Raw genomic sequence first — 142,653 nt, forward strand, 5'->3', positions numbered from 1 at the left:
CCAGCGGGGCTATTGGGGTATAACCCAGGGGAGGGTGCTTAAGAGTGGGTACGCAGGTTCGGCTGGAGAGCCTGGTCCAGTGGGTTGGTTGTTGCTTGGCCCATACATGAGGGAGAAGGTCAGGGGGTCACTGGGGCCACTGCACGCTCCTGTGTGTAAGATGAGCACTAGCACGGCCTGCTCATGGTTCCTGGTTCCTGGTTCCTGGAGATGTCTGAGGCCACCATCGGCTGTGTGTTTATGTGTGTGTGACTTCTCTCTCTCTCTCTCTCTCTCTCTCTCTCTCTCTCCCTTTTACAGTAAAGTAAAATCATGTGCCCATCTTCTGTAAAACTGTGTTACATTACTATGGAACTTGGAACCAGAATCTGATGACATCATAGTTCTTTGGCTTTGATCTCTTGGAATCTAGAACCAGAATCTGATGACATCATAGTCCTTTGATCTTGCCTGACTGCCTGTGATATCACATATATCATAGTCCTTTGATCTTGCCTGACTGCCTGTGACATCACATATAACATAGTCCTTTGATCTTTCCTGCCTGCCTATGATATCATAAATATCATAATCATAGTTCTTTGATATTGCCTGCCTGCCTGTGAGTGTGTGAGTGATGGACTGATTTCAAAAAGTTTACTTATTTGTTGAGTTATTATTATTTATTTATTTATTTACTTATTTAAATTTGACATGATACGGTGCCACCGCGAAAATAACCCCTCGGTGAAGTAGGAACTAAAGTGAGAGCCGGAACCTTTTAATTTCAATACGTAGAAAAGAAGGAGGGGGGAGGAAAACTACGGGTTGCAACAAATGCAGCGATGTAAACAAACCACCAGCTGACTGTAATCTGTCACATTATTTTATAATTATATATTTTTTAGATGAATACAGTTTGAATTTTAACGTTATGTGCTTTTAACGGTTGGTCTGAATCTCCGGTTGACACGTCATCGCTGCTCCGTTTGAACATGGTGAGTTGTAACGGTCAGTGTCACGTTAAGAGGCCAAACAAGCTTTAAAAGTTAAAATAAATCAAGATTTTAGATGTTTAAACAACCACATACAACGTGTTTTTAATGCAGACAGAGGGTGCTTCTGTATAACGGAATAAACACGGTGTGAAATCAGACAAGCGGCTTGTTAATTATTAACTGTAACATATGAGCACTGTTGATTTAAGGTTAAATCAATAAACAAAGACTCATTTAAGTTGTTATGTCGAAGAAAATAGTAATTTCCCTGAAGGCAGAGGTCAACTGAATATCAATGAATGTATTATTTTTATCATTTGAAACATTATTCTCCTTATATATTGAATTATTTGCATGTTTGCATGCCCAGCTGACCTGATTCAAAGATAATGAGTTTTCTTTTCTCATGCAGATATATCATATCCCTTGGATCAACACGCCGGTGCGGACTGTCCTGGCAATCTGGCACCAGCTGACCAAGACCGAGGTGAGAAAGCTCCCCCAAATAAAAAGACAATGGACATTTCATTTTTAGAAGCTTGACATGGTTAACTAAATTAAATTGTTGTTTAAAATGTGTCTTTTTTTTCATGCACACACTAAAAGATAGATGATGCCTGAAAAAGACCTGAAAATCTAAAAAATAATACCTACCTGGAATCTGCTTTTGCTCCCAGTCACTCGCCTTCTTTCCTTCCCCCGAGAGAGGGCTGGCTCAATTCGTGGCAGCGGCAGCTAGTAGTGGCATTTCCGGTGGCAGCCTGAGCTGCCACTAACCTGTCGAGGCAGCTGCCGGTGTCTGGGGAAGCTGCCACTGACCTTCCTCCGACACCGCTAGGGCAGTGGCAGCTGCCTCAGACACCGGCAACTGCCGTGGCAGGTTAGCGACAGCTGCCTCAGATACTGGCAGCTGCCGCGGCAGGTTAGTGGCAGCTGCCTCAGACACCGGCAGCTGCCTCGACAGCCTCAGCTGCCACCGGAAGTGCCACTACTAGCTGCCGCTGCCACGAATTGAGCCAGCCCTTGCTGCTTCCCCCTGAGACTTAGTCTTGATATACATACTAAATAATAAGACTAAACTCTTCTGCTCAGATCCCAGAGCTGGCCAAGTGCTCGGTGCTGATGAGAGAGCGCAGCAGAGTGGAGGAGACAATCCACGCCATGCAGCGAGCAGGTGCAGGCAACCTGCAGGTGAGTGAACTGTGGTACATTTCATCTCCAAAACACGGCTTTTCTGGAGACAAAAAAAGATACTCATGTTCTTTTTTTTTAGCTAATTACAAACCACTTATATGAACGCCAGAGAAGATAGTCTTTGGTACAGACAAGCACATTAAATTTACCACAATTTCAAACTTACAGGGAGACAGATTTTCTGATAATCCATGTGATTTTTGTTCATAAATTGGTTGTAATAACTGAGATATGTACAAAAAAAGCTAATGTAAACTAAAGAAAAATTTACTTTCCTGCGTGATAGAGTACTATTATTCAGTTCTAAACTGTCACATTTTCTCAGGTAATCTCAGACTTCGATATGACACTGACAAGGTTTGCCCACAACGGCAAGAGAGTGCCCACCACACACAGTAAGCGCCGCAGAGAACTGACACTTTTCAAAGATTATATCATGTTTTCATGATGTGTCGGAGTGTCTGTGTCTTTCTGAAACGTTCCTTACTTTTTTACAGACATCCTGGATAACCGGTTGTTGATCAATGAGGACTGCACTAAAAAGGTACCGTGATAAGTGTCCGATCGGGCTGTAATTCTGAACTGAAGTATATGTATACATACGTATTATATGTTCATTATTTTTTGATGGTCCACTGTAGATAAGGGCTCTGTTGAACACCTACTATCCCATAGAGATTGACCCAAGCAGGAGTGCTGAAGAAAAGCTGCCTCTCATGGTGGAATGGTAAGAAACAAACAGACTCATCTAAATAATGACATCAGTATTTTACTGTCAAGTCTTTGAAGCTCCGCTGCCTCAAAAGCAAAGTGAATCAAACCCATGTCTCATTGAGATGCAACACTTGTCTCGTGCCGCTCTCTCCAGGTGGACTAAAGTCCACGAGCTGCTGATTGAGCAGAGGATCAGGAAGGACATGCTGGCTCAGGCAGTTAAGGAATCCAGCGCTATGCTCAGGTTTGTTTGTTCTACAGCAAGAAAATAATTTGTCGTTGACACCTACAAATGTAATAATCCTTTATGCTGAAAGCAATATTCCACCTATAAAGCCACACTGAAATCATGACATAAAGAAAACTCAAAAATCAGAGGTGCTCTGCAAAGAAAACAACAACTTTATTGGTTAAAATTGTTGTCTTCTTATTGACAACAGATTATGGAAGAAGCTACAATACCTGTTTAGGATGTAAACATGCATCTCAGATAGTTATTTGTTCTTGTTTTTGAGAACTGTGTGTGTTTCGTTAGGGACGGCTACAAAGTGTTTTTTGACCATCTGGCGGAGCAGCAGATCCCTCTGTTGATCTTCTCGGCTGGTGTTGGAGACGTCCTGGAAGAGGTGATCCAACAGAACCACGTCTTCCATCCAAATGTCCACATCATCTCCAACTACATGGACTTTGACCAGACTGTGAGTTTAAGCACAGGCATTTCATAACATGTGCATTATTCTATGAAATTCCCTGCAAAATGTAAAATCAGTTAAGAAGATCTTCCAGTGTTATTTTTGTCTCACAGCTTTAGTTTACAGCTACTTTTCAGATTACAGTCTTTTGTACCCTTCCCGTGCAGTGAAAACCAAGATTACAGTCTTTTGTACCCTTCCCGTGCAGTGAAAACCATGTATTTTCAAATTAAATGCTCCTTTACATGTTGAGGAAATTCTCCTACTTCTAAACATAATTAAACTTTTTTTTAAAACGTCACAAAGCTGAAAACAGGCTTTTTTTGTTTTTACATTTTAGAGATACATGGCTCTGACAGCCCTGCAACCCTCCAAACATATGATGTCCGTATAAAATATAATGCATTCCTGTAGATTAAACAATTCAACTACCCAGCATTGTATAAAGTAATTAAAATTAGCTGAACTTTAAACAACCGCAGCAGTAAAATGTAACATACTCCTTCTACAATATAAGTATTGCTTCTTTTACTTAAGGATCTAAATACTTCTTCCGTCACTGGGTTACTGTAATCTTTACTGAGCATTGTTTTGTTAATAAGGGGGTTCTCCGAGCCTTCAAAGGCCAACTGATCCACACCTTCAACAAGAGGGAAGGAGCTCTGTCACATGCAGCTGGCCTCACAGAGCTCCAGGGTCGACCCAACGTGCTGCTGCTGGGGGACTCTTTAGGAGATCTGACCATGGCTGACGGGGTGTCCGAGCACGAGAACATCCTCACCATTGGCTTCCTCAACGATCAGGTCAGACTAATGTACAAGTGTTACCCTGGGATCAACGCACGAGTGTTAGAAGTCGGGGGTCTAACTGTCTGTGTCTCTCAGGTGGAAGAGAGAAAAGAGTCGTACATCAACTCCTTCGACATCGTTCTGGTGAAGGACGAGACGATGGACGTCCCGAACGCTGTTCTCAGACACATTACCTCATCGAGAAACGGCAAGTAACGACGCACAAGGAGGAACCGGACACTTAATGAAAACGTACGCACAGATGGACTTGTTCACTCCACTGCACCGTGTTGCATGCTAGACAATGACACATCACCACGTACCTCAAACCAGGCCTTAAAACTGGACTTTTTTCACCACTGCGTACACGGCAATGTGCCAACAGCACAGAATTTATATAGTCTCAGTTTTTTTTACCAGCAGCCCTCCCTCTGAAAACAATCAACCACCTCTTGAAAATGTTTCCATAAACATATTTCTCACTTTTCTGTTTTATTTCACTCCTTTTATAGGACGATTTTTGCTATTTTTATGTACCGAATTTTACTTTTACAGCATGAGGATGGGCTACTTTGTAATATGTTTTACAGGTATTTCTAGATGAATCTTTATCTGCCAATTCTACCACAGATTGACAATGTTCTGGTGCGTTTGGTGTGTACTGTACTGTATATTACCTCTGTGTACACTGCAAGTAGCTAACTTGACAGTGATACTTTCAGTCTTTAAGCTTTTCCAGTAGGTATAGGTAGCAGTATTCCCATGAAGGGAATATTGATGCTATCTCGGGTGAATGTTATTTTTTTTCTGCTGTAAATTAGGACTTAATGAGCTAGTTGTACTTAATATAGGCCTTGTTGTGACACTTCCATAGAGGAGAAGATGAATATGGACTAACTTGTAATGTGCTAACTAAGTTATAAAGGTATAGTTCACATTTTTAACAATGGCATTGATTATCATTCAAGATTTTCTCCCAGTGAAATGTGGGAAGTTTCAGGAAACTTTGCATTGTTAACAACCCATGTCTCATAAGTCACATGGGATAATTTTTTAAAAAGTGAACTATCCCTTTAATCAACATTTTTACATTACCTCTGTATGCTACTAATGACGTCTTGCAGTGCAGTTTTATGGATATCGATAGACAAACCAGTCAGTTTTTTAAGTTAATTTTCTGCTTTTTAAAATGACTAATAGATTTTAATGTTACTAATTAGACCCTAAATGACAAACCGTTAGGACACATTTACTGAGATTAATTATTGATGCATTGATTTCTAATGATACAATCCTCCCAAACTTTGGGGTTTTTCTTTTTTTTTTTAAGTTTAATTTTAAAGCTGCTCATGAAAAATTATTATATGAAAGGATTTCTGGTGCAGAAAGAAGAAGTCACTTTGGTGGCACACACTCTCTTGTGTGATCACCTTCATTAGAAAAGAAGATTGTAAAAATATTACAACTAAGACTGATACAAAAGAATACTCCAAAACTGTAGCATTGAATGTTCCGTGTATTCTTCTTTTTATATTACCAAAAATGCAACTCGACCTCTAACAATAGGAGACCTGGTATTGTGATTCTGCATCTACAGCACCAAAAAAATGCAGATTTATCTACATTTTAAGTTTTTTTTTTAAAGATGATATCAGCCACTACTAACAGCTTATTGGTGGACCTCTCTTTTGGTCATAAAACTGGTGCAGTTATCTGTCAGACGGATACATACAAAAAATGAAACGGTTCTTTTTCTTACAAACATTTTATTCCAAGTGACTTTCAGGGACAAATAAAGGTGCTTGTTTTGTTTTTCTGAAATACAACAATCAAAAACAAACATAATCACACACAAATCTTTACAAAAAAACCTAAAAAGACCCTTTGCACTATTTTCTTCTCGTTACGAAACATTGTCCGATGTGGTACAGAAAGTATTAAACCGTGATGCTGTATGCGGAAAAAGTCTCGCGTTGCTTGTTTTTTTGTTTTGTTTTTTTTAAGATGTTGGGGTTTATCCCTGAGAGAGAATGAAAGCGCTTGTCTTAATCACAACTCCTCGTGCCTCGCCTCCCGTTCTTTGTCCTCGTCCACCTTCAGTTTGAGTTCGTCGGGCGTGATCACTCCGTCTTTATTCCGGTCCTGGTTGTTGAACATGTCGGAGATAACCTGCTCCATGACCTGTCCGGGCTTTATGCGTCCTTTGCCCTCAGCCACCTGCAGCTTGATGAACTCCCCAAACTAAAAATGTGTCAAGAGATAAAAGAGTGACGTTTAGTTGTACAAGACTTTTCCAGAGAGAGGTCGGGATGTCAGGAAAGCGCTACTGTCAAAACACCCAGACAAACCAAAACACACTGAAGGTTTTGCATTAACTGGTCAACATGTTGATGATGATCAGACATAATTAATAATCCATGATCAATTTCAAACACATCACATGCTCTTTATCAGCAGATGGAGTTTGCCTCGTCCAATATTTCTGAGCATTTTAAGGACATCTTGTGAATGTTGGCTTTCTTATAGTGCTCTGAAAGATCAGTGGTGGTGATGACGGAAAGCTATGTTTGTTTAGACAGTGGCTGTTTCCAAAGTCAAGACTGATTTTTAAGATTCTTAAGATAAATAAATTATTCTGATCTGAGCGCAAGTTTTTCTAGAACAATGAAAGCAACTATCATTCTGGATACGACCACCAGATGGTGCCAGTACTACTAAAATTATGAATACAGGACTTTTGTAATGGTTTGCAATCGAGTATTTTAACATAGTGTGCAGGTATTCTTTTTTACTGAGCATGTTCCCCTGCTTCTTAATGAAAAATAAATACATTTAGGGGCCATCATCCACCATGTGAATGAAGGTAGGTGGTGCTCACACGTTCGTGCAGTAACGTACCTCCTCCTGCGGCACCTCTTCGTTCTTGTTGACGTCCAGGGCTTCAAACAGGTTTGCAGGACTGTCCTGGATCCACACGAACAGGTAACCGGGTGGCACTCCCTTCTCAAAGCTCATCATTTCAATGTCAAAGACCAGCACAGCACTGCCTGGTACACCAGTGGCTGACGGATAAAAAGAGTAAGAAAAAAACACTCTCTTAGATATGAAAACCTTCTCATCAAAGTAGACATTACTACTGTTTCCTTGACATCTTCCTCCTGATGCCGAAAAGTACAATGCATTAGTGTTTCATGGACGTCTCACCTCCTTTTTCTCCATGGCCAAGGTGAGGCGGCACCGTTATCACCCTCTTCTCTCCCACGCACATGCCTCGCAAGCCCACATCCAGCCCATCGATCACCTTGTCCGACCCCAGCACTGCATCCTGAAGGTTGTCATAATCGTGTCTGTGGACAAGGTTGATTAAGTTACAAGTGGTTATTTATGTTTATTTATATCGATCTAAAGTAAATAAGGGATGTCTGGGTGACTCACGAGGAGAAGAGTGGCGTGCCATCCACCAGGGTGCAGTTGTAGTGGTAGTGGACGAGGTCGTTCTCCCCGGTGGTCTCGTTACACACTTCGGGTTTGTAGGTGATCTTGACTTCTACCGTGTCGTTGGGGTTGTGGAAGTCGATAACGTGAACGTCAAACACCAGCACAGCTGAAGGGGGGATGACGTTACCTGGAGAGAGCACATGTTGATTATTTCATCTTTACAATAACTCGCCGTGTTGGGAAATATTCTGCTCTTCACCTCATTTACCTTCAGTGTTTTTAACTTTTAACTCTTATATATAACCAGTGACCATAAAAGTATATGGTCATGTCTGATTTCATAACATATATTTAGTGTGAATATCAGACAACTTGCAACTCTTGATCAATCTGCAATGGAACTAATCCCCATCACAGTTTCCCAAATTGACATCCAATTGTTTCTTTTGTCTGACAGTCCAAAATCCAAATTTAATGCTGTGCAATAAGCAGGATAATGTACAGCGAGCCGGTCATTATTATGTAATAAACCCCTTCAACATGATTTAATGCCTGCATCACCCTGTAGTGGTTTATTTCGCAATAATGACCAGCTCGATGTACATTATCCTGCTTATTACACAGCTACATACTAAAGAAATCAATAATATTGATTTACTGTCCGATGATCAGAACTGCATCCACAGCAACAGTCTGTTATTCATAGCAGTGGTCTGTTATTTCTGTATAACAGACCATAGAAGGCTGTAATTGACCAAGCAGAACTGAGGAAGCCGTGTAATAAAACACAATAAAGCAGCAAGCATGTTTGGCATTTGTTAAATTAAGGATTGAGTGATTGTGATAGCTTACTGTGAGCTGCAGGTAAAACTAACCCCAGTAACTTACCAGCTCCTTGCTCTCCATACGCCATGTGTGGGGGGATGATAACCCTCCTCCTCTCCCCAGTGCAGGCTCCCAGCAGGCCCTGGTCCATGCCTGCAATCACATACCCCATCCCGATGTAGGTGTTGTATGTGCTATTCCTCTGGTAGCTGCAGTGACAGACGAACAGTGTTTTTTATTGGAATTATACTTTAGGGAAATTATACTGAAGTGGGCTGACATTTAGAAAATAAGGTTTTCTTTTTTACCAATGAGCCAGACTAATCCCCTAAATGGCTGTAATATAACTGGCATGTGAGCTCACCTGGTGTCAAAGGTGATGCCGTTCAGGAAGGTACCATTGTAGTGGTACCGGACGTAATCACCAACCACGGTTTTGCGTGTGCACGACTCAGGCACCACCTGGTCCTCGATGGTGACGTTATCCTTCGGGTTATGAATGTCCACCAACAGGACATCAAACACCAGGGTCGCCTGAGGGGGAATCTCTTTACCTGGCGAGCGGAGGGTGGAGAATGTCTTGAACTTAAACAGCTACCAACATTTTTATACTTAGAGAGGGGAATTCAGACTAAAGACTATAGTGTACACGACTGAATATTGTGATTTTAAATGAAGTGTGATGAAAACTGAAGGCCCATTGGCGCTTGAAGTATGTATATAATTTTATATGTGTGTTTGCCTGTTGGTTCCTTGTAGGATTATTTATCCCTCTGCCCTCTAATCCTTTGGTATTTGGAGAGGCAGGGTTCAACTGCAAAGCAGGGGCAGTTTAACTGTAATTTTCTCGATTTTCTGCTGTCATTTGTTCTTACCTGATCCTTTCTCTCCGTAGGCTTTGAAGGGTGGGATGATGATATTTCTGATCTCTCCCACACACATGCCTAGCAGGCCCTCATCCATACCCTTAATCAGCCAGCCCTCGCCCACTAAGCTGTCTTGGGTCTGCTTCCTGGTGTAGCTACGTAGGGCTCATACAAGCGCAAAGTCAAACAACAACATACCTGGATAACACAGTACAAACAGCTGTCATTCAGACAAGTATCCGATAAACATGCACTCTCTGTGGCTGATATTGTTTTTTGTCAAACCGTAGACAAATAGTCATCCATAATTCACCTGGAGTCGAAGACCGTGCCGTCGAGCAGAGTGCCGTTGAAATGGTAGCGCACAAAGTCGGTGCGCATCACGGAGCGCTTGCAGTCTTTGGGAGTGGTGATGGTTTTTGTAACAACCATGTCGGCTTTGTTCCACAGATCCAGCAGATGGATATCAAACACCAGGGTGGTGTCTGGAGGAACCACATCACCTGTAAACACGGTTAGATGAAGGTCAGATGGACTTACACAGCAAAGACATCGTGTAAGATCTGTTTAGAAGAATCAGAACTATAATCCACGTCCATCTTAACTGAAAACGTCTGTGAAATGGCACCTTAAATCATGTTTCCTTAAATGACCCTGGCTGAAACAAGACAAGGCTGTAATGAGGGTGAAGACTGAATGAATCATACTAGTAGCAACCACATAATGTACACTGTCACTTTTGATAAATCAATACAAAGTGACACAAACTCTAGGTTTTAGCTCTTTTTTTTGGCTCCAGGGATGTTTGTTGGTCGGTCCACCACTTTTGTCCAAACTCAACAACTCTTGGATGGACACTCATGGTTCCCAGAGGATGAATCAATGATCAATCAATCATTGTTGATCTCAAACTCTGACAAGAAGGTGGCAAAAAAAAATGCTGTTGGCCACTTTTGAAGCCACATTTATTTTTTTATATAATATTTTCGGGCATTTTTTGCCTTTATTTGAAAGGACAGACAGGAAAAGCAGGAGGAAAAATTACCCAGATTTGATGTATATCAGTTCAGTTTTTGATCATTTTGATTAAATGCACATTTATTTAAAGGATATTCACTATGTCAGCATAATATCAACTGAAACATAAACACATTTTGACACAGGGGGCTCTCTTTAAGACACTTTTTGGGACCAAATACATCTGGGGTTAAACAAATAAGCAGGCCAACTTGAAATCTTAACTATTGACTCATTAATCTGTGCTCTATCTAAACAAAATATTAAAACATCATATTTCAAACATCATGTAATTTGTCTATTACCTGCCGCTAGTGCAGAAAGGAATTCGCTATGGGACATTTCTATTTACCTGCACCGGTGCTTCCATAGGCCAGGTGGGGCGGGACTGTGAGTTTTCTGCGCTCATTCACACACATGCCCTGCAGACCTTTGTCAATGCCAGCGATCAGTCGGCCCTCCCCGAGCAGGCCCACCTTTGCGTCTCCTTTCTCGTGGCTGAAACGAAGCAAAAGTTTGACGAAGACACAAAAGAAACGTCAGAAGTTCGTCTACTCTAAAGAGGATGCAAACTGTGGAGAAAGGACGACATCTTCAGGACATGCGTGCAGATATTTATTAATCTATTATTGCAAACTTATTTTTGCCACGTAAATCTCAGTTTTTTCCCGAAAAAAAGTTTTTACCAAACTTTGCATCCGTTGTTGTGGCCTCTGGAGAGGAGTTACCAACGTTGCAACCAAACAGAGAAAATTTAAATTAATGCATCCTGAATTTCACACATAAATCTGACTGTTTTACCTCGAATCAAATGTTTTCCCGTCGACAAATGTGGCGTTGTAGTGATACCGAACAAAATCCCCGGTCTTCGATTCTCTGGCACAGACTTTAGGCATGGAGTATCTGTCCACGACTACATCTCCGAGCACAGGACTGGGATTACACTCCACGGAAGACCACGTAGCGAGAAGAAGGAAAACGGCGGTGCAACAGGCAAACATCTTTGCAAGAATAACGTCAGATAATTTAGGGATTCAAAAACAATAAACAAGTAGAACAATTGCAATAAATTAAGACGAATTCGTGGCCTAACAGCCGTGTGCGCACCGTTACGCAGAGGGCCGAGGATGCAGATGTGGGGCAGGACAGCGGAGTGGCGTCTGAATGCTGTAAACGTGGACAATCTCCAGGTTGGTGAGCAGACTTTTCTACCAGAGGGGAGGAATGTTGGGGTTGGAGGGTGGGAAGCGCCTCTGTCAAGGTAACCACAATAAAAAGAGAGAGCTCCACTTCCTTTAAAGAAAAATAAAAGAGTGTCATAAAGAGAGGGAGGGGTTTGTAACTGGAATGACGGACACAATGTGAGGGAATTAAAGTCCATGAAGTATTTTTAATCCACATTGTTCTACTTTTTAAAATAAAGAGATTTATTTAAATTCGGTAAAAAAAAATAAATAAATAAAACAGTAAAATAGACTTCCGCTTTTATTTTGAAAGCAATGTCGCCTAGTGTGTCTTATTTGTCTTGACGCTTGAGCATCGCAGTGTGCAGCTGCAGAGAGACCCGCCTCTCTGGATCTGTCTCTCGGAGCCGTAAAGTAAAGTGGCCCTGGAGTGGCCAAAGTTTCAGTTTTTTCATTACTGCTGTGAAATTCTTAAGTGTCAACTCTCTAGAAGTGATGAGACATCCAGGGTGGACAAAAATGTCAGGAATGATCAGGGATGGAGTTTTGTTTTGATTTGTTTGGTTTTGTTCCCATCATCATTAAAAACATCTTTATAAATGACTTATAGGGTAGCAAATCAAATCCCAAATAACAACTCCTGAAAAAGAGAAATGATCACACATGAGTGTCCTTTCATTCATAACTATGGAAGTTTTTACTCTGATGGTGAAGGTAAACTTGCATGAGTGAGCCAAAACCAAACACCAAAAGAACAAACACAGCTCCAATGCACACAACAGTCACTTTTACGCACGCATATTCTTGTGCCAAATAAAGAAACGCAGCAACACGTGCCAGCTGTCCGCCTGCACTGAGAAACCCGAGACAGTAACCCCTGAAAGGCCCAATCCCTGAATTCCCAAAGACCCCTAAACGCTTCAACAGACCACCACACAGAAGTTACCAGCAGGAGAAGACGAGAGACTAATATGTCGGATATGATTTTATCATGGTTAAACTTTGCGCACAAGGAGACGCGTTGTTGACGTCGTTTTGTTTGACTTTTATTTCAATGACAGCCGCACAATATGAAAACTACAATTTTCGAAATTTCCCCAAAGAGGAGCTCATGCCTCTCACCACTGCGTATGGATTGGCCTTGGATCATTACGCAGCAGAGAGTTGGACGGAATCGATCAAATATTTGGAATTGAGTTTGCGTTTGCACCGGCTTCTTAAAGACAGCGTGAGACATTGCGTGCTGCACTGTGATAATAGCAAACATGAAGAAGAACCGTCCTTTGAGGGAAACCCAGATCTTCGTGTCTACTGGCACGTTATGATGAGAGCGTCCTGTCAGAGGAAGTGCAGAGCGCATTTCCCCGCGCTGCAGCTTCCTCCTCCCGGCAGAGAGATCCTGGAGGACTTCAGGAGGAGATCCCCCTACAGATATCTGCACTTTGCGCACTCCAGGGTGAGATACTCAAAACTTATGGGCACCTCACACCAATGCATCACAGACAGATGTTAAACCTTAAAGGGATTCAGATTGACTTTTAGTTATGTTCCATTAGACTAGGTTTCCTTTAAGGGGAATAAGGATAGAGCTGCATTAAAACTCAACTGACTGGAAATTATTAGAGAGAAATGGGACCACATCCTCAGTTGTGTCTTGGAGATGCCAGACTTTAAAATGATAAGTTAGGAGGGTTGCATAACAACAGCCGAAGTGATTCAGTGTTTTTCTCCCAGCTGAATGACCTACAGGGGGCTGTCCCATGTGCCTACACCTACCTCCAGAAAAACCCTGAGGATCAGGAGATGCAGCAGCTGATGAAGGACTACAAGAGTCAGTACGACCTGAGCGGCTACCTCACCGACCATGAAGAACAACCATATGAGGTGAGAATAAGCAAGCTGAGTCCTTCATAAAACACTTTTTGTTTATAGAATATGCAGTACAATAAAGAGTTACACACTTCAGTACCACATCAACAGTAACAAACATCTTCCCATTCCAGTTCCTAAAGTGAAAAAGTGCAGAAACGCAAATGAAATAGTCACATTCAGGTGCCAAGAGAAACATCTCACTCCCTCTCTAGATCACAGCTTTTCAGCTCTGTGTGCACAGAGAGCTGAACAAATTCAGTCAGCATCGGAAGCTGGACAACAAAAGCTTGACTGATGTATGAAATAACATCATACTTTATGAACATGTTCCTCTCCTACCAGCTGTGGCTATATCATTTACACAGATTCCTCTTAAAGTAACAATCATTTCCTTTCCAGGCCTCCTTCCTGAGGGGAGTGAAACTCATCAATTCAGGCGACTATGACGGTGGAGTTGAACACATGGAGGAATCTCTGAGGCTGTACCTCCATGAGCACGACCTCTGTCAGGCAGACTGTGAAGGGATCGGTCAGCTTTTACCAGACAGCGACTTCTACGCGGTCATAGCAGGTTAGTGTGCAGTAAAACACACAGACTACTAAATGTTTTCAGGAACATTTTGGTGACATCTCATGAACCAGTTTGTCCTGTGGTGGAAAAAGTAACTAAGTAAAGTACTGTACTTAAAGCATGATGTGCATGATTTGGTGGAATCTAGCAGTTCAGCTGCAGATTGAAACCCTCGCCTCACCCTAAACTTTAAAGTGTGTAGAAGAAAGGCCCTATCTAGAGCTAGTGTTTAGTTTGTCTATTCTGGGCTACTGTAGAAACACATGATGGACTCCATGGAAGAGATGTAGATATAAAAGGCTCATTTTAAAGGTAACAAAACATTACAATTCTTATTTTCAGATGGTTATACACTAATGAAATTATAGTTATTAGTTAACTTGACTATTTCTGACCCTACAGCTCTATTAACTGCAAACTTTAGTTTACTTTTTTTAAAATTAGGCATCAACACACAAAGTCATGTAATAAAAATAACACATTATCATCCCAGGAGCCTTCAGATTTATCCAGTTATCTGGTCTGATCTTGGAAACCACTGGACTGAGCGACCTCGCTGTAGCTCAAACTCGCTCCACCTTCACCTGCTACAACAGTAAATGCTGCTGACTCATTGATGCGTCAGTATCAACTATGTAATAATGTAATTTATATTCATTTTTAATCAGATACAGAGTCCATTCTTCAGCAGAATGAGTTTGCTGATACTACTAATGTACTTTTACTTCAATAGGACTTTAAACAGAGAACTTTCACTTGTAATGGAGTACTTTTACATTCATATATTGGTACTTTCACTCCAAGTACTTCTTCCGGCACTCTCCCTGCTTTCATTTTGTGACAGTCTTTGTTTTTCCACAGATGTCTACGCTGACATATTACGCTGTAAACTGAAGTGTGAAGAAAACTTGATGCCAAACGTCGGGGGATATTTTGTGGAGAAATTTGTGGCCACTGTTTACCACTACCTCCAGTACGCCTACTACAAGTGTGAGTTTACCATCAGCAGCTGAGCTTTTCCCATCAGCGAATACTTCTTCATCAACACTCACCCCGCGTGTCTCTCTCTGATCAGTGAACGAGGGCCGCAGAGCGGTGCGCTGTGCGTACAGCTACTTCCTATTTGAACATGAAGACAAGGTCATGGAGCAAAACCTGCAGTATTATAAAGCCTACGGTGAACAGTGGGGCCTTCAGTCTGACCACTACACACCCAGGATGGTGAGAGCAAAACTCTGAGATCACTCAAATCTGTCACAGTAGATGATAGGAGAAGCATCTCTGGTTCTTCTACCATTATGTATACATGAAGGTTTCATCAATAATCAGTTTGTTCCTCTGATATTCTTGTTGTGTCTGTTTAAACAGGAAGCTCTCAAACACCACAACCAGACCGCCACTCAAAAGCAGATGCTGATGTTTCTAGAGAAGTACTTGGAGTTGAACGATGAGGTGAGATTAAAGATGTTTTGATCTGTAAGTTCTGCGATTTCTCAAACGTTATGAAGAAGAAACGTCACACTGAATTACTTTTAGTCACATAAATGTTAAAATAAAAGAAACGTGAGAGAGAAATCGATTAGGTAGCAAAATATTGTGATATCTATTTGAAATCTGTATAAAATGTTTCTTTTTTTGTTATTTGAGGATTTTCTTGGACCGGAGGAAGCTGCACTTTCGGCCTCCGAGTCTCCCGATGTTGAGTTTGAAGGGATGGGAGACTACGAGGAATCCTTCTACGCTGACTGGAGGCAACCGAAGGGCAAAGGAGACGCTGGGGAGTCAGAGAGCTGAAGAGAGCTGAAAATATTATTATGTCTTTGATTAGTCATTAGTCATGTAAAGGAGTGCTGGTTTCACCTTTCAGTTTCATGACCCTCCTGACAGTTTGATTGAATTATTTTCATTTGTATCTATTTAATCAGTTTTTTTTAGAAATAAAAAAAAGTGATAGCTGTTTTTTTTTTCTGTGAACTGGAGCCATCTATAAAACAAATTGTACTATCTTGTTTGAGTAAAATAAATCAATAGATACTGTATATTACAGCAGATGAGTAAATATTACAGTATACATGGACCTAAGGGTGTTAATATGCTGTATTTACAACTCTTTATCTTTTGTCAGATGTTGGATTCCTCAGACCTGTGTATGAGAGGCACAGATCCTGCACAAACATCACTGACTTCCTGTAGAAATATTTAAAACTAGAACTAGAAGCCAGTTTGGAGTTAACCCTTCACCACCACGGGTTGATCACAGCTGATGAATCGGACATGATATTTAGTATTTCAGTAACATTTATAAATTGATATATGTTGCAAAAACTGATGTATGCAGCTATGTGTGCACTTGAAAAATGTATGTTATTTGGTTTTAAACAAAAAGTACTGGATAAATTAGAGGTCAGAGTTGTTACAAGTGATCCTCTGGCTGCCAGGATTATCTGTTAAGATGAAAAGTGCTCGAGAATTTGTTGATTGTAATGTTATACTTGTTATACATGACATATCAATCACATGACAGATCATCATAAGGGAAACAAAATCAGCTCCAGGTATCACCCTGATGACAGCAAGATGGTGAATAAAGCATGATGTACTGGAGAAGAGTTATGCAACATGTTTTAATCTTAAAGAACTTGCCAACCCATTTAATTGTCAAGATATTTCCACAGAATTTCCGTCCAGTAAATGTTGAAATAATTCAGCCTGGATCAAAGTCCCTAGAGCCACACGCTGCTGGCTGTAGACAACAACAGACACACGTCCACACAGTCACTGTTATTCAGATATGTTTTAATATGTATTTTTAATATACAGTAATATGATTATTTACATAGAAAGCTAATACTGGCTACCTTCCTGTAAGACTAAGCGATGTTGACTTCCACGTGAGAATGGTGCCAAAATGTTCCGATGAGTCCAACTACGACGTGTGATCACAAACAGTGGCGGTAAACACAGTGTGACCTTTCAGCCAAGTCTGTCCTTGAGTATTTATACAGAGTTCAAGTATGATTAAAGGAACATGGTGACATTTTAAATTTACCTGAATTAAGTTAGCATCTCGTCTGCAAAGAACAGTTTCCATATTTGTTGATTGGGAATGTCATTGACCTCTACTCAAAATGTCAACATATCCCTTCAATGCTACTGTAGGTTGACTGGCAGTGTAACTTGGATCATCTCTTCTTGTGCTGTTGCACAGTTCCTTTTGTTGTTATTGGTGAATTGAAGCTTCTCGAGCAGTCTCTGTAGGTATCAACAGCCACAGGATGTCTCCTAAACCTGATTTAAGACTCTCCGATGTCCAGAGAGGACGAACGGAGAGAGCGACGCTCATAAAAGCAGCAGGATTTTCAACTTGTTGTGACGTTTTTCACCTTGAACACACCGTGGTAATTAATTGTATTTGTAATGTACATATTTATTGCTTATTATATGGATCTGCTTGGTCAGAATTCATTCATCCGAAGCCAATTACAGATAAAGCATGTTTGAAATCACTTTTTTTTTTTAATAATCTATACTCCTACCTCAGCTCGGACAGAAGCCAAATTATAATTTCTGTATCTAAGTGGAATGGAGGGAATTCCTGTGTTGGATCTGAGCCTGGAAATCTGCCATCTAGGTCATAATTCTGCAGCTTGAAATTTGAAAATCTCTCAAAGGCATGTGCGAAAACGTACAACACTCTACCATTTGGGGGAGTGTAGCCAACACAAGGAGGCTCAGGCTTCCCAAAAATATACAAACTGCAAAGATCTGAAACCTAATTAAATTTTCAAAATAAGCAGTTTTAAGCTGAGAGTCAGGAAGAGTCGTCTCTCTCCAGATTTGTGCTTCAATTCAGAGCGGCAGTGAGTCACTGCTGTCTAAACGAGTCAACCTTATAATACACTATGTACATCAGCACCCATGTTCAGCATACTCGTATGCATATTGGTTGTATATGGATTACATATCATACAGCGGGATAAAACATTCGATGTGTGCATGTGCAACTGTCTATCCAGCTTGGCTGCGGGAAAGTCAAGACACAACTATCTCCCTCGCAGGCCTGAACTATACATTCATACATTAATGCATATTATGTAGAAGCATTGATTTAGGGTGGGCTACTGTTTGATAATGAAAGGCAGCATAAGTATGGCTCTTACTGTGGAATGTAAATGCCTAGCACACAAAAATAACCCTCGTCTAGACAGATAAAATGTCAACCATTCACTATTTGGTGATATTTATACACTTCTATTGCAGTTACACCACTGAAAAGAGGTGGTCGTGTTCTCCGTGAGGTTAAATATGTTAACAGAAGGCTCCAGACTAGGAGAGGAACACAGCCTTCTTCCATTAAAACACTTAAAGGGGTGAAAAGCATAATAACAGTCGATATGGCAGAAGAACGGCTATAACCAGTGCAAGGGAAGAGAAAACTGAAAGGTTGATACTGACGATGTCTACCTGGACATTTGTAACCAGACAAACCTCGACAGGCGTTCAGATCTGGTGAGAATGTGTCATAATTTCCAGGAGGAGAACAGCAATGAAATCAGAAAAGCAAAGAGGAAAAAAAAAAAAAGGTCTGAGGGGCTCGTAAGTGGAAGACATCGTTTGTTTTTTCTCCTCAGAGCAGACTGGACACAGTGTAAGGTAGACAGGGGAGCACAGAGATACGACTCAAACTCCCGAAGATCTGGAAAAAGGAGAGGGATGAAGTGGAGAAGGAAGGGGAGGAGATAAGGAGGGAAGAGGAAAACATTGAGGAATCTGATACACACTGGAAGATGAATTACAACATGGAAAAGTCTCATGCAGATACGGCCTCTGACAAATTATTATTATTTCATTATATTAATCAGCAATCCTCAAATCTTTTGCTTTGTCTGACTTAACTGTCTGAAACCCAACAAAGTTCAAACGACAAAGAAAGAGAACACCTTTAAATGAAAAATTACCTCAACGATTAAACGTTATCAAAATATCTGATGGATCGATTAATCAACCAATAGTTGCAGATGTAATGCAAGACAAAAAAAACATAAAACAATAAAGAAAAATAACCCAAAAAACACCTTTTATTATTGAAAGTCTTATGAAATTAACATTACAAAGTCGACACTGCAGCTAAGAAATGGCAGCAAAGTTATTGAGGGGACATGCAGCACAACAATGAAGCAAACTAGGATTATAGATTTTTATGTTTACTAATATTAATTCATGAGCTGTTGCACATGAAAAAATAAAATAATGACAACTAAATGTTTAAGTATTGCAAATTAGCATAGTCTATATGTATGCTGTGGTATGTGGTATTGTTTCATGCTATATAATTGTCCCTATACAATAAACTTTGGATAAAAAAAATGTGTGAGAGATGATAAAGGAGGCCAAAGATGACAGATACACATGTGTGTGTGTGAGGGCTTAGAAATATCAAAGAAGCAGAGGACTCTTATAAAACAGATGGCATTATGTTGAAAGAATGAACAGTGAGTCTAGACTATGTTTTGGTGCAGGGATCAGGATTGATATGCAGCATCGTACCTTCCTCTTCGGATGTTTCTGGATCCGCAGTGAGGCGGGAACGAGATGGAGGCAGCAGATAAAAACAAAAACACAGGGAACAAGTGAAGTAGAAAGAGAGGTAAGACTGTTGTCAATTGAATTGTTTCATGTGAGCAAGAAGGGGTGTGGGAAAAAAACAAAAACATGCAGTGAACCCAAGGTCCCTAAAAGCAAAGCAGTTAACAGGCATCTTAATCTTTTTTTTAAGCCAGTGAGTTAACACGACCAGGCAAGGACCTCGCAACAGCAGATCAGAGATTAAGTCACTTGTAAAAGATTACAGTGCAAGGCAAGTATTTTCATTTCTTTGCATGGCATCTGCAGGCATGTCACAGCAAAGCTAGCACGAGGCGAGAGAGTGTTGTATTGTGTGAAAAAAACAAAAGCAGAGCAAAGAAAGGAAACAGGAGTCAGATCCAGCTCAGCGCTCCGTCGTTTAAGACTATAAAACTCAGACTCACGAGGGATGGATTAAAACATAATAATCTTTCTGTGCCACACATGTTTCTTCCTTGTCAAAAGCTGGCTGCCTACATTACCCACAATGCAACACAACCACCTGATACACTGTATGCAGTTTAGAGTTTAGTCTCACTCATGTATTCAGTACAGAGTTGCAACCTATGATCGTTTACATTATTTACACAGTTAATATGCTGATTACATTTATGATTAATCAATTAATCGCTGAGTTTATCAAATATCCAGAAGGCGTAAGAAATACTTAATATTTAAAAATATATTCAATTTACAATGATATAAGACAAAGAAATGGTTGAGAAATGACTTGACTACAACTAAAAACTGATTATTTTCTTGATTCATTGATTTATTTGCTCTCTAAAATGTCGGCAAATGGGGAAAAATACCGTATGCGGTTTACTAAAACCAGAAAATATTCAAATTTAAATATACGGATCACTCAAATGATGAATCCATTTCTGTTTCAGCACGCATTCAGCTCTTTACAAGTGATACAAATTTAGCTTCCACAGCCCACTAATCAAATACAAAAATTAAATAAATATTCCAAAGTGGTGGCACTCATCTCATGCCAAGGCTGAAATCTCATCAAAGATCTGAACAGCCAAGTGAACTAATGGGGGTTTGTAAAGTACCATCATTCATGTTTCCTTCCTCTAACAGAACCCGCAGATGTAAAAACCATCCACTGCACCAGCGTTAATAACAAACCCACGTGGTCTCTGGTTGAATATGTATGAATCGAAAACAACAAGCAGAGGAGCATTCAGCGAGCAGCGAGCCGCAGGCATGTGTGTTAGCTGACAGAGGAACACAGCAGGCACACACAGATGGAGGCATGCCAGAGCTCTTACTTAAATCCCCAGCCAGTTCCCCCCAGGACTATCGCTGCCAGCAGAATTGCACCAGCAACCGAACCTATTATGATATTGGTACCACTGGGACCTGTGGGAGTGAAGGAGTCAACCAGTGAGGGAGCAAAACTTTAAAAAAATAAAATAAAATGCTGACTGTAAAGCTTAAAAATCCGTTATCATGTGTAAAATATTAGATGAGACATGAGTTACTTTTGTTTTTCTGTCGCAGCAGGTTTTACAGAGGTGAGGAGCCACTGTGACTGTTCAGTGTGCTTACCTTTGTATTTCTCTGGTCCCTCAGGAGGAGTGGGGATGGGGATGGGATCAAACACGCTGCAGTCCTTACCAGTGTAGTCCGGATCACAGATACACTTCACCTCGTTACTGCAAGTCTGAGGCACAGAGAGGACAAACAGTGTGAGAGGTTGTATTGAACATTTTATCTCATTTACTACTTAGGGTGAATCTTAAATGTTGCACCATAAAAGAAACCAGCTACAAAATGTTGAGGTGGAACCCGACACGAGACAACATGAGGTCAAAGACTGTGTCGATCCTGTCTCGCATGCATCAAACAACTTCAGCCCCACCTCTTCCTCCTCACACAGCTGATGGAAGTTCAAACAGATCAACTAAATTAAACAAGCGAAATAAAAAAATAAAAAAAACTGATGGGCTCACCCCGTGGTGGGAGCAGATGCGTGAGGGTGAAGAGCCGGGGCAGGTGCTGAGGTTGAAGGTGGTGACGGGGAGGCAGCGACGCTCCAAACACATCATGTTTGGCCCACAAGGCGTCCCGTCCTCCACGTAGCCCAGATCCAAGCCGTCGTCCAGCACTGCATGGCCGCCCCTGCAGAACACATTAGAAGAGTCAGCCGAGTATCAGCTATTACAGATCAATCTCTTTCTATTTCTATAACTCTTAACATAAACTTATATACATCTAAATGGGCTGATTGTACCAACAAAACAAAAAAAGTCAATGCTCACAACTTCATTACGGTACAGTGAATTCATCCCCTCTCTTGTGGACTCCTGCTTTGTGTTACTTCGCTGTGAGATACAAGTAGTGCATCCTCGTTTGTCTTTTAGAGCCTGATAGTACCATTCGATCGCTATCCAAGGTGTCAGGTTAGGTTCAAGGCTCACACTTTCTCTGAAGGTTGTTTGGCATCTTTCTCCCTCTCATCCTGCTTTCACTTTTTCCCCCCATATTTGTTTACGTTTTTATTTACCGTACGTCACCCTTTTTTTTTCCTCATGTAGTAGCGAATCCAATTCTGCCTCACCTGCAGTCCATGTATCTGTTCTGATGGTGGATGGTCAGACTGGTGAGCTTCCCCTGCAGCTCACCAAACCTCGGCCTGGCTGTCAGATTGGTGCACAGCAGCAAACCACACAGGACGTCTCTGATGGCGACCAGGGAGAAAGGAAAAAAGGTCAGATTTTGTCTCCATCAGTTCAACTTTGTGCCTGTGCTGTTCACTCACTGCTTGTTGCACTGCACCCATCCCTGACCACTGGTGTCCGGGCCACAGTTTCCTTTCTCGGTGCCCTCAGAGTTCAGCTTTTCGTAGCAGAACCTGTCAGCCGAGTCTGAGAAGAGAGAACAGTCTGTCACCTAATGCACTATAATACAGCGGTGTACTTCCCCTCCATTATCTCTATCTAAAGGCTGTTTGGTACGGCTGACTCAGTGGAAGAGGACCCGTGTCGTCTGTAGATAAAAAAGCCTCATTCTAAGGTAACAAAAACAAAATGAATCTTATTTTCAGGTCATTATAAACCAATGAAAACATAGTTATGAAGACTATATTGCATTTCTGCCATATCCTGTAAACAGAGCCTCCTAAATCTGACACACTAGACGTTTAATTGTTACAGTTATGCTTACAGCTATGAAATTCAAACAGCTTTAATGATCAGAGAGCCATGCAACGTGGAGAAATAAAACTCAATATCCAATCCAAACCTACTGTAGCCCCACAGACTTCTGCACTGGCCGTCTCTTGTCTTACAGCGACCTCCATAACAACGACCCTGAGGAGGAAGCGATCCATAATGAAACGATACCTTTTATTGAACGTAACAAGAGACGTAGTAAGAAATATCAGACTTTACCTGTCCGGCATCACACATGTAGCCGTCCAGTTTGTGGACATTGTGAGGACACTGCAAGACAGAGAGCGTTATCTGTCCGTTCAGCATCACGTTGAGTTTCAGATGTCGGAACTATTTTTGGAGGCTTCTTTTACCTGACTGGAATCTCCTGTGCAGGTCTCAGCGATGTCACAGTCGTTAACGGCATCACGGCATGTCACCCCTCTCAGCTCGTACTGTCCAGAAACAACCACAGAAGAAGACAGAAGACAGAGAGAAGGACGAAAGACATGTGGGGAGTCAATCAGGGCCTTGATAAGCAGCAACAGACTATCCAGTTAAAGTGGTACAATGCATTAAAGCAGCTCACCTTGCAGTCCCTGCAGCAGAGGCCGTTGCTGCACATGGCATTGTGCGTAAGGGTGCACTTCTTACAGCAGTTTGCTCCGCTCCGTGCACACTCCTACGAATCAAACATGGGGTTATAGTTCATGTGTCAGTTTGCCTCAAAGTTTTCATGACATCCTGATGAAACCTAAGTCACTACGTACAGTCCAATATTAGGTCAAAGGGGTTCTAGCCTAAATGTAGTCTCCAGTAAAGTTCTCAGTTTAGCTGTTTGTTCAGTGTTGATGAAAACAAAATGTATTTTTAATACAGCCCACTGACCTCTATGATACAGAGTGAGAGTGTGACAGCCTTTTACACTTTCCGTACTGTAAACAGTGTGCTGACCTGGTGATAAACTATGCAAACTATGCAAAACCAACTGTCACTGTATCCTTATTTACCCAGTGTGTATAAGATATGAAAACATACATGCAAATGTACTCACCACTAGTGATCCACAGTCACATTCCTCTCCCAGCTCCACATATCCATTCCCACACTCTGGCGGGTCTAGCAACTTTAGAAAGAAAATATCAATATTTCTGTCAATGAAAATTCATTTAAACCAATTTTTATTATTTTATTTAGCCAGGAAATGTCCCATTGTCACAGTCAAATGGCAGCAGCAGAGAGTACTACAACATATAACAACACAGAGAAAGCTCCCATCCTATCTACACAGATAGGGAACCCAAGAACTGCTTTGCATATGAAAATATACCAGTGTGTGCTGCTAAACCAGACAAATCCTACCCTGAGCATAAAGCTCACAGCACAGGTTAAGGCTTCACAGTTTATGATGAATCAAAGGGAAGCAAGGTAAAGCTGTGTCGATGGCATGTATTGCCAGCCTCTGGTGATGAAATCTCACCTTGCTGGGCTTGTTGAAGAGACAGCTGCCTCCTCCTTGTTGGAGGAAGCGCAGGTACTCGTCTATACTGCAGCGAGAGAACTTCCTGGGCAGGTAGTAACTGATTGATGGGAAAGAAAAAAAACGCAGAAATCAGTCACAGTTACCTGATAACCTGTCAACCAAAAATATAAACATAACCACACACAACTTAAAATTAAATAGATTAAACTTAGATGGATAAACATAAAAAGCAACTGCGTGTGGAATACATTCATCTTTGTTTCTCTAGTTTTCATTCTTTCTTAATGTACAACAGATTAATTATTATTAATTAAATGCATACCCTGTATCCTCCATGATGCAGCCCAGCCATGGGTCTGGACACCTGCAGTCTCCTGGACACACACACACACACAAAACATTTCTGTGGTCACGGCAGGTCATGATGTGAGTGCACTGTTGTGTTCTCAACACTTGAGGGAGCTCTCGGTACAGCAGAGGTGGAGTGTTTTCTCTCGTCACTGATAAACACGATTAAAACAATCAGCACGTCCTCAGTGGGAAAATCAAATGAGTGCTGTATGAAAGACAGCATGAAGATACTTTGCTGAAACGCAGGGAAGAATACACGTGAAGAAAACAAACCAATGTCTGAAAAGTACGTCAGTCTTACCAGCAGCCGGTCGCTCCTTGTTTCTCAGCATGCCGATGTTCTGGCCGAGACTCTGACACAGTGTGATGGCCATGGGGCCCACACTGCCAAACTGAAGACGCACATGTGAATCAAGTTAATGACAACAATTAGACGGAAAGGAGAGAAAACTGTCCTGAACTGTCCTGAATCATGAGTCATGAGAATGATTGATTACTTCTATAACGGCACAATTTGCATGAAGCTTTGTGGGAAAGTTTCACCTCATTGATTCCTCCACCCCTGGTGAGCGAGCAGATGCCCCCGATGTAGGCTGCCTCACTGCGGCTGCTCATGAACGTCCTCCCGCTGTAACAGAGACGGGATGAGTGCTATAATTATATCAACAGAAAGAAGATGGAGGAGGAAGAGAAGGAGGAACAAGACGAGGAAGAGAAGGAGAAGGAGGAAGAGAAGGAAGAAGAGAAAGAGAATGAGGAGGAAGAAGAGAAAGAGGAGGAGGAGAAGGAGGAACAAGACGAGGAAGAGGAGGAAAAGGAGGAAGAGAAGAAGAAGGAGGAAGAGGAGGAAGAAGCGAAAGAGAAGGAGGAGGAAGAAGAGAAAGAAGAGAAGGAGGAAGAAGAGGAAGAGGAGGAGAAGAAGATGGAGGAGGAACAGGAGGAGGAAGAGAAGGAGGAGGAAAAGAATGAGGAGGAAGAAGAGAAAGAGGAGGAGGAGAAATGGAGGATAAGGAGAAGAAAGAGGAGGAGGAAGAGAAGAAGAATGAGAAGGAGGAAGAGGAGGAGGAGGAGGAAGAGGAGGAAGAGGAGGAGGCGCGTAAGAAGGAAGAGGAGGAGGAGAAGGAAGAGAAGGAGGAGGAGGAGGAGGAGATAAATGACAAATAAGTAGTAGTTTGGGTAGCTGGAGGAGGAAAAGGTAGGAGGAGGTGGGAGAGGAGGAGAATGACAACTACAGTGAGGAGACTGAACCCACGAGAAGAGGTGAACAGTGTCGCAGCGCTCCTTGATGCTCTCCTTCCTGTACTTCATGAAGTCGCGCAGGGTGAGCAAGGCGTCGTCGCCCACGGAGACCCTGTTTTCAGAAGACCAGGTTTCCATGGCCACCAGGACGATGCGAGTGTTGAGCTGCTCCTTGTAGATCTGAACACAGTGAAACAGACGTGAGGAGCACGGACGAGGCAACAGGTGAGGAAGCGAAACTAAAACACAATCAGAGAATTCTTCTTCTGTCCTGTCGGCGGTGATTTGCCCTCAAAAAGATTCAAGACTGAAGCTCTCTGCACCGGCTTAATCCAACATTATGTTATTATTAACATTATTTTTTAACATGAAGACTGACTCACTTCTGGAGCCAGCCTCAAGTGGCCGTTTGAGGAACTGCAGCTTTTGGCACTTGTGGCTTCATTTCACAGCCACAGAGGTTTTAGGTTTTACTGTTACATGGTGGTGATGTTCCTGGTTCAAAGAAGGGTGTTTCAGTTAAACATCGCAGATAACGGAGACATCTGTCTACTCTAGACAAGGAGTGGGAGAGCAGCAGCTGGTTGCCGTGGAAACCAGCATCACTGTTTGTCCCCACTCAGTGAAGGGTTTCCCATGCTGATGCTACAAGCAGAGGACACGAGCCCGCAGGGTGAATTTTCTGCACTTCTGTTTGGCTGTTTTGGAAGGATCAGCTGCACGTTACATAGCAGTGATGCACGGATTGGCTTTGAAGTCGTATAAATCTGCATAAATAATGCGCGTAAATATACCAAATCCTGCACAGATCATTTTTCCACCACACCTCTACTGGTTCCCTGTAGGCTATAAATAAAAAACAAGTGAGGGGATGGACAAAAATCAGTTATCAGGTGACCTCATGTAGGTAAGGTTGAGTCACTAAAGCTCTCCTGACACAACCGTCTTTCCATCCCCTCCCTCATTAAGACAGGCATATTTAACATCTGTTCTATAAATAGGATTCACCTCCTCCTGACTTCTTCTGCATTTTTATGTATGATGTATTTTGTAGTAGCCTCTTTCTCCCGATGTATATTTTTTTCCTATTTATGATATCTTATAAACATGTATGCGTCCTGGATCTGCTCTTCATCGGCAGTACAGGAGATGGAATATCCAGTTTTTGTCTTCTAGTGTATGAATTGTATCTCATTATCCAATGGAAATGTAATATTTATATGTAATGTTGTATGGTGGAATTATCTTTGCTGTTGACTTTTGGGAATGTGAACCTGTTAATCAACACCTGATTATTTAAAACATGATTGTGTGATACATGATGGCAATCAAGCACAGCGTGAATCTGATGAAGCAACATGTAAAACGTGTAGTTTCACCTTTTCCCAGTCATTCCTTTATTGTGATTCTTCTTGATATCATTTGTTTGAATGATTGCATTGTGGCTGATATAATTTATTATATCTTGTTTACATGTTCCAGGTGTGGGATCATTAAAGTCTATGTGTTCTTGTCTTATTTATACATTTGAATTAAAAAGGGACAAAATATGGAATAACCATTGATGTCATCTATATTTAAAAAAAATAAATGATGATGAGGATGATGATTCGAGATGATAGTAATTATCTGCCATTTGACAGAGTAATGTCAGTCAGAGTTGTTTATGATCGTTAGTCAGCTAGTGGCAACCGTATTTCCACTCACCGCATCGGCCATGTTCACCACTGCTTTGGCAAAGTTCTTCGTCTGAGTGGCCGACCGACGGAGCTGCACAAACTAACAAGAAGAGAAACAAACTGTTAAAACCTGTTGCTGCGTTTCATCTATTTTCTGTACAGATTAGAAAAAGTCTTATCAACCTGATTAAATCCTGATTTTAACGAGTCACACTTCTTCCTATCATTATTATAATAAAAGGTCCAGTGTGTAGAATTTAACCTACTGTCACCCTCTCCTTCAAAGCATGTAAGAAAGACTCAAATTCACATTGAAAGTAAGTCCATACTGTAGAAAAATGGCAGTACAGATCCAAGGAAGAGAACCTGCTCTCAGTGTAGATCTAAAGGGCTCATTCAGATCACACCGTGTCATATTCAGGTGATTATACACTAATGAAAACATACAAATCAATGTTTTATTCCATTCCTGCCAATAAATACACCTACATCTTACACACTGGGCATTTCATATAGGAGTTAAGGAGATTAAAACCTTGTCGGCTTCACACCTACCAGTTCGTGATCATTGACCACCATCAGCTCGATGTACTTGGTCTCAGTCTGGACGGTGCGCTGGCCTCGCCGCACCTGGTGGGGACAAAAGAAATCCACACAGTCAGACAGTTTGAGTCCGCTGTCATAATCACCTTCGCACAGGACAAACAAACGCTCGCACACAAACCCAGCAGGTGAAACCATTACTCACACTGAGCGCACACACACACACACACACGTGCTGATGCCGCTGAAACTCTAGTCTTTGTCCTTGAGAGGGCAACAACAACTTTTGACAGCAACATTCATTCATTAGGCAGAATATTTGCTCGGCATCTGAAGAAATAAATTGCACGAACGAGAGAGAGATATCTCTTTTGGTCTCCATTCCTATCAATAATAATATATTCAGAGTTAATAGATGAGATCTGGGAACACGGTGACATTGCGAAAAACAAAATCCTCCCGGTGAAACTTATCTGGGAGACAAAGCTGTGTGCACAGAAAATGTCATAACGGATAAGAACAATGAACAAAACAAACAAAAAAAAATTACTAAAGATGCAATAAGCCTGAATTAGTCTTTAAATTACTTATTAATTGATCCCATTATCATTATTTGACTCATACAAGTGATTGAGTGACGATCGAAGACCTGTGTACATTTGGGAAAACTGCATGACATGTGAATGTCATTAGTTTGGCATAAACTAATAATCACCAAAGGGGGATCATGAATATCTGCACCAAATTTCGGGTAATCTACTTTTAATATTTCAGTCTGAACTGGTCCGGTCTTGCAGTGTGGAGCTGCAAGCATGGCTAAAAATGTGAAAAGTGATGCTGCAGATTACAAGTGTCTCTCGTTAGGCTGCTGAAACACACATATTTCAAAATTTCAAGCAGTTTTTCACGCTGTCTTGCCATCAAATCCAAAAGTAATCACTTGAGTAATCCTGTCAGATTTTACAAATCACCTCCAGACGCTTCTCTCTCTTTTATTAATTATCTTGGGATTTTATTTTCCATTGGCATGAAAGCTGAGACGAGCATCATCTGACAACTAAATATTAATCGTGTTTGCATATCTCAACACTTGCTGCAATTTATACAGCATGATCCCGCTAGGGCCATGTGTGCGTGTGTGTGTGTGTGTGTGTGTGTATAGAGGTGTGTGTTAGAAGAAAGTGATTCACAGAGACAGTCTGAAAACTGACTTGTCTCTTTGAGCGTCTCCGTCCTCCTGTAAAGACGGGCTTCTCCTCCTCAGACCAGTCGTCTCCATCCTTCAGCTCAGTGTCTCCTTCACTGTGGACATCTGTCTGACCCTCAGGCTCTGTGCTGTTCACGGAGCATCCTGGAAAACGCACACACACACACACACACACGGTAAGTGAGAGTGAGAGAGAAAAGTGGCTAGTCATCAGTCCAGAGATGGATCTAACTATGTATTTTAGTCCACTGATGTGCAGGAGAAAATCAATATCAGCTAGCAGAGGAAAGAGGAAGGAAGGGGGGACCAAAAGTGATGGGAAAGAGGGCTGAGGAGGCAGGGAGAAAGGAAGGGCATGGGTTGGGTGACAGGAAGGGGGGGCAAATCCAGAGAGGCAGACGAATGTCAGGGACAAAGAGGAGAGACGGAGAAGAGACAGCCAAATGAGATGTTCAGCAAGGGCGAGGAGGGCAGCAGGACAACTTGAGGAAGACAAGACACTGTACACTGAAGAAAGAAAGAGAGAAAAGCAGCCAAAAAAAAAAAACCCCAGACAGGATTACAGAACATTTGATTGTTTTATATCATCCAATGTCATGGACAAGGGTGAGCATGTTGTCCCCGAACTAATTATACCAAGCTTCATCCTGCCACGTTTCATTAAAATCAGATTTTTTATTTTTTTTTTACAGCAAAACACCAACCGAATATGTATCACATCACAAAGCTTCATCAAAATGTTGGGAAAGTTTGGGATGCCATGATTTGAGCAGCAGGTATTGTGTCACTTAGTATTTAGAAATTAGAGGGCAGACCAGGGACAGGGATCTTGTATCAGGAGGGACTGAAATACTTTGAGTAACTGTGAGGAGTCTGACAGTGATCCTACCTGGACAGGGAGGTGGAAAGAGGTCGATGTCCGGCATTCGGTATACGACGTGGTCATTCTGTTCCTGAAAAGGTGCCATAACATCAGAGTGACGGACAGAGAGAAGAGAGAGGAATTAGTCTTTAGTCTTAGAGTAAAAAAAAAAATAAAAAAAGGGTTTTATGTGAAAACTTTTAGAAGATTTTAGAGGGTCCAAAAAAAAGCAGAAAGTTCAATATCCATGTCTGCCTGAACAGGAAGGATAATTCCTGATATGAACATGTTAAATCTAAATAAAACTATAGCAGAGAGAGAATCACGTCACATTGTGTTGCATTAACTCATTAACTACAAATAACACACAGAGGATTCATAGATGAGAGAGATTAGGTTGTTCACGATTAGAGGAATGTGAAAACAGCAATTAAAGTCACATATACTGAAGTAAAGCTTCAGGAAATGCTTTCGTCAGTGTTTTAAAGAGAAAACTGAAGGAAAAAAAACATTTTAACTGAAATTCAACATAATATTATCATTAATTAATTTAATTCTGATAAAATGGCTTTAGTTTTAACCATTAAAGTACAAAATACCTCTTAAAAAGTCATCAAGGATGGAGAATAGTTAAAAGTTTTACATTTTTTTTCCTGTGGAATGAATTGGATGAAGAAAAATGACAAATCATAGTCATCTCAATAAAGTTATTGACAACAATTGCAGCTCTATAGGAAGACCTCTCCATAAACAAAGGAGAAACATGCTTTTAAATTAATCCAAGACTTGGTCTCCACCTGAACTTCAGTACACTCCGTGAAAGAAAAGCGCTGCCGTGGTAGAGAAGGATCAACGGGAAGGAAAGTGCTCTGATGCATAATTAATCAATCACTGGGGCTGTCATAATGGCAAAAACACTACTGGACACTGTTGTACACTTGAGCTGGGGATAAATACTTTATGAAAATGACCCATCTGAGATAGAGAGCTGAGGAGAGAGAAGGAGTGTGGGAGTTTGAAGATGAGCTGGGAGGCTCATTGATCCATCTCTGCAGTCTATGTAATTGAGCTGTGCTTCGATTACTGTGGGTCTTAATGGAAAAAAAAAGCTCTGCCTCTTCCACTCTAAACACTTTCCTACTGCTGCCTCCATCACTCTGTTATATCTATTTCATTTAAATACTAAAATCAAATCTGAGTACTTTTGAAACTTTCTGTTTTTGATGATGATTTTATCGTCTTTACCGTCATCAACATCCATCTGCGTAGTCTGTTATTCGACCGCTGTGCTCAGGACGACCCGTCAAGTTTTTGGAAGTTGTTTAGTACGTCAAGTGAAGCTTGTCTATCATTACACTTTAACATAACATTAAATATTTTCCTTGATATATGTTCTTCTACCATGTGTAAGCAGGCTACATAGTTGGCGGGGTTTCCAATCAGAAGTCTGTATGAGGTGTTTTATTTTGAAAATTGAGCAGATTCTCTGTGCAGTTTCTGTGTCTGACTTCCGGCCAGCTCGGTCTGCTCTGTGCTGCTTGACGTGACCGGTCAAACGCACTGCAGCGCTTCTGGTGGAATCACAAATATTGTCTAGAACGGCGGTTCCCGGTGAAATTTAACTTTAAGTTACTGGAAAGTTGGCCAATCAGAAGAAAAGGGAGGGCAAAAGAGCTAACATGGCTTGTTTCAGACAGAGGATGAACTGAGGGGCTACATAAAGGGGCCATACTGTATAAGATAAGTAACTGAATCAAGCAAAGCTACTCTAGTGGAACCCCAATATAAAAAAATAGAATATAATAGATCCAACCCTCTCCTTCCTGTCTCTGTGAGATGACGTCTGTCTCAGATATGAGACAGGAGATGTGTTTCAGTGGTGGTGGATTGTGTATCAACTCAATACTTTCCATACAGCGACTCAGAGATGGAATAACAGAGTCTGGTCTGACGGAAAGTCATGGCGAGATATGGAGACAGAGGGAAAGTGAGACCGTGGGGGGCAGCTTCACTGGAACTATTTCAACCACCGTCCATTTTGTTCACAAAACCTTTTAGCTGAATTGATTTGAACTAGATGTGTGCGTTTACTAACTAGTTGTTCCACTCTGTGGCTGGGTGCCGCTCTGACTCACCTCGCCACTGCTAAGAGGTTCAATCCCATACGAGAAGTTCCCATCAGAAAACATCCCCCTGAAAACAGACAAAACATCCCATGTGGGGAATGATTCACCTATATGCACATTATATGATGTATAAAAATAATAATCAATCATTTAGATCTTTCAAGAAAACATCTTCAATTTACCGTAGGCCATGGCAGGTGGACAGAGCAGCCCAGGAACCCGGCAGCCCCCGCACACGTCCATGGTAGTAGCAGTGTTCTCCTCCCTGGAAACAAATCATAGATTAACTACAGACTGAGAACGAACTCCTCCATCATCAGGTAACATGTTCACGTCAAATTTCAGAAAATGAAACCGATGCCGACTGTGAACCCCTCATCTCCTGCCCCTTACACACACGGGGCAGGTATTTCTGTCGGCCTTGGGCGTTCGGCTGACCTGGTGGGTCCTCTGAAAGGATATCAAGTGGCTACTGTACGACTCAGCGTCCGGGAAAACCTACACCTACAGAGGCTACAGCTGAGGTCAGTTTCAGCAAGGGAAAAAAAAATGCATGCATGTGGTGTGTTCAAGTGATGGAGAAAAGCAATTAAAGTGCAAGGAGGACAGGGTCAAAGGGGGGAACTTGGACAATGGACTCTGGTTTCAATGTACAGAAAGGTAAGTAAACATATACAATGTCAGATAAAGTCAGTGTGATGCGCCCCTTCAATCCAGGATATAATATCAGACTTTGTCAGGGCGTGTGCCAGGTCCAGATGATACCTTCAGTCCGGCAGACCTACTGTAAGGTGTTAGCTGTACGCCCTGCTTCCAGATACCTTGACCTGATTATTCATAATCCCCTAAAAAGGCTCCAGCCGGATGATCATGTTTTGAATATAGTGTTTCCACGCTGCCTCTCAGAGTACAGGAATGATCAGATTACGACAATTGGAGAGGAGACTTGCCACTGTGCCACTGTGCATGTAAAAATACTGAGTCACTCAAGCAATGCATGCATGTGTTGAAATGTTGTGAGCCAAAAAAGGTAGATTTCTTTATAATCAATCAGGCTTCAGCTAAATGGACGGAGATTCAAGAGTCACGCGTCTTTGCTTGTAGCTACTTGGATCTGGTGTGTGTAAATGTATGTGTGTGTGACAGAGGGGGGTCAGGTTCAGGTGTTTGTAATGAACCCCAATAAGTCATGTCTGCCACCTGAGCCTGCTGTTGCTCTGGCATGGTTGATAGATCAAAAAGAAAAAGAGGCAACGCGAAGCTGCTGTTCTGTACGCTTGGTCGACCTTTACTCTGAGCTGCCACTCGAACGTGAAAAATCTCTGGGGCATCCCGTGAAAAAGTATGAACTTGCCAAAAAACAAATATTCCCCATTACTAATTCAATAACAATGAGCTGTTTCTGGGCTTTAAGTGCACTATATATCCTCTCTAAATCACTCTGTTGATGAGAAATCAATGGCTGGCATCCTGATCCAGACTCGTGTCAATCACACACAGCGATGAGAGAAAGCTACAAATCACTAGAGTCTTTTTTTGCTCAGTCCAGCCCACGAGAGCTTTAGATGAAGTCGTGTCTGTCCGTCTGTCAAACGTGATGTCTCAGAGCTCAGAGGAGACACGGTGCTGGTTTAGGTTTGATGAAATTTGGGGAAGGAGGTCCTCGGAACAGCTCTAATTGCTCCATGTGTTGAAATTTAAGGATGAGGCTACAGCCTATTTTTAGCCACAAACATTGATACACTGATGGCTACCATGGCAAGGTCCATGCCATGCCAACCTGCTCATCAGTTTTTGGGAGCTTAACCATTCATTCGCATTCACACACCGATGGCGCAGCCTTCGGGAGCAATTTGAGGTTCAGTATGTTGTTCAAGGACACTTCGACATGCAGAGAGGAGCTGTGGATCATTTGATTAGTTGGACGACCGCAACGCTCTACCTCCTGAGCCGCAGCAGCACAGACTATTAGTACAAACTACTGGACAAATAAAAATGTAGTTTACACTAAAGCAAGTTTATACTGTCTAAATTTGAAGTTTAATAATAAAGCATTTCTTACACGACTTTATAATATTGGCATTCAGTTCCAAGCCATTAAAACAAAACTGAAAATAATCACTTAAATGTATTCCCTGTATTTTCTTAGATTGAGCGTTAGCTCATCTGTTGAGGAAGAAAAGGACTTTAATCATTCATACCGAATAGTAAAACAGCCCGCAGCACTTAGTCCGGGGCAAGATAATAAATAAATAAAAGGTAGGATTACAAGGCTAAATGGAGGAAATCAAATTGCCTAACACAGCAGACACGACTTTGAGAGAATGAGCGCATCGCTTTTTCACCGATGATGTATGCGCTTCAAATAACGGCCACTCTCCCATGCACATAAATCATGTTATATAAGAAATTAGGGATTAATCGTAAAGCATCATGAGTGACGGGAGGACCGGGAAAGGTAAGCAGGACTATGACTCCTGCATGCACACATGGAAACAAATAAACAGTTCGGTCCCACCGAGTCAGGAAGGAATGAATTTGACATTATAGACTAAGTGAATTAGAAAAGCTGGAGTTTACACGACGTCTGGACTTTGACTCAGCAGTGCTGAGCGCAGAGAAGTGGAGGAAAGGTAACGAAACAATAGGTCATAGAAAGTGAAAAGAAGAGAAGACAGAGCAGAAGCATCAGTTTGGAATATTAGACGCCCTCACAGGAGTGCATTCATTCCCAGGTGAGTTTCTCAGATACAATAAAGCTGAATAATAAGATATAATAATAACAGCGGAACAATTAAGGAAAAAAACATTAGGACACTTTAATTAATGAGAACAGCTAACACAAAAATACTTTCTCCTCGTCTCTCCCTCTGCTTGTGTTTGATTGCAGCTAATTCAGGTTGCTGTGATTATTATTTGATATGCTATGCTGAAAGCTAATAGAGGGTGGTAAAGACACAATCAAAATATACAAAATAGTTTGTCGGTGCTCAAGCGACAAGCTCTAAGGAATGACGAGGAGGCTGAGAGGAAAGAGGAGATCCAACGGCTCGCAGAGGAAAAACATCCACTGCTCATCGGCTCATCTTTCGGAGCCGAACAACTTATTTCAGACGACTTCAGAGACGTTTGGAAGTAAAATAAAAAACATGTAATTCTCTTTATAAGAGCTCGAAGCTTGAAACGTGTACATGAAATACACCCCTCCCCCACAATAAAACGCTCCATGTCTTAGCTTCCCCGAACATCTAACAACCAACAACGTGGGGGGAAACACATTATAATTTTCTTGTCAAAGGTTTGATGAGAGTCTGTCACTCTCATAAAAGGACACAGCAACACTAGAGGACACTAGAAACAAGAGGACACAGTTAGCCAAATGCACAAATCCACCTATTAGTACCTAACGACTTATTTCAGAGGACTTCAGACATCTGGAAGTTATCGGATCTTACAGCACATGTATAAACGTGTTTCCTTAAATAATGTACACATCTCTCTGATAGTGTTATCGGCTGTTATATATATTATATAGACAGATGGATCCATCTGAGGTTTTTTCCTCTCCCTGCACACAATATTCATTTTTTTTTTTTACAAATCTTTTTGTTTGTCTTTCTTTTTAACTTGTGCAAATAAACCTCTAACTCAATGACTGTGCTAGTATTCACCCATCTCGTACCAAAGGTCAGGGTAAAAAGGTTCTGGAAATGCACATGATTTGAATCCCCCTCACGACACGACAAAATAGACCCTCGCTGCTGCTGCTGCTGCTGCTGACTGCTGGTACCCATGGCAACCCTGTACTGATTGGTCAGGTGGTCTTTGGCAGAGAAAAAGAGAGTGAAAGAGAGAGACAGATAGATGGCGAGAAAGGGACAGAGGCTGAAATAAAAACAGAGGACGCGGACAGAAAAAGACCGTCTACCCGGTGGTGTTTACGCTTGAGCTGTCTGCATTAACTGCCTGGGAGTGTGTCAGCAAAATAGACTCAGATCATTATTATACAGCCATTTGCTCAAATTCATAATGCATGACAGATGACAACATATATTATGATATATGATATCGTATCATATTATGATATTTCAATCATTTGTCCATGTGCTACTGCAACTAACAGTCATCCTGAAGCTAAATGTCTTCATAACACATAACGCTATTTGTATAAATTTCTGCCTGAAGGATGAGAGATGTGCGATAAACATGCACAGCTGCTATTATAAATGAGATCCATTGGAAACATGTTCTAATACACACAGGACATAAAAGCTACACAAAATTAATTTCTATCAAATTAGCAGTGATGGAAAAGTAGTTTACTGACTTTTACTGAGCTCTGATAGAAAGGAGGAGGCCAAAATTTGTTTTTATGGGAAATATTGTTTTCTTGTCAAAAGTTAGATAAGAAACAACAGCTGGCCTGCTTAGCTTTGAATAAAGATACAGCTAACCAAAGGCACAAATCCGCCGATTAGTGCCTCCAAAGCTCACCAAATAACCAAAGACACAACCTCCACGGCTGTGAAGCGAAGCCAGTGCCAAAAACTGCAGTTCCCCAAAACAGCCACTTGAGGCCGGCTACAGAACAAGTCAATCCCTTTAATCCCACATGTTGAAATATCTAATAACTTCACAGCAGAAACAACGGTCTATACGGTCTATGTAATTAGCACCATCAGTGAGGTTTAGAGGTATACGGTCTATGTAATTAGCACCATCAGTGAGGTTTAGAGGTGGTTTTATGTAAAACCGGCTGATAGCTGTAGTGTCTCACTTCCTCTACCGACAATCACCTCATCTAACGATCTGTAACAAGATAGTCTCACCATATTCTGCGACAGCTGCCCATCCTCTTCATAGTGACGCTCCACATAGTCTGTAGACAGGAGGTTGCTGCAGAGAAGAAGAGGAAGAAAAATAACTATAATCGTTCTAACAGTTCGTTCACACTTCCGTAATTGTTTGACAAAGCAAGATTGTAGCACTGTGCGACTATTAAAGGCCATTATGTGTCATTATTCATTATTATGAACCTACATCAGCAAATGGCAGATTCATAAGTAAAACCTAAACGCGTGGAGATGCATTTATTCTAAGTGCTTAGGAAGCCAGTGAGAGGTATGCACATTTTGCTCTAATGGACTGCATTTATGTAATGTGAGTGACTGCTGTAAGCAAAGCATTAAACATTGTTTTGTGCATCTGTGGCGTGGATGTGTGAATGCTTTGCAGGCGTGTGATGACTTACTGGTTGAGTTCCAGGTCAAGGATGAAGGATATGCCAAAGGCCTCTACCAGGAAGCTGCTCTGGGCCAGATGGACCGGCTGAGTGAGGAGACGTTGAGAGGAGGCGTAAGAGAGAGAGAGAGGCTGAGATTTACATTTACAGACTTGCTGTTGGCTTCTACATGAAGCTTTTGTTTGCTTTTTCTCACATTCACACCTGGGCTGAGATCAGATCACAATGTGAGTTTGACCACCTCTGAATGTAGTCAGGCCTTCGGATCCCAGTTTGTTCTGCTTGTGGGGGGAGTACTGACACCATACTCGTGCTATCAGACATAAATCAAATTGTGACTTTTCCAAAAATCCAATTATGTTTAGTCAGTAATTACAGTATGGAAAATGTCTTCATGTCTCTAAGTCAAGGTCATACATTTATTTCTGAGCTACTGTTTCTTGTACATGTCTCACAGCTCCGCGAGAAGGGCAAGTAGTGCTTAGACGTCTAAAGTTTCATTTTCTATTAATAAACCATGCATCTATAATCCATATCCATGCATTGTGCCTCAAACAAAAGACTCACTAATTTGTCTTATGGTTCATAGAAACTGTAAATAAGATCTTACGAAAGAGAGAGTGGAGGCGGTAAGACGGCTGATGGATGTTCAGTATGAAATAATTTAACCAACGCAACAAAGGTTTGTTCTCCAGTGACTTTAGTACCCTGAAGGCGAGGCAGCCTCATCCATCTCTGAGGCTTTCTGAATTAAACTGGGGGTTGGGGCTCATCAGCTCCAAGGTGAACCCCAGTTCCACAGTGTAAGACAGAGCTCCCCGGTGGTTCCCATCAGTACTTAGTGGCCAGCTGCAAGGCAGGTTACATTAGTATTACCATGCACTCTCTGCAAACCACTTAGTATCAGTCTAAACCTTCACTGGGTCCATATACTGTACAATAAAAAGCCCACAATGGTGCCTGTGAGCTGCTGAGATATAAAAAATTAAAAAAAAGCTGCTTCAGAGCTCAGACTGAAGATTTTTCATTCAGTGTACTGTGTTTTTTAAGTATCAACTATTACATTTTAAAACATCATACTATGTCTCAGCTCAAGACACTAAATCTTATCATCGATAGACACAAATAGAATAACAGTTTTTCAAAAATGATGAGTAACTAAACTCTATTTAAAGTATAAACACTAAATATTTGCTGGTTATTTTGGAAATCCCCCCAAATTCTAACAGAACATGGTCAAAGGATACTGATAAACGTGTATTCCTTTGGAGTCACCTAAAACCTAACAAATGTACGTCCAATATTCACTCTATTTTTTGCTCTATTTTTGGTCTCCACCAACCCAACTCTCTTCATACAATTTGGTGCTAGGCAGGTGGTGTACAGTTGCAGATTTATCAGAGCCTCTTCTGCTGAAAACAGATTGATGAGAGCGGTAAAGGAGCGAATCTAAACTGTGAAATTGTTGGGTCACGTAACCAAAACAATGAGCTGAAAGACGCTAAAACGCTCAGCTGAGAACTGCAGAGTCAGGTGAAGTTTAGCTTTGGGTTTGTCAGTATCAGCAACACCTCTCACATTACACATATTAAATTTGAGTGTTTGCTCATATAAACATATTTGTCATAGCAGCTTTAAGTCTAGCCAGAAGTATAGATTTTTTTTTTTTTTTGTTGGATCCAGCAAAACAACTGACACGTTAATCGACAAAAACTGAAACCATTTAATATTTCATGTGTGCTTTACAGCTAATAAAGGGACTCTGCTGATTTTACGTCACCTTTAAGTCCACATTCATTAATGTAGCAGCACTCAGACACAGAAAGCAAAAGCTGCACATTCCCCACGGTCTCAGAAAGAAAGAGATCATGAGGCGTTGACTAGGGTAGCCCAAGGTCAGACTTGTGTCATATCCACTGACAGGCAAGCCGCTGACTGACAGTGTTCATAGCGAAGGTAACGGGAGAAGACAGGTAGAGGTGTGAAATATTATCTAATGGACTGGAAAGGAGGAGGCAGCTAGAGGCGACTGAGGGTGGCATGAATTTCCTGCCCTGCTGTGGGCCCGGGGGAGCCGGGGCATCGTGTGTGGGTGGGTGTCACAGGGTGGGGTAGGAGTGACAGACACATAACCTCAAAAGGAGGGGACAAACAAGGGTCAATAGATAGATATTCTTTGGTGATAGGGGAGGAATGGTCATGGGGGAATAGGAGGCATGCTGTACAGAGCGGGGACCTACAATACACTATATATGTTGGTATGCTGCACTAAGATCGCAGTAAAAGCAATAAAAAAGGATCACAAAAATGATTTAACTGTTATCTAGCAACACTTTAACCCAAACATTAAGATTTAAAATGGAAATAATTTTGACCAGCATGAATATATGGATGTTAAAAGACTAATACATATATATAATTATACATATGAAGTGTAAACTCACACTTTTTTTATGTAATTAATCTATTTGAACTACTTCTTTGTGTAATAGATTTTCACTTTCACTATGGGGCAATATCTAGAGAAGGTGATGTCTTAGTTAGAGGTTGGACATTTGAATAGGATCCCTTCATTATCTGAATGAACTGAGGGGTTTACTCATGCAGTAAACTACTCTTCGATTAAATAATAATTCATGTGTGCTCAACCTCGGGTCCCACACACGCAGCAGAGCAAACTCACCTGCACTCCGGCTGTGTGGTTGTTGACCCGGGTGTCCAGGCGGCTGTGGAGCAGCTCCTCCTGGGAGTGGATCTGTTGCAGGAGCCGCTTGGGCTGAACGACCTCCTCTGCAGGCGGCAGCTTCCTCTCCACACTCCTCCATTCCCTCAGACCTGCAGTAGGTGGAGGGAGATGTGGTTGAGTGCAACGGGAATAAAATAAGGTGTAAATGTGCGTCTTATTTCTGCAGAACGCTTGCTGACACCGATGCAACAATTACACGGTCCTTGTCACCAGAGAGCGCGCAGGATAAGTGGATGCAATAATGCATAAAAATAATTCACTCTTTCTATTTCTAATCACCGAGCATGCGTCTTCCTCTAATAAACTAAACCATCAGGCAATCAGAGGCTCTCACCTGTCACGGCGCACCGTGCGCACACTGCAGCGAACAGCAGGCATCTCACAGCGAGCATGGTGCTCACATAGTCCTGGTGGTTCCCTCGGTGCGGCGCCGTTAAATGAGCCGAGAAGAGGCGTGAGCGGAGCTGCGGGACTGTTGTTGACAGTGAGGACAAACACAACAGCGGGGTTCCTTTAAACGAGGCGCCCGCATCTCTCACCTCCCGGTTTTTTTTGTTTTTTTCCCCCCGCCGCCTCTGGCGATTAACAGCACCCCACCGCCGAGGCGCCTCTGCTCGGCTCCAGCAGCATGGTGCGTGTCGGTGCCAAACGGAGCTCCGCCGTGTGGTCACTCACACTCACACATACACACACATATACACTGAAGCCTGACGTTACTGGGCTCGTTGGAGCAATGAGGCTGCGCGAGGAGCCGTGGACCTGGAAACAAGCACGTGGGGTTTTGATGGACCCACCCACGCGCTTTGGTGACACTTGAAAGAAACATCTGGATCAACCAGGGTCTCTAATCTGATTGAACATAAGTTTCTATTAAATACTGGACCTAATAAGAGAGAGAGAGAGATACTTGTGGACTGGTTTGCACAATTTCATTCCCATCATACTTCAGCATTGAGCAACATTTTAATTAGAATATAATGACAGATGTTAGAAGATAGAAGCAAAACACACAGTCACTGTTAAAGTCCTAAGATATCACCCAGGGATGTTTGAATGAACTTGTTGCTTATTCGGTCATGACTTCTTAATGTTAAAGTGGATTGGAAACCAAGTTTTCAGGCGCTCTAACCTTTTGATGCCTTCGATCTATGTGCTCTTCTGTACTACTCTCCAGTTTCTTCTAATTAGTCTGCTTGTTTGGGGATTTAAAAAAGGTCCAGTGTGTCAGATTTAGGGGGCTCCATTTACAGGAAATAAGTGACACTAGATCTTCAGTACACATGAAAAAACAAACAGAAATAATCATACCTCGCTGGCTGCACACAACCTAAAGGGAGTTTAAAAAAAAATTGGAAATACAAAATTCACTTTAAAACACTGATACAGAACATAATTCATCCCATTCAACAGGGAACAAATATTAGTTCCCACCTTGTGCACAAAATAAGACATATCTGCATATATACAGTTCTATGTATAATCACCTGAAAATAAGAATCATATTATCTTAAAATGAGCCTTTTATATCTAAAGTTGTTGCTACAATAACCCAGTAACCAAACACTGGCTCTGCATGTATGTTTTTGTAATAGTTCCTCCCTTATGTTTGGACCCCAGGAGGGTGAGTGGAGGGGGTTGCAATCTACAACTACTGCAAGTTGCTACTAAATCCTCCACACTGGACCTTTAATGTTCAGTCTGGATCTTTGAAACATTTAAAAAACAACAACTCACTGTTATTTGACCGAAAGCTCCAGAAGAAGTGGTGAATAAAGCTTCATATTCACTAGATATGAAGTGCTTGCACGTTAAAACTAAATGTTATAGTTCCCCGTCTTCATTACAACATTTGAAAACTGATTTTAGTCCTTTATAACCACCATTACATTTATATATATACTAATTTAAAATGCTCAAACGTGACAACAATCCACAATCTTCTGGAGTGTGGGATGGGTGTACTTTGACCAGAACATTTGGGATTTTTTGTTTTGTAACTAATTTGATCTTGAACCCTCGGCTGCCTGTTGGCATTTACACTCTCACGATACAATTCCCACATTCCTTTCCCCTTTCAAACAAAGTCTACGCAGTGCACAACAACCAAAAAGTTAAAAAGGGAAAGATTGTTCTCCCTTCCTTGATGAAAAGCTGCTGTGGTTTTTGGTCTGGGCCACCCATACAAAGGATCCCTTCTTTCCAACAAATCTAGATGGTTAACGGTTACGTAACAAGGCTCGGAGATTAGATATCAAATATTGTTGGTGTCAGCTGGAAGCTGGGCGGATAAGGGGAACAGGACACATCGACCCTCTGTTGCCCTTGCTTCATCCTTCCCTCCCTATTTGGCTCTCCTTTTAGCCTACAAGCAGAGTCAGCATTTAATAAATAAAAAAAAATAACCTCCAGCATAGCCCAAAAAGTTTAACATCTTTAACTTTGCAGCAGCAGCAGCAGATGTTGATGGTTAAAAACATTTATTTAAAAACACTGTACAAGAGTTGACTTCACATTCATAAAAATCGCTACTCGCAGAAATCACATTTGCTCGTTGCGTTCAGCATCTGTGCTTCCAACGTCCGAAATATTCAGAAAGTGTGATTTTTACTTTTGTTATGATGACCTTACACTTCAAAAACTGACATGTGAAGATAATAAATCTCCCTCGTGGCTGCAGCACGCTACTGTGAAGCAGTCGTGTCTCCTTGACGAAGCCCGTCCTTTGGCCCACCTTCAAAAATAAAAAGGCAGGAAACGCCTTAGAGAGATTTGACATCTCACAGGTTGTGCGTGCGAGACCAACGCCTCGTCAACGCGCGGCACAAGTGGGATATGATCCAGACGCAGCACTTACGGTAATTGAGTAATGCCCCCCCTTCAGAAAAGCCTCATTAAATTCTCAATACCACCATGTGTTCCCGGACATGGCTGCTGAAAGACTGCAGTCAGCAAGACATGCATTGTGCGTACATGTAGGATCACAGGTCGAGAAGAAAAATGATAATGGATGCTCTTCAAATTCATGGGAAGATGCAGCATCCACTAAGTAACGTCTATCTACGTAAAAATGAAGGTCTGCCTCTCTACATTTTAGCTTACACTGTGTTTTAAATATTTATTCAGTGTACACATTATTTTTATGAGCTTAAGTGCTGCCCATTGTGTCTTGTGGTGGGTTTGCAGCTGCAAAGTGAAAAATCTTACTACTCCAGGAAGAAAATAACAATCAGTGCTGAACCTCAACAATCTGTACCACCGTCCTGGAAAACGCGGAGGGGTCCCTTTCTTCCCCACACAGTGAGGCCGCCGGGGTCGACGGCTGGAGGACAGTGTGCAAACGTGACTCGTAGCTGGTGTCGTGCATCCAGGTGCACGGCCTGTGGAGGAGTTCCTGGTCGAGCTCACAGCTCTGCTCAGCGGGCGTCAGATGGGGCGCCGACGTCGGGCCCAGCCGTGACAGCAGGTCACAGTCCCAGCCGGTGTCTGACGATGATGGAGAGAGAGCGGCTAAGTCTGGGATGAGTGCCGACTCGATGCACACTGAGGTAGAGTGAGATAGTGAGCGTTGAGAGTCTTGACTGGAAAACGCACTGGGGGATTTATCATTGGGGAAGTGCAGTGGAGGATCAAAAGTCTTTGATTTTGAGGAGAGTGACGGCTGATGGGAGACAGAGAAGCTACCATGACCCGACAAGTCCATTTGATTTGGTGCCCGAGTGAAATTGTGTACAGAAGGAACACAGAACATAGTAAAAGTCTGTTTTAAATCAAGTGTTTCCACAGTGCATGTTGAAGAGGTCTTTGGGTTAGGACAGGATCGTATCATCTGACTAGAGTCAAATAATAAACAGCCTTCAGGTTTTGCAAACTGATGTCCAAATTTCGCTGTAGTCCTCCTCCTTTTGCTCCGGCTGCGTTCGGGGCTGGCTGATCTACAGCGCTTTTTGGGGTTTACTTCCGTCGCTGACGGCCGAGGGAGGGAGCGAGATCTACGTGACAACAGGGCAGCACTCTCCAAACCACTGGCGAAACACATGATGCCATTAAATCCTAAAAAACTTCCTTGGTTTAGTCCCTTTACTCCTTCAGTGTTTATCAAAGTCAGAGAGGACAGATGCAGGGTGGAGATAGGAATTGGGACACAAGGGACAAACTGAGACACACTTTCTGCAGTGTCCATTTTAGTGTGTCCTTCCTCAGTCTCCTCTGCGGTGCACCGTTGAGGACTGAGAACAGGAGGCTCAGAGTACGGGGAGTGCGGCTCCATGACGTAGGAGGGATAAGGGCTGAGGACTGGAGGCCGGGAGTATGGGTCAGGGGATGGACATGGCGTGTCAGGGCAGGGGAAGAGATGAGGAGTATCAGGCTGCTGGCTGGCTGAGTCATAGGCTTGTGGTTCAGCGTCCAGTACAGGCATGGCTGGACTTGAAGCGTGAGGATGGCTGTCTGAAATCTGGAGATGTGTGTTAGTCGTGAAGGGCTGGATATCTGCAAGTGGAGTGGCTGGTTTTAGGATGGGTATTGATGGGCTGCCCGGGCCACAGGAAAGTGGAACCATAGTCGAATCAAACGCTGAACTTTGTCTCTGCAGAGCCTGGACGGCATGCTCCGTCTCAGCATCGGTGAGATGCTCCAGCTCACAGGCATCTTCGATGAGCAAGGGAGTTGGTGGTCTAAGAGAAGGACAGAAAATATTTCAAACACATTATGGTCCAGTTAAAAAGCAAAAGAATTTCACTTCATTTAGACACTGCTAGGTAATAATGAAAACTCACCTGTTGAGCGTTTCTTCGGATTGTTCAGGTGGATTTGGGTCGAATCCTGGAAGCATTTCATCGACAAGCTGGTCCACCACGCTGTAGTTCGAGAGGTCCAGCACAAACGCACGGTGCTGATCAGACTGCAAGTGCTGCGAGGCAAACAAAGTCACGTATGTCAATAAAAGCCAAACAATGAGGGCAAAGCAAAAAAATGTAATGTAATACTTAAAGATTTCCACCTCGTCTAAATTGGTGAAGGGTTGATGACAGCATTCACAGTAAGACAGGTCCTTTTTGCGAGGCCTCCAAGGTGACGGGTTACAGCTGAGCGGGGTTTGAGATTTGTCCTGATGACTGCTTTCAACTTTTTTCTTCTCCCTGTAACAGGATGAACCACAGTGATACATCATTTACAGCATTAAACCAACTTTCTAAAAGTCTTTCAGTTTATTTCCTGCTCCATGATTCTTACATGAACGCAAGGCTGGAAATAAACTTGAACCCAGACTGTTTGTGTGGTAAAACAATGGTGGAAATTGAAAAAGTGGCAGTTTGACAAACCTCGCTTTAGTCTCTCCTTGCTCAGTCCGTTTTTCAAACTGAGGAGGAGGAGATTCAAAGGGACTAAAACGGCCTGAGTACCATAGAGTGGGGAAGGTCATGGACTGCATATGTAAAGGTTTGTATTTCCTGGTAAGAGAACAAGAAATTTGAATGCACAAAATGTGAATTAAATGAAAAATGAAAGAACAAAATACAAAGCCATAACTCTGCACATCTGAAAGCGGATAAAAGAATATTATAAACAATACATAATATTTCAAATTAAAATACTTCAAACCACTTTTCAAAACTGAATGTGAAAGAACACATCTGAGATCAACCCCAGCGAAGGCTAATAGTCAAATGTTTCAGATGTCGTGGGTTCAGTTTCTCAAAGCGATGGCCTATGCATTAGCCGGAGCACTTCAATTAACTGAAATGAGAGGGCAAATGAATAGACCTGTTAGCACATAGAGATCCCCTGCAGGAACACGCAGTGGAGCTTGCAAAGCCTCATCGAATAGAAATCGTATCTGCTTGGGCTCTTGGCTCACAGGGAGCGGCACCGCTGGGGGGGAGGGTGCCTGTCACATTACACGATGGGACTCCTTAACACGTTCAATTAAGAAAATCATCTGGGTTGAAATGGAAACCTCCAGAACGAGCGCCCGGTGGGGTAGGAAGGGCACGAACATGGGGACAGGTCGCTGCCACCCATTGTTGTTTCACTGTCATTATGCATGAACTGCAAAAAAAGGATCTAATCTGATACTAAACAACCGTCACATGAACCCGGGCAGGCCTAAAAACGTTATTCTTTGTTATACTTTATTCCAGCTCGTCTTTTGTAATTCACCGTAACTCAAAACAGAGGATTAACGTGGCTATGACCAAAAATAATACACCAACAAACTGAACTCACCTGCTTAAGTCTTCAATTTTAAGATAGGGAGACCTCAAAGCTGCAGCTGTAGAACAAGACAGATGAAGAGAAACAAAAAAAATCTATTAAATTCACCATTCACTAACAGTTATGCCCAAATAAAATACAGCATTATTGTGAAATAAGCACATTAGCAGGACATATACCGAACATAAACTAACCTTTAACAACAGGTGAACCTTGTTGTTTGGCGTAAGTCCTCTGTATTAAAAAAATGAAAATATTAAAGAACAAAGGCCAATTATATTACAGCAATTTCATAAACTCAAAGTTTATACATTTTAGAAGTCTTTTGCATTGTACCAATTCATTCTTAAATAATTTAATTGAATTTCTGAATGTAACAGTTGGATATCCGGTGAAGTTAAAAGTTGCTCAAACCAAACAACTCACCTCTGGCCTCTTGTGCATCGCGTTGAAGCTCTCTCGAGTCAACTGTTTTAAATATAAAAGCACATCTGACACTACGTCAAGGAAGACTTTCACACATTGTTCTGTGATTATGAACGTGACATTTCTCTGTTGGTTAACAGCAGATTTCTTCAGCGTGTATCGGCAAGACACAGCGGCACAGAACGAAACATAAGCATCCACATGGTGCCATCTGCTGTGAGCAGAGGTTCACTACAGATGTGAACACACACAAGCCAGATAAGAGTTTGCATCAGATCATGCTTATTGCCACTCGAGTCAAAAGGATACCATCCACATATAAAATCTTCACTCCCCATGATCGGGCGTTGGTCAAAACACTGCTCCTCTGCAGTCTTTCCTGCAAGACAGCATCAAGTCGGCATAATTACATCAGTCAATATATAAGCAATGCTTGCAAACAAAAATAGATCATATTTGGGCTGCACTGACTTACATTGTTGCGAATGGCTTTTTCAAGCAGGGCCTTCCCGCGGCTTCCACACGCCTGTAGAGAAAAACACAGCATAGATATGAATTTCGTTGTTACAGGCAGCATTTTCATAATTTCTCATACACAACAACATTTTAATTTGTACGAGAGTGCTCCAAGTATCTATTTTTTTTGATAGAAATGGATATAATAAACAAAAACAGGAAAGTTCCAGCTGATTTATGGTGTCAAAGCACATTAATTAGGAAGAAAACAGTTCATATAATTTAATTTAAAAGCATCAGCTGTTTGCCATGTTTGGACTTGACATCATTTTGTGATTCTTTTTGCTAGTTATCAGGTTAAATAAAATTTAAGATCTTCAGTGCAAACACACTTGAAAACTGTAAAAATGATTTAAAACATGAGTGATGCTCAGTACCACTGGTCTGGGAGTTACTGGTGGCCGTTTGTCAGTGCAGGGGATGGTCTCTCGTGTCATTATGGGACGTTTGGCTTCTTCCTTCGTCCCCTTTGTCAACGCTTTGGTATCTGGACATTTCTGCTCTTTCGGGCACTCTTGGCTTCCAGTCACAACAAAGCTCACATCCTTGTGCAGGAAACTCTCGACCCGCTTAAGAACAGAAAAAGAAACAAAACCAGAACATCATTTTCTGCTGAGAGACATCGGTCATAGTCAGACATTTAGCTTTTGTTGTACAAAATCTAACTTGAAGAGAAGAGAACAGTATTATTATTATTATTATTATTATTATTATTATTGTCGTCCACTGGACTACTTCATCAACAGCGCACACATTTTCTTTTCTTTTACCTTATTGAGTTTTATTCCTAATGCCTTCTGGTTTGAGAGTTTTACTTTAAAAAATACAACAGCAAAGCAATTATTGTAGTGTACATAATCAAAAAGTATATTTAGTCATTTCGCTGACACTTTTATCCAAAGCGACTTACAAAAAAACAGAACAGAACAGTGCGGGACATGTTAGTGCAAAAAGTACTATAAGACACACAGAATTGTTACATTATATGTTGAAAATTGTTTCTTTTTAAGAATGCGGTGTGCTGTTAGTAGTCATTTTAAGTATTACATCTTCAAAACAGAGCCAAACTACCACATTTGAAGTAAAGGCAAAAAAAATGAATGATATCTTATATCTAAAATTGTTTTGGAAAAAACCCTTGAATAAGAAAGACTGGATTCAAAGTATAAGTTGAATTTACTATTTTTGTACAAGAAGGAGCATTTAACAGTGCAACACAAAAAAAGGGGTTACAGAGAAAAGGCTCCTCGAGGAGCTCTAACAGTTGGTTCTTATACATTTTTTAACAATGGGCTGTCTCTGACACCTCCCCACTGATACAAATAATATCATAACTTTTCTTTTTGGTTTTCTGCTCAATAATGAGCACTGTGATTCATATCCAAATAATGCTCCCCTAGCCTGTCTCTCCTAACCTTGTACTATTAATTTATAATTATCTCTCCCTGCCAGCCTCAGTAAGTCACAGGCCAAATTAGGAAAGTGCACGAGACATGCAAAAGACGGGATACACACACACACACACACACACACTATATGAATTAAAACACCTGAACCCCAGCATAATCCTAATTTTTATAACAAAAATGACACAGCCTTGAGCAAAAACTGATTAAAATGTCTTGTATAGAAACAACAACAACAAGCACAATTTGCACACAAGCTTACCCCTCCTAGAAGAGTTACGGTCTCCAGAAGCAGGACCGTGGCGCGTCTCTTCACATTGTCCAGGTAAAAGGTCTTCCCTTCCAGCTTCTTCTGCCCAGGACACAGCGAGCCCAGGAGGCCTTGCTCCTCTGCATACTGCTGGTGCTGCATGAGAGACCTGTAACCTTACAGAAGAAAATCCTGCAAAAAAGATGGAGAACAGAGCACATGTGTTAATTAAATGTTAAAACACCTGAGAGAGCATTAGAGACAGATAGTCCTGAAGACATTAAAGACTGTTTTGATGAATAACTTAGTTTTTTGTGTCCAAACTTCTTTGGATAACTTAGGTGAAAGAGTATATGAGTCCATACTCATGCAGGACGTTTTTTAATGAATTACTTGAGTGTTTCTGAAGCTGATAGCAGTTAAATATGATTTGTTTATAATGTTTTTAATGTTTTTAATGTTCAGATCACAGTACTAACCACCGTTTATCTTAGCTTAGCTTAGTTTAGCTTTCCACGCCTGCGCAGTAAAAACTCCCTTTACGTTTGTAACGTGGATTAAATGTTTTAATAACTCCACATAGTCGGAGATACGAAAGAAATAAAGACTTACGTTTGGTCTCCGTGCTGGAGAAATGAAATAAAGATAAAGATTTAAACTGTTGGTTTACTAAAAGAGGGCTCGAGGACCAACCGCCGCTTTTTTAAAAACACTGGCGCAGACGTGAACGTGAAGGCGACGTCACGTCCCGTGAAACGTTGCCTTCAAGTGCTCTTTACACACTCCGACTCCGTCCTTGTTTTTTCAGACAGGTGGTCCGCTTCTCAGTGTGTTTTTTGTTTTTTCAACAACTCAAATATTGATGTTTTCTAATGTAATGATTAATGAAGTGAAATCGATATTTAATCTACTTTTTTTTAATTACAAGTCACTCTTTTGACGATTTTTTCCCAAGTCGATGAAACGTGGTTTAGTATTTTCCGATAGTGCCTTAAATGCAACACAAGGGATATGGCGCAGCTAGTGATGGGAAGTTCGGTTCTTTTTAGGGAGTCGGATCATTTGACTCAGCTCACCAAGAAGAGCCGGATCTTTCGGCTCCAAAACGGTATTCATGTTACCACTTATACCTTTCATAATTCAGCCACATTTATTTTTTGGACAGGTGGTCCGCTTCTCAGTGTGTTTTTTTTTCAGCGACTCAAATATTGATGTTTTCTATTGTAATGATTAATGAAGTGAAATTGAATCGATATTTAGTCTACTTTTTTTTCCCAAGTCACCCTTTTGACGATTTTTCCAAAACGGTCTTCATGTTACCATTTATACCTTTCATAATTCAGCTAAATTTAGCACTGATTTGACTTATAATTTGTATGTGTACACATATATCATGTATATATATATTCAATGCATCCTTTGTACTGAAGCATTCAAAAGTAAAAAATAGAACCACTCTGCTACACATACAAACACCTATAAAAACTTTAGAAAGCATAGAATTTCTTTTTAAAAAAGGACAGCTATTGACTGTTGGATGCACAGTTCTCGTGTCTGTGAAGGTTGCTATTGACTGTTGGATGCACAGTTCTCGTGTCTGTGAAGGTTGTTTGTTGACCCTGCTCGATCAGACTTAGCAAAATTCTGCATTCTGCCTTTGTGTTTTCAAAATGTTTAATATGGGTCCAAATACTGCTTCTTTTTCTACAATCACGCAACGACTCACGTACTGGAGTCGGATCCCATCATTCACTTAAAAGAGCAGGCTCTTTGAACCAGCTTGTTCACGACCAACAACTGGAAATAATTTCCCCAAATAGGTGTTACAAGTGTACTTGTACTTGTACTCAAGTACTTTTATTTGTGCAGTCTACACTAACTACATACATTCACACATGTAGGCTTTTTAATTAAAATCAGAAACAGGTTAATTGCCAAGTAGGTTTTTAACATACAAGAAATTTGTCGCGTTCTGGTGCAAAACAAATATTAAGTAAAAAATATAAATAAGATAAAATCAGGAACTAGAACATATAAATTGCAAAAAATATAATTAAGTTTGTTATATCCCTTGATCCACTCATAGGATGATTTACACTTACACAAAATATAAAAAAATAAGATACTATTCATTGAGCCAAAGAAAAAGAAGACAGACAGAAAAGACAAAAAACAGCCAATACTTTATTCAAAACATGCAACTTTTTGTTTATAAAAATATTTTTGACAAAAAACACTGGCACAGTGCAGAGGGAGGCTTTTCAATTTTAACAGATGCACTGGTTTTGTTCAGTAAACTACACAAACTAACAAACTACAAACAAAAATGTCAGAAATTGTCATTTTAACACAGTTTAAACGTCAGGAAACTTTCCATTGACCGATACATTTGAAATCCGTCCAAACATTAATGAGAACTTCTTTTCTGTCATGAAAACAAACGACACACAAACACTGTCAACTTACTAACTGAAAACACACCCTCTTGTTTTTCTTTTTCTTCATGCCTGACAAATCCACATCAAGCCAGGTTTGGTGAAAATATGAATACAATTTTGCATATTCAGAAACACTACGGTTCAATGCTTAACCCCTGGATGTAACGAGACAGGCAGACAGCAGGAACTGGCTCCTGTTTTCAGTCCATTTTGTTAAAAAACAAACATATTCAACAGTTGTACTTCGCACTTTGTTTAAGTAAGGCACCTTAGGTTACAGCCTGGAAGCCTTAAGGAATTAACGACAGCACCGACTTCTTTCTGCAAAAACTATTTAACCAAAATCTAGTCATTACTTTTACTCCACTGCGATTGAATGTTGAATACAGCAACAACAAACACTTATCCAGATTTGTCAGTCTTTACATTATCTTCAATGGTTTTCTTCCAAGTTGTCATTGACATTTTAGGAGCAAAATCTACTGTCCATGTTTTATGCATAGTATGGACACAAAAACATAAACGCTGTGTGTGTGTTTGAGAATGACTTGCATTGTTTAAAAGTCACAGTCTGTATTTCAGATCCACTCAGATCCCTTTATGTCTCCATATTTGCTGCTACTACTAGTGCTCCTGCTGCTTCTGTCTATGTCTACCTTGCTGGAGGCGTGTTTGGAGGCCTGGCGGTGTTTACGTTCACGGTGAGGCCTGCTGTGGTTGTTACCGTGGCTCTGTGGCTGGCTGTAGTCCTGATTGTCCGCCTCCAGCCTGTTCTGAGGCTGGTGGGTGTCCTTATGAACACCTCTTGGGTCATCTCCCGTCCCTGCTCTGCACAGGTTTTCATCATTATTGGTGTACTGCTGGCGCTCCTCTTGGGCGATGTTCACGTGGTTCTGCCGGCATGCCATTCTGGTATTAGTGAGATCAGTGATGGGTAGTGGTTTCTCGTTGTGCCCTGTAGAAACCAGAGGAGGTTTGATGGCGATGTTGTACCCAGGTGGTGCTGATGGTGCGGTCCAAGAAAAGGGGTAGCTGCTGTAATCCTCCTCGCTCAATCCTGCCTCGTTAGGAGCTCCTTGTGCCCGTGTCAGGCCGTACAGCTCTTCGTCTGGGAGCCGAACCCGGCGGGAGCGCACAATCTCACAGATGGTACCTATGCCGAGGTGAAGCATCTCCCATATATTGAGTGCCAGGCAAAGCAGGGAGACCGTGTACATGATGAGGAGGAAGATGGTTTTCTCAGTGGGCCTTGACACAAAGCAGTCCACGCTGTGAGGGCAGGGCAGGTCGGAGCATACGTAGGTAGCCGGCACAGCAAACCCATACAGGAGATACTGCCCACACAAGAAAGCCACCTCCAGGAGGGTGCGGGCCAACAGCTGAAGGACGTAAATCCTCATGAGTCCATCCTCTCTGATACGCTGGCGCCCATCATGGCGCACCTTGACCTTTGCTTTTCCATCACCGCTGTTTCCTTTCGCGGCTCCACCACCATCACTCTCCACCTCAGCCATTTCATAGATCATTGGGTCTTCCTCTTGGTTGTCCTCAGCCTCTTCGATCCCCCTGTGCTGCTTTCTGCCTGCGAGATAGTGCTTCTTGGGTTTCCTCCGTGAAAATCCCCTCACTCCCCCGCTTTCCGCCTGGTCCTCTGCGTGGGCAATTTTGTTGACAGCGTAGCCCAGGTACATGAGCGAAGGTGTGGCCACCAGGATGATCTGGAAAACCCAGAAGCGGACGTGAGAGAGTGGAGCGAAGGCGTCGTAGCAGACGTTCTCGCAGCCCGGCTGGCCTGAGTTGCAGACGAACTTGCTCTGCTCATCGTAGTAGATGGACTCGCCTCCCACGGCCGTCAACACGATGCGGAAAACAATGAGGACAGTGAGCCAGATCTTGCCCACAAACGTAGAGTGGTTGTGGATTTCTTCCAGCAGACGAGTCAGGAAACTCCAACTCATGGTAGTGGCGGAGAAGCTACAGCGAGAGGCAACATACACCCTCTGTTACTCCCCTGTGGAGAAAGCAGAAATGATTAAACTCTGTTACAGTATAAGGAAAGCATTAAAAGTTAAATATTTTTGCCATTTAAAGACAAAATATCTGCCCAGAACTCGATAGAAGAAATCACAGAAACTCCCTCTTCCCTCTTGACAGTATTTGATATGCAGGGAGAAAAACAAGCAAGAAGTATTTATTAACCCGTCTTTTGGTGTGTCTCTTTCAATTTGTCTCTCTTTTAAACACGTGCACACAGTATAAATCAAAAAGATTTAATGCCACGAATACACACCCCACACTCTCACAGTATTTCAGCTCCAAGCACTCTTCTAGTCTTTCCTACACGCTTATCAAATAGTGCATTTCTCCACAATAACACCATGTTCATCCTTGATTCTTTTAATAGCTGTGCCTTACGACTCATGTCTAAACACATCCTTGGCATCAGTGCACATCGGGAAGAGTAATGACGACGATGGAATTTGTAACCATAATTGCTATTGTTAAAGGAAAGCCTCGATAGGCGTTTTTACTTTCTCTGATCATCCAGATGTTCTTTCAAATTTCAAATAAACTGAACTCCTGAAATGAATAAAAAAGTCCTGACTGCATTAATTATAATATCTTTAAATACCACTAAATTAATAGATCTAATCACAACGGAGGAAGTACTGCACGTAAGGAGTACTGGTGATACACCAGGGCTAACATATTACAGTTAATGTTTCACTTTTTTCAAATTAAAACTATTCTACGATTTGTTCAATTATTGCTTTAGTATATTAAAACTGTAAAGCCTTTACTATCAGGTTTATATCAGCTGTGGAATATGAGATCATGAGATTCAGCCTCTTTAAGGAAGCTTTTCCTTGCCATCATCACCAAGTGCTTGCTCGTGGTGGGAATTGTTGAGTCTCTGTAAATAATGTTAGAAAGAGCACAGTGTAGACCTTCTCTATGTACACCCTCCTTGATTTGTTTCTTTTTTTTAAGTTGCTTATGATATATGGCAGCCTCTTAACATTACCTTCCTATGATATAAGCGCGTAAGCTTCCATAAACACACCTATAAATGAAATGACAACGAGGGAAATTCAATTGAAATGTTTGACTTCCATACTGCATACGCTGGTTTCCACATTTACAGCAGAATAGGAACATTAATGTAAGGAACAACACAACACTATAGACAGCTTTAAATATAGCTCAGCTCCGTGCTAATGCATTTGTTTGAGCTTGTAATTAGCCACACCAAGCTCGGGTAAAGAGATGCTTGGAGGCAGCACACACACACACACACACACACAAATGTCTGAAAAGATGAAAGAATTAAATCACTCTGTTGACTATTGAACCAGACCACCGCGTAACTGTACCTAACCCTGAAAGAACTCTGTCTAACCTGCAGACATCCATCTGCCCCAAACCTTACACTGCAGACGTCTCCACAAGTCACTCATGCAAGAAAAAATCTAAGACGTTCAGACTTCTGTGGGACAGGCTGTGTCTGCAAGTGTGATGTGCGTGTGTGTGTGTACGAGTTTGGAGGCTTTCTTAGGATGTAGTGTATAATCCAACAATCAAGGCTTCTGCATGGTTGCTTATAATAAGATGCACTTGACATCCATCCTCCAACGGGCGACAAGGACGGAGGCAAACAAGGTCACGTGATGAGGGAACAGCCTTGAGGTTGTTCTGGGACTGTCACTGTATGAAGTCAATTATGTTCTCATACTGTTTGGCAAGATGAAAACTGAACCACAATGTTTCTACAGTGGCCCATAATTAGACAAACTAACTCTAGATAGGGTCTTTTTACGTTTTCTGTGCTATTCTTGGTCACGAGCTCGGAAGGCGAGGATGAGATGACAGCGTTACGCCGCTAGATGTCGTTAAATCCTATACGCCGCTCCTTTAAATCAAAAAGATATACATGCAGGTCTACACAAAAGTCTTCCACTGACTAACAGACACACTGACACACTGTCGTACTGAGTAAGTGTGACGTTTTATCAAAAAACACAAACACAAAACAACAAAACTCCTATGAAACCAGGTCCAGCTGCTGTTTGCACGCTTCCTCGTGTCTCACTCAGCCTAACAGTCTCATTAAGAATCACATGCCCTTTAAAAAAAACTGCACATCTGGCCCGTGTTGTGTAATGTACCATTTGGAAGCCCGGTAGCGCAGCTATCGCCACCCAAACACGTCAAGCACAAAACCCAAACACAAGTCTCACGGATGTCGAGAAACTTCTGCTGCTAGAGAGAAAAACTAATTTGATTGCAAACCATAAAATCATCATTGATCAGCTTGAATGCAAGTGCTGACTCAGAAATAAGAATCGTGTCTCTATGGATCATAGTGATAGACTCCAACGGGAGGGGGTGCAAGTCACTTTATCATACTTACAGATACTCACCCTCCCAACACAGACATAAATGAATGTTATAATAAGATAAACATGTGTTTAAATGATAAACTTTCAGTTTTTCATGCTGGATTTTTGTGATCTGTCTTGTTACACATGCACTTGCACCAAACCAGAGCTTGCTCTCAACACGGACCTCTGTGAAACCATGAACTGCTGCAGTGAGTGGACTAGAAAATAATCTGCACAGATATGTCTTTATGTAAAACTGCAAATTAACCTCTTCTAATAAACGTTGTTTGTTATGAGGCTCCGTGACAGACAGGAATGTTAGCATGGAAAAAAAAATAAATGTATCAACAGCTTCACAGTCCAAGTTACCAGTAGTGCCACATCGAATGTCTGAAGGTGTTACCGAGTATTTACCCCAGATGTGTCCCAGCTCCAGACCAACAGCCTCCAGTTTCCTATGGTGCCAGTAAAAAAAACTATTCAAGGACCGCAACTTTAAAAAGCAGGCAGCCTCCCAAACGCCTGTTTGTGTAAGCTTCAAGCTGTGAACGTGAAGGTTTGTGGGTTTTTTCAAAGCAGTTAAAGTGATGCTTCCCTCAAGATCTATCTTTTAAGTATGAAACACTCGCCCACTATTAAATTTAAAGGCGACTGTAAAAAGTTTGTAGTTTGCTGACACTGTGTTTCCTTTTTTTTTTTAGTACATTTTGGGGGGCCCTTTTCCCTTGATTCGAGACATACTGTACTACAGACTGGGAAGCGTGATGGAAAGCGTTCCCGGTTGGGCTTAACGCTGCGACCACATAGTTTTTTAAGTGCACCTGCCATGTCATGGAGGCAAAGGTAGACATGGAAAAGTAGTTTTAATATGCTGATCTGGGCTTGAATATAAAAAAATGTAGACATCTAGGCGTACATCGTATAACATCGTCAGGGGTTTTACCCTCCAAACAGACTTCTGAATCAGAGCAAACGAAACACAACAACAATCAGACAAAATGCTTTTCATTAATAAGCTTTCATTACAACATTGCTACATGTACTGCAGGTCTCTGCAAACTTACCTAAACACATTCTGTCTTGTGGAAATGTTACAACAAAGAACTGCAACTGTAATCATGCAAACTTTAGATTCAGCACTTTCCATTACTGTATGCCTCGACACGAAGCCTTACGGGGTCTACTCAAAGATGTCAAACCACACACACAGAAGATGCACAGCATAACGTGATCCAGACACAAGCCTCTGGAGCTAATGTGTCACGCTGAAGAAGAAGCCAATACAAGTATACTATGTTTACGTACTGTAAGTAATCAATCATACAGCTGAAAACAGCTGGGAACAACCCAGTATTAATATATGAACTGCACAAGGTTAGTCATCCTATCAGGTCTTGAGTTTAAAATATGATTTTAAGTGAGAAGTCTTTCCTTCACATTTGGTCACGTTATTTTACATGAAAATAAACACAAACACTGACTGTACTGTCCCTCCTCTGCAGAATATTATTATTTCTATATATTTCTATTAATATTATTATTTCGCTTTATCATCTTAAACAAGCGACATTGAAAAAAAATAGCTAAATCTTTTTATTTATATTATTGTACAAGAACCAGCAATGATTCTTCTACTCTCTACTAATAACAACAATAAAAAAATGACAGCACGACCTAAATCTTAGTCTCGTGACCTTAAATTACCTCTTTTTGCTTTATCCTTTCGATCCTTCTTGTTTTCCCGGCCAGACTTCAGAGATAGTTCAAACCCCATGTGCCTGCAAAGTGAAAAGAGACACATCCTAATTCATCACAGTTTTTTTACATTTAACAAGAGAACCAGTCGATGTGAGTAGAAACGCAAAAGTATGTTTTTGTCTTAACTCACTAAGATTTCACTTTTTAAGAAACACAGATCCAGGTGATGTAAATGATCTAACTTTAACCAGCTGATAGTCACTGTATATGAAAAGAGATGTTTCATTAAACTGGGAACTGACAGGGTAAACTCAATAAATGATAAATAAATAATTCACATGTATTTCTTCTTTTCATAGGGATCACATTAGGTACTGCGATGAATTGTCGATCAAACAACTGGACAGAAAATTGATCACAGATTTAGATACTTTAGGTCAAAAGTTTTCTGGTTCCACTTTTAGAAATATATTAATATAAAAAAATAATAACAGTATTTGCTGCTTCTCTTTGTTTTAATATCATTAATATCTTAGCTACATTAGCTTTATGAATATCTTTGGCTTTCAGACAAACAAGCAATTTAAGCTGGGGTTAACTGTGTGTTGTTTTCTGATAATTTAAGGACTAATTAAAAATAAATAAATAAATAAATAAATAAAATAAAAATATAACTGAATCAAAAACACACATGCATTAGCATTAGCACAGCCACATTTTCAGGTAAAACTTGCAGAAAGTTTGCAGACACGGTTGTTTTTTTGGGTTGAATCTTCACAAAAATACTTATTAATGTCAATAAATTATTATGAAGTATCACTTGTCCTGTTACAGACTTACTTTCAGTAGCTCCATGAGCACATGTCCGCCTGCCTCTGTGCGGGTTCAACCCGGCAGCATCCTCACCTTCCCTCGGACGCACCACTTGGCGCCGCTCGCTCCTGTGCAGCTGCTGGATCACGGTTCACAAATCAAACGACACCTCCCTCCTCCTCCTCTTCTCCGAAAATAACAACATGAGGCATTCAATGTTCAAGCTCACTAATAAAAACGCATGCAAAGTTGTAAGTGAGTTAAGTTCTCGTTAATTTGAGTGTTAAATTGACTGGGTTTGGGAGACTGAGCTTTGAGGTTGAGCTGAGGAAGACAGACGGGTTGGGTCAGGGAGGGGCTTGTGTGTGTGTGTGTGTGGGTGTGTGTGCGTGTGTGTGTGTGTGTGTGTGTGTGTGTGTGTGTGTGTGAAAGAGAGAGAGAGAGCAATTCAAGCATCAAAGCTCTGTCTTCTCTCCATAACTGTCTCCAGTTCTTATAATTAAAGGACATAAAGAAACATATTTTATCAAAGTATTGTCATGGTCAAAATATGTCCTCCAGTCACTTCTGGTTGAAGATAGAAGATATACTTTATTAATCCCTCAATGGGGAAATTCTTTTTTCCCTCTATTTTTTATTTACATGCATTTTAACCCAGACACACACACACATGCAGTACAACGGCATAGACATGCAAATGTGGAGAGAGATGGTGGAGTGACTGGGCTGGTCAGCCAGCCAGACCAGTGCCCAGTGAGCAGTTGGGGGGGGGTCGGTGCCTTGCTCAAGGGCACCAGTCCACCTTCCATATTTTTTGGCCCATGTGGGACTTGAACCGGCCACCCTCCGGTTCCCAAGCCAAGTCCCTATGGACTGAGCTACTGCCGCCCCCGTGGTTGTTTCTCACTACATCCCCTGTCGACATGTCTTTTGTATCTGCCTTTGAATGCCTTAACCATGTTGGAAATACCAGTTCTACTAGACACGGTCCATCATTGTGTAGTCACATATTTTCCAAGGTTATAACCTACTTCCTTCATCCTTATCTGTCTCTCATCGAGGACATGCTGAAGATTACCTTGTGACAAATGAGGATTTTTGTCTTCTTTTGCAGTGGAACATGGCAAAAAAAACGTGTTGTTGGTCATGTCTATACATCTGTTTTAGATGTAATAATGAGCGTTATCTGAAAATGACCTCCACTTGCTTCTCGTCCTGGCTGCACAAAGATCTGCTCATGAGTCAAAGCTTTATGAGAAGGGAGAAAGACAGAGTTGTCAGACGACACATATATTTACCACACAGTTGTCTTTAGATGGAGTCTGAGACTGAACAGACGCCAACAGTTTGTTTCATCTTCTTCCATCAGGTTTTGGATACAAATCATCCATCCATAAACTTTAGAGTTTACCTTCTGCTATCTAAGTCACTCGACAAATGGCCTTTAAGGGGGCAACTGCATGAATTTTGCACATAAAGGTCAGTTTACTCTTCTTGTGTTCAAGTAAAAACAACTGTTTAATGTCATCTGTAGAAGCTAGAAAATGACTGTGATGACAGTGTATAGACTGAGCGTGTGATGTTTACAAGATGAGGGCAGTAAATAGGCACTGGGGCGCTAATGAAAGAAGCTATGTAGTTACACTGTAGGATACAGGATGTAGGTATGAGGTAAAGAGTCTTATTATCTGATTATTTTGTCTTCCACCTCCAGGTTACTTCTACTGCATGGCACTGGCATCAACTCGTCATGTTTCCGATATAATAATCATGGTGACTGATCAGAATATGTAAAGTTTTTGTGCTTTGTGTGTGTTTTTCGTGATAATTCATAACAGAAGAGTTACATTTGGTTCTGCCATGGCTTGATCTTGTCGATGAACACCCGTTTGCAACAAAGTTTGATAGTCACATATTCAAACAGCAATGTAACCAATATCTCTTCAGTCTCTGCTGCTTGACATCACTGTACTGATGTGTTGGCTTCAGCTCGGGTAAAACTTTCATTGCTGCTGCTACAAGTAAGTTAGTATTTAGCCAGAAAACGCCGAATTTAACTTTGCAATAAAGATCTTTTTAATCGCATTTCTGTGGTCCATGTGGTTTTTTCCAGCCTTGTGAGTGTGTTCCCAACCTTTAAAAGTGTTAGGGTTAGGTGTGGTGAGGGGGTGGTAGGCATGTATTTCTTGCCGGCAACGGCAACCAGAAGACAACACCGGAAATAGAGCAAGGTTGGTAACTTAAAAGTCAGAATTTCTTGACCCTCCATTGCATCATTTTTGACATTTATTTTTAAAATCTGTCTCTCAGAAGTTCTGTATCTTTATGTCAGTGGCATTTTAAATTGTTGGATTAGCCCTTTAATAAGATCACAGACTACTTTTGCCAAAGACGTTTGGTTCTAATCAATTTCAACCGCATGTTTTAATTTGTTTGCTGCACAAATTAAAGTAATTTATTGTATCACACACTGCACGGCCTCTGCTCATTTTCCTCTACACCTCCACTGCCTCGGCAGATAACTCATGAATACATGAATGCTCCTCACATTGCCATGCTCAAGGACATACCAATACAATTCAGACATTGTTTGTTTCTGTGCCCGATGAGCTACAAGCGTAAGAATCTTTAGTTTTATCACCACCGTTTATCTCAAGGACATAGACAAACGTCAGCTCGGGCAGGCCCATGCTCCTTTCCAACTCCATTTGTAGCTAACTGACTGTTTCTGCCATTGCTCAAAGCTATTAGCTTGACTCCTGGCTGGCATTGTATTCTTAAACTATCAGCAGAAGAATCAAACACAGAGCAGTGGAAACACTTACAATCCTAATCAGCCTGATAGCGTTTTGGCATAGGAAGTCCACATCCTAATTCAGAGAGACCTCCTTACAAGGCTCAAGTCCCTTAACTGAGTTATGTTTCACCTCTGAAGGAGTAATTGAATGGAGAAAAATCAATGAGGGGTATCAATAAAAGCAATCATCGGATAGCCTTGCCATTTCAAAGCATTTTAACAGTTGAGTGTCTTCTGTTATTGGTGAGGGAATAAGGGCTGTATCAGCTTGTATGTGGATATTGAAAGGGAGGTACAACAGGAGGCGGCGAGGCTGTCATTGACGAGTTTGAGATCCTGAAATACGATTTGTCATCATTCTCCACAGATTGATGTTAATTGGGTTTCGTATCCATTCACTTACCTCTGGAGGTCATTGAAAATTGGGTCGGACAGCAAGTTATCTTTTGCCAATTTAATCATAATAGACACAACATGTGCTCTTCCCCTAACAATGTCAGCCTTAATATGACCTAAATGAAAGGATCGATTCTGGTAGGATCAATCGAGCTGAGAGCTGCAGAAAGCTAACAGCAGCTAACAAAGAAGGTTTCTCCAAAGAGTGATAGTGATATTAGAAAAAAGAAATAACAAAAACAACATAATTGTGGGCTACAAGTCAGGTTTTTTTTTTTGCTGGTGATGGAGATCTGGACTGACAACAGAAAATATGATAGTAGACAACAAATGACATGAAATCAGCCCTGGGGGAGGATCGTGACAGACAAGGATGTGAAGAGAGAACAATGTTGGAGAGGTTGGATGCAAAGATAGACACATCTGATCTGACAGAAGTCAAACTAGAAAGGAAAGAAGGGCAGTGCAGGGGAGTGGATTAAAAAAAAACAGGGGTTAAACGCAGGAACAAGGTTATGGACACAAAATAGTAAGTAAGACTAACAACAACTACTAAGTATTTGGCCGACTTCAGCAGTATCTCGAACTCACACGATGACACAGAGCAACCGCACTAACACCACATGTCATCTCTGTCACCACAGCCTTCAGCCTTTCCTGTCATAGAGCTGCTTCATGAATTCACATCAGCTCTACTGTTTATCCCAAAGGACCCGTCTGATGCTGTTGTTGCCACATGTTCCAACACACAACCCCCCTGTTAGCTTGATATACTGGACAATTAATGCAAAGGACACTCCAAAGCAGTTTTGGTAGAGATATATTGACTTGGCGCCATCTTATGGTCAGAAGATGTGCAGAGAAGTTCAGCACATGATATAAACGAGTGGTTTACAACCTTTTTGACCTGTCACCTATTAAAACAAATCAACTTCCAACCTCTTGTCCACGCGTTATGACCTTAGTGTGGACAAGAATCAAATAATTTCATAGTATTTTTAGAAGCCTGAGGTCAAACTATTACATTTTTACTTTATTTCACTTGATTTTTTTTTATTGTATTGCAGTTTTATAGGTCCTATAAAATGCAGGATTTGGTGGCATCTAGTGGTGTAGTTGCTGATTGCAACTCAAACTCTCTTTCCTAGCATGTAGGAGGAACTACGGTGCTACACAACGTGTGAAAAATGCAGGTCCTATCTATAGCCAGGGTCACATGCTGGCTCTGTGGAAGAGGACACGTGGTGTCAAAGATAGACATAAAAGTCTCATTCTAAGGCAACAAAAACATAGCAATTGCTTTTTTCAGGTGATTATACACTATGCATTTAATTTCTGTCAGATTCTGTAAATACAGCTGGCTAAATCTTACACACTGTTCCTTTAAAGTTGATCTTCGATTTCAATGTAAATGTATCATATTTAGACAAAAGTCTTTATCTGTGGTCTTGGGTAATGTAATCTGTATTGAGGGTTGGGTGGAGGGTGGGTTTTACCGTAGAGATGACCCAGTAAAACTCACTGAAATCACAAATTGGTAACAAACTATATTCTTTCTCTAGCTTGCACTCCTAAATGTCTGTTCATACTTTTTTTCCTCTTCTCATCTTCCTCTTTTCTCCTCTGGTTTAGCATGATGTCGAAAAAAAAACCCAAATGGATTATGATGGTCAAAAGGGAACCGGAAATATCATAATTATTATTCCACACATTCTTGGAGTAGACAAAAAAACTATCTACCAGACAACAGTTGTGTAAGAGATTTGTATTTGCCAGACCAATCCAACAATTCTTCAGACTTTTACATATGCTGTAGTCCTCTCCAAGACGTGAAGAGGCTTTGATGTATGAAATCAGTGGAGTTCCCTCTTAGTGTAGCCACATGACCTCTTTCTACACCCTCCCTCTATCCACTGGAGGTCACTATTGTGATCACGATGTTGGCACGTTGATTCATCTCATCTTTAATGTTGTCACATCTCATCACAGCTTAGTGTTGCTGTCCATCTTTCCTTTCCTCCCTCCATACTGCTGACTCTCTTTCCACTGACCTCCACTTTTCTCTCCTCTTCGCCCTTCTGTCTTCTTCTTTGTCCTTTGGCTGTCTGAAGTCCTGCAAGTTTAGAAAGTAGTTTGGATGACTCCTCTCACTCCGGGTCTCTTGTGCCCTCCTTTCTCTGCTGCTGAATCACTATTACGAGAGGACACAGTGGGTCATGTGAAGCTTCTTCTTCTCTTTTTTTCCTTCCCCTAAAGAACTCCTACGTTGTCTTATAATGTCTTTGATTTTGACTTTGGTTAAGTTGAAACCTGTGGCATCAAGAAATACATAGCAGTGTTACTCTGCTTTAGGGAGGGTTTTTTCTACTGAAACGTTTTTGTGCTGTCTGTAAGAAGCTTTATATGATGTAATCCGCCTTTAACCTCTGACAAATCTGACACCATTTCAAAGATTATACTGTTTCTTACGTCATAATGTAAGTTCATTCTTGAGTTGGGAAACAGCTGCAGGCAAAACAATCTCAACTTTATGTCACATACGTGCATTGGATCTTTTGATATCATACGATCTGCTCAATTCAAAGCAACGAATCATTTCGACTATAAAATTGTGAAAAATGTTCATCCAAGTTTGAGTCCGAGGTGACATTCAAATGTCTTTTCTTTTGGACCAACAGTCCAAACAATGACATAAAACAAAGAGAACTAGCCAAGAGGATTTTTTTTATCTGCTAATTTCAGCTGTGTTACGATCAAAAGCTCCAGAACAGCTACTAAATGAACCTCGAGGCATGTTTTCATCAATCCAAAACAAAACCAGCTGATAAGTTATGACGATCTTACTTGATCCTTCTAGTCACGGCTGTGAAACACACAACAGAAGCAGATTAATCAGATAATGGCTTTATATTCCTGTTACACTGATGCATTACACACATAATTGGGTTTTTGATTAAAATCACACACACATACACACACAAAAATTTTAAATAAAGCGCCCTAACAACACATCATTTTATTTGGTTATTGTGAAACCATAACACCATTTTAAGGTTTCATTAAAACACTTTATTTTGGTGATCTTGGGTTATTTCACATCCCTGAAAATGTCAAGTTCTTCTTGCGTTAAAGCAAATTAAAATATCTTTCGTGTCAGAAGGAGTAAAGGTCACAGAACTTTAGTCTCCAAATCACAAAGAATTCACAGATTAGGTTTTTATCTCAAAGACGTTCAGGCTCAAACTCCAGCTGTATTGATTACATCTCATGAACATTGCACTCTTTAAATCACAAATGAACCGTTTGTTCTTAGAGCAGCAAATCTGCAGATAAACATATCTTTATGAACATATATTATTATGTTTGCCTGTTAACACTTTCTTCTCTACTCCCTGAGAAACTAAAACACTGGTTAAAGGACATTTCCAGCACTTCTACAACATGATGTTGTTGTTTTTTTTAAGGCCAGAAGTGTTTCGTCAATGAATTGCTTTTGTTCATCACCCAAACTTTCTTAGTATTCACTGTAATGGCTTGAACAAGATGCACAGTATATAGATATGAATGAAATGTTTTACATATTTGAAATACAAAATTAATGCAAACATACTCTCTTATTATTATTATTCGTACTACCTCTGTTTGTTAGACAGGGCCAATTTCTGTGAGTGTATTTACTAACATGAACACCTTAAATAGCCTGCAAAAGTCAACAAATGTACAGTATGCACGCCCCATTAGTATTACAACTTAGGCAGCTTATCGGATGGTTAAACAAAAAGTTTTAACTTACAAGACTAAACAAGACATATTTCACAATTTCCTGAATTTAAACAGAATATTAATGTCCCTGTGAATCATCTCTATCCATTACACATGCTCCTTATAGATAGTTTAAAATACATTTTATAGTCCCTGTCGTGAACATAGTGAGGCAAAATGAGGTTACATGTTGGGTTAATTATGCAAATACAGTGTACTAGGGAGGCTGAAACCTTCACTATCGTTCATTCACAATACTGCAGTTTACTGGGAATACATTCAAACATTACATTGGACTTTTTTAGAGAATATATAAGTCATCCCCAACCTAAATAGATATCCTTTTATGAATACTAATATTTGTTCTAATAGGGTACAAGCACGGTGCCAGCTAATGACTACACAAAGAAATTAAAATCTTTGATTGATACTTTGCCTTACGCTTTCTTTCATTGTTTCAGAGTCACAGGGTGTAATGTTGGGCCAAAGTGCAGGCATATGGCTACAACGTTCCCTTTGGATCTCATGCTGGTGTAGATTACCATTGTATAATCAAGCCCTAGATTAGGTATCAGTAATCAGTGGTGGAGAGAGCGCAGGTACTGTCACTTTATCTCTCGGCTCTATGCCGTACTTGTCTCCACCTGATACGACATATGTGGTCTTTTGTTCCAAGGTAGTGGCTACACCTGATCCTACCGATGTCTCCATCGCCGAAGCCTTTAACGCAGTGTTAAATCTTTTAAAAAGAAGCCTGTCGATGCAGACCTCCAAGAATCGTTTGAAACTGTCGCTCTTCATCACTGAAATCTCTGCAGACAAAGTTTAACAGCTAAGCTTGTTCAGAAATGTCAGATACGCTGAGATAATCCAACGTCAAGTAAATGACATTCATATTATAAAGGATGGTGCGTTAAACGAGCTGGCTGCATTGGGACTCAGTTCATGCTGGAGAACGCGAAACACAGCTTTGGTTAAGATCTTCAGCATTTTGATCAGAGTGCATCGTCAATACTGCATATGTCCATTACTGATCATGATCATCTTGACCAGTGAGCTTGTTAGTTTGCATTCCAAAGGGAGTGAAGTTCTTACACTGTGCACAAACTTATCCGTTAAGGTCGCCCGTACAGTTAATATGCTGCTGGTTATCTTAGCTTATCATAAAGACTGGAAGCAGAGCTGTCCAAATCCGCCTTTCAGCACCTCTAAACTCACTAATTCACATATTATATCGAATTTGTTTAATCCTTACAAAAAAACAAATTGTTAAAACAATAGTTCACTGTTTTGTGAATGGTTATGTACCATTTAGAAATGAGTCCATCACATTAATCGTACCTGTTATTTTTTGTTCTTTTGCACTGTGTTAGATGGATTTTGTTACAGTTGTATAGAGCCACAACTGTTTCCAGCCTTTATACTAAGCTAAGCTAAGTGGTTGCTGGGTCCAGCTACATATTTACTGTACAGACATTACAGTGGCATTTTTTTATATATATATATCTAACTCTGCATATTTCTAAAAACTATTCACTTAAAACAGGAGATGCAGTCTATCTGGCTACATCTTTACAGGTTGTATCAAGTGTGACTCGGGTAAAATCATGCTTATCCTGCTGCTCACCAGGATTAAGGTTGGAGCACTTCTGCTATATATATTTGCCCCTCTCATTCACTCTCTCCTTCACACAGACACACACACACTGTTCTCATCTCTCCTTCATTATTTTCTTCAGACAGTCCACTATGTCCTCGCCACTAACCCAAGGAACTATGTTTGCCTTGAACTTGGCTCCCTGGGACTGCTGCATATTCATCAGCAGCCTGTGCATGGGGAAGTCCCTCCTTGGGAAGGCTGTGTCCTGTGGTGCCAGAGCCAGAGAGGGACAGATATCATTGGCCCCATCTCCGATATAGAACACCCTCTGGAAGGGAGCACCGCCGCGATCCTTTTGTCGGCCCGCCAGATACTCCCGGAGGATCACCTGCTTGCACATGTTGTCAGGACAACAGGAGCAGGAGTGGGAGTGGAAAGGAAGCAGCACAAGGCGGCCAGAGGCATCAAAACTGGCCGGGTTTGTGAAAATCTTCCTGAAAAGGTGACGCACGCCAGCATGCTCCAGCCACGTCTCAATGAAGTACATATTGGCGTCGGACACCACCGCCAGCTCAAAGTCCTGCTGATGGCTCTGCAGATACTTGAAGAGGTTCAGGAGGCCAGGTGATGGGGGGATCTTCTCCACCGCAGAGTGGATGGAGTCCTTAGACACGCCCTGCTCTGCCATATAAACCAACACCTTCTGCATGTGCTCGTTGTAGTGCCCCTCCCTGTAGCTGTTTTTCAGCCAGTCGGGAAGCTGTTGGCCCGGCAGAGCACGCACCACAGCGTCATCACTGCTCTCATTGATGATGGTTTCATCAAAGTCGAACAACACCAGAAAGCGCTGTTGCTGCGGCGCTGCATTGGTTTGGTTTGACAGAGCTGTCATCTTTAGTGTGTGGAGGAAACGGTGAGTGGTCCTTCTCTAAGAAAAGGGGATAAAAAAAAAAAACATTGTCAGGTTTGAGGAGCACTTATTCTACTCTGAAAATAAAATGTCATTGGCAGCCATGTCAGTTTGACATCACACCGTGTGCAGGGTTCAATTAAACTGCAGCACCAACCCACACAGGCCTGAGGTAACTCTTAATTACGCTATAATCTGTAGGGGAAAGTTATATTTACAAGAGGAAAAGGAAGGGAGGAGAACAGGATGTTCCTCACACTTCATGGAAGAAAAAAAAACAACAACCTTGTGGTTGGAACTGTTTTTGTTTAAATCTCTGCAGTAACCACTGCTATCCAACAAATAGCCACATTATATATTATATATGCATAACACAGTTTTACATTCAGACATTCCTGCATGCCTTTCGGATTGAGAGGGAAAAAAACTCACTCAGGTATTTATTTATACATACCAGATCTCAAACTAGAGCCAATTTACATAGCAGATGCATTTGCAGCACAAGCCTTTCCCTGTTGCTGGCATGTGGTAACTTGAGTAAAGAACGTTACGGCATACCTTTACCATAAGTGGAATGAATACAGCAGTGGACAGAGGGTAGAAAAGTCAATTTTACTTTCAATGTATTATGCTATTTATATACTTACTAGGTTGATTTGACAGCTGTAAAAATGATCGTGTGAAAGAATAGAAAACTATGCTAATCTAATCACACTGAAGAAAAACATAACACCAGATAAGCTCCTATTAAAAGGGAACTATCTCAGCAGAGTAGCAGCAACTTTCTCCTCTTTGTCCTCTGGTCACATTTGGTTAAAGTACCTCTAAATTATATATTTAAATGTATTCAATTAAAAATAGTTTTATGAAAGTTTCTTACTAGTTCAAGAAGGAACAAGAACATGTTTTGTTGTGTTTTTTCTGCGTCCTTTTGATATTTCATGTGTGGTTATTATTAGACTAAAATAGCATAAAATTCACGTTTAACACCTTTTATATCTGTTCCACAGTCTAACTAAGAGCTACTCAACTTCACGTTCTGCAGTTACTGCTCTTTGCCTTTGTAGGTCAGTATATACAGCCTTGTCACTTGCACATACAAAACCCATGATTGCCCTACAAAATAAGATGAATTATCATAGATTACACAGTATAAAGAGGCTAAAACTTACTCCACCTCCACCAACTGCAACATTTAAATGCTCTTTACACATCAGAAATCAGCTTTAACGGTAACGAAACAATGGTATAATATTCTACAGAAACTTATTCTGTAGAATACTCTTACTTTTATTTTATTTATTTTTTTACAATGTGTCCACATTTTGCTTTACTAAATCAAGGCCTCACTACTTCATCCACCACTAGAAAAAACACATTGTATGACAAAGCACAAAATAAATAAGCATATATTTAAAGTTCATATTCAGAGTACTACAATGCAGTGTAATAAGAATGCAGAAGGAGCGTGCACCACATGATCTGAGTTGCAGATTATGATTTAAGAAGGTCATGTGCCAGAATAGTCAGTATTTAACTGGCCTCTTGCACGTGTGTCTGTTGTAGCAGAGGGCATTGAGTTTACACGTTTATAATCTACAATTAAACTTGATGTTAAATGATTAAACCAAAGTAAAAAAAAAAAAAACAGAATATAGGCCTACCACAAACAAACAGCAGTAGTTATTATACTTTTTTTTTTAGGTTTTTAAAGCTTGACATGACATGGACATGATGCAATGCATACATAGACTACCAGATAGCTCACTGACAGTATAATAACATCAGACCAGCTGCTTTGGCGCTTAAGTAATCGAAATGTCCTGTAACCTGCAGGTTGGCTGCACCGACGCATTGTGCCAAAGGAGCGTGCGCCTGCAGCAGCTCTATTATTAATAGTGCATATTTACACACTAAGATATCTAATTTTAACCACGGAGCGCTATTCCTGTATGAGAGGTTACCACTGAAAGTCATTGGCGCGGCTCTGTCAGGAGTCATTACGCTGACCGGGTGCGTGTCCGAGCCGTATAGATTTGAAACAGTTCAATTATACATAAAGGGAAAAAACGACAGGAAAAAGAGAACCGGTGCGGGACAAGACAGAAAATCAGGCCTACCGGCGGTGGGCATATAAGCAGAGATGGTAGGCGAGGTGCCCGGCTCCGGCGACCGCATCCCAGTGACGGGAGTCTCCTTTAAAAATCTTTTTTTTTTCCTCCGCAGCACAGAGGGTATTCCCATTTAAAGCCACTGCGTAAACACACAACTTCCGCCCTAACCTTTCAAATTAAAAGCACCAACACATCCACAGGCATCCTTTATTTAGATCATTTCTTTTTTTTTGTAATTCAAGTTTTTCTTTCTTATCTCTCAGTAGAACATTTTACATTGTGAGACATATTATACATATTACATGTAAGCGTCAGATGCATGACAAAAACAAGAATAAAATAAAATACAGACACCATATAAATTATGTTAGTGAAGTAAAATAAAATAAAGTATAGGGGACATATTGATGCGTTTACATAGCTGGAAAGCATATATACAGCTGATAGATACATACAACATGTTGGATATCCTCTGGAAGAGGTATTCAAGCTGTAGGATCATCAGTCAGTGTGATCTGAGTCCAAAACAAGTCCCAGACTGGTGTCTTGATCTTATTCCTGTTATTCATCCTGTTAAGCATAACTTCACATGAAGCATGTTAATCCACTCTTTTAGTTCAGGGGGGTTAGGTGTTTTCCACAGTTTCAGTATTGCCCTGGCCATTTATATCATTTCTTATATAACTGACCTGTTTGAATTATATTAAGTCCTAAAAGTTATGCATAGTTGAGAGCAGCCACCCCTTTAGCGACTGCAGTCCCTCAAACAAAACTTTCAGATGTCAGAAGTCAAGTAAATTAAGAAATTTTTCTTCTTTCCAACCTTAAACATATCATGAAACCCTCAGATTTATCTTTGGCGGGGGCCCAACCACTGAACTAAATTGGCTGACTGTGTATAAAGCAAGCAGTAACCTCTGTGTCTGTCAATTGAAGCCAATGCTGAAGTGCTATGAACTGCAGTTCCTCACTTGAGGCTGGCTACAAAACAAGTCAGTCTCCATAGGTCCCCATGTTAAGATGCCCAACTTCGCAGCAGAAATGTTTACAGCCTGGTTTTGGTCTCTATAGCTATACTTTCCTTTAATTTAGTGTTTATGACAACTGTCATGGGATGATTTTCTTTTTTTTGCCACTTTGATTGGGGCCATTACAGGTGGCATGTTTCAGGTGACATCACAGATTTACATTTCATTTAAATTTGAGTAATTCCAGTATTAAGTCAATTTTTTTGCTAAGCATGCTTTTCTGTAGTCAACTATGATGGCTGTGAGGGACGGACATATGAGAAAACACAACAAAACATGACATATTTACAGTATGGTCAACATTCAATACAACACGAACACAATTGGGACCAACTTCTGATGCAAATTAGTATTAATCAGTATGAAGAAGCAGCATTAGGAGAGTACTGAAGAGTCGCAGATACCTTGAAGTTACTTTACAATCACTAAAATGTATATTCTGGTATGTACTGCATGCTCAGAAAAAGATGATTCCAGCTGTCTTTGTTGTTTCTCTTTGTGGACATTGCACCCCTCCCTGCGTAATTGAACACTGTAATTCAGCAGCAGTCATAGAACTATGACATAATGTACAGGATATATTATCTCATAGATTTCTATTAAAAGTTCAGGCTGATACTGTAGCAACAATATTATCCTCCTAATAACCGACTTGATCAAGCTGTTACACTGTGGCAGAGACATGTCTTCGTGATGAAAGTTGACGTTTCATCGTATGCTGGAAATGTCCACCTAAAAATAAATGGAGGCGTGTTTGTTGAGTCAGCTGAAGCTACAAGTTTAAGACAAAGTCATCCACTGCAGACAGCTGAGGGCTAAACAAAGAACATCCTCTTATTTGTCAACGCTGTGTAAAATATGTGATGTCCAGACGGTTGAATGAACTATTAGTGTGATAAGAACATGAATAACGTTCAGACTCCCTGCTACTAGCCCTTCCTCTTCATTTACATTTGATCAGTCACTGCCATTGTCAGTATAATTATGATTTTAGTTGAAGATTATCAGTATGATCTGTTAGTATAATAGACAATTTCATTTGATCACAATGAAGAGTTACCTAAACCATGTATTGTCATGATCAAATATAAGTATGTGCACTAAAAAAAGACCATATCATATCAACATATCAGAACATATGAGCACTGAATCTGACAGAAAATGGGAATTCATCATTTGAAGATTAAAGCTTGAAATTAAATCATTGTTTTTGCTTAAAGTCAGCTTTTTGCAAGATTTAATTAAGTTTAATTTCCATAGCAAGTTTATGATTTTCACTGAAAAGTCTCGATCCTAACCAATCATGTACCAGCATCACTTGTGGAAGCGTGAAAATTTTATATAAATGTTGTATACCAATCAAACTGAACTTCTCAATCCACTTACCTCATGTAACTGCGATCACATCGGCTGAGTGCTGATCATGGTTTCAACTCAACTACTCATTTCGCCTTATTATTTCAAGATAACCTCATCAAGGATTAACAAAGCAATCCTCAAACAGAAGTGTCCACAGAAGCAAGTTTAGCATTTGCATCATTGTTTCAGCCTGATGACCGGAAGAAGAACACAGCCCGTCACCGGTCATCAAAATGAAACATCAGTCATCCATGACCATGAGGTGGTCATGGGATCTTCCTCACAAGTTTTGGTTTCTTGGAAAGAACAGGAAGCTGAAATAGAGAAGTATATGTATGTATATGTATAAGTTTAAAAAAACAACCTCCAGTAATCTGCACCCAGTTTTATTTCTTTATGTCTGTAATAATATGATTTGTAGTATATGAGTTCGTCCTTTCAATGACACAGTGGTAACGTGCAATATTCTATGCAGTCGTCTGCTGGGGAGGAGGGGGAAGCACAGAAAGAGACAGGAAAGGACTCAACAAAGTTGTCAAGAGCCAGCTTTGTCCTGGATTGCCCTCTAGACCTAGACTGTATAGAGGAAGTATGTTAACTCCTTCAGCAACAGGCTGCTACTCCCACCATGTAAGAAGGAGCGCTACCCACAGGTCCTTCATTCCAACACACCAGCATGACTTCATATATATTTCTTATTTATAATTTATTTACTTATCCACCTTGTGTACAAGCTGCCTGTTCAAACATTACTAAATGAGGACCTCTGCTGGTTGCTGTGTATGTCTAAATGTCACTTTACCTGCACTGTAATTCCACCTGTGGCTTCTTTTCATGGCTTCGTTTAGGTTGATTATAATCAACTTAATGACCCTTTTCACCATCATAGAATCATTTTAGTAATTCACAAGCTTCGGGGGAACGTATGTGATGACAGGTTAGTGCCACACAGCAGCCAAGTGTGCATAAAAATGATAAAATGAAAGGCAGCATTGTTTTTTTTAATCGTCATAAATGCAGCAACACACAAAATCTGTCATCACACAGAGTGGTCGTAATCTTGTTTATTATGTTTCAAATGAAATGCACTGTTATTGTACACGTTTAGCATGACTGAAAGATAATATGCGGTTGAATCGGCTCAGGTCATTATTAGAATTGATTGATATTAATAACACAGAATATGTAATTTGTGTTTGTTTTTAGCACATTTAATATTTCCCACTGAACAAATGTGATGTCGTATTTTGAGTTTCGTGTAAAACATTGATTAAACTGAGTTGGATTAGTTGTAATTAAGACGTTTTTTTTTCCCCCATCAAGAAACCAGCTTATTTCATGACGTTTTACATTTGACAAGGCAGGCTACGGGACTTTTAGCCCACAGGCAACATAGTGGAGAGTAAATCACTTATTTTAAAAAAGGCACAATCTTTTCTTTAACCACCAGATGTCACTGGTTGCATGAGCGAGGTTACATTTTGGCACAAAAGCACAGTGTCGTTTTGTCGCCGTGCTCCTCATCTGCGGCTGCAACCAGACATGTGAAATATGTCAAAACATATTTTATCTTCACCAACTCGGAGAACAATCTGCTCACTTCACATTAAAAAAAAATAAAAATAAAACTCAACATGCTCATTAGTTAAACTCCTCTACCATTTGGTTCAGTAGTTAAACATGATGAACTTCACATAATAACAATAAGACGACTCCAGCTCCTACTCCTACTAAAATCCACATCAGATCTTACTTCACACTAGGAGATTGAAACCTGGCCAAACTTAACAATACATGTCAAGTGGCCAAATGGAAAGGGGGGGAAAAAAAGAGCCACAAATGTAAATAACATGAAGCAATATCTGTGAAACTTTGTTACAAGTACTTTAGAAATCAAAACAATATATGGTGGAGAGTTTTTGAGAGAGTTCAGCTCCAGAGGGAAGAGACAGAGAGCAGGACTGAGAGGGTGGGGAGAGGAATGTGAGGAGCTGCTCTAGTGTGGATGGAGGGAAAACTCGTTCTCTTGTGCTTCGGTAGCGTCTTCTGCGTCACAGCATTGAATTACACCCACAGCTGGACAAAACATCTGAATAACTGAGGCCACTTTTTAAGGTCAGCCTTTCAAAGAAACAGATATGCAAGCCATAAAAAAAAAAAAAAAAACGTGATTACTGTGCAGGAAAATGGAAACTTAATAATCCATCTATAAAGAGCTTCAACATGAATATGTACTGAGCAAAGAAACAGAGTATCTTCTCCTTCATTCCCTTTTAACCTTCTCCCTGTGTGTATATATATAAGAGTAACACATGTACTGTGGTTGTAAACTTGCCACTAATCACTTTGATTGCAAATGTTGGAATTAAGCAGCTAAAGATTAAAAAAAAAAAGAAAAAAGAGAAGAAGAAGGATCACAACAATGAAACGGATAAAAATCAGCCTTCACGCGGCTTGCCAAACGGCGTCAGCTCAAGTTCGGCGTGACACCGAGTGACGAGTGCCAAGGCGAGGGAAGTCCCCGCTAATTGTTATTCACAGTTGGCTTTGACGGCAGTGGTGGAAGCTGGCTTTAAATTTGGCACAAACATCAGAGAAAAAACAGAAACATTTAAACTAGAACACAACACTGACCCGGGCTTTTGTCTCACAACATTCATCAAAGAGGAGGCGAGGATGTGAAAACACACAATTCATCTCATAATTACACTTAGATTTGAGTAGTGCATCACAAAGAAACCACACGAATGATCACTGCACTAATATCTACTAATAGAAACAGGTTTGGGTAGGCACATTTACACTTACTCATTACTCCTTCAGATTAATAATCTGATCACCAAAGATAAATAATGTATTCTGATTACAGTCACATGACTTGTGGATGCTGAGTTTGGGATAAAATTTCAGATTATAAATAATTTTACGATGTATTTTATAAAGACAACCCAGAGCCAATATGTATGAAGCCACAGAATACATTCTCATATGCTCTTATTCTCATAATTAGGAATAACTCTTTTTCATCAGCTCCTAAATTAATTAAGAGATTTGATATAATATATAAAATAATTTAGTTTTGACACAAGACAAAATTAATATTCAATAACATAAACATTTTATACATGTCTCACTTTGAATGGTCTCTAAATCTTTTTGTCCTATATTGTCATGAATAATATCCCAAATAGGTAAAAATGAATAAGGGAGATTTCCTCTTCCATGCTGTAATATAATGAAGCAAGTGTAAAGTTGGTTACAACGCATGATGGCTTATGTTAATCATCAGTGATGACTAATGTGATGTGACTTTTGGCTTCTCACTTCTACTTTTCTCAGACTTTCATAAGTTTTGCACCAGCTCTTCACACAACGGCCCTATGTTTGTTAAATTATGTTAGAGCTGTTGTCATGTTGTCTCTTTCAATTTGTAGTTCAACGATAACCTGTAATCAGAATACACTATTCCTCGACAGAATACAGTTCATTTCTATTTCAAACACAAAGTATCTCCAACGTGGACACTACACTTTAGACAAATTGCACAACAGAAATCTTCATAAACGTTTGAAATTCTGACAAAAAGTCAAAGGATTCACGGCATCTTGCATTTCTTCTCTTTTCTTTCCTTTTTTGAACAATAGGGAACTCAGTGAAAATGTGCTTGGGGGGAGAAAAAAAAAATCATTCAAACACTCTTACTCAATCTTTCTCTTCTTTAACTTCCTCCGTGGCCTCTTCTTTCTGCTCGTTGACGGCGGCTTCAGTTTTTTCCACATTTTCTACGGGCTCAGGGTCGGACTTTGGCTTCTCTTCTTCCTTTTTAGCTTCAGGAAGAAGGATGATTTTGCCGATGTTTAGGCGTTCGTGCATGCGCCTCATGGCATCCGCCACCTGAGAAAAGACAGAGGAGGATGTGCACAATGGGTGTTTTGTCCTCCTTAAACAGCTTCTGCATCTATCATTCAAACCCTAAATCTTTGCCTGATAAATAAAAGCTGAAAGATCACCTCCTGAAGACAATATTAATTGAGCTAGTGTTGCAGTGACTACGTGAGCTCACACTCAGTCAAACGAGGAAGAAGATAAATGAGAACAATGACTATCTATGCCATGTGTCATCTGCATTTCCAATCTTTTCCTGCCTCAGCTATTGTCTGTTTCCTGCTTGCAAACACTCAGCCGGGATCGTCTTGCATCACAATCCCGTCTATCCTTGAAGCCAGCCAGAGAAACTCAAAACAAAGACATCCCCGTAAGTAGTGGATACCACGGCAACAATTTAGGCCGTCACATAGCAACAGGCCTTTAAGTACCATCTAATATAATGTGAGAGGGGGGGGGAGCAGAGGTTTGCTCATCTACCACGCATAGAAAGATGGAAAGGAGAAAAACACCAGAAGGAGTTTTTGTGAGGTTGTGACGCAGAAAGCTTCAGCGGAGCTCCTGTTTTATTCCCACTGTGGATCTAGCTGAAGATTAAATGAGAAGATCAATGCCACTCTCATTTCTATAGGATAAATATAGCCAGTTAGCTTAGCTTAGCATAAAGACTGGAAACAGGGGGGAACAGCTAGCCTGCCTCTATCCAAAGATAAGAAAAAATCCTGCAGGCAAGTTTAATGCTGATCAATTAACATATTATATCTCATTTGTTAAATCTGTACAAATACCAAGGTAATAAATAAATAATGTATAAATATATTTTTATTGTGTTTGAATGGTTCATGATCAGTTTTGCCTTTAATTGATAGGAACAGAGGCAGATACTGTGTCTGAGCCTAACACGTATGCCATGCAAAAATAGTACCTCTTTCATCTTTTCTATTCAAACCATGATCAAACTAACCTCCTCAAAGTGGTAGCATGAGTCAATGTGGGGCTTGATCTTGCCCTGCCCATAGAGCTCCAGCAGCTTGAACATAGTCCTGCTAACGAGCTCCTCGTTAACGATGTGGCCCAGGTAGAAGCCGCAGACGGCCTTGTTGGCCGGCATCAGTTTCAGTGTGTTGAGAGAGAGCTGGTTGTACCAGGTCTTTGCAATGGCCAACAGGTTCTTCTTCGGACCTGTCACACTATTGGTTGCACCTAGAATAACAATAGAATAGAAAAGGTTAAAAAAAAAACATACAGCGAAGATTTTGAAGACTGAATGTAGCTGTATTTGCAATATTTGCCTGTGAACTGCAGTGGAGCTGAAGTATACTAAAGAAAAGTACCTCAGATCTGTCTATTGGTACAGTACTGACTTTCCACCTCTGTTAATTATCATTCAGGTCCATCCATTTTTGGTAAAATGATACAAAAAAGTGTCATTATGATTGGCTAAAATGTACCCAAGTAAAATAAAGCTAAAATCCCAAAACATTATGTATGTTTTTCCACATGTCTTACCATAGACTACAAGTGTGCCCAAAGGTTTCAGCAGACTAAAACCTTTTTGGGAATCTGAACCACCAAGTGGGTCGAGGACGATGTCAACTCCTGCAGAGAGGAACAGACAGAAAAATAAAGATAAGGAGCTGTTTACATCTCGGTTTCAACTTGATATTCAAGAAACAAAAGACGCCGAAATATTAACATGAAATCAGAGAATATGAACTTTCCTAGCCAGGGACAAAAGGTGAGGATTTGTGTATTTTGTGGTGAAAGATTTTTAAAGTTTGGAGTATTTTCTCACCCTTTGGGCTGATTTTGCGGATTTCTGCCACATAGTCTTTGGTGCGGTAGTCGATGAGGTGAGTTACTCCACCTTGAGCGATGGTCTCGTGTTTGGAGGCTGATGCCGTGCCGAAAACAGTAACGTCCTGCACAGTCTGACACAGCTGGGAAGCGGCGATGCCTACACCACCTGTAGACGTGCAGAGCAGCGGCACAAAAATAAATCAGAATGGTGGCAGGTGATTCACTCTTCAAAGAAAAGCTGTTTGAGCTCTGTGTGATGCCTCTCTGATACACTCACTGAATAAATCTAATTTCTGGATGACTCATACCTGCTTTACTAAGCACCTGATAAATACCAGAGTTAATTGAACACATTTTTTCACTCACCAAAAATGAGCTGCATGGAATAAGCTTTGAAGAGATCACGATTTAAAATACCAAAAGATCCACCCAGATTTGAATACAATCTTGTGTTATCTTATTATTTATTATTACAAATTGTGTTTTATTATTAGGACTATTTTTCCTCCTGATAGTGATGATTGTGTATTATTTGTGGATTACAGCTGGTATGCACATGTAATTCTAATTTCAAAAGTGCAATGGAGACACCCAGCTTTCTTACAATACTAATTATTTCCAGATGAATTTGGGTCAAAATGAAATATGAAAATTAACTTCCATTGGTATATTTCACACTGTGTAAACATGATTTAGTGTTGGAACAAGCGGATACAGAACATACAATGTATGTCCTCTTAGACAGATTATTTTAAAGCAACTTAAGAGAGATTAATAGGGGGACTCTAGAGTTTAAGGGGTTAAACAGACAGAGATTTATGAAAGATTCAACTAGATTTAACACTGATGGGATTATGGTCAGTAGTGGCACTATGTTCCACTGTGGTGATTTTTATTTGAAACCTTGGAAGGCTGAAGAACAAACAGTGATTTCTGCTCTCTGTGGTCATGGCAGCCTGGGCGTGCTGGCTCACCAGTAATCCTTTCTGCACTCTTCATCACCCTGGTCTCATGTGGCTGAATCATACAGGCCACCCGCCTACTCAACACTGAAGAGGATGGAGGGGGGGAGGGGGATGCAGAAGAGCACTAGACCGTGATGGTGGATGCTGACACTGACCAAGTGACCACTCGGACTTGGAGAGTGGTTTGACAAACACTGAGCTATCTGAGTTACTGCAGCTTTAACACCTTTTATGTTGAATTCAGACTTTAATGACACAAACTAACGATGACAAACACTGCGACTCAAACTCAAAAGTCATCTGAGTTGATATGCAAATCTCTACTTTATTGAATCAACTGTAAACTATAACAATATAGATGCTGCAAAAAACTGATTAAAAGAACCAATGTAAAACAAATCATTCTTCTGTCCACTACTGGACACTGTCAACAATTCCAGGACTCTGATAATAAATAAATAAACATATAAATAAGATAAAAATCAATAAATAAAGATCAGATCTCCATCCTAATGTGGTTAACATGACACAGCGAGGACCTTAGTTATTTCAACATGTGAACGCACACTCCTCTACAGCAAATTAGACTTAATTGCTTTTTGCGGCGTTGGAGCCCGTTTTTTTGAAATGTCAGGTGTTGCCAAAGCAACCGTGCCCGATAACGATCCTATTTGCCATATTATGAATAAGCAGACACACACACACACACGCTATAAATTCACCTATGACCTCTGGTTTTTCAAGTGATGATGGTTCTGCACAGAAATGCGGCCGCATTCAGAGAAGTGATTAGTGACCCTGAGCGAACGAGCTGTGTGACTCGCACGACTCTCACAGAGATGTTTGTTATACTTCATGATTAAATCATGGGACAGACCACCTGCCCAATCATACCACATCACATGGTTGAGACCATTGATCTAGTGTGAGGTGATGGATCATGTTTTAATAGTTTGGTCTATTCTAATGCCAGAAATACAAACGATCAATTAGTCCAAAGAGACACCTTCACTCTAAATTAAAATATATTCAATTTAAAATGATATAAAACAGAGAAAAGTGGCACATTTAAGAAGCTGTAACCAGCTATGTTTTACCTTGATAAATGACCAGTCAGTTTACTTCAGCCGTTTGATTAATTCGTTAATGGTTTCTGCACTAAATGGCACAAATTTTGCAGCCAAGTGCCACCTTATTTGCTTTACCAAACAATATTTAGAAGCCATAAAAGAGAAGAAAATTACAGTTTTTAACCTGTCGAGTTGATGAATCATCATTATCATATCACATTTTCAAATGACACTAATTAAGCCATGGCACCACATGTGTGTTTGCTCATCAGTATGTCAGACATCGCTGGTTTTACTGGGATTAAACTGATGCAGTAAAACAACACTGCAGTGCGTTAGGTTTTTCAGTACTGTCTGTGTCTTACCTGCTGCCATGTGGATGAGAACACTCTTGCCCGGCCTCACATTGGCCATCTCAAACAACATCAAGTAGGCGGTCACATAGTTAACGGAAAGTGCAGCGCCCTCCTCAAAGCTCATCTGCTCGGGCATGGGGAAGGTGCGGCTAGCGGACACAACAACCACTTCCTGCCACATGCCGCCGAGGCTCAGCACGATAACACGATCTCCCACCTGATGGAGAAAAAACAGGAAGAGATGATGGATGACAAAGTCACTGATGTGATTCTTGGTGGTGGTGGTGGTGATGGTGATGTGTGTGCCCAGCTGTCAAACACAACAACAGACATGTTAATATAAGCATATTTAATGTAATGTTTACTGGCCTTTGGATGAGATGTCGAACTGAGGTTCTGGCTCACTGTGGTCATTAAAGATCACAAAGAGTCGGGGGTTCCCTGGTGTCTTGGCAAAATTCATCACCCCCCCTGTGTAAGTGGCTCTATTTTTCTCCTCCGTCTTAACCTCAAGCTGGAGTGTGGTGAGTGTTCTGGTGCAAAATGGCTGCAGTGCATCACTCAGGAAGGTGCTGCACATTAGTGGTGTGTTTTTCTCCCTTCAATGTAAGCACTCAAAGACAAAAAGCATGAAATGTAATCCACTATGCTTCTTATATTTACAGCGTTCACATCTGAGTTTAGTGTGTTATCATTTGTCCATTAGCGTGACAGAAAGTACAGCTGAGCCTGATGGAAATGTCAATAGTTTTGCAGGCATTTGGTCCTAAAGCAACTGATTGCAGACATGAATGTGTGCACCAATCGTTTTCAAGACATTTCATGATGGGTCTTGAGTAATGCTGAGTGTTCCACCTCAGAAAATATCAGGCTATCTAAGCCAGATGTTAAAAATACAGCAGCATAGGACAAAAACCTTTTCTGCTATGGAAGGTTTATGCAGGAGACAGAATTATTACTCATAATAAGATCACTTATTGTTGCCTGTTGTTGAATCCTGAACAGAACTGCTTCAAGAACCAGAGCTCATTTTGTTGAAAAGGTCGTACTCCTGATCTGCACTTCACTTCCTTTATTTCCCTAATCAACCAACCATTCATTTCACATCCGCTTAGCGGATCTTGCCGTCACATTTTAGCTGGTAACTAGTCGTGGATGTATGCGCATGCATGTGTGCATGAACACAACTATGTGGGAGGCTGATATAAAAACATTACAGGAAATGCAAAACTTATTTTAAACTATATTCCAGTGATCACATCTCATTTTTGGACCAAAGTGGTGGACTGACTGACTGACTGACTGACTGACTGACTGACTGACTGACTGACTGTTTAAAAGGAGAAAAAATAAAATCCCATTCACCTCTATTGTAATCTCAAATAAGTATCTCAACACACGTACAAATAAAACCAAATTAGCTGCATTAGAGGAAGTGTAAACTATGATTTTACGTATTTGGTTAACTGACTCTCTCTATGAACAATAAGAATGAGGAGTAACTGCCTCTTCCAAGAGTTCAGTTTCTTTCTTCACCACCTCCTTGCTTTTGAGTTTTAGACACACAAGCTATTTTTCCACTGTGGTCAAATGGGAAATTGAGGTCATGCTGGCAGGAAGTCATCTGATGTATCTCTGATGTTGGATGACATGAAGGCCAGGTTATTACACTCTCTGTCAACATACACCGCGTTCATTCTTATAAAGCAGTGATAGTTACAGTAGTCACCTATGTACTTGATGTATTATTTGGTCTGTAAAATGTCAAAAAAGAGAGAAAAATGTCCATCATTCTTCAGTGTATGACTACAAGTGTTCAATCTTTTCTTTAATTCTGCATCTTTCTTTTTTAGAAAACACAAGCATGTTGACATGTATATTACGCAAGATTAAATCAAATCTTCTGCATGTGCCCGAACGTATATGAGCTCATACAAGGGGAGTTATGGGAAATGCAGTGCTCACTTCTGTGTGCTGCTTTATCCCTCAGAGAAGCGTTATTATTAACGTATCACCGGTGTTGCGAAACTAGTGAAGGGCACAGGAAAGAAGTCTGATCTGATTGTGACTTGCTGCACTGCTTCCTGTTAAAACAGCCTCAAGAGCTCTGAGCCACGCCCACTTCCTGCTGCACACAAACCCATGACAATAGACAGATGACACACACACACACACACACACACGCAAACACACACTCTTGCATTTGTCTGTTGTACTAAGATAAGTCTAATAACTTTTGTGTTTTTATGCTTTTTACGTCCACCTCAAATGGCATGCTCCTTTTTTGGGGGGTTTATTTCTCAACTCTTGGTCTTATGAAACACTTTCAAACCTCCACTGGATGACCAAAAAAATGCATGATAGCCAATTTAAAAAAAAAAAAGAAAAAAAAAAAGGCTGAGCTCAGTTCCTGGACAGCTGACACAGACTGAGGTAACTGGAAGGATGTTTGAAGGAAGACACTGTGGAAACTTGACAAACACTTCTCAACGGTAGACAAGAAAAAGACTGACTGATACATTACATTACACATTCCACTGTTACTCATACTAAAACTGTTTGAGTTGGAACTAGGCTAACTTACTCTATACCACTGACAGTGTAAAGAATGGACGGCGTAGGCGTGACGTCACCCACAGGTTTCTGAAGCTATATTTGAGGTTGGAAAGAAGAAAATTTCATAATGTTCTGAACATCTGAAAGTTGTTTGGAGGTTCCAAATACATTATTTTTTGGGGGGGTAAAATGTCACAAGCCAAAAAAGTTGGGGCTGTCTGGTTTAATCTTTAACGATATGTTGGATGTCATAAGCTTATCATACTTTATTTTAGGTAAACTAGTGAAGTAAAAAGTATTTGTTATATATGCTACAAGTAGCAGGAGAAGTCAACATTGTACTTAAGTACAGTGCCTGATGATTTATGATGATTTTATTCTAAAAACATTAAGTCACCTGCCTTAATTCACCAGATAGGGTGCGATGCAGTGTGCTGAATACACAGCCATACATCAACATTAAATTGATTAAAGAGTTTATTGTTTGCAGAGCAGATGGTGGATTTCTTTCAAAGCAGCCTCTTGGAACCATTTCATAAAGAAATCACTGCCGTCTTTTCCAAAATATCAATCAAGTCGTGACGCATAATCTTCGACTGTCGAGGCATTTCGTCTAAAAACAAAACAAAAACATCTGCGACAATGTAATGCCGGATCTGGAATCAGGAAAGACGTGCTGCACGCATGATCCTACATCACACATCTGCTCTGTCTGCTTTCCAAGCGTCTGATGAAAGAGCCACACCCTCGCAGCCTCGGTGTTTCAGCTCGGATCACTTCCCTTTATGTTATTATCTCCTGCTCTGTGTGTGCAGTCCCACCCAGATTATTAAACTGACCTCACCAACTATCTTGAATCTTCTTTTTCCTGACCTAAAAACATAACTTCACGCTCGCACGTTTTAAATTCTTTGCCTTATCCTTGTGGGGAATCACACCCTGTTTTCTGCACTGCTGCATCTGTGGTTTTGTGGTGTCTTGTGGTGTTTTGCTGCTTCCTTCCAGACAGGAGGTATTGGAACGCACCACTCCCCCTATAGGATTCCTTCTCTCTCCCAAAATGGAGAGAAGGATGCAGGGAGGAAGGGAGAGCAGGGTGGGATGGGAGTGGAGGAAGAAGAGAAGGAGGGAAATTCCATGCTTACACAGAGGGACATGGAGGTGGAGCTTCAGTAATACATGTAACAGAGAAAAGATGATGTCTGACCCCAAGAGTATCTCGTTCAAGATTGACACGTCGAGGCCTCGTTCGCACTGCAGCTAAATATGGTTATTATGTCTCATGTTGGCGCTTAATATGGTCAAGTTGACACTCAAGCGACAATCAGCAGTAAAACACCATCTCTGAAAGAAGTCACGACAGCTGACTGAAAACAAGCTTGTACAGATGCACATAGCTCCTCATGTATTAACGTTACATCCCAGTCACGGAGCCAAGCCTGTAGGTGTTTCCAAAATCCTATTAGGACTTCTCCGACAATCTGGAAGAGGAAATTTTTGCATCTGTTGCACAATAAAGACCTTTACCTCCTTTCTCAAGTTGCAAACCCCATTTCCTTTTTCAGATATGCAGACATGACATACCTACGTTCTTGCTCAAGCACAAAAATAAAACATAAATCATCGTGATGTGACATTTTTTGGTTTGTCACAACACAAACATGATTTTCTTATACCTGGAGAACCAGATTTGTAGGTCAGGACATTTCTATTCTTCTTTCTATTTAACTGCAGCTTCTGCGATTTCGCTCATATTTTGATCAATCAAAAGCCCATACTTGAGAGTAGGGCTGAATGATATATATTGAGCAGAAATATATGTCACTTTTGGCTGCTATCTTTGTTTGTAACTTAGGAAACAGTTGCATTTTTTATCCAGATACTTAAAAGAGTCCTTCAGGATTCTGGAAAGTGTTTGTAGGCGTTCGTTTAGTTATATATTTTTCAGAAAATCAGATCCACGCCCCTGTAACCTCAAATCGAGGCTCAAACCGAGGCTGAGATGCACAACGATTAACAGTGCACTTCCCAGATCCTAAACCAAAAATTTAGAAGAAAGTGAGAGAACATAAGTAACTCCAGTTAAAGACCAACAATGTAGCAGTGAAAGTATATAAATATGTATCTCTGAGTGATAACTGGAGGGTTTTATTTGGAAAAAGTGTGACATGAAGCCATGGAGGTTTGCTTGAAATGAGTCACTATGGATTCATCCTCAATACCTTTCTGTAAAAATAAACTCAGTGTAGCCTCTGGATGCTCTGGGATCAGCTCTGCAGTATCTCATAAATATGTGCTTCACCTGCAGGGGAATGGGAATCTGTAGGCTTCAAATAGAACATCAGGTGTTGCAACTCATTTCCACTCCTTTAGAAGACCCAGAAAAGCAGAAAGGCTTTCAAATCCGGGCAGATACCGGCAGGATCCTCGGATATATGAATTTAAAGGAGGCACGGACACATAGCATATAAATCCACTCCATAAAACTCAACCTCTAGTTAGCTCTTATCAACGAGGAGGTAAACATGCTCTTGTACTGAACGCCTCAAGGACGTACCGTAAATCAAACACTGTAACTATTCAGACTGCCGCAATGTTAATTCTGCAGCAACAAAGCTGAATTTATGAAGCAATTCTGCTTTCGTCACTCTGCATTATGCAACATAAAGCAAAGAAAACAGATGGCACTGTAAGATACAGAGCTGAAACAACCACTTTGATAGTCCATTTATCTTCTTTTCTTGAAATATTGAATATTTTGGGGGAGTTTTGGAGAGCTGGTCTGACAATTTGAAGGAAATTTTTCATTATTTTCAAACAATTTAACCAACTAATGGAGAAAATAATCTTCAGATTAATTGATAGTAAGAATAATCACCTTAAAAATAGATATTGGTTGAAAAATATCCACTAAAAATGCATGTCATCTTAAAATCAGTGAACAAACAGATGTTTTCTCTTCATGATTTTGCAGTTTTTCTTAATGTTCAGTGGGGGAACTAACCTGATTTAGTGTTTAGTGCAAAGATTACAACCCTGTCTTAACCAGGAAGGAGAACCTGTGTGCCACTGAGGACCAATAAGGATGCAGGTTTCCAGTCCAAATACACACTTGTCAGTGAACTCAGCTGGTGTAAATCGAAATCCTGGATACTGTTCATTGTGCATGCTGGTGTTTTGTGGGTGTGAGTGCACTCGGCAGGCCTTTACTCACTTTCCGCTCCTTCACATCCTCCCCGACCGCTTCAATGACCCCTGAGCCCTCCATTCCCATCGTGACAGGCGGGGAGGGCAACATCTCGTCCATGCCCATCCTGCCCAGCAGCTCGCCGAAGTTCAACCCGCACGCCTTGACCCGCACCAGGACCTCTCCAGGCTGCAGGCGCGGCTCGCTCTGCGTCTTCACCTGCAGCTTCACTTTGTCGTAGCCCCCATGCCCGGTGAGGACCAGAGCCCTGAAGGAGAGAGTCTTCTCCTCGGCTGCAGGAGCGCTCCTCTCCTCCTGCGGTGCATCTGCAGCATCTGCAGCCGGAGCCGGCGGAGGCTCGTCGGGCTTCTTCTCCTGCTGCTCAGGTTGTTGTTGCTGAGTTGGAGCTTCTTCACCAGACATGATAACCACTTGAATGATGTGCGCTCTGTCAGGTTTCTTTTTTTTAACGCTTCAGCCTGTTTCTATAAAAACAAACAAATGTTTCCGATGAAAAACTGTCATAAAATAAGAGTCCGGCACTGCAGAGTCGTATCCTTTGCAAAAATGAGATTATTACTGGGTGGTTTCCTGTGTGTGTGTGTGTGTGTGTGTGTGTGTGCGCGCTCCGCTCAACAAGTGACCAACGTCAACGCACACACCTTTAAATTATTGGTTCCTGTTTGGATTTTCAAAATAAAACACCATCCAATGTTTTTAATGGTTTTGTTATCAAAAGAAATTAGAAACAACAACAATAATAATTACAAATTTAGAAATGTAAGTGATGGCCTACAAGACATTGGAGTTAGTTTCACAGTATTTTATTAAATATAATATTTAAAAGGTCCATTGTGCAGAATTTAGTGGCATCTAGTGGTTGTAGATTGTAGCCGACTGAATACCCCTTGCCTCTCCCTCTGGTTTCAGGTGTAAAGGAGAAACTACAGTGGCAGTAAAATAACAAGTAATGATGACATGATTGACAACAAATCAAGAAAACCATTCATTTTAAGCATTATTAGGCCATAGTATTTCTTTGAAACCATTCTGTGTAATCAAGGAATTTGCATTTGAACAATAAAAAATGAAAATAAATCAGATTTTAATAAGAACTTCTCAGCGTGCTCAAGATGTGTTACAACAGAAAAAAGTGTAGAAAATACAAGATATGGTTGAATGATTAAATTTTTCACATTAATATTAAAGCAGTCTTTCTGTGAGTGTAACTGAATGTATTCTTTCTAATCTGTGCTCCACATAAACAGATCTCAGACGACATGACTTCTAATAGTGTTTCTGTGTTACAAACTAATGTAACTTTGTAACAAGGCTTTTATTTAGACGCCACATCTTGTAACTTCCGGTGTTTTCCTGCCTGTTTTGTGTCTGACTTGACGCAGAAAGCTGAAAAAGTGACCGACCCGTTTTCTTTTTTCTTTTTTTTCTTTTGGCCAAATGTGAGTCAGAGATCTGCGGAGAGCTTCAAACCCTGGATACTGGAATACTGGGAGGAAGAAGTGGGATTGTTTGAGATCACAGCTGGAGGGAATGCATTCATCTACAGCTGCCACCTGCTATTCAGAGGTTATATACAGTCATCCACATCTGTATAGATTATATTTATAGTAAAACAAAACAACTTTTTGCAATAAAAATAAAAGGTTTACTCTACACATAGAGACAAACAACCAGCCCTTGAGAAAGGTGGTGGACCCCTAACCGGTCCCAGGGTGCTCATTACTCCACCATCTCTTGACATTTGGTTGTCTTTCTCTGTGTGGTTGTAAAACTTTTAGGATTAAACATTTAGGGATCAAAAAAGAGTTAATCTTATTCTAATAAATCTTTGTGAGGGGAAGCTTGCATATCCAGAGAGAACCCACACAGACACGGGGAGAGAACATGCAAACTTTACAAAGTGAGGCCTCAGCTGAGGTTGGAACCAGTAACAACCTTGCTGTGGTTCTTCTTGCCTTTTTGCAGTGAGGTGACGGTGCTAACCACTGCACCGCTTTGCAGCTTATTTTAGAGAGACTGTAAACTGATACTGTAATTCTTATTATGATAGAGAACTTAGAGAACGTATATAAGGCCTTTACAGTCTGTTTTGTTTTGTTTTTTGACAAACTGAAGTAAAAAAAAACGTCCTACTTCCTTTCTAATGTTTCGATCACTTACAGATTCATGCAGCCTGCAGCTTGAACCGCTGTCTCACCTTGTGCTGGTTGGGCCTGAAACAGGAAATGAAGGGAGGGTGAGAAAGATAGAGATGAGTTTATACTGTATATATATATGAAGGGCACAGAACACCTTCTCTAACACATCAGAAGTTTCTGTTTTACATCTCCCCTCACACACACACATGGGCATCAGCGTATGCACATACAGCGCACACGAAAACACACTCATTACAAAACTGCTACAAACATGGTGTTAGCTGGGTCTGAGGGTAATGTGGCAAGTGTTGCTCTACACACACACACACACACACAGAATAATCACAGTTTTTCACACTGCACAATGTGACCAGTGAGTTGGTGTTTTACATCCTGTTCGACTGCTGTCAGCAGCCTTATTGTCTCAAAGCCTGTGCAGTTCACATCTGTGTCTAAACTCCCTGTCAACATGTTTAAAATAGAGTTTTTCTTGGAGTAACACATTTATGTTTTTAAATAGCTCAAACAACTGTAACCTGCACAGGCAATGCATACAGTGAATCTACAATCAAGTCATATTTTAATATACTAAACATTGTAACATCAAACACTGTACACACACTAGGTTGATTTACAGTGTGAAACTGCAGATGTTGTCTAAAGTAGATGAGGATGTAGATCCTGTCTGTGACAGGTGTGATCACTTATCCAGCTACCTTATTTCCATATGCTTTGGATGTGCCCTTCTTTGCATAATTTTTGGTTGGAAATCTTCAATACAATTCTACAAATGATCTCTATGTCTCTATCGCACCATCTGCAATCACCGCTTCATCCAGAGCCTCCCTCAAACCTGTAATATCAAATCATAAAAAGAGCGTTTGTAGCTCTTGTAACTCACCCAGATAGACAGCCTGATTCTTATCAAGTGGAAATCCCCGGCTCCACCTGCCCATCACTTGTGAATAAAAGATGATTTCTGCATTGTTAATATGAAGTGTACACTGAGGAGATGATCTGTTCCTTTTAGGGAAAACTCATCACAAAATCAAGATCCTGCTTATTTGTGCAATGAAATAATATTAGTATTAATATAGTGACACAAACAGGAACCATTCTGCTGCAATAATGAACACTTTTACTTCTCATACTTTAAGTTTATTTTGTTCTTCACACTTCTGTGCTTTTACTTTGGTAAGATTTTGGACACAGGACTATTTGTGATTGAATATTTCTGTTTATTTTCCACACACAGTGTAAAACACACTGTTATTTAACATTATAAAAAAATATATTTGACCATTTTGCTTTGAGAATTTTGTACTACCAAAATAAACTGAGACACAATGTAGCCTGGGTGAAAGTAATTGCAGTTTTACCAGCAGGTGGCGCTAAAAGACTTGTCAGAAGTCAGTTCTGTGCAGGGAGCTCTCTTTGTGCACAGTCTGTAACTTTAGCCAATAATAAAGAATATTATGTATTTTAATGAGAAATTAAAATGATATAATATATAATTAATTAATAATTAATTATTTAAATTATATACATTACTGCTGACACGAATAAATCACTGTAAATTATGAGATTCACTGTAATTTCACAACTGTTTCATTATATTAAAAATATGTCAGATTCTCTCCTATATCTGGGTAATAATAACATATATATGTATAACTTATATATAATATATATATATATAATAGTTATTCATTAAAACATTCACATTTCACCAAGACAGCCAGAGAAAGACCGGAAGTAAGAAGAGTTTGCCTTCAAAGTAATAGCACAACATATAAAAATAATAATATGCAATATTATTCGTCCACTCAATCTACCAATCGAGGGTGTTATTGAAGCTTGAAGGCACATGAGTCTTATTTTACAGACACATTGGCTTTAATAGTTTGGATATTATGGCCACTCAGCCATTATTGATTAGTTAGAATATGAGTTGAAAAGTTGTTATAACATGCCGGACAATGCGCAAACCTCTAATCCTCCATGTAGTCCCTAAATCTGTTGTATCCATCCAGAAAAATACATTTTTCTTTTATTTAGGCTTTTATTTTGAAATATCTCACAGGAAAGCCGGTTTGAGAGACGCTCCTTCTTTCTCAGGTGTAGTCAGTGCGCCTCATATCACCGGTGGAGCAGAGGAGCTGAGCATTGCGCAGAGCATGTAGTCGAAAGTACAGCAGACTGCGTGGAGCTGAAGTTTGAGTCCGCTTTGGATCTGTGTGACATTTTTACAACATTTGGAGCTGCACGTCGACACTAAACTAGTTTGGAGCTAAATGACAAGTAGACAGAGACGCAGAAACAGTCAGTGATACGCGATGGAGAGCAAGGGATTACTTCGCTGTAAGATTGTGGTGGTCGGCGATGCGCAGTGTGGCAAGACGGCTCTCCTTCACGTTTTTGCCAAAGACTCGTACCCAGAGGTAAGAAACAGTACTTTATATACTTTATTATGACGGATGGCTGCAGCACAGGTGCGTAAAGTCCCCCCCTAAAGACTTAATGGAGTCTCCATCCAGTCTGACATCTCCAGTAAAACTTAAAAAAACTTAAAAACCTGCTTAAATAATCTAGACTGTGGCATATGATGAGTGTTTATATACATTCATTTGGATGCTCCTTTCTTGAAGTACTGAACATTGCCCAGAGGTGGTTTCTCTGGAGAGGTTATGCCTTTTAATCATAGAGCTTTGGCGTGTATTATAGCGTAAAAACTAGATTGCATAAAGACATTTCCAGGCTTCAGACTGGCGCACAATCAGTGCCAAGTTGTCACAGAAAACTGGGCTCCGTGCGCTTTTGCGCATCTTGCGCGCGTCAGCGGCTGTTACGGTCCGTCAGTGTCGGAGCAATCTGGTCTGTAAATAATGAAACATCAGTTTCACACACTAAAACACTAAAATTTTTTATAGATTTTGTGTCAGACAATGATGTTTCCATATGAGACTCTGAATGAAAGATAAAACAAAAATAATCTGCTGGACTAGTTAAATTAATAACACATTATCAAGTCAATCTGAAGTTATTTGTTTATTTAATTGCGATTATTTGATTACCATGGCATCAGCTAATTTCCCTGGGATCCACACGAAACATAAAATACATGGCACGTTATATAATAAACATAAAAAGAAATGATATGAAAGCTAACATTCATGTAGAAATTAAAGCCAATTGACACCCTACATACATATATATATATCTTTTTTTAATTTTTTAAATTTTTTTTTTTATTTTAACAACTCTAGATAGTGTACTAATTAAAAAAAGAAAAGCTCTATATAGATGATGCTTAAAAACATTAAAACAAACTAAAACAAATATACCACCTACTTATCTGTTATCAATGAGGTTTCACTTAAACCTTAAATATTTTATAGTGAGCACATAAACACTATAAAAATTGAGATGTTGGACGGATAAAATACATAAATCTGTGTGGTGGTTTTGCCTGTGCCTACAGTATGTTGATGAGAATACATTAAGGAAATATTAAATTAAAGGTCCAGTGTGCAAGATTTAGCAGAAATGAAACTTTCTCCCCTGAAAACTAGAATCAGGTTTTTATTGCCTCAGAATGAGACACCTTGTGTATCTAGAGCTGGTGTGGCTCCTCTTCCAGAGAGCACCGTGTTTCAGTAGCCCACAACAACAAACTAAACACGGCTCCAGATAGGTGCTTTCATGTTTTGTGTTCACTGTAGTTTCTCCTTCGTGCTAGCAGGAAGGAGTGGGTGACTAAATTACACACATTTCATTTAATTGGCAGATTTAGTCTTGAAAATAACAAAAATAAACACAGATGTGATGAAATGAAACATCCTCTTTGCAAGCAGAGTTTGTTTTTCAGTGGAAACTCTTGAACTGTTGAGGAAAATCAAATCTTGTTGACCTAAATTTCAGATTTTGGAAAGAGGTCAAAGCTCTGAATTGGCCTTATCTACTTTCCACACACATATCTACTTTCCACATACACACATCAGAGACAAAATTATGTCTCTGATGTTCAAGAGCTATCATCTGCACCACAGCTGACTGAAACAACTCAAATGTTCTTTTCTACCTTACATTATCTCCGTTTGAATCAAACCTTACGGTGTACACAACAGTTCCCTATGAGCTCTCATCTAATTTTAGCCACGCATGATGTCTCATTTCAGAACTATGTTCCCACGGTGTTTGAGAATTACACAGCCAGCTTCGAGATCGACAAACAGAGGATCGAGCTCAACATGTGGGACACTTCAGGTAAGGCGTGTGCTCGTGGGTTTGGTTCTAATCCTTTGTCTGGCTTTGAGATTATCATGCCAGTGTGATGAAGTGTGTGCCGCGTCATCAGATCATGAGGAAGTCACTGTAACAGATCACTTCTTGTACGTTCACCAGCGTCCAGGCTGTGAGCCAAAAAACATTAGCAGCCAAAGTGTGCCAGGATAATCTGTCAGGAGTACTACTGTATGTTTTGAACTCTGTTTCAGATGTACATTTACCCTCAGCAGACACAGAACTTGTCTCCCTGTGTTCATATAACTTCAGTCCTGTCATCACGCTCAGAGTTAATTTGACACTTGTAGTTTGTTTTGAACAGTAGCTTCAGAGTTATTACAGCCCTGCGAGTGGATAAACAACTTGTCATTCAACGCTCGCCTGCTCCAAGTAGCTGTCACAGCATAATCATCACTCATGAACCGCTGTGAAAGTGGCTGTACACATGGCTTTGTGCAATTAGGCATCATGACTTAATGAATGCAACATGGCAGGTTTTACACCGGTAAAACAAGTCGCCTTTGTTGATAGGATGAGCTAAGATAGACAAGAGGTGGATAAGAAATCACTTATAAGTAATATATAGAGGAAGGTTAAAGAGTCTGACAGCTGTTGGACCTGTGGTAGCGCTCCTTACATGGTGGGAGTAGCAGTAGATGGATCTCAAATTCCTTATGGAGTCTCGGGGGTCAGTCCAGGACAGAGCTGGCCCTCTTGACCACTTAGTTGAGTCTTTTCCTGTCTCTCTTTCTCTGCGCTTCATCCTCCCGAGCAGACAACTGCACAGACTATTGCAGATGTTACCGCAGTGTCATGGAAAGTTATTAAATGTTGATCACACTCTTTCTTTCTTTGGCTCGCAGAGTTGGCAGTTTCAAGACCGAACAGCTGAGAATTTTTGTGAAACAGTCACAAATTCTTCAGAGCCAGCTTTCTCCCCTCTTTCTTTGTCAGCCTTGAGGGCATTTTCACATTTCATTTTCGACTTACATAACCCAAAATGTGTTCTCACAGAGAGAGAGCAGCTTTAATGCACAGCATTCCGTCAGCCTCCACCCATGCAGACATACAGAAAGACCAGCTAGACAAGCTGGAGATTAGGGGCTGCAGCTGCTTCAGGGCTGGTGTTGCTGGTTGTTGGTTTGCAGTGGGTGAGGCCGCTCCGCTGTGTTTAAACAACACCCTCTGAAATTGCCGGTTGTTTCACGCACATACACCTTTCTCTCACTGGATAACAATTACACTGAGTGTAGGCTTACACGGTAATTTACTCCGCCAAAGAAAAAAACATTCAATTCATCTTTCTATGTGAAGCATTTCTTTATTATATCATATTAACGCCATCTCCTTGCATACAATAGAGGCTGAACATATTTGACATAGTGCTTCCAGATGTTTTCGCTTTGCAAAAACCTTCTCGATTAATAAACTGAACAAATTTCTATCTGACTGTGTGGTACTGTGAATGAAAAATAGCTATTACTTTTTAATAAGGGATGCTTTAAAGAGAGGTTTATGGGTGGATACAGACCAGCCAAAGCGGTGTTATACAACCTGGCAGCCCAAAATACTGAATTCATTAATGGATTTTAACTGATTTATAAAGCAATAATAAGTGATTTATCAGTATTATATAATCATTCGCCATTACTTAGAAAGTCTGCTAAATTGTACTCAAAGTTGTTGAGATCAAAGTCAAGAAAGGACCTTGGCGCCACCGCTGACAGTAAAAAGGACGGACAGCCAAAAATTTTTGCAAAGACGTGGATCAGGTTTCTCCTTCAGGCTTTAACCGTGAGGGAGAGGTGAGGAGTTTTCAGTTAGTTGCAATCTGAAACTTGATGCCACTAAATTCTACATACTGGACCTTTAATATAATTTGAACAGGCGAGTTTAAAAAAATCAGACTCAGTACAGCTGGCATAAAGAAGGAAACGAAACATAAATTAATTGAATTTCTGTAAAAAAAAACAGACTTTGAATCATTTAGATTAGGCAAAGTGATGCACGTCTGACCTGAACTGGCTCTCTATAAGCCACGGAGAGGGGACGAGTGTGTTGCCTCACAGCGACACTGCAAGCTATTCTGGGTCTGTCTCAGGAGACAGGTGTATTGGCACCTACATCAGTATTACACAATTCCCCCTAGTACCTGCCTCTTCTTACTAATGACTGAGATGAAGGAGGGGGGTTATAGTCACTTGGCGTGCATACAAGTGTGCTGTAACAGTATCTGCAGTACTGCTATTTGTTATGCAATTAGTTTTGTTTGAGTACAACATATGTGCACGTTTCTGCTCGTGTGTGTATTCACAGGCATGTTCAGGCATGAGACAGCCGGGCAAATATTTGCTAACATCGACTTTGTCTGCGTATGTGCCAGTAGTAGTCTGCATGACAGTAGTGACCTGCGGGAGCGAGGACGTGGCTTAACGTGACTTTATAGTAAACTCTGTCGTATTTAATCATCGGTATCATAACAGTTTGATTTTGAGGGCTTAAAATAAAGGTAACTGTGTGTTCTTTCTTCAAGAAGGCTTAAATCTGGGGGCAAATGGATTTAGTTGTAGATCCGTGAAGACGTTTCACCTCTAATCCAAGAGGCTTCTTCAGATCTAAGCCAAAACCTGCAGTTCCTCAAATGACCACTCGAAGCTGGCTCCAGAAGTGTGCCAGTTTTCATAAGCCCCCATATTAATGTTTATAGCCTGGTACAAAAAAAACAAACAGTTTTGGTCTCTATAGCTAATTTTCCCCGTTCATGACAACTGTACTCTGAATTTTTTTCATGACATGCAGCCACAGGTCGAAATCGAAACCCTCGGGGACTGAGCCTTTGTACATGGCTCTACCAGGGCGCCCCTAGACATATATACTCAAATTACTTTAACTGAGAATGCTGGATACCGGATGAGTGTTAAATTCCCTCAGAAAGATCAGATTTGTTGTGAGTGACTTCCGAGCGCCAAAGGATGCGAATATAGATGATAACTGAGCGCGAACTCATGGCAGATTTAAAGATATAAGGCCAGAGCTCCTGTGGATAACAGATAAGAAGAGACGGAGCAGGCTGAGTGTTGTCGAGCCTCACAGAGAGGAGACAGTGTTAGGCGAGGTGCCAGAACGAGCCTCCGAGCTGCCCGCTCATTGTGCAGAAACAAACAGTGGATTTAATTAATCAGGCACTTGCTGTGTGACCAAACACTTGCCCCCTGTCTCCTTTATTCTTCATCTTGCTGCACCACCCACTGCCTCTTCAGCCTCCTGCTTCTTTCCTCTGCATCCTTGCATGCTTGTTTTCAGACTCCCTGCCAAACTAAATTCCCCCCTCGGTCTATTCCGTGTACATCTCTGTTAGCCTCCGTTCTTCGCTCAATCTTTTTGGCATCTTAATCTCTTTCCCTTCTCTGTCTTTCATGCTGTGTAGTATGTGACACCGAGTCAAGATTAAGATCGGAACAATGTGTGTCACGTCGAGATTCAAAGTGTTTTCTTGGCCTTGTGAACAGCAGTTGTCAGACCAGCCTTACCTCAAAGCCCATTTCGAAGCTGTTCTGGAGCTTTTGAACATATCACATGATCTTTTTTCTTCGAGACTGGAATTTGAGACCATGAATGCGCTGCTCATTTGCTCCAGCAATTGAGACCCTCATTTTCCCCACTGCTTATGTATTAGTTAATTATTAATTGTCAGTAATTGTGGTAATTGTGATTACACACAAGGAATAGGAATATTGTCATGTAGGCACAACAAAAACTGAAACAATAGAGGTCTTTAAACCAGATTTTAACCTCCCTCTATAAGACAACGTGACAAGATTACATGATAATGCTGGCATCACATTAATATTTCAGTTTATATTATTGTGCCTTAGTGGTGCATACAGTATTAAAAATTACTCCTGCCTCCTGAGGACTCCCCGGCCAGTTGGATCCTCCATGGCTGCGAAGTGAAGCAAACACCAAAGACACTGCAGTTCCTCAAACGTCCACTTGAGGCTGGCTTGAGTTTCCACAAGCCTCTATGTTCAAATGTCCAACTTCACAGCAGAAATGAACATGTTTACAGCCTGGTACAAAAAACAGGTTTGGTCTCTCTAGCTAATTTGACAGCTGTACTCGAGTCTGAATCTCTTTATAACTCACCCGGACAAATTATAGAGCTGTGGATATTCAAATATGCTGCCCATTTATAAGCCAAAAAAGAAGTTTTCTCACTTTCTATTTTGCTTCTGCACTTCAGAGGCTGCATATTTTCTCTCCAGCAAGTGTTACATTCATTCTGTCTGTCATCTCGGTTGATAGGGAAGCTGTAGTAGCAAGCAGCGGTTCAACTTTTCACTGATTTAAGAGGTTGTTTTTTTTTAGGAAGTTGACGTACAACAACCTGAACATCTACGCTTTTTGGGCTTTTTTTGGGCTAACATCCTCGTCTACAAAGCACTAATTGGCTCAGCTGTTTCTGAATCACTGAAAAACAAAAAAAACAATGATGTCGGTGGTGATTCAGAGGTCTCAAACCAGGCTGGTTATTCCCAAAATGGACCGATCACAAACACTCCTAACTTTTACTTGTATTTGCACATACATTTCCCCTTCTCTGTGCTCATGTTGTCTCTTTGAAACAGAAAGCCTGCTGGGAAACACTTCAAAACGACTGAAATCATTTGTGCTCATAAGTAAAATGATCTTTTGCAAGAACCTTCTGCAATATTTTAATGTGCACCGGCTCTTGTGGAGTCATCAAAAAGCCATAAAACACCATAAAACAGAAAAAAAAATGAGTCTCAGATTGCAAGCATTGCTGATTATAATGACACAGCAATGAGGGATATCTCTAAATGAGTAAAATAACAAGACGGAGAAGTTAAAATCGGATCCCAGCTGACTTCGTGTCTAGATTTGCCCTTCTTTGCACTTATTCCTCTTCCTCTCTTTAATTTCATTCTTTCTTTTATCCACTCTGGCTGCCAACGCCTCGTCAGTCTTCTTTTACTTCTTCTTGTTTCCAACAAGTCAAGGTCAGGAGTCGCACTGTTCTGGGGCACTGCCCTCTCAGCACTCTTGCTCTTGATTTGCTTACCTTGCGTTTTCTTTGTCCGTCTCTCTATCTGTCTTCACGTCTCTCCTCTCCCCAATTCTCATTCGGTCTTTTTCTCATTTCCTCTGTGACTAAAAAAAACCACTGGTCGTTTGGTCTCCTGGTGTGAATTATCTGCGTTTCCTCTTGCCCTCTGTGGTTGTTGGGAGCCAGAGCCGTTGGGAAAAAAATTCGCCGTTCACAAGCATCTGCTCAATTATCAACCAATTTGCCAATCTAAGGCGTAAAAAGGTCATAAATTAGATTAATATGTAGACTCCAGGGGTGACCTTTATATTCTTAATTAATCGTCTGATGAATATGCCCTAAAATCACTTCTTTTTCTAGAATCCAGAGTAATTACATATCACGCAATAATGTGAAACTTGGCATTAAAACTAAAACACTTTGTCCCGGGTTCACCTTCTAACTTTATGAATACACATGTGAATGAGTTGTCGAGCATGAAAGCACAGAGGTAGCTTTTTTTTAACGTTGCTTAATAAAAGTACTGAGTGTGAATGTAAAATGTGGTGAATATGAGGTTATTCCTAAAAGGATGACATGTAGGTGGGTACACCGTCGCTTCTATCCCACCCACAAGTTGAGTTATGGGAAATTTGAACTGTAGATTTTTTGAACATAGTGGAGCTTTTAGGAGCTAAAGAGCCAGATAATCTCCTCAGGGGTTGACAGAGAGCAGAACAGAGCTAATGGAGAGTGAATATTGGACTTCTATTCACCAGAAACATGACTCCAGACAGATGCTAATGTTGCTCTCTCTGCCGATTTGTAAATAGGCAGCTGTTCGCTGTGTAATTTGTTGCTTCCGCTGCCCCCAAGTAGCCCAGAAATCTGTTACTGCAAGTTTAAAGTAACTACTCTTAATTAAGCTTGTTTTAACTGTCGACACATCGAGGCTAATTATGTTGAATAATTAGAAACTTCTCCACAACATAGCACACTTAACGGGCTTTGAAATTAGAGTTTGAAGTATAGCCGCCTCGGCTGGATTCATAGAGAACCAGTGTGTTTGAGTGCTGCTGCAAAGAAATACAGATCCGGAGTTTGAGTTTGTTTTCCTCAGTGCTCGGCACGGCTCGGAAAAGGTCGCCTGCAGGGTACACTCGCACAAAAAAAACACAAGCCTCCAAAAAACACGGCGGCAGAGAAAGTGTGAGGTAAGAGTCGATAAAAACGACCGGCTCAACCTGTAATGTCACACGTTGGAAAGGTGAGCGATGAAGGAATGCGTTGAAGATTGACGCCTTGAACTCCGTCCTCTGGGCGGCTTCCTGTTCAGAAGTATGTAACCTGAATTGTGTGATACTGATAAGTCAATAAGAGCATCACAGCTTTTTAAAAACACACACACAGATGCTTGCTTGGGCACAAACTCACTCTTTCTGACGCATACTGTGCAAGCATCGCCGGGGCTGTAAACCCTTTAAAGACCCTGTTGCATCCATCCATCCATCCCAGGTCGACCGAATCTGCGACTGAGATTGCCTTAACAATCCATCATTCATTCATGAGCAGCTTTTATGACCCCAATTACATGTTGGCTCCTTGAAAGCACTACCCAGATGTGCTCTCAGCGAGCATCTGTGAGGTGAGTGGCACCTGGCTCCGTGACAGGACCGAGCAGAGAAAACAGCTTGATGTGTCGAAGCGTCTCAGAGGCTTTTTGGAACAGGAGTGCAGATAGCAGGGGGTTTACAGTTTTTTAAACATGTGCAGGGGCGTGTATGTTTGTGTGTACGAGTATGAGTAGGTGCTCTGAGAGGTTAGAGGAGTGGGAAAAATATATAAATAGAGACAGCAAAGAGACAGAAAGATGTAGTGTCAGAGTGGAGTTGAGTGGAGAAAGCAGGCTGAACGTCGACTAAATGAGTGTGGGTAGGTTTTCATGGTGCGAGCCTGTGCCCCAGTCATCCTGGTCTGATTCTCCTCTGCTCATGCAGCCCATTAGACGACCGAGGGTACATTGAAAATCAATGGCCTAGATGCGTCTCCGCTTTAATTCCCAACGGGACGACCGTTCTGTCTCTCAGCTCCTGGTGCATGTGTGAGCTGAGAAGTCTGTCTGAGAGAGACAGGCGGTCTTGGATGCAGCTTTGAGCACGAGTTCGCTTTAGCGTCAACAAATGACAGACTTTGTGTATTTATTCTTGAAAATCTGGTTTTAAATGTATTCAGTCACTCAAACTCTGCCAGTCAGTCTGTGCATCTTTATCTTTCATGTTCTGAGATGGAATTTAATTAGATACAATTAAAAATGAAGATTTTTTTAAAAATTTAAATGTAAAAACTTGCAAACTGTCAAACCATTTGGCATCTTTGTGGGTTTTTTTTTCTTAATTTGAAGTTTTTCAGATTTTTAGCCGACAATAAGCAACCGAACCTGACATCTAGAGTGGGTGCCACTAATTGGACAGGATTACAATGTCCATTATTGTTCCTCTGTCAGTTACAGTTGCTCTTTCTCTATTAATTATACACCTTTATTGACGCTAACAGTTCATTTTATCCAATATGATTTAACCTGAGAGCATGAGCTGCTTGCACCACTGATAGAAACTCCAATAGTTATCCATATTTCTGTATTTCCCATTCAATCAGGCTCTCTGTTGTTCTGTCAGAGGTGATCAGGCATTGTGTTTCTCTTTTTCAAAAGATCTGCTCACATCACCAATCAACATGGTTTTCCCTCTATTATTTAGACTGTTACAGAGTTTTGTTGATGCTTGAGCAGAAAGGTTGCATTAGCTCCTTTGTTAACACTGACATTTTTTGAAGAAATGGACTTGGGCTTGATGATCATATTCATGGAAATAAAAACCTTTCAACAGAAGAGATTCCTAGATTGTCGCTGCTCATGTTTTAGACAGCGTTTTCAAACTAAAGTGTCTCTGTTGTTACATGCGACTGCTGGAAAAAGTAATTTGATTTTGTAGTGCACTTTGTTTAGACATAAAAACACACACAGCGGGCACTCGGGGGGTGTATCCATCCACTTAAGACCCTCTCTATCCCTTATATATAATGCAAGATATAGCTATGACCACTCCATGCAACCCCCAACACCTCAGCCATTACTGAGATGGCTTTCCTGTAGTGACCTTATTTCCACGGCACTGTGATACACTGTTCGTTATTCATGGTGTGATCTTTATATATTTTTTTTGTTTTAATAAATGGCAGAAGTGATTCACAAACGAGCAACGATGACAATAGTTCACAAAAAAAAACACAGAAGAGAAGAAACTGTGAATGAATCGGGCTGTTCAGTGCTGATTAAAAATGTCTGGCTAATTATTGCCACTTTACAAGGACGAGCACCTGGAACGGTGACGTCGTGTACTGCGGCTCGGTGGCTCTCAACCTTTTTCGACTAATCAGATCAGATTAGCACAAGTAGCCCTTCATCGCCACTACTCGTCGCGCTCCAAACATATTCACATGAAGTGATTCTAAACTGGGTGTTATTGAGCACCGTTGATTATGTAAACGTGGATACTGTGGCAGTATGGACATACACCGTCATTACATACACTTCAGTGTGATCCAACACAATAGCTCTGCCATAAATTCTATTTTTATGAAGCTCATACACTGTCAGAGAGGTATTAATTTCACTTTATGTTCATTTTTGAGGACTCAGTGGGTGCTGTTGTTGAACAGGAGTGCTTTATATTGAAAGGTGTTTCTGATATTTTGCCTATTTACATACATGAGAGGGCCATAATATTAGAAATACCTTTCAGTCGGTGGGTGTAGATGTGATCCTAAGCTCTCTTTTTCCCTTTTTTGCATCAAATTTATGTGAAGCAGCAGAGCCTCCATAATTTTTTTTATTACTTTTGGCAACTCCTTTTACTTTCTGTACTCACAAGCTACTTTTCACAAATTCTCAATTGCAACCAAGCGGCAATCTCCGGTGCTGGAAAAAAAAAATCCAATGCGGGAGTGACCGCTTGATTGACAGGTAGGTGCTTATTTCGAGCACCCAGGTGTCATTCAGCCCGCCTCAGGTCGGCTTTAAAACAGCGCTTCAGAATCACATGGGTGACGTCACTCTCTCTAATTTAAGACCTCTCTGGCTCTGTCCGTTCTTTATACTGTCATTGATTGCAACACTATGTGTTGCGTGTCTTCGTGATCCTGGTTAAGAATAACTACATTTTCAGACATCATAAAAAAAGACTGAATGGGTTCCAGGTAAAAAACTGCTGTAAAGTGATTATTATCTGAAATTCACACCATGTTGACGGCCTTTGACTAAAACATATGTTCTGACAATGATAAAAATTGTTACCGGATCATAAATGTCAATTTGTAATGCAATATACAGTACACAATGTTCTTCTTTTCTATCACCTTGGAAACTCGTCTCTAGCAGACGAAGTGTAGGAGCACTCGTATAAAATGTTCGCTTCCACTAAACAAGACGTATGGATCAGAGGTTTCATGTACACTCCGGGTTTAAAGCCGCACACAGAGACATAAGGCTGCTCATGCAGCATATAAAATCACAACAGGAGCTGGGAGGTTTAATGTGAAGGGGAGATGCCCAGATGTCAGTCTCTTCCCTCTGCCATTAATTTTAAGGAATCCTGCAGGATTACTGCTGATTTCAGGCGAAACTCTGCTCGCTGGCAGCGCTCCCCCTCTGCGCTCACTGAATTAGAAACATGCTACGTCATCACGGAGAATTTTTCTAGTCTAAAAAAACTTTAAACACTTGAGTAACCTGACAGATCTTCAGTAAACACAGTTCATTACGAGTTTAACGAATGGTTACAACAAGAAAATCCTTCCCTGAAGATTCCCAACAAAGAACCTATAAATAATAAAGAACACACATATGCAGTGTGTGTGTGGTGTGGAAAATCTGTCACATTGTCGACATGCACATTATGTCTCTTGACATGATTGGCAGCACTCACAGACTGCTGTTTGGTTTCCAAGCAGAGGAGTGGGCATGACAACAAGCAGAGTGTCTTCTCGTCACATGAATCCATCCATTCAGAAAACGGATCATGCTTAACATAGAAGAGAGCATAGAACAGGATGAACACGTCAGAAGATGAAGTACTCGGCGGAATAGATAATGAGAAATGATAATCTGAGATGTTCACATTAAAATATTGCATTCAACGGGCAGCCGGATAGCTTAAGAGCGTGTGCTCCATGAAAAGGCTGAGTCCTCGCTGCAGCGACCTGAGTTCAAATCAACATTACACAACTGTAAATTGATCTTCATGTGTACAATTGGCACTTTAACTTTAAGGCTTTTAGTTCCACGGAGACGTCACTCAGCAGTGCTATTATGTATATATATATTTTTAAAAAAGTAATGAATCAACAATTAAAACATTTGTGAGAAATCCATCATATGATCTGATCTGCTCGTTTTTAATCACGTGGCAGACAAAACGTGAAATTTGAATGCAGGGAGAAAGCGACAGCACATTGTCTGCTCTGCAGGGTGTCTAAAAAGTGTTTATGCATACACTCAGAGTGATTATCCACGCTGAGTGTGTCTGTGCTGAGTGGACTCTATTGCTGTTGGCAGTTGCATTGTTTGTAGCTGTAATGCTTAATGTCTGTCGATGGTATTACTTATATGTTCATGTGTTGGAAAAAAGAAATCAGTGGAATTGAATTTTTCATTTTTCTCTCTGGATGTATGAAAACCAGACATAGTTTCTTAAAAAAGGGCACGACTAGAACAAACATGGATTTTTTAAATTAATGAACATTACTGTCTTGTAATGGAAGTTGGTAAAAAATGTCAAAAGAGGCGATTAATAATGATTTTCCGTGCAAACATTTCAAGGTATGTTTGTGTTCCTTCTGCACAGTCATGAATATTGAAAGATACGACAGTCTCTTATCAGTCACTTAACAGCTTTGAGCTTGACTAACCGAAGAAACTGCCAGAAATACAACAGTGGATGTTTAAATAATGACTTTTACAAGTTCAGACAAAAATGAGAAAAAGGAGATATCTCCGGTGCGTTAATAAAAAAAGAAAAAACACTAACAAGATTTACCATATTAAACATAGACTAGATAACACGTCTCCCTTCATTTTATAATTAAGAAACCTGCCCAGTGGGGGGCTCATTAAAGGTCGCTCATCAAGAAACTTCATAAAAAGACGGTGCTCCTTTAAGCTGAACTCACCGTACAGTCGGGAATAGTTTGAGTTTGAAGTATTAAAAATAAAAACTGAATCAATCAGCGCAGAAAAATAAGAAATGCAGGCGCTTCAACACAAACCGTGTGGTGTCACTGAAAGGTTTCATGAAAATAATACAGAAGCTGTCGCCTTCACAGTCACCAGATAAACCAAACTGAAAACTTACCGACGGTTATGTGGGGATATATTGTTCTGTTAATCTACCTTGAGTATTTGTGTAGAATGAGCACTTCCTTTCACACATTTAATGCTGAATAATTATTATTTTTTGTATTGCACCAGTGATTCAAGAGTGCCATGAATAAAAGTGTACAGACATCTGTAACGGTTGTATAATTTTTAACTACTGAGCTTGTATATATATTGAAATTTCTCCACAAGTACAGGATTTATTAGTGATTCATGAGTTTTGCTGCTGATATAAACAACATCTGAGTATGAAAATTATTTTTCTATCCTCTATATTAGTCTATATTTATTTATTCTTAACATGTTTCACTAACAAAGACCACAACATCAACAAGACACGTTTAAATGATTTCTTAACAAAACAAAAGATCGTGATCGTGAAGCCTGAACTGTTTTACGCCTTCGGTCTGTTGCTGCATTGTGAGGAAGCTTCACAGCATGGCAGACCACCATCAGACCCCTATCGAGAGTAGGAAGGAGGGGGAGAAAGAAAAGATGTGGGCGGGAGGGTTGCAGAATACGAGAGTCAAAGAGGATGAGAGGGTTAGTATTTATAGGAATGTTGGTCGAGGTCCCGTTCCTGAAATTCTTGAGCATTTATTTGCTCCATTTTGAATCTGGCTTCTTTGAATTGTTATTATTATAACTTAATAATAAAAACTTCATTTATTTAGATATATACTTGTGTATATAGTCATATTTATGCAGAGTAGTCACCTCAAATCTTTCGCTGTAATGATAATTTATGTTTTAATACACCTGTGCATGACAATGTCCTTCTTGTTCTGGCCGTTGTAAAGGACTTTGAAGTGTTTTCTGTTGGTCTGGTTGGATGTCAGTTGCTATTGTGACTATCCTCAGTAATTATTTGGGATTTATGGGATTGCTTTATTGAAAACTGTGATGAAAGCACATTTAGATCGATCAGAGATTCATAATGTTGATGCCACATGAGCACACGATGATCACCTCTCCGGTAGAATGAATCAATCATTCGAAAAACAATAAAGTGTTTTGATAATCGGTGAATGAAGTCATTTCCCATGGTTTCCATGGTTAAAGTGGACTAGTCTGGTCTAGTTCCAGCTTTTCAAATGGATGCTCTGCTGTTTTTCTCTTCACATATAATAGTAAACTGAATCTTTGTGTTTTGTGTTTTAGACAAAAAAAAAGCAATTTGAATGTCACTTTTAACTCGGGAAAATTGTGATAATGAATATAATTGTAAGTTGCAGTCCTACTCACCAGAAAAGCAGTAATTTCATCACATTTGCACTCCCCGGGTCAGCACTTCAAGCCTACTGCACGTCGGCTACTTCTTTTGTCTGTTTGACATGTTCGGTGTGTGCCACGAGTGACAATTGACATGAAAAGATGCAACAGGTGGGCGCAGAACTAAAGGATATCACTTAAAGTATTACACGTTAAAAGGAACAGGATATACAAATGTCACTAAAAGTGGATTACAGTTACTGTGTGTTTACATTTTCGAAACATGTGGTTACATGCGGCTTCGTGTGTCACATTACAATAAGAAACAGACGGATATCATCCAGGACAAACCTCTTCAAGCAATCTCAGAGATATATCCGTCACATGGACTGTGTTGTTGCTGCAAGAGAAAGCTTTTTGTAAGATTCAAAGCATCAAAATCATGACGACCTCATGCAGAGTCACAGCGTGGCGTTGCTTTTTGCAACCGCGCCAAACATCGTACAGCAGTCACACGGCTTAAATGCATTTGACATTTCGTCGGCTGCTTCTAAGTGTAGCTTAAATATACACCTGTATGTGATCTGTTGCATTCATTTCAGTTTCAAAGCACCCTGTAGGAACTATTTTTGCCTGTAAATATTTCAAAACCGAAGCAGTAAAGAGCTTTAAATGTCTCTTTTTGTTACTTTGAGATAGTCGAACACATGCAGTACTCCAGTGGCTGAGTGTCTCTTTGAGTTTGTTCTTGATCAGAGGGGTTTTTAAGACAGAGACAGATGGGCTGCTGCTGCTGCTGCTACAGCAGGAGTCTTCCCATGAGGGGCATCATACTACATGTCCCACAGAGGGTCAAAAAAAAAAAAAGCTCAAAGATCAATACACATTAGCTGCTGCTCGAGTGCTGAACATGGATTAGTTGACATCATGAAACCTTGAGGCTTGCAGTCTTGCAGTGTGTGTGTGTGTGAAATTGAAGAGTCCTTATCCAAGATGCCACTTTATGAGGAGCAGTGCCGCTGAATTCTCGAACATGAATGATTTCTTGATTTCCTACATTTAATTCATCTAAAGTGGCATCGAAATGAGGACCGCCAGCTATACCCTGCACATGACGGACTTATTTCATCGAAATAAGTCGACACTTGGAGCGTTAAAGGAATAGTTATGCCAAATAATACACATATTCACTTTCTTTCCAAGTGATGGATGAGCACTGGGAATAGAGTAAGAGCAAAGAGGTGATTATCTTAGTTTAGCACAAAGACGGGGAAGCAGTGGTGAACGGATTGCTTGGCTCTCTCTAAAGTTCAGAAAGGTCCACTGTCTCTTTACACACTTTACCAATCATACAACAAAAATTATCAATTGTCATGTTACAAAATAGAAATACAGTGGTCCCTCGTTTATCGTTCTAAAAATAACCCGCAATAGACGAAATCTGCGAAGTAATCAGCTTTATTTTTTACAATTATCATACATGTTTTAAGGCCGTAAAACCCCTAACCACGCACTTTTATACACTTTTCTCAGACAGGCATGAACATTTTCTCACATTTCTCTCTTATTTAAACACTCTCAAAGTTCAAACCTTCGCAGATTTTACAAAAATAAGTACAATACTGTATTAGTAAATGAAACCGTATTTCACAGTTCCTCTGACGGTGCCTCTTTTTTCCTCTGAAGGCCTTGGTGCAGGTGTTTTTTTCCGAGTGCACAACATACAACGCATTTTCTACAGTACTCCCTTAGCCAATCAGGACGCAGAACACAATGCGCGTTCATACTATACAGTACGCTGTAAAAAAAAAGAATGCAAAAGTACACAAAAAAAAAAATCGGCGAAACAGCGAGGCCGCGAAGGTGAACCGCGTTATAGTGAGGGACGACTGTAGTCAGCACAAATTGGCGTTTTTTACACGACCGAATGATGAAATATCTTACTGATATGACAATACTGAGCTTACTCAGCTTATTAGGCCGAGTAACACCAGTATTTATTTAGAGTCGTGCCAATATCCGCTCTTGTTTTAGCTCTATTTTGCTGTCCACCAGCTCCTAAAGGAAAATATCTAGCTGTCTGCCATTTAGTGCTGAGTAGGTAGTGTACAGTGAGTTTATTAGAACTTTTCAAACACAGTAAACAGCTGCTTTCTGCGGCTGAAAATGCTAAATGTTAAAGTCATAGGCCAGAAAAAACACTAAAATGCCAAGAGACATTAAAACACTCTGTAGAGCCGACGGAGTCGGGTGATAATTAATGTGGGATCATCACTATGGGCAACCTCTTTCACGTGGAAGTAGACACGTGATCCACGGTTAATATGGAAACATTGATTATAGCTGCAGACAGCAGAGTGTTATCGATCTTTTCATCATCTTGAACTCATGCAAGCGTGCGTTTCCCAAAATGTATGCAACTTCCTTTAGGAAACATCTGTAACATCTGCACAGCCTCCAGTGTGCTGTCGGGATGCTTGATGACACCGCTGATGAGAGGAGGTGAAGAAGGACTTAAGTGGAGAGACTTGAATCTCAGGGGAGTCTTGATTCTTGTTTATTTTGGCAGGGGTAGGTAGACTAAACAGAGGAGCACTTGGCAGAACAACAGACAACTATATTACTGCTGAAGAGCACCAGCTAACTGAATACGCCAGAGAAAAGCAATCAGCAGAGCTCAATGGACAAGTGGCTAAACAAACAGCTTGTGTTGTTTCGATGGGCGGCTAGTCGAAGTAAGAGTAGGTATCAGACAGCTGCGTTAGATAACTGGGAGATCGGAGATGTTTGTGTTGATTGGACTGATCCCTGGTTACCCGCCTGCAGGAGATCACTCTCCCCTGATGCAGTGACAGTTGCACAGTACAGTACGCCGCCTGATCAGCTCCCTGGACAGTTTGTGTTGCTCAGTTTATGTAATATCAGCCATGACGTTATCTAACTCTGTTATGTCTCCTTACTTTTATAAAAACCAGAATAGATTTCCGACTTCATTATTTCTGCTTGAAAAGACGCAAAAGGGTTGAATGAGGTTGTGTAAAAAATGTCTTTTTAAAATGACGTGAAAGCATAATGGAGTTTCATTATAATTACCCGGCATCCTGCCATGTTTCTTTTCTTTGAAAAACTTTGGGAGAAACCTAATTATACTGAGAACACCGGAAAACCGGTTAACCTTTGTTGATTCACATTTCTTTTCAGCCTTTTTCTCTAAAGAAAATATATAAAAATGTCAAAACCAAATATATTCCTTCTGTGGTTGAACATTTATGAGATCTGTTGTTAATTTAAACAATTTAAAGGTACACTCTGCAGTTTCTGACCACTAATAGCGCTATGGAGCATTGTTTTTTTTATCTGTGGGTCCCTTTTATTTGTCCATAGAAACGTGCAGTCATGCATGCTTACCACCAAAGGAAGACAGAGAAGACTGCAAGCTGGTTAACCCCATAGCGAGTTTACAAGCTTATGGAAGCCGTAAGATTGTGTTGAGGGAGGTCCTGAATCACCAACAGAGACATTGTGAGTTCAAGTAAGCCAGCAGGGACGACTGACTGGGTCGTGGTGACTTCCACACATATGAATCGGGCAGTTTCTTTCTCATGTAGGTGTACTGTTGTTTGGATTTTGATGATGACAGGTAGGTGCTGTTACAGATGCCTTGTTTGAGCACCCAGGCGTCATTCAGCCCACCTCACGTCTGCCGATGTTCCTTTACATTTTCAAAATAAATGCTTTTTCAAGGAAAACTATGGCATGCAAATTATCTTTGGCATTCCCAGACTACAATTTCTTGTTACTTACCAGCTGACATACACTGACTCTGTCACAAAACACTTTGCCAAAACAAGCAAAAAGTCTCAGTTGACCATCTTGACCACAGCTACAAGTCAGTCAGTCATATAATGAATTCAAAGTAATTTTAAAACAACTAATTTATATTATGTTGGTTGTCTCTGTACATTTTTTTTTTTAGGTGTGAGGGAAAAGACATCATTTGTTATTTTTGCAATAGTCGGCACGAGTTCTAATGATAGCAGCTGACCAAAAGACATTACTCTGCATAGCTGTAGCCTACATAGACCTGGTGTACTTGCAAAAGTGCTTACTAAGCAGCTCTGCAAATGGCTTCTTTTACAGCACGCCATCATACTGCCCAGATTAGGCCAGCAGTATTTCATAAATACAGTTTGCATGGCTTCAGGTGGGCTGAGGAACATCTCTTGTTTTACACCAAAGGCAGAGCTACTGCTGTGGCATTCAAAGACAAATGTCTAGACGCTAAAGAGAGGAGCAACTGCAGTGGATTTTTAACAGGGAGACAAAGACTCAAACTTTTTTAGCGCTACGGTTCATCACAGCTGCCACTTGATGCAGAGGTGGAGCCGACGGTGTGAAGCTGAGCTGCAGCTGTCGGTTCGCTGATGGAGATCAACGGGTGGTTTATGGGAGAGCGTCAGAAACACTTTCACTCTCTCCTCCCCCCCTTTCACCTTTTATTGAATTAATCATCCCCATTTTATGTGTCCTTGATCTGCATCTAGAAAATGCCAAAGCACAAAAGGGAAAATGTGTGTGTGTGTGTGTGTGTGTGTGTGAATACAGTGTGTGTGACACCTGAGAGCAGTGGCCTTTTTTTGTGCACACACGTGCAGAAACACGTTTTGCTGTGGGGCCAGACGTAAATTAGGGTCAACATACTTACTTTTTTTGGGAGGGCACATATATTGTACCTATATATTGCCCTCTGGGTGTGTAAACAAAATTCAAAATGACTTGGTAGCTTAAAGAAAAATGTTTTTTTGTTTTGTTTTCCTTATAGATTTGGCCATCCATATTATTAGTTTTGATTCATTTTAATTTAACTGCTAAAATCCTGAATATTTTCCATATTCTATTTCAGTATATTTTATATTATATGCATATTTATATTTTTCTCCCAGGTGCTAATTGTAGTATATTATTTAGAAAGTGAGTTAGAGCATCTTTAGCTTCTGTAATGTGATTTAGTGTGGAGACACTAGACCTGAGGGATTTGATTGATAACTTTCTTGCAGGATGAGTCAATTAATATATATATATATATATATATATATAATAATATATATATATATATATATATATATATATAATATATATATATATATATATATATATATTGCATATTCAAACAGTTAATTGAACAACCTGAAGACACTAGATATGAGCATGCAGTCTCCTTCAGTATTTTTTCAAACTGAAAGTTTAAAAATAACTCATACGTACGTGTGAGTCGCACAAACATCATGGATTGTGTTTGCGCCATACGTGCAACAGCGGCTCCGATTCAGTCGGATTCTATGGGAATTTTCTGTCGAACGCATTTTTGTGGAGTTGCCAAAGCACTCTGTGTGTGGTGACAAAAGCATGTAGTGTCGGTGGCGGAGACAATGAGGGAAATGGTGAGGGAATGTTGTCCCCTCTGCATAGGAATGTGTCCCCTTACCCAGGTCACAATGCTCAATTCAGTCCGGGCCCCCCGGCAAAAAAAAAAAAAAATGCCATTCTGAAATACCAGGTGACGCTTTGTGTGAGCCACTCATTATATCACTGTCACACGTCTGTCTTGTCGGCTTATTCAACACTGACAGACGCACAGACCAGGGGTTGTGGATGAGGCCCCGCTGCTGTTCGTTTCGAAAGCAATGAATCACACCCACTCATTGTCACCTGCAGAATGGCTTAGTTCATGGTAATTACACTTAATCATAGTTATTATTGCTAAAGGTGCTCTGTAATGACTCACTTTGTGATAAAAAATAAAAGTTAACTCTTCGGCAAAGTAACTAAATTACACATAATCCACCTGGAAACGTTGGTCATGTCTGTGTGTGTGTGTTTTCTTTTTTCCCCCACAGGTTCAGCCTACTATGACAATGTGCGGCCGTTGGCTTATCCTGACTCAGACGCTGTGCTCATCTGCTTTGACATCAGCCGTCCAGAGACACTGGACAGTGTGCTGAAAAAGGTCAGTATCACATTAACAGAAGTGCGAAAGTGTCCCGTTTAATTGTTTGTTGTCAGCAGACAACAAAGCAGCCTTAAAGGATAGGCTCTGACGTTTTCTAGCTTACTAAAATACTTGCATGACGTGCACACAAAGAGAGTTATGAGTCGCTGTAATCATTTCTACCCGCTATAGTGGACAGGAAGTGATGCCTTTATAAGAAATGGGGTGCACGATATACAGTCGCTGTAACAAAATGCCTTCTTGAACCTGAAATAACTTTTTTGGGACACAAAAAGAAGTTGTGAACTACGACATATCATCACCTAAAGTTGATATGGTGAACTTGTAGGCAAACATATTCCTATTTACATATTCAGCAGTTGAGAAGCAGCATTAATATTCATTTGCAGTTGTGTTGCTGGCCACCAGTCAAATGTAAATCCAATGTTTATTCTGTTTTAACTCTGTTTTTGGTCTCTACCACCTCCTGTTGGAAATATCTCTCTCTCTAGCTGTCTCATTTTAGGCTGCTAACTGTGCCAGTCAGTTGTTTAGTGTTGAAAATATTGACACAGCCAAAGCTGTGGCATCCAGGCTGTGTAGCCCTCCACTGTAGCTGTCCATGGAAAAAATTGGTAATTACCAAGTGGCAACCTCCATGGCTGTGAAGAACGAGTCAATTTCCAGAAGCCCCCATGTTAAAATGTCCAACTTCACAGCAGAAATAAACAGGTTTGCAGCCTGGTTTGGTCTCTATAGCTGATTTCATGACAAAGTTATGCATAATTAACAGTGTGGCCGCTTCAATTGAGGTGGGAACCATTACAGGTGGCTTATTTGAGCACCCAGGCACCATGCAGCCTGCCTCAGGTCTGCCGATGAGCCACGTCTTGACCAATTTTTAGATTAGCCAAGAGGTGGAAGCGGCAAGACGAGCGACATGGAGGCGGACAGAGCTTCTGAGCTTTACAAAGGCTCCTCGGAAACCTGTGGGTGAAGTCATGCATACGCTAAACAGACTTATTTTGAAAAAAAAAAATATCAATCAAAGTCGGTTAACTCAGACTGCTGAAGCCTCAAATTAGCTGTGGTTAAACTTCAGAAGGCATTTTTGGGCAAACAAGGACTACGGATTTTCATCTTCCATTTCTTAAGATGTAGCCACAGAGGAATGTTTGCAGTGATTAATAACTTTATTAGTATTCAAATCCAAATCTCTCCTTTAAGGCTGTAATTGTCTCATAACAAGATAGAGTGTTGTAAACTTCTTTCAAGACGTTTTCACTGCTAATGAACACATGTGAGCTGTGAACATCAAATGCGTCGGGGCGTTTGACCTTTTAGTCCACCGACATTCCTGCAGTCGGCACCATCGCTCCCCAATGACATCATCAATTCAAGACAAAACGCTTATCTTTTATGTCGAACAAATTCTCACATCTACAGGGGGTCCACTTGAGAACTAACTTGAACTCTGACCCTATTAGATGACCTTAGTAATAGCGGTGAATGAACTGATCTGACAATGCATGCACGGGATGCCAAAGTGACATGTTGAGGGGTCAGTCTATTCAAAGTTTAGAGACAAAAACACCCACACAAACTTATCCTATCAAATCTTTTATTTATTTAAGATTATTTTTTTTGGCCTTTTCAAGCTTTATTTTGATAGAGATGAACCCTGGGCTTCCACAGCGAGGACTGAGCCTTCGTACATGGGGCGGCTGCTCTACCAACTTGAGCTAAACGCCGCCCCCTGTCCTATCAAATTCAAGTGCTTAAGTGCAGCAATGTGTCTTGTTTCCATTTACTTTGGTATGTTTTTTTGTTTTTTTTTGCCGTCTGCAAGCTTCTATTCTAAATTAAGGCTCTTGCAGCACATAGCACTTTTGCTTCTGTCACTTCTGACAGGCCTAACCAAGTCCTGCGCCCTCCAATTTTCCTTGAAGAGGGGCCTATTCTTTCACAGTATTGCTAAGCTACAAAAATACCCCTTGATTCTCTTATCGCTTCCCTTTTCCCTTTTCGTATCCTTTGTTCTCTCCGGTCCAATCTTTCCTCAAATGCTCATTCAAATCTCCCATGTTAGAGCATTACCCAACCTAAGATGTTATCCCGGTCTCTACACGGTTATCACCTTTTTTTTCTCTTTTTAGCGCTTCAACCTTTTTTTTTTTTTTTTTACGTCTGGCAACATTTTCTCACCTTTTCTTTTTTTTTCAGAACTTTCTGACTTGCAGCCTGCCAGCGTTCCTGCATCTTCTGCTTTCTATCACTATCCCGTCTTCCCGTCCTGTTACGATTGAAATATCAGGTTATCTATGAAGGAAATGTTGTAGATTATGAAAGCCGTCTCTTTACATTCAACCTTCAGGACTGCAACCTACAGCATTCTTAATCCACATCCCCCGTCTTTCATTATGAGCACCAGAAGCTGTACAATAACCACAAGCACAATGGCAGACAGACACACACAATGTTAAAATAACAGGTGCTGGCTGATGATGCAAGGGTCTGTAATTGTAATCACAGGTTTTTGGCAACTATTGTTTTGGTGTAGCTGAATAAAGAACCGTGGGGTCATTGGGTATATGCAGCACATCAGCAACATTTGGGCACAACCTACATCACGAGTTTAGTAACACGGGTCACATTTTAGTTTAAGGAATCAGATTAGAAGAAGATCCATATATAGACTTAAAAGGTCGTGAAAAAAAGGTAACTTAAAATAACAAACCAGCAAACTGGGAATAAATCAGAAGTCAATAGAAACAAAAATCCAGAACAGGAGATGGAACATGGGACCGAGGAACAGACAACTAATGATCTTAAACAGAACCTGCAAAATGAACACAGGACACAGGACATAGTACTGGCCAACAGACACAGTACGACCTCAGAAATAAAAAAACAGACAAGTAGACAGCTGGTGAAACTAATGAACAGAATAAAAAACTGGTGGAAAAAAAAAGACAATAAAGACAGGAAATGAAGATACACATGACGTGGAGAGGAGAGAGTAAAAATAAAACAGGAAACACAAAACAACAAACTCAAACCCATGACAGACGGAGCTGAGGCCGGTCATTTAGAAAAGATGACGAATCTCTTTCAGTGCAACTCAGAAAATATTAAATATTGACTTGCCACCGAAAAAACTAAACAAAATTAGAAAAATAGATTTAAATATAGATTTAAATAGATTTAACAAATAGCAAAATTCTAACTCCTCTAACTATTAAATTATGTTTTTTGCAAAGTTTTCTTCTAAATGTTGTTTCAAAGCCTGCCATGTACAGTTAAGTATATAACTGTGGCAAAGAATCTAATTTCATTTTTTTTTATTTAAATTTTAAGATTTAAACCAGACCAAGCGTGTACATACAGTGTTAGCAGCTCTGTGAGGCTCACAAGGTTTACATGTCTGTTCACCATCTTAGTTCAGCATGCTAAATAGCCCTAAACCAAAGTATTGGATGATGTGATATTTACTTGATGAAAGTTAAAGGTTTAGAAAAGTTATTACAAAACCAATAGATAGATACTTTATTGCACTTTCTAGGGAAATTTCTTGCCACAGTTTGTACGTAGCCTCACTTAAATAAATGAATAAATACATTATACACCACAACAAAGCCACAAAAATAAATATACAGTACATTTTTCTACCCCTATCCCATATACAGTATATAGTCCGAAAGATCAGTGTCTGCGATGGGAGCAGGGGATGTCTGGGTTCTACACTGTGTGCTCTGCATGCTGGAGTCATTTTGCTTAAAAACAGTGCTGGAGGAAATATGAAGGAATCACCAAACTCATCCGGAAACCATGAATGTTTGTACAAAATGTAATGGTAATCCATCCGATAATTGCCCACCCTGGAGCCGTGCTGCTAGAATGAATAAGTATAGTCTTAAAAATCCAACACGTGTATCATCTAATGTTCCTCCTCAGGCCATTAAAGCCCCTAAATCTCCAGAAATATGACTAAGGACATGACTTCAGTGTCCTCCAGTGACTGCTGTAGCATTTCCCAAGTGGTTCTGATGTATTTTAAAATTGCAGTCACCTAAAATGCACTTATATTTTCAAACTGAATTGCCAGCTGAAGTTTTTAAAAACACCCGGCCTCCCTTTCACTCTTTTGATGTACCAGACTCTCTGCTCCGACAGCTTGCATTCTGCTCTTTATCCGGGGACAAAACTTTCGCCACTTCTTCAACATTAACGCAAACAATACGCCGCTCTTCATATGGGTCCTTTGTGACTCATCTAAATTGCTGCTATTCACCAGCTGCACCCTGTTCGGCGGAGGGGCCTATTGAAAGGCAACAGCTCACTCTGCACAACAGCACAACACACTGGAGCCCTTAAACAGCAGCAACACAGACATCCAGGAGAAAAGATCTCTTTGTAAGGAAGAACAAATGGAGCAACTGTGCAAAGTGGTTGCCAGTGCCATGGTGTGAGTAGATAATGACTGGAGTTGCAGGGAGAAAGACAGCGATAGAGGGAAGGAATTTAATAGTTTGAGTCATGTCCACGCTCTGTAACGAGTATTGTCTATCTCTGTCTCTCTGTCTTCTTCCAGAATTTACGCCCATGAGACTCATGTTGTAGTAGCTAACAAAGCAGCTATATTGTTTCGCTATTTATGTCTCATCCGTTCTACTCTGATTCAGTTTTTATGTCTGAAAATTGTTACGCCAAATAACCATTTTAGGATGTAGAGTGCTGCCGTACGCAGAGCTCAGAGCCTAACGGATCATGCCAGTGTTTGTCCGTCTTTAATGCTTAGACATGCAATAGCGATTTGCTTATCAGAAACAAACACATAGCGATTTATCCGTTAGTTTGAGCCGAGATTTTTCAAAACATTGAGTTATTAAGGCAGAATTAATATTCATAATATGCAACATTGCGTGATTCTTTAAGGTTTACACAGTTTTGCATTGAATAAAAAGTTTTATATTTCAGAAAATGATGCTGTTAATGCTTTTTAGGTGTGATACTACATATTCCACTATAACAAGGGCTTATACTGGTTTCGGATATGATAACCTGGAGTTTGGTACGCACACCAAAACAACACTTTTTTTGGTGATACATCACACTAAGGGATATAAAGGTGTGAGATCTTTCTGCAAAACCCTTTTTTTAAAGAAGTTATAGCCAAGATCTTAAAGCACTTTATCAAAATAAATATTAAATAACTAAAGAGCCAAAGTTTTCGATATCTGATGGCACATTTTGGCCCATACTCAAAAAGTTTTTCTGGGTTTTAACCCACCAGCTGGTTGTATTCCAGCTTCGTGCCACAGTCCAAAGAGTTTAATCGGTGAGTCTAAAATGCCTGTAGGTGTGAATGTAAGCATGAATGGTTGTGAAGCCCTGTGATGAATTGGTGGTTTACCCCGCCCAATGTCAGCTGGGCTCACCCTGTAAGAATAAGCGCTTATGGAAAATGAATGAATGTCACGTTGTATTTGTGATAACAGTTTATAAGAGTAACTCGAGTGAGTGTTGTCACCACCGTCCGTGTCAAGCTTGGGCGGTGTCAGCAAAAAGAAGATTCTCACGGCATGTTAAGTTAGTCTTTAAGCAGTTATTGAAGTTGAAGGGATCTTAGATCGGCAGCTCCGATGTGACACAATAATAATAATGATCATAAATAATAAACTTTATCTGGATAACACAGTTACAAGTCACACAGACCTACAGGGTTTTCACTCTGCCTCTTCGTTACTTCGTCACGGGAAATCTTAATGCTACAACATGAGGACATTTTAGAAAAAGTTAAGCTTAAAGCTTTCTCCATCCCCAGTTTAGTGTGAAAGCTCAGAGCCCTGACTTTAAACCCATCCAGCAGTTTTGGATAAAATCGAACACCAATTGCAAGCCTTATCCCTCAACATCACTGGCTGACACCACCTACTCTCCTCTGGTTGAATGGGAACAAATCCCTGCAGCCAGACACCAAAATCTTGTGAAAATCCCAGAAGAGTAAAGGCTATAATAACAGAAGAGCGTTCATGGTTTTGAAAAGAGAATGTAACGTTCAGGTGTCCAAACAGTGTTTTATCTTCACATCGACCCATATTTCGTTTATTTTATTTCGTGCACTCATCTGTACTGTATTTGTGTGTTGATACGCAGTGGCAGGGTGAGACGCAGGAGTTCTGTCCCAATGCCAAAGTGGTGCTGGTTGGCTGCAAGTTGGACATGAGGACGGACCTCAACGTCTTGAGAGAGCTTTCCAAACACAGACTCATTCCCGTCACCCACGAACAGGTGAGAAGTTAAGCCCAAGAGTATGAAACCTAGCTTGAAATTAACTTTTGTTCCTACTAATGTGTCTCAAGAACTGAATTGTATTCAATTTATTTCACATTATTATATTTGGATCATGCACGACATTTTAAATGTACAGTCATTTTCCACTGCAGCGATTTTCATTTGCCTATATAGGAACACTGATTTACGTACATTTAATAGGATCATCCCAGACACGACACCCATTACTTTGTTCCCTTGTGCACATAAACAAAACTTCTGAAAATGAATTCGTAGCGTGACATTTGTTTCAGATCATAACTTCCACAAATATAGAAACACAAGGAGTATAAAAGAGCTGGGACTGAGCGAATACGGAGACAAACAGCAGGATGTGCGATAACACAATTGTTTTGTTTGTGTCTTAGAGCGATGAACAGTGGCATGCATGAATTTTAATAGCCTATTTTCATGTAAATTTAAATTCCCACTTCTTGGCAGCCTTTTGTCAACATATTAATATTTTCCCATCCCACCAATAAAGCAAAGGTAACCTCCCTCATTTTCCTGTCAGTAACGTCATCAGAATTGGTCTATCAAGATCTCGGATTAGTTTCTTTGCACAAAGGGATTTATCTCCAAATTAACAGAAACCTTTGATCACAGCAAATGTTTTTTTCCCAGCAACAATTTTTTAACTCTGATAGGCCACTTTCACCTCGTTTGTCCTGATTTAAATTGTAGTTGTTCAGCGAAGCTCTATATTGAAGAACCCTTGAAATAATCGTCCTAAAGCTCGTCTTGTTTTGTTTACTCTCATGTTCGTCCAATTTTACTGCATGGAAACCGTCTGAAAGGCATGTCTTTTAATTTAATTATCAATGTGAACAATCAGCAAGGCAACAATCAGCAAGCTTCTGAGGCTTTGTAGTATTGCACAAGAGAGCCCCCCCCATAAAAACACAGCAAGCACAGTACTTCTGCGGCGAAACAACTGTGAAACACTGTGGTCAGACTAGATCAATATAACAGAAAAAGATTGAAAATGGAGCACAGGCTGACTATAGCTGGAGTTGTACTTACAGCCCCATACAAAGGACGTGTACTTGACCAACTGATGCGATACCCAGGGGGAAGTGCATTCACCAGAATGAACCGTACAAGAAGTGTGTGACAACTGCTGTAATCGGCTTAAGGGCGTCAAAATGGGGACTTGAACTGTTGGAGCGTTTCCATTAATGCAACAAATAATGATAATAATAATAATGCAGCCGTTCTCTTTCTGCTAGCACAGCTCAAGCCTTTGATATTTTTCATAGAGGATGAATCATATCTCTACATCTACATGCCAAAGAAGTTGATGAATCCAACCCAAAAAGAAAGAATGCAATGAGAGAGAGGCAGCGAGAAGGGAAAAGAATAGAAGTGCCGTTTATAAGACCTAAAGAGGTATTGATTAAAGCAGCACAAAATCTTATTTATCTTAAAGTTATTACAAGATACACCAAGGACAGAGTCAGCATTGTAGGGGAACAAGTATACATCATTTTAAGGTCAAGCGGTTCAGATTTAAGATGCTGCCAACCACTTCTGGGAATAAGCTGAGCTTTTACACTCAGGTTTTACAGTTGCACAGATAGGCCTTGAATACTTCATAGCTCTGTGGAGGATCTTAGCTTCGAGTGTGCCCCAGCTTGCTATTATACCTTATAGAGAGAGCAGGCTTTTATTAAGTGGGGAGTCTTTATTGTACATGTTGGGTTTGACATCTACAAACGGGTACGGTAGGGATAAAGTAACAGCTTCTAACAAATGGTGATGCGAATACACTTGTAGAGAGGGTCCACCGTTAGTCCTGTATGGCGTTTTTAATTTTGAATTACACAAGCTTTCCAGAGGTTTTCATTAAAAAATGCAACGCGCATACACACAATTGGTTTGCCGCAGCTCTTACAGTAAGTACTAGCTCTCAGCAGCTCTCCAGGTGAGTCACCTGCAAACAAAAACAAATTGGAACATGCTGTTTGAATTTTAAAGCTGCATATAATGCTGAAAACTGAAACAGTGGTCGTACACGGTCATTACTAATGACTCATTTTACCTCTCTGTGGAGCTTTTAGGGTCGTTAAGCTAATTGTTTTGGTTTCACAACACCCCCAAATTTACTGTTTCCGTTCAGTATTCTCATCAGCCTATTCTGCAGCAGCAACAAGCACCTACCTACATGTAATGGCAAATAGACACAGTTAGGAACTAGCTGGGGAACACAGTGGAGCATTTAGCAGCTAAAGAGCCAGATATTTCCCTCAGGAGTTGGTGGGGACCAAAAACAGAACTAAAAGGCTGTAAACAGGCCATGTTTGCCATCTAAAAAAAGGTCATAATTTATCAATGTTTTATTTTCAACTTGATTCATTGTCAAGTGGTCTAAAAGAATCAATTACTACTATTAAGTCTTCACTTATTTTTCTGTCTCCAGGGTACTAATTTGGCGAGGCAGATCGGTGCCGTGGCCTACGCGGAGTGCACCTCAAAGTATTCTGAGAACAGCGTCCGTGACGTTTTCCACGTCACCACCCTGTCGTCCGTGTCCCACATCCATCGACCTCAGCTCAAACGTGCAGGCTCACGTCGCGGCCTCAAGCGGGTCTCCCAGCAGCCGCCCCGGACTGAGATTCATGAGCACCCACCCGCCATTAGAAAGGACCGGGCCAAAAGCTGCGTGCTCATGTAGGACCGGAGTCTACCAGCACCCTTACCTTGACCTGTGTGTGCTGATGATGGACGTGAAAACCATACTGCACATGAACTTAATTTATTGGTGAATTCTTGTCAGATCTTTGCACTGCATTAAGGACGATATAATGAAAACAAGAAGGAATGCTATCCTGTGGAGTGTCTTTCAGGAATTGTTTGTCTATCTTTAGCAAATCTCTCCTTGTTATTTATCTCTGTGGCTGTGTTCTCATCAGGGGGACGTCATTGTTGTGGCAAAAGCTATTTTTCCTTTAACGCTTTTACTTGAACAAGTGGACAAAAATGGTCATGGATGCAAACAGGCTTGTTAGCAAATGAAATACAAGGAGATTAAAACAAAAAAAGTAATAATTGGAAAGATCACCTTGCAGGAACCAGCAGTAGCAGTGCTGGTCTTGACCTCTATTGTGTTGTTTCCAGTTTTAAAATGCTCTTCTCTTTAAGTGTTTAGGTAAATGAAGCACAATACGATGCACGCAAAATGTTCAGTCATTTGCAAATGCCGGGGGGGAATGAACTCTGCTGTTCCATTTCATATGACAAGTTGAAAAGAAAATCTGGACAGACAAAACAAACTCGTGGGCTGAGATGACACTAATTTTCTTAAACCACAAGTGCTTTTAACATTGAAATTTGAATAATCACTCACCACGTAATACTGAAGTGTTGTGAAATTAATATTGTTCTAATAATCCATGCCGGGAGGGAAAGTCACAGAGAGAGAGTAAAAGAGGGTGACTGTTACAGTATGTTGTACATGTGTTAATGAAATAAATAAATAAACTTGCTCTGCTGAGTGTTGGAACATCTTTAATATGGAACTTTATTTATTTGACTGTGATTTGGCTTTGATCTGGATCTATTAATCTCGGAAAGGTTAAAGTTATTAACGGGAAATCTTTGATTTGTTATACTTTTGCCTTTGGCCAAGATTGTTCTCGCAGTTCATTGGAGCAGAGAGCACAGCAGGTTCCAAATCTGAACATTTTGTCTCAGGAAGACAAGAACATTTCTCTTTGAAAAAGCATCTTCAGTTTGGGGACGATATAACTCTTGACTTGGAAAAAGTTTTGTAAACTGGATCAACAGAAAATGACTTTGCTGATATACATATACATGAAGCCATAAATCTACATTATGCACGAGGCAGCCCATCTGTACCAACTTACATAAAATGAATTTTTAAAAAAAGATAAAAAAGATACATCATAAATAAATGAGAGGACATGTAGTAGTAAACAGACTAAGAGTACAGCTATGCTATCTGCTCCATAAGGTTGTACTTAGACCGCTGACAGTATAAAGAATGGACGGCGTATCCGTGATGTCACCCACAGGTTTCCGTATGGTGGCTCCTAACACCATGTTGCTCTTCCACCTCAAAGCTAATCTAAAAATGGGCAAAGACGTGGGTCATCAGCTGACCTGAAGCGGGCTGAATGAAGCCTGGGTGCTCAAATAAGCCATCCGTAATGGCACCCACCTGTCAATCAAAGTGTCCACACTGTTAAACATGCATAACTTTTAAGCCTAATATGATTTAAACAGGTGAGTGCTATAAAAAATCACCCTCAGTACAGTCATGAACAGAGAAATTAGCTATAGAGACCAAAACAGTTTTTTGTACCAGGCTGTAAACATGTTTATTTCTGCTGTGAAGTTGAACATTTTAACATGGGGACTTATGAAGACTGACTCACTTCTGGAGCCAGCCTCAAGTGGACGTTTGAGGAACTGCAGTTTTTGGCACTTCATGCATTGACTTCACTTCACAGCAGACATTGACCTGACTAGCCTCTACATGATGGCTTACAAAATATTTCAGTAATAAACAGAAATGAATTATTATGTATGCTGTTAATTTCATCTATGAAAGGAAGCAACCCATTCACTCCCTGCTCGATGCTTTGACATGTAACGGTTTCTGTTTTACACCGTTGAGTCCTTGGGCTCTCTGCTCAGTAAATATATGCTTATCATCGCTCACTTACCCGAGGCACTGACTACATCCTGTGATGTAAGCTTACAGGTCATCTAATGTCTCTGAGGAAATTTAAAAAATGACCATACACCTTCAATATTGTGAAACAAACTGTCCATGAACAAAGTGTGGCCCGTCACTGCAGCAAAAGCAACTGCGAGACCAAATGACATCAAAACTAGCACTTTGAGTACTTTATTCAGTCACTGAATCACCAATCAAAATCATCTATTTATGAAGTGCAATATAATTTGTTCAAGCCATACTTCACACCAGTCTTCTGTCTCTATGAGTTTATAATACAATGCAACGCTGTCAGTCAGCTGTCAGTCAAATCGGGTCATCGGCCCTGACTTATTGTCTTTCACCGTTCAGAGGATCATCTGAGTAATTGCTTTGGAAAGGGAGTCCGCTGTAATATATACTGTATATGTTGTGTTGAAACTTTTAAAATTCACATATTTCTCTTGTTAAATTTGAATAGTGTGAGAATAAATCGTCACCATTGTACCTTTGAAAACCTACAAACATTTGTCAGGAGCAGATATGATCAACATGATCATATTCATTCTGCCATTGTTTGCACACTTACATAAATGCTGACATCGTATAAAATATGAATACCTCCCCCCCCTTCATATTTAAAATGAACACCGTCGCTGTGGACTGCCTTGTAGTCTGACCTTTAACTGTGACTCTTGTTCCATTTGTTTCCTACCGCCATGGCTGAGGCCCTGCAGCAACTCACTGCCTCACTGTGAGCAACAGCAAAGTGACATTTCACAGCATCGCTGCCACGTTGCCATGCAGGGAGCGCGAGGTCGCACCACATGCCCGAGGTGAGAGCAAGGCAGGCCTCTAGTCAAGGGGGGGGGGAAGGACGTCCACATACAGGGAGTAGCATATATACAGTATATGACAACGTCTGCATAGTAATTGAATCAGAGTGCCAGCAGCACTTAATAAAAGCTTCTCAGTAGTGTGGTGTCATTTTCGATATAGTGCATGAAATACTAGTTTATTAAGCACATTCAAAGTCAGGTTTTCTATTATCATAGAAAGAATAAGGCTGCCGGCTAGTTGTGCTGACATAATAGGACCTAATTAGCCTTGAATTTACATCTTACAACTGATACTCCACCGTAGTTCTCCATACAAGCCAACTGCATCCCAGTGAGGGGTCGGTAAAATCAAGTTAGGGGTGAAACTTGTAGGTTAGCGCGACCTCAGCCTCGGGCACTGTGTCAGCCTCTGCTTTGGTGGAAGAAGAAATGTTTGTTGACGCTACATAGAATGTGAAAGATGTCACTTTACTGTCTCTTCGGCCTCGGGCTGAAGTGAGCAAAACACTCATCACTCCTTGCAGCCGTACCTGGTTCAATGACATTCCACTCAAGACCTCGAGTAATACTGCGGAGAGACTGCAGAGCATACTGTAGCTACGGCTTTCCAGTGTATTAATGGCAACAATTTTTCAGCAGTTGTCAGATGCTTCCCATTTAGTCGAGGGGATTTGTGTGAGAAAAGCAGCCAAAATAAGTAGCTATGTGGACAAATGAACTCTAAATGGGCCAGAAGGTGTAAGATATAAGACCGCAGAGAGAAAAAGACCATTAGACTCCCATATGGACAATGTTCTGATAGCTTTTCCATTTTTTTTCCATTGTCAAAGACCACAAAGGACCTCCAGCTTTACATTTTATCTTTGTGTTCAGGTAATATGCTGGCAATATAGGTTGTTTTTAAATTATAACCAGGGTACAGCCAGGTTTTGCTGAAAGTTACAGCAGTCAGTTTAAATAAGATGGAATAGGCTGACACTCTTAGCCAGAGGCACTTAACAATAAGTAGAATATAATGCAGTTCCTGGCATAAAAGCAACCATAGATGAGTCCTTGGTGGAGTGGAGATACAGAGTGGATTCAATACAAGAGCAAATGGAGGAGGAAAATGAAAGAGCGAACAAGTTACAACTCCCATGAGTTGATGTGATGTAGTTCTTGAAAGTTTTTAGTCAACGGAAGACTGGTTACATCATTTCACTGAGTCCAAACACAGATGGAGGGATAAGAAATGACTTCTGATGGAGAAGTTAAGGCCTACTGTAAGCAGCCGGCAATGACAGAGTAATGAGCACTGGCTGGACCCTAACCTGGACATACCGAGATGTTGGTTTCCTTAAATTTTCCTCAACCATGAGCTTGATGTTTGTGTTTTTGACAACTATGAGATGCATCGCCATGAAAGTCGGTAAACCTAACCCTAACCTTGTCTATATCCTTGACTTACAGACATATACATGCAAAACAAGTAACATTCCCATTAGTTTCAGCTTTACTTTGAGATATTTCACTAAAATCGACCACACTGTGCTACCAGAGGAAGAGCCAGGGTTTAGTATACTTCATCCTCTGGGAAATATAAATGTCAGTATGACATTTCTAGAGCCATGCTGCTAATACGGCTAAACATTCTCAGGTGAGGTTTAGTTTGAGGCAGGATGCAGACTGAAAATATCAACCAGGCAATCAGAGATGCACGCCTCAATCTGAATGTACAGGGGTGGAAAAAAATCCATCATCTCCTCATGCATAGCAATACTAATGGATTGTGTTGTGGTTGTGTTAAAGCAATCAGAAAACAAGAATCTGAAAGGGACTCTATTGGAGAATCGAGGGGTTGATTTACATCAGAAAGGGAGAAATTAGATGAGTAAAGAGTAAATACTCTCTGTTTCAAGGTGATGTAACAGCACGTCCAACAAAAAGATGTCCCCAGGCGTCCCACAGGAGTTCAGACAGTCTGTATACATGCAGACAGTTTCCCTGTAACCTTGTAAGTCAGGCATGAAATGTGCAGAATCATCCTTAAAACGAAGGCACTTGTACCTAATTAATTTAGGTTTTATTCCCCCAGGGGCAAATTCTCCTTTTGCCTGTGGTTTGGACGAAGGTTTGTACTAAAGTAGTTCTTTTTTTTTTTTTTCAGGGACACTTCAGTTATGGCTTCAGCGAGATTCAATCACTGGTCTCGGGCAGAGGACAGCTGTGGTTTTCTTAGTCTTGTTCCTTGGAGTTTCAGAGCCCTGCTGCTTTTCAATCTAATCATCTAATCACAGAGCATTTGCCTGGAATGTGAAATTAATGCGTTCCAAGGAAGCAACAATCAAGTTTAGCGACAACTTTTCATGTTTGAAATCCAGCCTACGACCTGCATTATAAGTCCCTTGTGAGCAACGTGTGGTGATGTGAAAAGTTCACGTGTAATTATGCTAATCCTGACATGCAAAATTTATGTTTTTCCTTTAACGGAAGGAAGTTTGTTAATGGACTTTTGAGCAAGACAGGAATCTATCTGGATTGCTTTTCCCGCATTATTATTACATGCACCATTATCTTGATACAAATACACTTTGCACGACGCCCATTTTTCATTTTAATTCCTCTATAAAGTAGCGCTGAGCAGTGACCACCGAAGCTCAACCCCTCTGCATCTTTAATGCCCTTCCTGCTTGCACAGTGTCAGTAGTCATAAAACTGTACCCTAATGCTCTTAGGGTGGAAGATAGCTGACAGCACTGCTCTATTATCAGTTTAGTTTTACTCAAATCCTCGCTTTTAACATCACAAGGAAAGGGAATTAGGTGAAATAAGGCTGGCAACAAGCATCAACCACCGAATGCAAGCAACACAATAGCACCGCCAGGATACTGGATGCCGTGTCAGTGGAAGAGAGTGAGTCATTAAAAATGCAAGAGCCATTTAAACAGTATGTAAAACTGAGCAGATTAAAAATATATGTGCCCTGTGTCCGTGATGGCTAAGGCTTCCTCTATGCGCAACAATGAAGGCGGCACATTTCCAAGGGGAAAGCACATACACAAAACAAAATGCAGCTGCACATAAAGCACAAGCATATGTACAGCACACGCACACACAACATAAAAAAGAGTGATGTTTCTCAAATTGGATTTTTACTACAGTAGGAACTCAAACTGCAAATTTACCCAGGAGTAAACAGAGCTGATAATGGCGTATTTTTCTACAAGGGAGAAAGTTTTGAAGGGAAACCAAACTGGTTCATTTTCTACATAGTTTCCCTGTTCGTGACCTGGCTTTAAGGACTTAGTTGAAGAGACGCTTGTAGACAGTGTTTGGGTTGCAGCCAAAGGGTGCGACTAAAATACAGTTAAAATACTTTGGAAGGCTTTAGGCCAGCAACTAATGAGGATCACAGCAGCAAAGTGTGAGATCAGTCAGGGTCAGGGACAAGCGCGCTCATTATTCACAGCGGCTTGACTACAGAGAGCCGAGATGGACGTGTGTGTAATGCGCACGCAAACTTTCTATAATAGCTGAATTATAGTCATTAAAAAAAGATTCGAACAAACGCTTGAGTCAATTTTGACCAACTTTGTTCTCCGACACAGCTGGTACATACTTATCTTTTAGTTTTTTCCAGGTGTAGCACAAAGGCTCATGTCATGGGGGTCACTTTCAAAGCTGACCTGGTATGACAGCAATATATAAACACATTGTAGAGTGGTGACACATCAAACAAAAATATACTCCAAGAGTTGAAAAGTAGTCAATTATTGATTTCTTTTGGTGCATAAAAATAAAAATAAAAAGGAAAAAAATGCCAAGTCCAGACTAGGGCCGAGCAGGAACACAAGGAGAAGCACTAAGATGACAGGGACAAGTATATTTTGAATGTTTTGAAGCTGAAAATATGCCAAGCGGCTTGGGTTGAACAGATGAATCAAAAGTTGCAGGAAAAACAGCAAAGGCAGGAAGTACAACCATAGACGAGAGGGGAGAATTACAAAATAAAACAGGAACCACGAAACCATAAACCCAAAACCATGACACAGTTATGAGGACGAGGACCAGAGGGAACATGAATCAACTATCATCCAACAGTTGTTTAGATATTTCAGTCAGTTTTGGAGCCTCAGCGCTGAACTTACACAATAAAATGAGACGTTGCACATTACTTTTGTGTCAAATAATTATACCGAGAAGATAAATGACAACAACAACATCTGGATCTTTCCAGTGGTTCTGCTCATCTAATCACAGTTTGTGGCTGATGTTCGAACTCTCGTAGGGGGTACGGAACAATAACCAAGCAAACACATTCATGTGTCACTCTTACAAACAGGACCGATCACTCCTGCTTACGCTGAATTTAGCTGGGGGGTAAATTAGTGCCCTTAGGTGTTTGAAGCAAATGCCAATCTGCTCGTACATGTTTGCATACACGTACACAAACAAACATTCCAGATGGCCAAGCAGATTGTTTCGTGCTAATTTCCCAAGTGGAACGTTTGAACAGAAATATCATCCACGACATGTTATCCCTGTCCATGCTGGCATTATGGCTTAACAACTACAGACATCTAATACGTAACCTACTTTTTACACAAGGGCACACACACACATGCAGCCATAACTCAGTTACTGTTAAAGACCGGATGAAGACACACCTTGTAAATTATATTTAAATTGGTTATTCCCTCTTCTGTTAAAAAACCTCGGGGATTACTGACAAAGTGGCACTTTTTTTGGGGCCAGTTCTCATACTAATCTTCTGAATTTATCATGTGGCTATAACGAGCCACTAAAGAGTTTTTGTTTTTATTTTCAGCCATGCTTGTGGCGTAACTCTCGGGATGTTCGTCAAGTCCATGCACCACTTTGGATGGATCGCCATGAGATCTTGCACGGATATATACGTTTTCCCCAAGCGGCAACCTCCGGGTCTGGGGAAATGAAGCAGAAGTAATTCCTCGAGCAGCTGCTTGAGACAGGTTGCATAAATGAGTTGTGACCTCTATAAGCGGACGTATTGAAATGCAGCATGTTAATAAAACATGTTTACAGCCTGGTTCAGACAGCAGTTTAAGTCTCTGTAGCTAATTTTCCCGTCTATGGCAATAGATGTGATTTTTTTTAAACTCACCTGTTCAAGAGGTTTGAAGTTGCGCATAATTAACAGCATGACCGCTTGACTGACAGATAGGTGCTATTACAGATGGCCAGGTGTCATCAGGCCCGCCTTAGTTCTGCTGATGATTCACGTCTTTGCCGATATTTATATAAGACCAGAGGTGGAAGAAGCAGAACAGCCAACATGGTGGCTATCAGCCTGTCCATTCTTTATACTGTCATTCGTTTTCCCCTGAGGATGATCCATGGAGCTTTTCTCGAGCTTCACCATGAGCTTTACATTTTTGTTTTTGTGGAATTGGAAATGGATTTTGACATTCATTCAGGATGTATCCTCCTGACTTTAAACCTTATACAACCAGCAGCTTAAAGCTCATGTCTCAACAACTGTTGGGTTGTTTGCTTGGAGGGTCTCTGGTATCATCATCATCAGGTCCAATACTTTGGTTCTTCTGCAAATAAATATATACAGCACAGCTCCAAAACTAATGACATTCCCATCAGTCTCAGATGCACTTTGAGCGCAGTGTAAATCAACAAATGTTAACGCTGACACGATGAACTAAAATGGTGATATTAATGATGAATATTATACCTAGTAAACAGCCGACATGTTGGCAATGTTATTGCGAGCATGCTGACATTTACATTTAGCCCAAAGCACCACTGTACAACCTTGCAGAGCTGCTCGACTACATGACTGGAATAAAGTGAATAGATTTATTCTTCTGTGAACAGTAGTCTGTTTTTTGTTGTTGTTGTTTTTTTATTGCCATCATTATATTCAATCAACAAAGCAACTCAGGCTGGAACCATTCGGTTAATTGTACCCAAACAGAAAACAAACAGTGTGTCATTGTGAGCTTCTGCTCCGTAACATGCTGTAACCCCGATTCCCATACAGAGTAACTGAGCTGAATGTACGGTCCGCTGGAGCTCGGCACTGAAAAAAAAAAAAAATCAGCTGACTGGAGGAAAGCAGCGTCCTGGCACTCTGGCGTCTGGCACTGCACATCTGGCATTCAAAAGGCCTCGAAGCAAACGTGCTGACATTACCGTTTCGCGTGGGCTCTTTCTCTATTTTTCAGCCACCTGCTTTTTGATATCGGTCGTTGTCATAGCAATGAATGGCACTGGATGAAGCAGTTGTATTTATCTCGCGAGCAAATGCCACTTACGCAAATTGCAAAGCATTTATTGGAATTAATTTGTCGAAGGATTTAAAAGGTCCTCTTGCTTTTCTTGGAGAGTTCAGATTACTTGTCTGGAGGCATATTTTTTTTTGCCGTGTAAAGTACCCTTTCTTCAGCAGATATATTTAAAATTGCCAACTTTTGAAACACTAAAACACTATAACAGAAAAATAAGAGGTTCTAATTACTGTTTTGGCCTTCAAGCCAACATCTATATAGGGTTGATATAGGGTGCAGCCATTCAAGTTGAGTCATGTCCTTGAGGCATAATTGTTCCAAGCTTATTCTGCTCGAAAAGTTCAGAGTGGCTGCAGGAGCAATATGTTTTTCCTGCAATCTCTCTGCCCTTCAAACATTCACTCACTCATTTCCACATTGTTTCAGCGGGTTATGGTTCTGCAGATATGATTTCCCCGCAGCATTAGTCCTGGTTATTGCATAGATTATAATCACCACGGTGGAGACCACCAACACATCCCAAGAGATATTGAGTTAGTGCTAAAAGTAGAACCATACATTATTAAGGTGGTGTGTTTTATCATGTGCAAAGAAAGCCTTGTCTACATACGTAGTGTACTGTAAGTGGTGTGATTTTTCATAATATGAGAGAGAGGGAAGAGCTGACACAACACAGAGACGTTTGGAGAATTTTAAAATTCATAGGAATGGAGTTTGATGAGAAGATAGACGACTACTGCTCTCATCATACCTTGATATAACATGGTCCTGTCCAAAAATACACTGAATGTAAAGAAGGAATGTAAAATTAAAGTAAAATCTCACAATTCAAATAAATGTCAAAGGCTATAGTATTATTTTCTGTGAAGGTTTTGCAGAGAAACGCAGTTATTCTACAGGTTTTCCTCTGAAACATTCATACAGTACGTTCAGTATCTTGCTCAAGGATACCTCGACTGGATTTGACCTCAAGAGAGCAGCGCAGCTTTATGCTCTTCTCTTAAATAAGACTATTCATAGATAAGAAAGCAGAAAAAAAAGGGACTGGCAAACAGACACAGACGACCTGACAAGTGAAACCAGGAAACACGAAATACAGAAGTGAAAGCATGATGGCGACACACAGCTGAAAAGGTGGTGGGAAACGGTGTTGTAGTCAAGACCAGCTAAACTGAGACCAAGTCAAGACCAAGATCAGATAATATGTAACCTACTCAGGTAGCTAACATGTAGCTGATATCCACAAGATCTCTGTGGGTGAGGCCTGCACCTCGCAGCCTTCTCAGTAAGCGCATTGTTTCGCAGATTAACTCTTTTTAGGAAGGCAGGCGTGTGCAACTCTCTCTCTATTAGAGACTGAACTAGTTCATATTCGTTTCTTTTTTTAACGATCTGCTTCAGTTTGAGTTTGACTTTATACTCTCCCGCAGTTGTGGTCTTGATCAAACTTGAAATAAAATAATACTGAATCCTCTTTGTCCAAGACCAAGATCCTCAAGAAGTGGTCTTGGTACTACAACAAAGGCAGGAAGTACAACCACAGACATGAGGAGATGGGAGAAATAAAACAGAAAACTCTAAAACATAAAACCATGACAAAGAAGGAACATTAATGTTTTACAGAGGATCAATTATTCTACAAACACTGTGAGAAATAAAGTTTAATAAAGTCCATAGATTTAGTGAAACTTAAACAAACTGGGTTTACAATAGGATGATGGTAAGACAGCATTATGTTTATTACCTAATCATTAATTATATCAACATTTGATGTCTTGCTAATATTTAAAAAGCAGGAGCAGTCGTGTATTTATGAAAGTCGGCATGCAGCGAACCTGAAATGTTCTTTTTGTTTTCCAAAAACTAAAATTCACTTTAGTTACAGTGCTTTTAATCATTTTTGACAAAATACAGTATGTGGGTTCAGTTTTAGTGGGGTTTGGTGTCCCACGCTGTTTTACATAAATTTAGTTGAAGTTATGAATCACCATAAGAAAAAACAGATGCAAACTGGTTACTAACCATGAAACACGAACACCTGCACAAATCAAACTACATAATAGATTAACACACTGTTGAATTAGCAGCCGAACATTAGATACATAATTCAAGGCCTGGGATACTTTAGTTACTTATTATCAAGTAATAATTTAATTTAAGGCCATCAGACTCTTTAACACCAGCAAGACTTAATGCTTTTTTCTCTGTATCTTTCTTATTTCTGAGTCATTTCTGTAATGAATTTGAACTGCTGTCAATCAGTGAATTCCCTGGTGTGTGTGGGATCATTAAAGTTTATCTTATCTTGCTGTTGTTGGGTAAAGGATAGTCAACTTTCTCTAAAGATGTGAAACTCGCTAATGACATGCAAAACTAACAAACTCGCTGCTTTCTTTTCTCTGTGCATTTTGAGCAGACAGTGTGGGTGATGCAGACGTTATTTTACATCCATCAGCCTGTGGAGTAAAACAGACAGTTTGTCTTGTGGCACAGAGTGTTGGCCCTGTCCAATTTAATTCATGTTTAGATATTATATACACGTCACCCACAAACTGTGAGCACACTGTATAACTGAGGCCCAGCTGATTGCTGCCTAAATGTCACTTAAAGCGAGTAGTCGATACCGTCAAAGAATTAAAGAAGCGTGTTACCTGCAACAACAATATCTGAATGTGACCTAATCTTATTTGCATATTTTATCTATCAAGGTTACATGACAGCTTGTAGGCTGCACACACACAGGAGGGGTCATTTTTGTGCAGACATATGGCCCATTCCTGTAAATCTCTTCTCTCTCATTTTATCCCAGCAACACGATGGCTCTTTTTAATAATTCAAGCAAAACTCTGTTCAGAACATGTTGCGGCATACAGGCCATGACAGGGAAAGCTGGCATACACGAGGGATTTTGCGAACAACGGGTTGCAAAACCATGAAACAGCAGCGGGAACATTGGAGAGCTGGGACGACAAGAGGGTATTAAAATACATTAGATCCGACAGGAGACATTAAGTACTAAATACTGCAAATGGTTCTTTGTACTACCACAAAGATGATATAGTGTGCGGTGAGAGGGTCTGCTGTGTTTGAAGTTTAGCAGTACCTCAGTTTGGTCTTAAAGGCACCTTAACTTAGATGAGGACTGTTACGATATCAGATTTTTATTACACAATTATCATGGCCAAAATAATTCATGGTAATATTACTGCAATATTTAAAAAAACAACAACTTATATTGTGCGTTTTATTACTTTTTTGGCAAATGAATTACACTCAAACTACAAGTAGGGAGGGTGTAACCATAACTGCGAACAATTACACCGTAAAACACAATATATATATAAGTTTAAAAGAAGTATATAGGTATAAGTATATACATAAACATGTATACATGTTTTTCTTTTTATTCCATACTGGTCTTTACTTATTCGGCTTTCTTTGAACAGATACATAAATTACTGGCCAGATGTGGAGGGGTGCGTGGACAGGAAGGATGTGTTTGCAGTGCGAGTGTGTTTGTTGTTGGTCACACTGCTGCAAAGGTTCGACTTAATCAGCATCAAATCAACATCTTTTTTCAAAGCACCAAAAGTCCTGCAACTGTGACTTTTAAAAAAAGGTTTCTTGAGGATAAAAATGTTCTGCAGAGAACTCAAAGTGCTCCAAGGCGCGGCATAAAGCAGTTTCTTAAGAGTTAAGACTCATAGATATGCCAATAAAGTTGAAATATTATCACTATACCACTCACTATTATTTTTTAATCATGTCTGTAGCTTACAGAGCTGACCCGATTCTAAGACTTGTTTGGTGTTTAATATGTGTGTGTGGGTGTAAACATGTCTTTGCGGCTCCATTTCAATAAATGATACACTTTCAGCAGTGCTTTAATGTTTAAAGGGGTAATTTATGAAATTATGAATACCTAAAAACAAAGAAAAGTCATCATGGAAAAGAAGAAAAGAGTCAATTCACGCATCTGTTGATTAAACTTTATATACATCATGTCATGCACACACACACACACACACACACACACACACACACACACATACAATACAAAGAGCTTTACACTTATTAACAACAGATGAATGACAGTTTAGTTACAGTGTTTAACATTGACATTAAAAACAAGAAGCTGTAAAATAGGTGATATATCTGGGTCCTCGTGGTTCATGTTGTGAACTTGATCAAGTTTTGGATGGTGTAGGTCGCCACGGTGTCCAACAGCCAACCGCGTGTGACGACTGTCGCCTGTCTAGAGAGACCTGTTGAGCAGACGATCCAGGGTTTATTAAGTGAGTCTACAAACGCCTGATTGTGCACTGAATTCTGCAAAAAAAATAAACATCCACCAGTACCTTTTGTTCCCTTTAATCCCCTAAAAATGAATTATTCTAATATCAGACATGTTGACCATCTTCTAGACTCACAACAAACTCAATAGAGCTTGGAGACTTTTTCCGAGATTTCGTTGTTAAACTGCGTAAACAATCAGAGAGTTGCAAATCCAAAGTCTTCAGGTTGTTGATCATATAGCATTGCTTCAAACATTCGCTCTATCTCTGGTTTGTTCCTCTATGGAGGAGAGCAGGAGGAGTGAGCACTATTTCAGGTAAGGCGTGGCCTTCGAGTAAGGGATGTGTGTGCGTTTGTCTAGCAACTACTTAGCGGTTAGAAATCCCCGAGACGATCGGCAGGCGCCCAAGATCTTCGATTGTAATCATGAGACTGACTGACTGAACATCTTCACCCTCCTTTTGGTAAAAACCAAACATGGCCATGATCCCCCGAGATACTGAGGTGCACAGATTTTAAATCAGATTTAAATGCCTCACTTTGTTTTTTGTGTCTCACATTTTTGCTTATTTTGTATTGATTTTACATCTTTACCTTAAACTTTACATCTATATATTTTGATGCTTTTTCTCTGATATACCATTAAGTGATATCAGTGATGCGTGTGAGTGTTCCCAGACACTCTTATTTGTAAAATAAGCGGCATATTTTCTTTGAGGCAATATCCTGAACTGACATGTCCAGAATGTGTCCAATAAAACATAATATATAATGTTTATGCATACATACTCGCACATTTCCATTACATGAGGGGGATGGTTGAGAGAGAGATGTGTGTGATTTGAATCAATGGTGCAGAAAAAGAGGATAAAGGGAGGGTGATGGGCTACTCGATTACCTGGGCTATGAGTGCCAGAGGACGTGGTGGAGGAAAAGCTGCATTAAATATGCAGCAGAGCAAATTAGGATGCCAGGAGACGGGAGGAGGAGGAGGAGGAGGAGGAGATGGGGGACTACAAACTGTCAGCTCTCCTTTCGCAATGGCAGCCTCTCTCTTCTGTGGCCAACTTGTTTTGACATTTCCCCGTGCTCCAATCTGACATTTCTTTTTTTTTTTTCCTTCCTTGGCCATTTCTCTGCTGCCTGACTTCCTTCACACTCGCTTTCCTGGCAAGTCACTCCCCTCCGCTCTTGTTGGGGGAACCTGTCTCATTTTGGCTTGGCAGCGGTTCGCCATTTCACCGTTCTGTCACTCTCCAACTGGTCCTCACGGGCGCAAACGCGTTCAAATCCATGTACTAACAGACAAGCCAGGTGCACGGTTATGCACACCAAGACGGGAATGTTCTGTGCTTGAGGGGAGCGTCTGTTGACGAGATCTGATTGATGTTTAGACTCTTATGTATTCACAAACTTACTGACTTTAAAACCCCTAAAAAAGAGGCGAATTCTGATGACCTGGTTGAAAATGTGAAGATATCGCAAGGATGACCGTACTGTTTCATTTTTGTGAAAACGATAATTAGTTATCATGATTTCAGCGAGCTAGAAACAGTCTAGAAAATGCAAAATTTTAATGAAAGCCTGGAGCTGGACCTGTGAATAGCTTCAACCCTTTTTTAAAATTTTTTGCCAAGTGATTAAAAGAAACTGTGTCGCTTTCGCTTTAATGGTGAGAAATCCCAACGATAACACAGTCAACAGTTCAGTCACTTCTCTAAATCACATTAAAACGTGTTAGAGATCTTTTCGAAAAGAGAGAGCAGCTTATCAGGCATTAGCAGACACGAGTTAATAAAGACAGCCTGGCAGTACCGGCTGGGTGCGTGGGTTAGGGTTACCTAGGTAGATGCCATTAGTCCTGCTCTCTGTTTTTAATCACCACATATCAAGACAAATCGTCAGCTAAACATTTTTCTCAAGATGGAAAACGTTACAAAAGAGAGAGAGACAAGAACTTTTCAAGGGTTGGAACAAACGAAGCTGTCGCATCGCCTCACAGAAAGTCTTTTTACTCGCTACATATTCTCTAGCATACCGGTTTATACCAGTGAAATATTAACACTCATTTCTAACTCTTACAAATTAATTCACTGATTTAGGTTAAAATATTTCATGGAGAAATCTTTCTTTTTTGCGTGTAGCTTTACCTGTTGTTAGTGGCTATTTCTCCACACGTAAAGCTATCTGTCCATCAAACTGTAAGAAAACTGAAGCAGAGCAGCTGGAGGACACCCAACTGTGCGATGATTAGGGATGGGAATCGAGAACCGGTTCTGTTTCAATTCCACGGAATCGTTTGGCAGTTTATCTAACGATTCTTTTATCGATTCCAGAAAGCACGAATTACGTCACGTAACTTCCGCAAGAAGTTACGCTCACTCGATTCCAGCAAGCGCGACTGATTACGCAACGTAACTTACGCGAGTTTGGCACGTGCAGTGCAATCAGTAGTAAACAATGGCACCCACTCGGTTCAAACGCCCTAAAGTTTGGCAGCGTTTCACCAAAAAAGACGACAACAGGGCGACTTGCAATCATTGCGAAGTGGAGATTACAGCGTCGGGAGGGAACGCGACGAACATGCAGAAACATTTGCACACACAACATGCAATATTTTTAAATGAATGTCGTGTTTTTGACAGACTTCCGACTGGAGATGAATCTCAGCCTAGCAGCAGCGGCAGCAGCCAGGCTATGAGCACCTCTGCCGTTACTACGGAAGGTAACTCTGGTAAGTAACACACTGCCTACCATGTTAGGGCCATGTGGTTCTTTGTAAAACATGATATAACAGTTAACATTAAACAAATGCCTTCTGCATTACATTTAGAAGATGAGAATCGATAAAGAATCGAATCGTCAAACAGAATCGATAATGGAATCGATAATGGAATCGGAATCGTAAAATTGGCTTCCTCAGCTCAGCTACAGATTGACCGCTTGGTGTGTGTTGTTGATAAAAACAAACAAAAACAGAAAAGTGTATCGCATAGTTTCTATCTGCATAGTGTCAAACACACAATTCCTGCGTGCCTCTTCGCAGGTCTATGCTTGTGCCAAGTTTCGAACCCCCGGGGTGAAGCCATGTATTAATGATGTAATCAGCTTGCTGCTGCTGTCGGTCTGATCTCTATCTTTATGAAATGTGTGTGTGTGTGAGAATAAGATTGAAGACTGAAAGTGTTAGAAAGGTGACAGGTGAGAATGAAATTTTATTTTCAGATGAGACTCACTGCTATATGTGGACGGCGACGACTCCGGTCCAGGCTGTACGATGACCAGCTGATGGGACTTCTGTGCAACAAAAATACAGAAATTAAAACCTCAGAATTTAATTGGAATTACAAAATTAGCTGAAAGTAGAACGTAAAAATATACATTCGCCCCTGCCTGTCAGATTATCTATTACCAACATAAAGTGGCTTGGCTTGGAGACTTTCTGGCTTTTATTAAAACAAATCTAAATCAAACTCAGGAGACAAATAACAGGCATTAACTGTTACTGCAGCGTTATGATTCAAAGAAATGTTCAGCAGGGCACTTTAGTGACTGACACATAGTCCCGGAAGGTAACAGTTGCCTTGTTTTTCTTGCACTATGTGACTCATAGGAATCTAAAGTAAAATGAAATAATTATAACTGAAATATAAATAGTATACATGGCAACAAGACTGAGAGTCTACAGCCTGTGTGAGGCATGCTCAACTTCAACTTTAAAGAATGGTGTGTAGGTTTATTAGAATCTAGTGGTGTAGCTGCAGTTTGCAGCTATTAAACATTTTGATATAGGCCCGTGTCTAGCAGGTGTTTTTGTCCTTGAGAGAATTACACTCCGTATTGGTGAGTGTTAAATGTGTAAACAGTTCAGTGCTCCTCTTCCTGCTGGTTAGTTTACAGTGCGCTGCCCAACCCTCGACTCACAGCTCGGTGGTTAATTGTAAGTGATGTAGCTGTAACCTTTATGGTTACAAAACTGACATTTCAAACCATAGTTAATAGCTGCATCCTTAATTTGAACCCTGTTTCCTCATCTAGCATGAAGGAGAAACTACTTTATTATTAATTCATACTGTAGACACGTGGCATTCCTATTTTAAGGTGATTACACGCCAATCAAAACATAGCTATGCATATTATATTCCACTTCTGCCATATTCTGTAAATATATCCTTACAAACTGGACCTTTAATGTGCAAATGAGGCTGATGGGGGTGTGAATAGTTTTGCAGGTTAAGTGCTACAAAGGCTGTAATTTTGACCTGACGGTGCATCGATGAAAAGTCAGTGGATCGGCCAAAGTCATTAAAATTCATCCTGAATGTTTGTATAAAAATTCATGGCAATTAATTTTTTTTTATATATCTATATATTTGAGTGGTGGACTGACCGCCATATTTTAATCAATAAATTAAATCTAAATTGTTGATCACTCACCTGCAAACTATTGAATACCTCATCTAGTATTTTTAAATTGACACTGACCGACGTGGACGCAGCGCTTCACAATAACTGACATTTTATTTTCAAGTGGGACCGGCCGGACACTCTTACCTGTTTACCGTTGAGGAGAAGTGGGTCTTTGACTACAGATGCTCCGCAGAGCTCCACCATCCACTCCATTTGATCTACGATAAACACACACAAACAGGTTGGGCTGCAGTTTTTGATGTTTTTTTGGAAGAAACCGGTTTGATAAAAGTGTCCTTGGTCACGCTCTAATGTAATTCTCCCTACTTTCACCTCTTTAAACCCAAAGGGAATACCGGGCGGACTCATTTCAAGCTCAGACTTCCTTTGATCGGAGGGATGGAAAACAGGTCAATACTCAAAGTCTCCACTCGAATCAATATGCGCATCGCACTCAATCAGTCAAGACACATTTAACTTAAAAAAAAAAATCTGTATTAATTTTCAACGTATGAGATCAGACACCGAGCTTCCCTCCCTTGCTTGCTGCCTTTAACAAGAGAACACTCTTGTTTGTATCGACAAACTATCAGCTTGCAGCATATTCTGTAGCTAACCTCATCGTTTAACATACACAAAACACAGGCAATTAAATAATGCATGGTTGGGCTGAAGAAAACAGACTCCATCCTGAGGTTTCCTCGTGTAAACGTCCCATCCTCACGCTACCGAGCAGATGCCGACCCATTAGCAAAGCTTCATCGATCCAGCAGGCAGCGGGAGGATGCTGCAGGAGCACTTTAAGAGCCCCAGGAAGGAGGAAACCGAAGAACGCTGCCTTGTGGCTTTTTAAGCAACGTGCCCCCCCTGTGGCCTTCACCCATGATCTATCTGTCAATTCGTTCGCGTTGGAAGGGTAAAGTGAAAACGTATGTTGCATGAAGGGCGACCTTGAACTTGGACGTCATGAACAGTTTAAAATCATTTAGGACCAAAGTTCTGCTGGTTCGAACCGCAACACCGGCTCCTATTTTAGTAGATGAGAGCAGCTGAAGCACTTGAGGCCACGAGGGGATGGGCTCATTTCCACTTTCTTCTTTTCAGGTAGCTAACTGATGCCATAGCAACCGCTGTGCAAGATGACAACACCACAGCAAAAAAATCAACCACAACTCCTAAGTCTGTACTCAATCCACCCACACTCTGGAACCGCTCGTCATTGTTCTCCAGTGCCGAAATGACAGGGGTTAAAAAAACAGCACAGGTTTCAAACTGTGTCAGTCAAAAACCTGTTTTGTTTTTTTCTTTTTTCTTCTTATTCTCACTGTTCTCTTTTGCTTTAAAGCAATGCGGGCGTCTATCGGAGTCCTGCAGGACACTGACATCAATAAAACCGAATAAGTTGGGTTGAGAAAAGAGAGAACAGAACAGCGTGACGGCAAGGGAGAAAAAGGCAACAATTCCAATGAAATAACACCTTAGGTTTCCTTTTTCGCAGTCTTTTCTTTGAAAGCGTATGCAAATCAAAGTGTAAAAAAAAAGTGGGGTCAATAATCAGACACATTATCGAGGTGCTGCAGTTCCTATGGTGTCTGAATGCTGTTTTCGATTGAGAGTGAAGATTGAGGCTCAGCTGACAGAAAATGCAGGTAATTGGAGATAGCTGAAAAGTGGATGACAGATATTTTGTGATGTATCTAACTACATCTGAGTCTAGCCGCTCATTGTAAGCAGCAAAATCATTTTTTACCTGAAGAATAAATATTCCATTTATGTAGTAGTATATTTGTATTTTGTATATATTTGTTTGTGTTTTTTGGATATAAAAATACATGTTTTGGTGCAAAAGGATCCATATATAACAAATAATGTAGATAGGGTAGGTGTTATATTTATATTTCTCTGTAATTCACTGATCCACTTTTAATGTTACGTTTCAGCCGTCTGTCCCCTGCGGTACACGGAATATTGGGTTTCTCAAACTTAATTTCATAACCTTGTCTTTTAATTATTCATATTTGGCTCGGTGGTTAATAACACTTTTCTTCTTTGGGCTGACAAACTTGGAACACATATTTATTCTGACTTTACACACTTTTAAATACAGTGCAGTGTAGGCCGACCCTGTTCAGCTACAGACACGTGTGTATTCCTAATAGGAACAATATTTATTGATGACTTGACAACTGGTTCAAAAAGCAGAGCTGATCTGATGGAAAAGGTGTTGTACTGATCCAGACAAATTTCCAATTCGGAGCCATGTTCGTTGATTTTTTTTTTAAAGATTATTTTTGTGGCCTTTTTATGCCTTTATTGATAGTACAGCTGAAGATAAGCAGGGAGCAGGGAGCAGAGAGAGGGGGAGTGACACGCAGTAAATTAGCCGTCCGATGCGGGATTCGAACCCGGGCCAGCTGCAGCGAGGACTATAACCTCCACACACGGGGCGGCCGCTTAACCCACTACACTACCGACCGCCCCTTGTTCGCTGATTTTTTGACCTCCACTTACTAACTTGTCATCACATTTTTACTTCACATCTCTTGAAATTAATTATGGATGTATAAGCACCTCATAAACGCTATGCGAGCCTGACTATGAAGCAGACTGATACAGAAAACAAAGGAAATGCAAAATTTCAGTTATATTTTATTTTCATGTAAGATGTTGTCGGATTTTAAAAGTGTAATATATTTTAAATTAATATATTTCAGTTTTTAAAAGTATTTCAGGGATTCATCAAGTGTATTTGATTTTTTTTTTTTTTAGATCTGCTTGGAAGTGTTGTGTTGCTGATGTGACTTACCTGTAGTCATGTCTGTAAAAGGCCCTTGGAAGCAGATCTTGTAGCCCTTCATGAGCAACTAAAGAGGAAAAAGAACATACAAAAGTGAGGATAAAACTCAACAGTGACACATCTGAAAACTATCAAAAGTTTGGGCAAAAGACAACAGAGGATCTTTCAGCAGATGTAACCTTCAGACAGTGTTTAATAATACTGTATGTGGGCAGCAGTGACAATGCGGCATGACTAAGTCACCACTGGCAGGGTTGAAACACGTCACCCGGCACATCTTGCAGTTTATCACAGGTGTTCCTCACTTTCTCTTTTTTTTTTTTGCTCTTGCTGTAATACTGCAAATTCAGGGATGGGTCCAACAGAAAAAAGTAAACAGAGCCGCCTTCACCGAGGTAATATCACGCTTTAAGCACGCAGAGAAAAACGACTTGGCCCGACACCGGGGACACATTGTTTTATTGCACTCCGGGTCAATAAGCTTGCTTGAAATGGGAATGTAAAAATTGTTTCCTTGAACCATGGTAACTACCTGAAAGGAAATGTGCGAGTAACACTTATACAGTGTGTGGCTGGATGCAGGTGTTCGGAAGATGAATGTCCAAGCTGCCGGAGAGAGAAATACTAATTTTTCAAACCTCCCTGTCTGGACGTAATGATCATTAGCCAGAGGTGGTTGGTGTGATGAAAAAGTGTTTCCGTTACAGATTTTTAATTTAGACAACACCTAGTATCCTTCGGGAGGTATTAAACTGTGTGATGTGATAACAAACCAAACAAACACACACACCTCTCTTTGACTGACTCCTTGTGCATCAACATTCTGGTGACGGACCCTGAGTGCTGGCACTTCGTTTCATCTGTTAGTCTGTTAGTCACAGCGGTGCAGGTGACAGAAATTGAGTATGAACGGGACAATCTGCCCGGCTCTAACGTAGTGCTGGCCCCTGCGTTGAAGCCACTTAAATAAGCCTGAAGTTACTAGCTAATTCAATTAGCGAAGGTTCTTCAAAGGCAGCGATACGGGCCAACATGACATCTAGCCGTTTCTAATTTTCCCCCTCAGTGGAAACAGTACCGGGTCCTGCTGGCCTTACACTGAGGAGGAAAATCACAATTAGCTTTTTACAACGGGGCCCGAACTAAGAGGCTGGTGCAATCGGAGGAAACAGGCTCAAGCGCTGTTTGTTCTTAGAGCACTTCATTTGATTTTATTCACAGCATCAGACTATTCTCTGTGATCAGACACAGGCAATACGAGGGGAATAATTGCACCAGTTAATGTGTTCATTTCTTCTCCTTCTTCTTCTTTATTTTCATTTTTTAAGATGAGTGTTTTCCCCCCGAAATCGAGTCAGTCAGTTCTTTAGGTACACTGATGTCTGTCCATCAGATCTACAATCTTCAGTGTGTACAGTGTGTGGATAATCCGATAGAACGGGCTGATATTCTGATAAAAACCTTTGTGAGCCAAAAGGGTGAGCGAGCAGCTTTAATGCATTTAGACTGTAACAAAGAGAGTCTTCTCTTCACTGGCTCTGCTTTCTGTTTGCTTCACCAGCTGTTAAATTACACTTAAACTAT

At 40.6% G+C, this 142,653-nt stretch overlaps 10 protein-coding genes across 21 annotated transcripts in view; 3 read left to right on the forward strand and 7 right to left on the reverse strand.

The window, feature by feature from the left end:
* Positions 1–761: 761 nt before the first annotated feature.
* Positions 762–5,013, forward strand: LOC104930982 (7-methylguanosine phosphate-specific 5'-nucleotidase). Of its 2 annotated transcripts, XM_010745892.3 has the most exons (10): positions 762–977; positions 1,390–1,464; positions 2,070–2,168; positions 2,497–2,566; positions 2,669–2,715; positions 2,813–2,898; positions 3,040–3,129; positions 3,421–3,583; positions 4,180–4,380; positions 4,462–5,013. In XM_010745892.3, the coding sequence occupies exons 1-10, from the start codon at positions 975–977 to the stop codon at positions 4,579–4,581; spliced, it is 954 nt and encodes a 317-aa protein (XP_010744194.3). In that variant the 5' UTR covers positions 762–974; the 3' UTR covers positions 4,582–5,013. The 2 variants fall into 2 exon arrangements, with proteins under 2 accessions (XP_010744194.3, XP_019120326.2); XM_019264781.2 differs by lacking the exon at positions 762–977 and having other exon boundaries at positions 1,384–1,464.
* Positions 5,014–6,009: 996 nt separating this feature from the next.
* Positions 6,010–11,751, reverse strand: fkbp10b (FKBP prolyl isomerase 10b). Its single transcript, XM_027289260.1, has 11 exons — positions 11,619–11,751; positions 11,313–11,512; positions 10,864–11,009; positions 9,808–9,997; positions 9,504–9,649; positions 8,993–9,182; positions 8,692–8,837; positions 7,801–7,990; positions 7,570–7,712; positions 7,264–7,427; positions 6,010–6,606 (listed from the first exon to the last, which is right to left on the reverse strand). Exons 2-11 carry the CDS (start codon positions 11,510–11,512, stop codon positions 6,415–6,417), a joined length of 1,707 nt encoding a protein of 568 aa, XP_027145061.1. The 5' UTR covers positions 11,619–11,751; the 3' UTR covers positions 6,010–6,414.
* On the forward strand, positions 11,502–16,014 carry LOC104930987 (endoplasmic reticulum protein SC65). 2 transcript variants are annotated; one of them, XM_019264782.2, is made up of 7 exons: positions 11,502–11,701; positions 13,430–13,579; positions 13,967–14,138; positions 15,000–15,128; positions 15,214–15,359; positions 15,507–15,590; positions 15,786–16,014. In XM_019264782.2, exons 1-7 carry the CDS (start codon positions 11,639–11,641, stop codon positions 15,930–15,932), a joined length of 891 nt encoding a protein of 296 aa, XP_019120327.2. In that variant the 5' UTR covers positions 11,502–11,638; the 3' UTR covers positions 15,933–16,014. The 2 variants fall into 2 exon arrangements, with proteins under 2 accessions (XP_019120327.2, XP_027145062.1); XM_027289261.1 differs by lacking the exon at positions 11,502–11,701 and adding an exon at positions 12,101–13,151.
* A 914-nt stretch (positions 16,015–16,928) lies between these two features.
* On the reverse strand, positions 16,929–41,154 carry adam11 (ADAM metallopeptidase domain 11). Of its 4 annotated transcripts, XM_010745890.3 has the most exons (27): positions 40,740–41,151; positions 40,343–40,494; positions 37,669–37,745; positions 37,247–37,313; positions 32,600–32,682; positions 32,427–32,484; positions 30,319–30,382; positions 29,434–29,573; positions 28,235–28,309; positions 27,708–27,779; positions 26,014–26,180; positions 25,305–25,389; positions 25,063–25,153; positions 24,733–24,784; positions 24,408–24,507; positions 23,982–24,053; positions 23,517–23,609; positions 23,302–23,382; positions 23,168–23,218; positions 23,023–23,086; positions 22,537–22,642; positions 22,336–22,455; positions 21,728–21,896; positions 21,324–21,438; positions 21,044–21,134; positions 19,686–19,703; positions 18,765–18,834 (listed from the first exon to the last, which is right to left on the reverse strand). In XM_010745890.3, the coding sequence occupies exons 1-27, from the start codon at positions 40,795–40,797 to the stop codon at positions 18,819–18,821; spliced, it is 2,337 nt and encodes a 778-aa protein (XP_010744192.3). In that variant the 5' UTR covers positions 40,798–41,151; the 3' UTR covers positions 18,765–18,818. The 4 variants fall into 4 exon arrangements, with proteins under 4 accessions (XP_027145059.1, XP_010744192.3, XP_010744191.3 ...); XM_027289258.1 differs by lacking the exon at positions 21,044–21,134 and having other exon boundaries at positions 16,929–18,834; positions 40,740–41,154; XM_010745889.3 differs by lacking the exon at positions 18,765–18,834 and having other exon boundaries at positions 19,280–19,703.
* Positions 41,155–42,865: 1,711 nt separating this feature from the next.
* On the reverse strand, positions 42,866–49,968 carry dbf4b (DBF4B-CDC7 kinase regulatory subunit). The gene is made up of 12 exons (XM_019264732.2): positions 49,829–49,968; positions 49,229–49,408; positions 47,938–48,129; positions 47,520–47,570; positions 47,354–47,423; positions 47,045–47,109; positions 46,813–46,852; positions 46,631–46,676; positions 45,727–45,855; positions 45,405–45,543; positions 45,181–45,314; positions 42,866–45,078 (listed from the first exon to the last, which is right to left on the reverse strand). The coding sequence occupies exons 2-12, from the start codon at positions 49,376–49,378 to the stop codon at positions 43,632–43,634; spliced, it is 2,463 nt and encodes an 820-aa protein (XP_019120277.2). The 5' UTR covers positions 49,379–49,408; positions 49,829–49,968; the 3' UTR covers positions 42,866–43,631.
* A 1,428-nt stretch (positions 49,969–51,396) lies between these two features.
* On the reverse strand, positions 51,397–58,903 carry LOC104930976 (gap junction gamma-1 protein). Of its 2 annotated transcripts, XM_027289109.1 has the most exons (4): positions 58,575–58,903; positions 57,741–57,814; positions 56,451–56,491; positions 51,397–53,665 (listed from the first exon to the last, which is right to left on the reverse strand). In XM_027289109.1, exon 4 carries the CDS (start codon positions 53,610–53,612, stop codon positions 52,233–52,235), a length of 1,380 nt encoding a protein of 459 aa, XP_027144910.1. In that variant the 5' UTR covers positions 53,613–53,665; positions 56,451–56,491; positions 57,741–57,814; positions 58,575–58,903; the 3' UTR covers positions 51,397–52,232. The 2 variants fall into 2 exon arrangements, with proteins under 2 accessions (XP_027144910.1, XP_010744189.3); XM_010745887.3 differs by lacking the exon at positions 56,451–56,491.
* A 5,709-nt stretch (positions 58,904–64,612) lies between these two features.
* Positions 64,613–72,732, reverse strand: LOC104930975 (probable phosphatase phospho1). 5 transcript variants are annotated; one of them, XM_027289798.1, is made up of 3 exons: positions 72,541–72,732; positions 71,807–71,886; positions 64,613–68,030 (listed from the first exon to the last, which is right to left on the reverse strand). In XM_027289798.1, the coding sequence occupies exon 3, from the start codon at positions 67,992–67,994 to the stop codon at positions 67,215–67,217; it is 780 nt and encodes a 259-aa protein (XP_027145599.1). In that variant the 5' UTR covers positions 67,995–68,030; positions 71,807–71,886; positions 72,541–72,732; the 3' UTR covers positions 64,613–67,214. The 5 variants fall into 5 exon arrangements, with proteins under 5 accessions (XP_027145599.1, XP_010744187.1, XP_010744186.1 ...); XM_010745885.3 differs by lacking the exon at positions 71,807–71,886 and having other exon boundaries at positions 72,541–72,731; XM_010745884.3 differs by lacking the exons at positions 71,807–71,886; positions 72,541–72,732 and adding an exon at positions 70,133–70,280.
* Positions 72,733–73,562: 830 nt separating this feature from the next.
* Positions 73,563–86,963, reverse strand: LOC104930974 (synaptic vesicle membrane protein VAT-1 homolog). Its single transcript, XM_010745883.3, has 6 exons — positions 86,360–86,963; positions 80,599–80,806; positions 78,194–78,364; positions 77,908–77,997; positions 77,363–77,601; positions 73,563–76,407 (listed from the first exon to the last, which is right to left on the reverse strand). Exons 1-6 carry the CDS (start codon positions 86,753–86,755, stop codon positions 76,216–76,218), a joined length of 1,296 nt encoding a protein of 431 aa, XP_010744185.3. The 5' UTR covers positions 86,756–86,963; the 3' UTR covers positions 73,563–76,215.
* A 3,635-nt stretch (positions 86,964–90,598) lies between these two features.
* On the forward strand, positions 90,599–121,283 carry LOC104930973 (rho-related GTP-binding protein RhoN). Its single transcript, XM_019264735.2, has 5 exons — positions 90,599–90,932; positions 92,670–92,757; positions 111,362–111,471; positions 117,610–117,744; positions 120,206–121,283. Exons 1-5 carry the CDS (start codon positions 90,828–90,830, stop codon positions 120,458–120,460), a joined length of 693 nt encoding a protein of 230 aa, XP_019120280.2. The 5' UTR covers positions 90,599–90,827; the 3' UTR covers positions 120,461–121,283.
* Positions 121,284–133,543: 12,260 nt separating this feature from the next.
* LOC104930986 (BRCA1 DNA repair associated) overlaps positions 133,544–142,653 on the reverse strand; it is a 24,614-nt gene continuing 15,504 nt past the window's right edge. For both annotated transcript variants that reach the window (XM_019264699.2, XM_019264698.2), the window contains exons 18-21: positions 141,079–141,136; positions 138,417–138,490; positions 137,099–137,159; positions 133,544–133,831 (exon numbers count right to left, since the gene is read on the reverse strand). In XM_019264699.2, the coding sequence (XP_019120244.2) occupies positions 133,737–133,831; positions 137,099–137,159; positions 138,417–138,490; positions 141,079–141,136 (288 nt within the window). In that variant the 3' untranslated portion in view covers positions 133,544–133,736. The remainder of the gene's footprint in view (positions 133,832–137,098; positions 137,160–138,416; positions 138,491–141,078; positions 141,137–142,653) is intronic.

The sequence above is a fragment of the Larimichthys crocea genome, chromosome XVI, assembly GCF_000972845.2.
Source record: "Larimichthys crocea isolate SSNF chromosome XVI, L_crocea_2.0, whole genome shotgun sequence".
Classification (NCBI taxonomy): Eukaryota; Metazoa; Chordata; class Actinopteri; family Sciaenidae; genus Larimichthys; species Larimichthys crocea.

Excerpts from the sequence above, each read along its gene's own strand:
- LOC104930982 (XM_019264781.2), top strand. The coding sequence starts at position 1,384 with ATGCAGATATATCATATCCCTTGGATCAACACGCCGGTGCGGACTGTC. Across the intron at positions 2,567-2,668 it reads GAGAGTGCCCACCACACACA|ACATCCTGGATAACCGGTTG; the intron begins GTAAGCGCCGCA and ends ACTTTTTTACAG. Across the intron at positions 3,130-3,420 it reads GAATCCAGCGCTATGCTCAG|GGACGGCTACAAAGTGTTTT; the intron begins GTTTGTTTGTTC and ends GTGTTTCGTTAG.
- fkbp10b (XM_027289260.1), bottom strand. The coding sequence starts at position 11,512 with ATGTTTGCCTGTTGCACCGCCGTTTTCCTTCTTCTCGCTACGTGGTCT. Across the intron at positions 9,998-10,863 it reads CTATGGAAGCACCGGTGCAG|GTGATGTGGTTCCTCCAGAC; the intron begins GTAAATAGAAAT and ends CCGTGTTTACAG. Across the intron at positions 6,607-7,263 it reads AAGAGGTGCCGCAGGAGGAG|TTTGGGGAGTTCATCAAGCT; the intron begins GTACGTTACTGC and ends ACACATTTTTAG.
- LOC104930987 (XM_027289261.1), top strand. The coding sequence starts at position 12,687 with ATGGTTAAACTTTGCGCACAAGGAGACGCGTTGTTGACGTCGTTTTGT. Across the intron at positions 13,152-13,429 it reads TGCACTTTGCGCACTCCAGG|CTGAATGACCTACAGGGGGC; the intron begins GTGAGATACTCA and ends TTTTTCTCCCAG. Across the intron at positions 15,360-15,506 it reads ACCACTACACACCCAGGATG|GAAGCTCTCAAACACCACAA; the intron begins GTGAGAGCAAAA and ends CTGTTTAAACAG.
- adam11 (XM_027289258.1), bottom strand. The coding sequence starts at position 40,797 with ATGCTCGCTGTGAGATGCCTGCTGTTCGCTGCAGTGTGCGCACGGTGC. Across the intron at positions 29,574-30,318 it reads CTTTCCACCTCCCTGTCCAG|GATGCTCCGTGAACAGCACA; the intron begins GTAGGATCACTG and ends TGCGTTTTCCAG. Across the intron at positions 27,780-28,234 it reads TGGTCAATGATCACGAACTG|TTTGTGCAGCTCCGTCGGTC; the intron begins GTAGGTGTGAAG and ends TCTTCTTGTTAG.
- dbf4b (XM_019264732.2), bottom strand. The coding sequence starts at position 49,378 with ATGCAGCACCAGCAGTATGCAGAGGAGCAAGGCCTCCTGGGCTCGCTG. Across the intron at positions 45,856-46,630 it reads AAAATTGAAGACTTAAGCAG|GAAATACAAACCTTTACATA; the intron begins GTGAGTTCAGTT and ends TTCTCTTACCAG. Across the intron at positions 45,079-45,180 it reads TCCGAAGAAACGCTCAACAG|ACCACCAACTCCCTTGCTCA; the intron begins GTGAGTTTTCAT and ends TCCTTCTCTTAG.
- LOC104930976 (XM_010745887.3), bottom strand. The coding sequence starts at position 53,612 with ATGAGTTGGAGTTTCCTGACTCGTCTGCTGGAAGAAATCCACAACCAC.
- LOC104930975 (XM_027289798.1), bottom strand. The coding sequence starts at position 67,994 with ATGACAGCTCTGTCAAACCAAACCAATGCAGCGCCGCAGCAACAGCGC.
- LOC104930974 (XM_010745883.3), bottom strand. The coding sequence starts at position 86,755 with ATGTCTGGTGAAGAAGCTCCAACTCAGCAACAACAACCTGAGCAGCAG. Across the intron at positions 80,807-86,359 it reads AGGATGTGAAGGAGCGGAAA|GTGGGAGATCGTGTTATCGT; the intron begins GTGAGTAAAGGC and ends TTTCTCCATCAG. Across the intron at positions 77,998-78,193 it reads CCGCAAAATCAGCCCAAAGG|GAGTTGACATCGTCCTCGAC; the intron begins GTGAGAAAATAC and ends TCCTCTCTGCAG.
- LOC104930973 (XM_019264735.2), top strand. The coding sequence starts at position 90,828 with ATGGAGAGCAAGGGATTACTTCGCTGTAAGATTGTGGTGGTCGGCGAT. Across the intron at positions 92,758-111,361 it reads CAACATGTGGGACACTTCAG|GTTCAGCCTACTATGACAAT; the intron begins GTAAGGCGTGTG and ends TTTCCCCCACAG. Across the intron at positions 117,745-120,205 it reads TTCCCGTCACCCACGAACAG|GGTACTAATTTGGCGAGGCA; the intron begins GTGAGAAGTTAA and ends TTCTGTCTCCAG.